Source organism: Battus philenor, unplaced genomic scaffold (genome assembly GCF_028537555.1).
Source record: "Battus philenor isolate CCGP_79_NKW_IND1 unplaced genomic scaffold, ilBatPhil1.0.hap1 SCAF_8, whole genome shotgun sequence".
Lineage (NCBI taxonomy): Eukaryota > Metazoa > Arthropoda > Insecta > Lepidoptera > Papilionidae > Battus > Battus philenor.
In genome coordinates, this window is record NW_027181748.1 from 9,040,046 (window position 1) to 9,155,895 (window position 115,850).

Below are 115,850 nucleotides of genomic sequence, written 5' to 3' on the forward strand. Positions count from 1 at the left end.
CACAATCCATGATTAACAAATTTAGGGTAACAATTTTCTCAACAGATCTATTTTCTTCACTCTATTCCTATGACGTAAATGGTAAATCTATTAATAAATTATATATGTTTTAAAAATTGTTAAAAGTCACATAGCCAAATATCCCTAATAATATAAGAAATTAATTTTGGTGTATATAAAATTTACTATATTATTTACTTATAAAACTTACACGATTAAAAGATTCACTATTGAACATTTATCCAAAATTTCTTAATAAAATTCATTTGTTTATTACATAATAACAGTACCTTAGTTATTGTTTTAGGTGATTATCACATATTTAATACATTACTTTCACAAAAAAAAATTATTTTCGAAAATTTTGGATAATATTGTTAATGCTAATAAATACAATTTCACCATGCACATGAACAAATTAAAACAAAAGTTTTAAGTACGTTGGAATAACAACTGACATGGGTAAAGTCTCACCCTACCATAAAGAAAAAAACTATTAAGACTAAAACATTCTGGGAATGTTGTAACGAATACCTCTAGAACCAAACAATTAACTTTATTTACTATTCATATATAGATATTTGTTTAAAGTATAAACTTAAGTACGAAATAATCAATAATCTAGGAACTATTGTTATCAATCGTGGAATTCTGACTGTTTCAGCAGCACACACTGAAAAATAAAGAAAAACAAGAATAATATGGACAATTTCCTTTTAAATGTAAATATATTATTAAAAATTATACATTACTTATAATAGAATAAAAAAACCATCACAGATGGTCACGTGGCTTACGCCTTAGAAAAACTATCGTATGTATTTAAATTAGTTGTCTTGTCAAATCCCTGTCTTGGTCAATTCTCAATGAATATTTAATCTATATATATTATGATTACTGAAGTGATCGGATTGAAGAATACATTGTTCAATTAACAATCACTTCATTTAATATTCAATTATACTATATTTAATAATAACTAAAAATGAATGTGTTGCTAACGGCTAAACCAATTCGGTAATGTGTTTTTTTAAGACACAAGGAGGAAGATTAAGAAGGGAAAAAGTGGGGAAATTTCGAGAAAAATAACACGAAAAATAATTTTCATTTCAGATGCAATACATAAAGCATATTAAAAAACCCCTACTGTCAAAGATTGTTCGTTAATTAAAACCAAAAAAAAAACTTAAATATGTCGTTATCACTCTGAAATTCGTCTTTTCCCTTGTTCTACTTTTTCAATAAGTGTATAAATAATTTTCATTATGTCAATCAATAACTATAAATGGGCACAGAAAATAGGTTATAACAAAACTTGTCTTAGATAATATACGTCAGCCTCTTGTTTTTTTACTAAATTCGCCAGGAACGAAGTAGGTTAGTTGCAAAAACTTCTATTATTCATTGAATGCTTTAAGTTATTGTTCTCAAACAAATAAGTTTATTCAAATTCGTAACTTATCGGTGATGTGATATAAAAAGTTTGTTGTACCAACCTGATGACAACCATGACAAGCAATTTACATCCAAAGGCAAGAAGCGTGCGTAGGTCACTTTCAGAAAACAATGTGTGTGTCCATCTAGAAAAAAAACTAGTGAACTAAACTACCAAGTATTGTCAAGCAGTACATGCATGCGTGCAGTTATGTATTGATATATAAAGTATGCTTTTTTATGAGTGAATTCGTAACATACGGTATGTATGTATTTTAATCATATAAAAGGCGTATATGATCAAAATGTGACAGAAGGCTAAGTCACATCTTCAATATATTTTTTTTGCCAAAATATTTATTTTTAAATATAATGATTGCCATTTATACGTGTAGTTTGTAAAATATATATATTAGTGTTATTTAAATATAGACATTACTTATAATAATAAAAAAACACTCGTAAATTAAATAATAGGATTCATATTAATATATCAATATAAATAGCTTTGGTAATTAAAATTCAAATACTTATAAAACCAAATACAAATATTTAATAATTAAAGCGACACAAGTTTAAGACAACATATTTGGTATTAGTTAAAAATATCATAAAACTAAAATAACAAAGGAAATTTTAAACCATAATGAAAATAAACGGTAATGTATAAAAACAATGAGATGTCACCATGCGAAATGTAAATCAAAAATTCCATTCACGCGTACAGAAATAATTGTGCTGATATTATAATAACGTCGATGATTATGAAAATAATTGCGTCCGGTGAAAACCATTCTAATAATTTTGAATCGAAGCAATTGTGTTATAAAGAAATTTTTGAATGATATGAGTAATCGTTAGTTACTTGTTTCTGTACTATTTTACCTGTACGTCTGCTTTCTTATGCTCAGCGGCTCGAAGACGGGCCGCTAAGGGCGGCGTGAAGAGCGCCGGATCCGGGCTGAGTTTTCCAGCTCGTTGCCATGGCTGTGGCCATTTTATTGCTAATGATATCAAGGACCCAATTATTATTACCCAAATAAACCCAATCTAGAATTGCAAAATTTTTTAATTAATATACATAATTGTCACTTTTATAATGTATTAACAAGTGGAAATCGAAGTGGATAGGCCACATAGCGCGCAGAAACGCTAGGACCTTAAGGAGTGAGGACTACGGATCAGCAAGCGCATGGTGAGACGTCCACTCACAAGTTAGACGATCTAATTAAGGTCGTCGAAAGTCGCTTCATTCAGGCCGCTTCTATCTATGGAAGTGGCCTATGTCCCGTTGTAGATGTCCTATAACTTTAATGATCATAAGCTAAATAAATAGACCATGATAATTTTTCTTAACTTGTTTTATTTTCAAAATCAGTTATTTCTGAAAATCAATGTAAACTACAATTAAAACATCGTCCAACGTTTGCCACTACCTTCATTTGAAGCAAGAATAAAAGATTCGTTAAAATAATAAGCGTTTTTTGAAACGATCTACAAATCGATGCGCGGTTTTACTCTATCATTTAATCGGAATTATTAACAGCTAGATCATGTGCAACTATTAGGTTAGCCTAAAATAAGCGGCCTGTTTTAAAATTAGAACTATAAGAAGATATTCCCTAAAACATAAATACTCTTAGTAAAAATTATCTCATAGGCTTAAGAAAAAAAATGCTAATACGTTCGGGTAACGTTATTGAATTGATAGAACAATCGCTACCATTTTTTTGAGCGACCGTCACTAAGATACATAAACTAGTAAGATATCATTAATTCTGGGTTGCAAAAGTAGCTCAGTGTAAAATTCTCACATATGTGTAAGGAACGATATATTGAAATTTGCAAGGTGAAAACAACATTCGTCCACAACCATTTCAGTTTGGCTGTTGATTTTGAATCTATTGTCTAATTCTTTATCTGAATGTTGTTTGAACTCCTAGATCTGGTTACGTTTCGTTTATATATGACTTTAAAATAATGTGATATATATTATGTTATAACCAATTATATTTATAATGATCATCATCATCATCATCATGGCAGCCGATAGAACCTCCCTGTAAGGCACAGGCCTACCCCAAAGATCGCTACGATGACTAGTTTTGCGTTACTTGTATTCTGCGACTTCCCGCGATGTATATATTTATAACTAAAATTAATTAGTTTTATTATTGTTTTACTACATATTTTGTAGAAATAACATTAAAACAAGTGAGTAAATAAGCACTTGTTGCTATAGCATATGTGTGTTCACATTAACTAAGTACCGAAGACTACTTATCTCCTACTATAAGGAAATCGGCAGCAATGGAATATACATAATAGTCAGCATTTAACGGAGAACATGTGTCATTTGATATTTGCGTGTACATGTATGATTAAAGAAAAGTAGGAGGAATATTATTTGTAAATGTGTTATCATTCCACAAAAAAATAATTGAAACTTCGTAACACTTGCAAATTAATGTCATCAAATATCTATTGTCATTTACAACCAATAAATTAATAACAGCCATATAACATTTCGTAATATTATCTGCATCTCTATACATAAAAGAAATAGTCATGGAATAATTATATTAGTTAGTCTATTTCGTTACCATAAGATTTAATCATGCCAGTTAAGCTGTAATGGAAAAATATTTGTTTTAAGAATATTTTTCGACATGTAAAATCCATTTATTAATGTATATAAAACATTAATCATATAAAGCACATATGATTAATGATTTTTTTTGGATGAGTGACTGATCTTATTAAGTTGGTCGGAAGACTGGATGCAGGCTTAATCCTACTGGTCTTATCAGGAATATATTGGAAAGGCCTGCATTTTTGCAACGCATATTCATTTTAAAGGTGTGTCGAAGAAACCAGGAATCGTAATAGGATTGCATATTAATTTATAATTACTTTCACTTTATTTATAATATTCTCTGTTGATCTTCTTGCTGTTAGCCCAAAAGCCAACTTTTACCAACTTTATCGGAGCTGGGTTCACGGAGCTAAAGGGTCCATGAACGTAAAAACTTTCACTTTGTTATCTATCTTATTCATTTTTAATAGTTAAGGCAATTAAATATATTTTTTTTCGTTGTTTATGAATTACTTACCGGACTAGTCCACATATACGAGATTCTATATAAATAGAAATATTGTCCGGGGTCCGGTATACTTGGTGTTAGCAAAGTGATATTATTTGCACATCCTTCTACCGAAAGTGGCAGCTTTATCGGTACAGGCCGAGGACCGCCGAAACTCATCCACAATGTCAGACACATTCCACTCAGCAACGCGAATGATGCTCCCTGTTACAGACCAAAATTATGTTACAGAGAAAATGTCTGCAATAAATGTCCTGTGAGAAACCACACACAAAACAAACACATAACCTTAAATGTTTAAATATCTTTTTTAATATTCTTTATTGCACACGCTTGAATACATATAAATAGTTTCATAATAATAAACAAAAAAGTACAGTGGACGGTCTTATCACACGAGGCAATTTCTTCCAGACAACCATAGTATAGAAACACTAGAAGTGTTAGTAATGTATAGTTAACATATAAGAAAAAAACATGCATATATACAAACATATACATAAATAAACGGACATATGTATATAGCGTGTATACTTAGAATAAATAAGGTATAATACATATTATAAATTTAATACAATAATAAATAAGAACATCAAACTATCATCGGACTTGTTGCAGAATAGAATTATTATTTTTTATTATTAAAATTAGAACTAGTAATTTATTATTAAGATTAGAAGAATAAAGAAACAGAGAAAGAGAGATTAATTAATAAAAGAATAAATAATCATGGGTCTTGTAAATAGTTCTTAACTATTTTCTTAAAAATAAGTAGTGACTTAGCACGTCTTATATTCAGCGGCAAATCATTCCACAGTCGAATACTTTATACACTTTATACTAATACTTGCGGTGGTGTTACATAAATTAATCTTTAAAAAATCACCTCTTAATGTGCATATATACTATCCATTACCTTAATACATAAAATACCATAAAATTATGTTATATGATTTACGATTAAAAATGTCATGTTATGTGCATTGAAGATATTTCCAAAAAAAAACACGAAATCTTCATATATGTTTACGTATATAGCAAGAGATTTTCACTTATGTATTGTCTCATCACGATATCTCTGGAATAATACGGCTGAGAGGCATGAAATTTGGTTGGAAAACTCCCTGCGCGTAGTAGAGATCAGCTAAGAACAAATCTTATGAAATTTCATCTGCTAAAATATTTTTGGAATTGTATAAACCTAGTAATGGACTATATTTAAGTTAAATAATTTTAAATTCACACGGCAAATTTATTTTACTTTTAACTCCATCATAATACGTAGTTGCAAAAGTAAATAATCATTAGTACAATTAACTTACAAATTCATTGGCGAACGTAGTAAACATGCCGAGAGTGAACACTCCCAATAATGGTCCTCCAACTGCCCCGAAAATAGTCAGTGCGGCTTGAAGCACCCCACCCAGATACTCCGCAAGGAAAGCCAATGCCAGGAATATAAACCCATAGGCACAAGCCGCTATCTTCGTCAGCCACGGAATATATGATGAATTAACTTTGAGCCACCTGGTTTTAATTAATCCATTTTAAAAAATCAATAATACTAAAAGTTTGCTTTACCATTTTGTATTCACTATTTTGGAATGAATTGAAAATTTGGAAACCCAGATTGTATTTAAACAAATGCAATGACACACTTGTACTATCATGTGTATAACGTAATAATCTAAAAGTTGAATAACCTAACTTTTTACGTATAGATTCTAGTTACAAATTAATAAATCAGCATAATGATAATGCAGACTACAGCTAAATAAAATTCAATAAATTACGCAACAAACACGGACATTATTAAAACATTATTAATTGACAAGTGCGTTATGATTTCGTTTTCGTGAAAACATACAACAACTAGGTAAGTTGAGGCATACATGTTTTTGTCCAATAGTATAATACCAACCACAAGTTGGACGATCTTAAAAACGTCGGAAGACATTAGATGAAGGCCGCTTCCAAGCGTACCTATTGGAAGTCTATGGAGAAAGCCTTTGTCCAACAATAGACGTCTTACAGTTAAAAAAATGATGAATACTTTACCTGCCTACGTAGTCGGAAAGAGTGACAGCAGCGAGTGCGTTGCAAGACGCCGATATCGTTGACAGCGACGCACTAAATATACCGGCTACAAAAAGGCCGGCTAATCCTGGTATTTCACGCATGGCAACTACCACGTAATACGGCATAAGTTGATCAATCTAGCACAAAAATATTATAATCAATATTTTAAATCTTTATAACATTTCGCTTCAGCTGTCTATTGATGGAACTACACTAACATCATACATATGATTAATTTATTTCGGGCTTCATTGCCAAGCTCACAGTCGCTTAACGAACCATGGAGAGCGCTATGCTCAGGGTATCTCTAAGATATCTAACGAAAAATGAACAGATCCATAGTCGAATGAACGAACATATTGCTTTGGATTGGTAAGGTGAAATGGCAGTGGTAGGGCCAACTAAGGTTATATTACTACATGATATACATTAGAGCACAGACTGACAAGCGTAGTATAGAACTTCCAACAGTCGTACTTACTAAGGCTATTGGACATCTATAGGGAGAGTTCTACGGTACTACCCTACGGCTCATTATTATTAAAATTTAATTAAAATAAAAAGTCTTTTATGTAAAGACCATAAATATATATTTTTAATTATTCGGTTAGAAATGTGAAGTAAATAGTAAAAAGAAAAAAAATTACATTGTTATAATGCTTAAGTACACGACGCATCTCATAAATCATTTAACAACACTTTTAAACTGAAAGGTACAGGTATAAAGTTTGTGCCAACTCTTGAAGAGATTAACTATGGAAATAATATTACATTATGGAATTAATATTATTACTAGATAAGGAGTGCGGCCGAAAACCAAGTTCATCCGTGTTGCTCACTACACCCATCAGTGAGAAATTCGATACGAGGAAGAGATTATTTTTTTTTTTTAGATTGACCTCTTGCTTTGTAGACAACGGCATTCATTAATATAAATCTTCATGTCTCATACTGCTTAACGAACCCTTTGTTTTTTCTATGTCTAAAGGTCTGGGAATCTACATTTTTATTGCCTGTTTATTACTGTAACATTAATTCCACATCCATTCAAGAGAATAGGCATGGCATCTTAACGAAAATATCAATTAATTCGACATTTACATTTTACTACATCATTCGAAAAATAAATACTACTTAAATTACGTATAGGAATGGTTGCTGTCAAGAGAAACAATACGTCGGTCCAAAGACCATTGTATCTATTACAGTTTTGTAATTTATTTATAAATACTAAGAAGAATACTATGAAGTTTCGTTTTATCGTTAACCACGTGAAATAATAGAATTTTGAATCGTCATCAGAGTACACACGGAATTGCGAGATCGGCAAACATTAAGAACAATGATACTTCCTGAATAAGTTGATAATGACGATCTTGAATGCATAAATTCTTGACTTCTAGTAATCTCCAAACAAAGGCTTGTCTACTTTCACTTATAGTCATTTTTAATATTAGCGTACTTTACCGCCTATTATATTAAGTTCATTTTTAATTCCTTTTTTTCTACTATTGTTAAATCTGATAGCATAAATTATGCCCAAAGTGGTTTTCACATACTATCCACTACCTAAAAAGATCTTACTCTCATTCTTAATCATGATAAATAAATTCTAAAAAAAATTACTTATTTGTATATTAATAACTTAAAGTTCTGGAGCAGACACCACCAACCGACAAGCGCTGCGAAGAAGTTTACCCACAAGGTAGGCAGATAACCTTGTTAAGGACGTTGGTAAACGCTGGAGTCCTGTCGCTTCCAACCGGTCTTATAAAAAAATCTAGGCGGGGCGAGCTATATCCTAATATTGACGTACTACGGCTGAAACGTTTAGATGAAGACTATAACAGTTTCAATAGGAAATTTGGAACGTAGTAAGTAAAAAGGTGCATTAAATTCGATGTATAAAGAAAAAATCAAATTATTTATATTAATCATTTCATACAGATAGTGTAAGTATACAGGGAAAGATACATGTGCTTATCAGCATTGGACCTTCTATGGCTGTACTGATGATGGTCATGTGATGTGTGATGAGATGATGCAAGAGGTTCTCCGAAGAAATAAATGTCAACTTACCGCAGTTATACTGTGATTAGAGAGTGGGTCGCAATCTTTGAACACTGCAAATATCGCCAGACCGCTAATGCATGTGACGATGCTGAGTACAGACAACACAGGCCAGCTCCACCACAGGCATTGTTGCGAGCGATCTAACGTTCTCACTGTCAAAAGTCTTTGCACCTGCGTATGTTACAAAATTACATTTTTATTCATAATATATACATATTTATAATAATAAGTTCTCATGTAACATTCTTTACAAATGACTTTTTTAAAACAAAATTGAATAAACTGCGACGAATTTTAATATTTACCAGGAATAACATATATTTTAGAACATACACATTTGGTATGTATTACTTAGTATTTAGCGGTTATAAAGCATACGTAAGTAACATAACAAATATTAACTCAATTTTCCTAACGTACAATGTTATAATTAAGATAAGTATTAATAAATGTAAATATTTCGTTTATTATATTACTTACCTGTGTATGGTTAACAGCGTATAGAGATAAATATGTGATAAGGCCTCCTAAGATCAAGGACCACCAAGTGTGTCTCTCTGTTGGATCAAAACTGAAACTGAATATTGCTATTGATAAGTATCATTGAATTTAAAAATCGTGTCACTAAAATTTACTTGAAACTTAACTATTTAAGTATAAAACATAAAAGCACTGATCATAATCTTTTATAACTATGTCTAATGAACAACGTTAAAGTTAAAACGCACTCTAAATTAAATTTGAACTTACACAAACATTTTTATACAACTCACGTCCTCCTCTATGCACTTTTAAGTTTTAAGTTTGTGTTACGTATTGTGAATTATTATCAATTCTTAATCTTAGCACTAGGAGTCACCGGGCACAGATAATATGGTAATAAAAAAAATACTTTCCGTCTACAGTCATGGTAATGCGGTACAATGTATATTTTTTTGTAATTCTTTTAAGTAAATAAATGAATAAATCTACTCACTTTGACAAATCAAGCCGACTTCGCTCTTTCGATATTACAAATATTTGGTCAAATCCACCCAGTTGCACGGAAGCGAAAATGACAATACTGAAAACTGCGCCAAACATCAACAGTGACTGCAGCAAATCAGTAAATAGTACCGCTTTCATACCGCCTAGCGTTGAATAAAAAGTACACGCCAGGCCCACAACCAGGATTGATATCAATCGGTCCATACCGGTAACGGATTCTAATACTATCGCCGGGGCATACAACACGATACCATTATATAATATCATTTGGAGCGTATACGTCAGAGACGCGAGCAGTCGTATTTGAGGACCGAACCGCAATTCTAAGTACTCATAAGTACTCGTTTTCTGTAATCCGAAGAACACTGGCAAATAAAGTCGGCTGGCGATCGGTGTTGCTATTCCGTATGAGATATTTATGACTACGAATTGCATCCCATAGTAGTAATTTTCGGCTGAAACTCCTAAAAGCGTTATGGCTGACATGAAGGATGCCATAAGTGAAACCGCCACGGGAAGTATTGACATATTTCGATCGGCTAACAAATACTCCTGCAAAAGTAACAAAATATTAAAATTTATTTACATTGGTACGAATCGTCAGCGTACAAACTCTAGGTTACCTCGTTAGTTCTCTGTTTGCCCCCGCTAAATCTAAAGTAAAGCCCGATTGCAACCGACGCGATCATTGTCGCCATCATTATGATATAGTCCCATAAACCGAATACTGATTGCTCCATCTTCACCTGCAATATATCATTAAAACGCTGGTCGTTTAATATTTAAGGTTTTCTCTAAAAATCAATATTTAAAGCTAGAACCAGTCAATATTACATTTAAAATCTAGGTAAAGATTATTGATAATGTAAATAATAATATTCTTCATATCTCGTTATTTATCCACCTTCTCCTAAATTCTAAAGGTCACGGCCTCCTACCAAAAAGTTCCAACCTCACGTCATCCGTCCCCGATAAGGGTCCACCTGTGTAGTCTCGTATACCGTGGTCAAGATATAATCGTTTATTTATGATGTTCGATTATTATTTAACAAAGTATATTATTTATTTATATATAAAATTTATTATTTTCAAGCCTAAGGCCATAAATAAGCCGTAAAGGTTGTCAGCACCGAACATATGCTTCGAGTTGCAGCTAATAATTATAATAGGAATAGCAGTATAAAGCCAAAAACAAGTTATCATCTAAACAAGTAATTTGAGTTGTTTGAATATGAACATAACTCTTTAAATGAAAATATAAAAAACAACAAAATAACTGTTTAAAAAAAAAGATTCCGCGAGTTCGAAGGGAACATAACCTTAGGTCAAAACCTTTTTTATGGTAGGATGAGGTCTGAATCTCTGCCTTAATAAAGGGTTCCGAGATCCTAAATCTCCTAGGCGGACGCCTCATGGAGTAACAAGGCCCAAGGGCCCCTGCACGATGGTTCTCGCCTTGGCCTGTCACTTGTCAATAATACACGTTTGGGAATCCGGAATCTTTGGAATTTTTGATCCGGATCAAGGGCGCCTAGGAAAGCCTTGATTCGGAATACTAAAATTGTACTTAATCATTTTTTAGTTAGACGTAAATCAATGTCTCATTATAAAATGTCTTATAATAAAAATCACGGATTATTCAACAAAAGTAGCATAGCGAAAGCAGTGATTGAATTTTTAATTATCGATTGTTTGATTGTAAGCTTATAAGAATTTATTGCCATTGATAATGTTTGATGTTATCTTTTATTAACACTTACACATATGTTATAAGTATTCTTTAATCGTATGTTATTGCGGTTTTCTAAAAGGTATTTAATGTAAATAAAACAATGCTGAGAGATTTGGCTCTCTTGTCTCTATTTTATCTATATCATAAGAAATAATATTTGCGTAATGCATTAAAATTTAGTAAGTAGTGGCAGTAGGTAGATCACATGGCATGCGAATGATAGCTGGGGACTTTGTATTCTGAAGCGGACACCATGGATCGGCAATCGCAGACTAGCACGACGACCCACGAGGTAGACAGACGACCTTGTTAGTATCGTAGTAGTATATAACCGGTCTTATTGAAAATCTATGGAGGAGCCTGCATATAGCAGTGGACTTCAAAAAAGTAACTTATATATAATATGGTATATTAAATATTGTTCATTTATGAAAAACCGCACACATATTTATATTAAATATGAAATAACTAAGGTCAAATTTGAAACTGCGCGTACCGAATCGTAATTAGCATAATTCTAAACAATTTTAATTTATCGTCAAATATTTTCATAGTGATAATATATGGAATATAGAATAATAATAGAATGGGTTATTCTAAAAGTTCAAAGGAAACGTTTTATAGAATGAGTACAAGTATTCTCATTTGGTTATGTTGAAACACTGAACGCAACTGATAGTAGCCCATTAACAGTATCGCCACAAGCAAGTGCCTTCAAGAAAGAGCCAATTGAGTCAATCATTTTAATTAGTAAGATTGACATCTAGCAGTGAATACCCTCTTGTTGCACACAGTTCATAGTGTAAAGAACTGATTCGTTCTTTTTATAGTATAAAAATATAGTTGAATTTTATTGATGGTCTACGCGAATTCTTAATTTAATAAGTCATTGAAAACCATGCAAGTTACCAACTTTAAACTGTTGTTAAATTTTTAACATGCCAAAAATAAGAGTCTGGCCAAGTTTTATATCTATGAGGGCTATAGTTTGAAAATGTACATTTTTTTAGGACGTCCCCTCAAACTACCTTGCGGAACTTTGTAAAACCTGACCTGTTCGTATCGTTTCTCAGCCCATAAACAACAACCGCAAGGCATAGGCCACTCCCAAAGATATCTATAGGAAAATACACTTTTTTTTAACATAATTTACTCGTTCGCCCGTTCCCAGGGGGGGACAAGATCTTTTTATTATGTTAAATAATTTTTTCACGTTCCTGGCAAGCCAGTTGGCGATCGCAATGTCAATGGCATTATGGTACTAAAAAGGCGCCTATCGTCTGGAAACTTGCTTGTGAAGCAAAGGCAATCGATTATCCAGTCACAGTCCTGTACCACTGCCCAAGAATATATACTGTTAAATAATACGACAAATCATCGTAATCATGCCTATATTTGCAGATTTCGACGTTTTGAGTTGTTTGCTGAACAAATTATCGTCTTAAATATTTGAGTCGGGCCTACGCATACCACGACGGAATGAAAAAATTAAATTTCTATTAAATAACATACAAATTAACTAGAATACGACATAAGTTCAAATGTTTTGCTTCTGTCGCTTCGAAAGGGTTTTATTGACATACCGCGATATTTTGAGAATAATGACACTCATCACTCAACTTATAACTAAAATGTGTAACAGGCAGCTGGTGCTGTTGGCGTTTACGTCAAGGCATGACAAGGAATGTCCTGGTAGCTCGCCGAAATGTCGGATAATGTTCTACGCTGCTAGTATGCGCTAATCCGTGGCAAAATACTCTGTATGCCATTATGTGCTCACCTAGAGCATTTACCGTTAACAATAATTGCTAAAAAATTACTTTGTCTATTAAGAAATTTTTCAATTTTACACAAAGTAGTAACAGAGTCAAAGTAGTAAAAGACCAAAATTATATTTTTGCACATAGCAGATATTAATAGTACAAATACGTTTTGATGAATAAGTCTGCTCGGTGAATGAAGATACGAAACACGTTCACATAATGAACCCTAAAATGACAATATACTACCGCTGTGGAAAGACACTGAAGACAAAATACAATACGTAACGCATGTATCGGTTTCACTGCTTATATATCAATTAATATGGTTTTAAGGCGTTTGAAACTTTTGTCGTATGTTTTTAAATATATATTTATGTTAGTCTACTGGAATTTAAAATTACGGAATGAATATCATCATCATTCATAGGAAGCTCACTGCTAGACATAGATCTCGTCGGATATCACCAAGATGAAGTCACCTGTCCAACGTGAGGGCGGATGTCATACACTGAGCTAGCAGATCTGTGATCACTCCAGAGCCTTAGGTCCCCGTTGGCCAACTATTTAGCGCTCTGTGTGCCTGTCCATCCGACTGTCTGATATCTGTTACTTTCGTTTGCCTACACATCTTCACATTCCTCGGGCATAAGCGAGCCATGGAGAAATATCGTGCATAGACCTCACTATGGCTAGTTGAGCGACTGCTTGCCTGCCTATTAGGGCCGAAGTGAGAGACCAGAGAGAGACAAATAACTAGTAAACATGTACGTTATTTTCAATATTAGATGCATCACAATATAAGATAATAATAATGATAACATACTAACAGCCTTCAAGGTAATGAATCAAAGTTATTCATGTAATTAAACGATTGAGTAATGTTAATCGTTTGTTAATCTATGTAAGATTATACAATAATTAATGCGGTTTTAGTTCCATCCATGTATTACAATTTTATTTTAATAACAAATTAAAGAATGCTGGAAATGTGCAAATTACCGATCGTATGCACAAGTAATACTGGCACATTTACTGATTTTGCGATTTCGAATGTTCAAAATTGTCTGGCTGATTGAATTTCCTCCTATTCCCTTCTTCCCTAGTCGTATGTCTCTGGAAAATTTATATTGTCCATTTTTCATATTATTTATATTTTAATAAGTGAACCGACGACATAGGAAGACGCTAGTTGCGGGCAGCGCCAGACCGAGCATCGTGGCGATATTTTGGAGACCTAAACCTTGAAGTTCCGTTCCGTATCCATCGGCCGACATGATAATATTGATGATGTGTATGTACTGTTTGCATTTTGTATTTTCCTATTATAATTTGTTGTGCAAAGTTGTTCTTAATAAATGTGTAATCTTTATATCATTGTTAATTGTGACCACTATAAACAGGCCCGATTTAAAATATTAAATAAAAAATTTAATAATTCATAGAAAATTATTCTTAACCACAAATTAATTTATTACGATCAAAATGAATTAGGTTTTTTGGTAGTCAATATATTCTCTAATAACACAATAGAAATGTCTGAAAACTCCTATCTGAAAACTACCATCCTGTCATCATCATTATTTCAGTCGTAGATTTTCAATAGGACCGCTGGGAAGCAACAAACAACCAACGTTTTCCGAAGAAATTAACAAGGTTGTCTTTGTTGTCCACCTTTGGTCCGTGGTTCCCATCCCAACGGCCAACTGTTCTGTTCTGTGCGCTACGTAAACTACCATCCTAATTCGCTTACAATTAACAATTCCAATAAAACCTTTAATATCCAATATCTATGGATTTTTCGATACAAAAAACTCTCGATAATAAGATAACTTTTTAACATTCCGGAAGTATCAATCATAACATCCGATCTCATAATAATATATATTATTACATCGTTTTGATGTAACTTAAGTGTCAAATACTGACAAATTTATCTATCGACCTCAATGATCGGTCAGACGAATTTATCTTTAGTTCGAAATCAATATATCCACCTGACGAAATTTCCACTCGTCTTGTGACATCTTATGCATTCGAGTAACAATTACGGAAGGACAATTAACGTATGATTACTTTATTCTATTCCTAAAACATAAACATCTCTTCATCTGTTTAATTCGGTTACTTATTAATTAGCAAAATTATTTTAATCCATATTCTGACCTATTCTAAAAACGATAATAAATCTATGAAGTACACTTGGTTAACATTACTTACGAAACAAAATAATTTTAAAAAATTCGCCTACTAAGCCAAAATATATCTTATTTTGTAAATAGTCGTAATAATATTTTACATGAATGCAAAGGCAATTTTGAAGTTACCTTGACTTAAACTGATAAAGTTTGTACATTTTTCATAACATATTTTTTAAATGAACTACCAATAAAATTATGAAATAAAAATAAATGTATTTATCGCGTAAAAATATCTAAACATCTTTAATAGTTTTTTTTTTTTGCTCATTTGCACCGATGTAAATTATTGAAGCTAAACTAAAACGAAAAAGATAATTAAAAATTATAATTTAACGTTATTCTTTTATTTCATTATATCATATTGCTATAAAAAAGCAATATATTCGCATTTCTAGAAAGCATGGTTATGTAAAAATACTTACTTATTTTTTTCCAACTTATATATAACCTCCAGTTATTTTACAATTTTACGTAAACTAAACATCAAAACACATGTCTTTACCGGATCATTACATATCTAGTTGTAGAATCTTTTTTTTATTTTCGCACAATTTAAATTATTTTATTAATAAACTACACTTTTTATATAATATGCATTGACGAATATCGCGTGAAAATGAAAATATGTACAAAATACTGACAAAATTAACGTCTACTTTCGATCAATGACCTGTCGGTGTCACGCGATTTAACTGTTTAAGCAAAAGTTATTACAAATCAAATCGACTCGCTCAACATCAGTTGTTGCAAATCGACGCGAATACTGTTCAAATGAAACTCGGCACTTGAACTGACACTGACAGGTTATGTAGCAGTAGCGTTCATAGTTGTTTGATGTTGCTGATGTAGTAATCATAACTTTTAATCGTAATTGTTTATGGACCCCAAAAGCAAATGATTTTTATGTATTTTTGAAATCTCTATGAAATACTCCTGTTTCATGTTTGTACCGTATTTTCTTAAAACAATTGACGTTTGAGAATGTGTGTTAACACAGATACACCTAAAGAAGAAAATTTTGACAGACTGAGTTTGGTTTATTTTTCAAGTCTTATTCAACAACTTTCTATATACAAATTTCAATAAATTTTCGTTAATCTTTTTATATAAATGTTTTATAGTTCCTTTTAACTATTAAATTGTAAGTAAATGTAAAAATCATTGTCTATACTCTATGCTTTATTCAAAGTGCCTTTACACAAATATTTCAAACTATAATTTTAATTGATAATGTAATTTTAACTTCTTATATTATTATTTTTTAAAATTCTTACTTATTTGATACATATTCTAAATTTAAATTTAGATTTATGAAATGTTTGGTGCACAATGTACAATAGTGACATCTAGTGACAATATTTAAAACTTTATTATTCCCAAAATTTAACGCAACATTATTTTTTAAAAAAAAAAGCTTTATTGTTTAATTTATTATATATTTACCATATGTTAAAAAATATATATTAGGTAGAAATAGCTTAAATTTGTGTTCATTGCCTTATATTAATATAAAATTTATCTCTATTTCCCTTAGTATCGCTATGAATATGATTTCATTTCTCTTTTTTTAAAATAGATCTCTTATATTTTAAGAAAGTTACTCATAGAAAAATATTAAAAACTAATATATTGAGATTTTTTTCATAAAATGACCATTGTATCTGTCTTTAACAATTCGCTTTGAATTTCGCAAGTTCGACAGTTTAGTTTTTGTTTTGAAATTGTAGACTTCATAATATATCGTCGACATAAACTATGGATGAAGAAAAACATCTCATTCACAACAAAAATAAACTTTGTATGGGATGTAGTTTCTTAATTTGTCTTTATGGTTCTGAGACGTGGACACTGAAGGCAGAAAGGAATCGCATCACCTCTTTTGAGATGTAATATTGCCATCCACTGGCGGAGACTTGGACGTCGGAAGAGATTATACCTATGACCAAGTTTAGGTTTCGGCTACATTTTGAAAGCCAATAAAATTTCGACTTATGAATTAGGCTAGTAGTAGTAGCTTATTGATTATAAACTGAGTAACTAAATGTTAATTTTTGAATGGTTATGAATGGGGATGCTGAAATGTTTTGGACCCGCGATGACACTAATTCTGCTCTATGTGCATTGCCTCAACAAGACGGCGCGATGAACTAATGCTTCTATACTCAAGCGACGCAAATTAAGTAAGCTCTCTATCATTTGACTGAAACCAATGCTTGAGTGTCTCGGACAAATTGCCAGAAGGACCAACGACAACTTGATGAAACTGATGATCGCCGACTAAGTAGAGGACAAAAGAGCACGTGGACGTAGCCCAATTCAGTGATCCTTTCAGATTCGCAATACACCGAATACGACATCATACATGTGGCCAATAATGAGGATCGATGGAGTGAAATCATTATGGCGGAACTATATAGGAGGAGATTATGAGCCCCAGAATTAAGTAAAACGACGCCTAATAAATTCAAATCTATAGAAACTGAAATTAAATATTTTTTATTGTATTGCACCAAACCCTGATGTATTCCATCTTTTACTGAAACTTTTAACCCCCGTCCCATTGTTATCATCATCATCGTTTCAACCGAAGGACGTCTGCCGCTAGACATAGATCACCCCGACATAGGAAGCAGGATGCATCCAGCGTTTCCCGACGACCTATTCAAGGTCAGCTGTCTATGTATGGCTGAACGTCCTTCGCTGCACTTGCCTGTCTGTAATACTTCAGAACCTAATGGCCCCAGCTACGATCTGTTATGCGCTACGTGACCTGCCCACTGTCTCTTCAAGTTGCCATCCCGCTGGACGAAACCAATTACTTTCGTTCGTCTCTATCTTCTTTACCGATTGAAAATTCTGAAACATTACATTCTTAAACGTTTTTTTATTACATATTAATATGAAAACAAGACTAATATAGAAACATTAAAAACATGTATTAAAATAAACAATAAACCTTATCGGTAACAGCTATAATTTAAATAATAATCAGTTTAAATGATGCCTTTAACACTTCATTCTGGAGCTATAATTATTTGCTTTTAATAACGGTATTACGTGGGTGACGTTCCTACTAAATATTAAAGTAAACTGCTTTATAAAGTTCGATTAGCGGAAATATAGATTGGTAGAAATGATTAGCGTTTTATAGTGAGGAAATAAATAGTTTTATATGAAATTGAATCTTCTTTTACTGTTATTATTATAAGTTTATGTTTGATTTTAAAAGTGTTAGCCACTCTCACCGTGCGTGACCTAACATGAAATAGTTAATAAAGAACATTAACTCTACTACAATGCATTTATTACAAATGTAAACGTGCATTAATATATGTTGGCTCAATGCAACTTGATTTATATATTTATATTTGAGGAGTTATTTAATGTCTGACTCTTATTTAAATAGGATTTAACTTTCATCACTTTAGATAAAAAAATTCCACCTGTGGACTGACTGACATCACGATGTTCGTGAAATCATATGGTTTAGAGATTTGTAAATTCATAGAAGTATTTCTTTCGCTAAGAAGATATCAGCTATGAACGAAATTTACGAAATTCCAACCGCGAGGAGGTATTTTTTTTTGAGTTCGTAATGCTGGCGAAAGACAGCTAGTTATTAATAAATCAATCGAGTCGGGATCTTTCACGATGACAAAAGAGTAACCATATTCTATCTTTGAGATTCACTGTTCAAATTGCTGAATCCCTAAACTGTAACAAGTATAAGAGTGAATTGGGGGACACCTCAATTTCGAGGTCAAAATTAGTTAATGAATCTCGCTTGGATTTCAGTACGACAACAAAACAATCGCCTATAATCCTTACCTTTAAGTTTACTGCAGTATTAGTCTTAATATTTAGTATGTAATAAAAATATAAGTAGCCAATATTAATAAAGATATGTGTCAAGTTTATCTAAACATTAGCTCACTTAATATTAGTCATAAGAATTATATGAAATTCGCTATCGCTTCCACTTGTGAATTACATTACAAATCAAAGGCATAAATTAATAATTAAAATATGTAGCTCCCAACGACGGAACAGAAGGTGCTCCACAAAATCAATTTTCCATTATAGGTTCAAATCACTCTGTATTTTTTATCGGATATTATGGACGCGTCTCGTCCGAAACGGTATTTTGCATTGCATTATATTTTATTGAGGTTTTTGGGATTAGGTTGGTGGCATCATCCCGATGAAAATGACATGAGAAACTTTCACGGGTGGTATTTGTATTATTCATTAATTACAGAACTAATTTGGGTGGGGATCTTTGTTGCATTTGAATCTATAGATCCCTTTATAGGCGAAAAAAATTTGGATCGATTTATGTTTAATCTCGCTTTTGTAGTAACGCACGATTTGACTATTATAAAGTTGTACATATTCTTTTTTAAAAACGCAGATATTCAAACTATCGTGCGTACTTTAGAAATAGACATGCAAGAGTACTATCAGAGCAATGAAAAGATTCGACGAACGATTAAAATAACAAAAATATTAACAGGGTCATTTCTTTTTTTCGGATGGATAATAATTGGCAATACCAGCGTATATGGTATAATACAGGACATTCGGTGGAAAAAAGAAATTTCAAGGATGAATAATTCCATTACAAAACCTTGTAGAGTCCTACCGCAGCCTGTTTATATTCCATGGAATTATCATACAGAAGAAATGTTCATTTTGACTTTTATTTTTGAATCTTTAGGCTTATTATGGACTGGACATATAGTTATGACAATTGATACATTCATTGGTTCAGTCATTCTTCATATGAGTTGTCAATTTTCCATATTACAAGAAGCATTTCTTACTGCATACGATCGTGTTATCTCAAAACTTTATAAAGAAATACAAGGTAATGAAATCAACACTAACATTGATCCTGAAGGTGATATTTGTTACGACGAAAGCGCTAAAAAACTAAGCGTAATAAAAAATTACCGGAGTGATAAGGAAATCGAAGAAGCCTTACTAATTGAATTGAAAAGTTGTTTTAAGCAACACCAAACACTAATAAGGTAAGGATAACTAATACTAAATATAATATCAGCATTACTAATATTTTTAAACCCATTGTTTACCTTTTATTTTTAAAAAAATGCAATTACTACTTATTAAAGATCTCAATGAATGTTCAATGATGTCGTACTACTAGACATTTTGCTGTTTCTAAATACATGAAAGATTTAAATTAGTTCTTGATTCTTACCTACTACTATGTTCTTTGTATATTTTATGGACTCTAAATAAAAATCGACGTAACGTTTATTTGACAATTAACTACTTCGATATTCGATAATTTCTTTGATTTTATATTAAGATTAAATATTTGTTTATCATGGGCCTTATTATTTTCATCGGCTCAATTAAACTTCTTTGTTTCTAGTTAATTGATACGATTTATAGCTTGTAACATGTATGTTTTGGCACGCACAGCAGATTCGGTTAGAGCAAACCCTGTTAAATTCCTAAAGTGGGCCGTAAAATAACTAGAAGAGTAACTGGCGCCAAAATCCATGCCAAAGTTCACAATTTGTGCACAATAGCCTAAAATGGTAATATTGTACTAAACATAAAATTGTTACTCCACAAAAGGTTTTCTTTTTAATTTGCATATAACATATAACTCTTAAAAATAAAATAACAGACTACATTGAAATGTCTGCGAATGATGGAGTCCCGCTGCGCGAAAAAAACATCATTCCTCAACTAATGTTAGCAATAAGGGGAACCGCATTTTATGTGGATATGACAGCCAGCAATATCTTAGGATTACCGCGCCAATATTGTCACTCGGTTGCTTTTTTCTCACACCGAAATCAACATAATCCACGTTTCATATTCACTGTCTGTTTGCTAAAATGAAAAGAAGCCATAGAAACTTCGATGAAAGCTATGTTGCTACGGTGCGGTGATGGTCATTTGTATTGAAATGTGCGATACGGGAGCGGTAATTAACAGAAAAAGAAAAAAATTTCGATTGGAATATTCTTTAATTTGTTTGATAACTTTATTTTTTAATAAAATAATTAGGTGAAGGAGGTATACAGAAACTCCATCTCTTTACCGATATCTTGATTGTACCCACGTACAATAATACACCTGAAAATGACTGCTGTATGTATCTTTAGTTGTTTTTTTGCAACATATTTTAGTGACGGAGCCAAACTCCGCAAACAGTTTAAGACTTAATGTATAAATTTATTATCTGTTATAATATGATTATTACTCTATAAAAATATTAAGCAAACAATTGTGATATTACGTCTTACATCTTACGGTATAAATTATAATTTCACATTCAAATATTTACTGCTAATTTCGGTGAAATCCATGACATTTATTTAATTTTTTTTTTTTTTGAAATCATATTGTAATGCCCATAAAGGTATTTTTTACATAGAAATAAAATTACTATACAGTATTTTTACAAATTTCTTCATAATAATACGATGCTTTCATAATATGATATTACGAATATAATATTACAATAATCGAATATTACGAAAATTTATCGTTTTTAATAAAGTATACAAAATTGAAGCGTCATAGTCCAAGTCAAAGTTTATAAACAATTTTAGGTTACAATTGTGATAGTTAAATTATTGGCGTTGCTCAACGTATAATAATAAAAATGATTTAAAATAGTACAACAATTTAATTACTAGACTTACCTTAAGGTTTTAAATAAAAATAAACTCTAATGTAGATTTAAATCATTTAATTCTTTTCATTTTCTTTTATTTATTGTGGCTTTAAAAATATATCTTACTGCAGATGCGTGGAAAAATTTTCGTTGACGTATTCCTACGGATTCGTGACTCAATTGTTGTCTAGCATGGCAGCCATTTGCGGTGTAATGGTTCAAGTTTCGGTACGTCTATTTAAATTGTTTTATTTTTATATAAAATTAAGTTTCAGTAAATACATTACTAATATTTTGAAAAAAATGGTAGAATTTCAATTATTCGAAACTTTATGTCAAAATTTTTCACAGATAACGTATCAAATATTTTCTTTCCTTAATAAACTATAATTTTTTGTGCTTTATATTACTTGGGCATAGTTAAAACCTCATTTAACTTTCATTTTAATTTTTTTAAATCTAGTGTTTTTACAAGATCTATTCATAATAAAATTAAAACGTATGCGAAACCAAGCTTTAATAGGCAAGTTGTAAGGCTGGTAAACTGACAGCTTGAATACTTGTACGGAAACTTTTCTTTTATAGGTAGATGCTTCAAGTTTCAAATCGATTCGTTTAGTAACATCTTTGGCTTTCTTCGCTGCGATGATCATACAACTTGCTATACAATGCTTCACTGGAAACGAACTTACTTATCAGGCAAGTAATAAATAAAAATGATGTATATTTATATTGAATTTGAATATGAGGTAATTAGAAGGTCAATGTCATTTATTACACATGTTCCATAAATTTTGATCCTTTTTTAGAAGACTGCTAGGTTGGTTCCAAGTTTCAATATCAGTAAAATATTGATACTTGCAACCAACCTAGCAGTCATAAATTATTTTTCTGTGTATATAGTACTTGGTTGCGTTATGTTTATGTATTTCATATTTCTATTTATAATTAACAGTACGTTGTTTTAAAACAAAATTTTGATTACTAATGATTATAATAATAATTATTTATTAATTAATTCAATTTACCCATTTTCGTTAGTTTATGTCTATTGTTGTGAAAACAAATTTTCACTACAGTACTTCATTCGACAGTCTGGCAACGAAAGAAAAGTACTTGAAGGGAGTTATATAGCTTGAGGCATTTCACTTGAAACGTGTTTCATCTCACGAGCTCATAACAGAGAAATAAAAAACGCGACAATAGTACCTTGAGCCATTCTTAACAAACAGTTTTCGTCGCGAGTAGTATGCAAGAAGTACTGCTTATGCATTGAAAGAAGTGTACGTGATATAAGAAAAGAAACAGCAAGGACACATAAATATCTATTTATAAAAGAAATAAAAAATACTTCAGACGATGGTACATTTCTTGATAGTAAAATGTGATATACTAAAAGATATATTTATATATATGTATATAAGAGGTTTCAATTTATGTACTGATTCAGCACGATATCTGTCGAACCATAAGGCTCAGAGACTTGAACTTTAAGCAGAAATATTTCTTTCGCTGAGTTGAGGTCAGCTATGAACAAATTTCACGAAATTGTTCCCACTAAAGGGTTTAAATGGGCCTTCATTAAAACGTACATATTTTCATACGAAATGTTTTGTATAGATTATTAAATATTGTATAAAGGTAGTATGGGTCACGCGAAGCGGGCTTGGGACAGTAGTTTAATATAATGATTACTATGTTTATTTTTTGTCTTATAGCATAAGTTTTTACACTGTTGATTTATCTCAGAAATTAGTAATTTATAATTTTTTATTGGCGTTTAGGCAGGTCTAGTGGCAGATGCAGTAATGCAGTGTAAGTGGGAACGTATGCCACCGCGATTACGACTTTTAGTTATGATAACACTTTTGCGGGCTCAAAAACCTCTGAATCTCACCGCCGCTGGCTTCACTAATATGGATAACAACTGCTTTGTGTCAGTAAGTCTGTTATTTTTGATTATGTAGCTAACACTTGACTATTGGTTGTCACATACAAAGGTTATTGTTATATGTATTCATAAAGCAAATTTTACTGTATATTGCTTGGAACGCTAAAAGTAATATTGTGTTAAAAATTCAAAACGCTGCGAGGGAAAAGAAATTTACTCTAGCAAATTTGTTTGAAATCATTAAAAGATTTGAAACTGTAAAATCTCCAAAACCGTGTTCGATGAGATATTAAATTACAAACTACTGATCAAGATAAATCTTATCGCCTTAGCGTCGAAAAGAACAGCGCCTTTGCCGTCCTTATAAATAATTTTTATTTTATGTTTATTAAATTAAAAAGTGAACACAAACAATTTCAATTAAAAATCTCAGATCCCAAGATCACTAATATACAGATTTCTAATAGAACCGATTGGAAGCATATATCTAGTGACTTGCTAATACCGTAAGAAGGTCGTCTGTACACTTCGTGAGTTCACGTCATACGTTGCACTTGCTGCCCCAACAGCCATCTGTTCTGCGCGCTATCTGTTATGCAGGCCACTTGCCCACTGCCACCTTATCTTATCAATCCGCTGAGCTACGTTTGTTTTTACTTATGTTGGTATACGGATCGTTCATTTATTCTGCATAAATAATCATAAATCACTTTTTTTCAGATTATAAAAGCGGCATACTCATACTATGCCGTTATAAGTAACCAGCAAGTGTGAAATTTGGTATGTAATAAATAACACAAGGAAATATCCACAAAGTTTATTAAATAGAAACAATTTAATTGATACAAATGATTAATGGTAAAGAAGACATATAACATATTAAAATTTATTTACTAAACTATCACAGTTGTCGTAGATGTAAAACTGATACAGCTAATAAGTAAGGAAACGTTATAAATTACCTAGTCTTAAATTGTTTTGAAATTTTGTTCCGTTATAATATAGTGTAAAGAAAATGTATTCACTTAGAATGCTCCAAATTAATTAAAGCTCTAGAAGTGTAGGCTTCGGTGTCACCGATCGTGATTTCTCCGGGGTTTTCGTATTAAGGACCGCCATTTCTTCACATCTATGGACGAAATAACACTGTTTATTTGTTTATTCATTTTAATCAGTCAACATTGAACAAATTTAAATATTATATTTGCCTGTTGTAGGCGTCCACAGTCCTTGGTATAACTATAATTATTAGCTTATATCTAAACGTTAATAGATGAATAAAATAAAGAATATTATAACAAAAGAGACATACGACAGACAAAAACAGAAAAAAGAAAAATAATAATAAAATAGCATACAAATATGGGATGTTCAATTAATTATAGACAAGATTTTATTCTTTCATCAATACAATCTATTTTTATAGGAACATAAAACTGCAATTTAAAAATCGAAATAAAACGGTAGGGCGAAATTTAGAAAGTTGTACAAAAAATTCCTGTACTTGAGTTCAATTAAAAATCATCATTTCATCAGTACTACTTCGTAGATTTCGAATAGGTCTTGTTGGAAGCGGCCTGCATCCAACGTCTTCCGACGATCTTAACAACCTTGATACCAACATGTCGGTTCACCTTGTGGGTCGATGTCTACGCCGAGATTGCTTGTCTTTGGTTTCCACCCTAGAACATTAAGGCCCCAACGGCCTTCTGTTCTGCACGTTATGTGGTTTGTCTACTGCCACTTTAATTTGCCAATCCTTTGAGCTATATCGATTACTTTCGTTCCTCTACGCATCTTCTTATTTCTGATTTGATTAGGTAGAGAAATCTACAGCATGGCCCTCTCCTATTTTTGTTCAAACCCACAAATGCTCAATCAGCAACAACCACATACAAAACCTTAAAAACTGATATAGGCTTCTCCTCAGTTTGATCTGTCACCTGTCAGCCCGTGAAACAGTTGGCCAAGCAAAATGCTCGACTGTTTCTAATCCCAATCTGGTGAAATATCTCTTATAATGGCCCGAGCCGAGGTTTCCAAGAAATCCCTCGTGCTTATCACCGAAACATAAGGACGACGGCGAAATTTATAAAAAAAATAAACAGGAGCTTGCTTCTGGAGTTCTCAATAATAAAAAAGACCACGTGTCGATTTGTTTTTAAAAAACCCTTTAAGGCGTCTAGCATTGATTTTAATATGATTTTACAGGTGTAATTCAAAATTTACAATCGATTTCTTTATTAACAACTAAAATATTTTACTGGTTAAAATGTGTAAAAATTCTTTCCATCCATCGTGTATGCGTTATTCTTTCATTTCTGGCTTCGCTGTCCGTGTTTTAAATAGTAGGACAATAAAAATTTTAAAGTCACAATTTGTTAAATTGACAATTACTAACCTGTCGTCAGCGGAATGCGCGGCGTTGTAGAATACGTCGGGCAGGGGTGTGTCGTGCTGACTCAGCAACGAACTGCCAGCTCTAGGAGAGTGAGGTCCATGACTGGCGAACGGCGAAAATGGCGCCGCCGCCCGTAATGCTGCTTGCACTAATAATAGTCCACCTAATAAAAAAACACAAAAACAAATGATATCTTGATGTTTCTTAATCAGCTTTAGGTTAAATCATTTCTAGATTCTCGTAATATAAAAAAACAAGGTTGGTCTCGTTTTTCTCTATCTAATATATGCAACAAAGAAATGTTCTTCATATCAAATTTAAAGATTCGAACATGAACCCGCGCCCAATAATAACAATTATCATTGTATGTTTTTATTACAAAGAACATTTACGCAGGTGACATTGGACATATTTATTTTCTCAAACATTAAACTAATTATCATTGATTATTTTTCAAATCAATAAGAACCCTTGACAATCTATGCATCATTGCATACTGTTAAACCATTGTGGAAAACTTACATTCCTTTCGGGACCTTTTTCAATGCGTTTTCAGACACAGCTATCACTTCTTCGGCACTTTGTTAAAAGCTACTAAAGTAATACTGAACTGTTCTAGTTATTATAACGATTGTTCTCCTTATACTTTTTGCTCTCTTAATATTTGTAGACAATTCTTCTTAAGAAAGAAAGAGAAATTTGGAAAGAGTTTATTGTTCTAATCTAAAATACTTTACTTTCACGATAAAATTCAATTTACGGAATATCTCCACATAATCAGACTTCGACATAACCGCTACACTTGGCCGGCGGGTTGACGATCGCAATGTAGTATTATACTGCTTAATAATAGTTAAGTGTGGTACGCAGAAGACACCGCTGTCTATCCTATGCAAATCGGATGTTGTGTAAATCGCCAGTATTATTTTAATATAAGTACATTTATATATATTATAGAGGAAAAAGAGCATTAACCGTAAATGTTTACGTAAGCTCTAATATCAATTATGTAAAGCAAGTGGGTAACGACACGCTTGCCATGTGCTTGTGAACTCTTTTGTTTTTGGCACACATGAAAGTGCAGTTAGTGCTTCTATTTTTGGAACAAAAGCCCTATTAAGTTTTTTTCATACAGCCTTCATTTTTAATTAATAAGTTAAATCGCCAATGAGCTACGTCAGTTTTCTTTTCTTTCTTTATGTTATACTTAGAATAAAGCCTACGTTTTTATTTGTTTATAATTAGTAATAATATTAAGTAACACAATTTGAAATAATAAATGAGTATAAAGTAAAATTATAAAAATTAACTAACATAAACATATAAGCGGATAAATTAAATTGTGTATTTTTTAAAACGATGACGAAATTAAAAAAAAATTGAAATGTTCTAATGTATGTGTTGGTATTACTTAAAGGTTTTAGAACAGGCCAATTAAAAATTTTATTAGAAAAAATATTTTAAAGTTTGGTAATTTGGTGCATATTTAACAATATAACCGACCCAGTTATTTACTCCTTTTTTCGCAATCAACGTGATGTTTATATATTCCTTATTTGGTAGTCTGACAAAAGTAAAGTAAGAAAAGGACCAATATTTAGCCACTTCCGCACACAGTGGTAGTCGTGCAACAAAGTGCACCGCCCACCAGCCCGCTGATAAATGCGTATGCGGCAAACAATGCGAATCACACAACCGCCACCGCCAAATTACTCAACACGTGTTTCACCCCTCTACGGGGCAACTTCAGGAGTTATGTTACACCGATTAGTGCCAAACACGGAGTGCTCTCATGTGCGGAAGTGGCTAAATGTTGGTCCTTTTCTTACCTAGGATGGACTTCCGCAAGGTAATGCCTGATAGCCCTGAAGCCCTGAAGTAACACCCATTAAATATTTAATTTAAAGACAATAAATCTTTATGAGTTGTCTATGTGACGTTATAAAGGAAGAATTTATGAAACAGTATGTAAAAGATGTATCGAAAGAACGTTTGTATTCTGTTTTATATCCTGCCTTAACTGAAACATTCCTGAACAAAAAGATTGCTCTGGCGGTATAAAGTATCTTCACACACAAACGTTTCAAAAGTGTTCATGAATTTTTTTCAGGCTTACTGATCTTTAGAACAGGTGTCCAGAATAAGTCGTCATACAGACGAGAATAAACGTAATGAATTTTTTCTCGTGAGACTAATAGAAATGTAAAGTTTACGTTAATAAAGAAACTTCCTTGGCGTTTTTGAGGGATGACAAAATGAAAAGCCATTGCCGAGTCTATCCACAGAGCCGTCATAAAAAATTACCATTAGATTAAATGGTTCTTTCCAACGTAAAAGTTCAATTATGGTTAAATAGTTTTAAGAGATAAAATCTAAAACTCCGTACTGTAATATTTAACATGCATTTTTTATGATAGACGGCCTATTTGTTCAATCGATCCTTTATACTCGATAAACTTTATTTTGAGACACGGAAGACAAAGATACGTGTCCTCGTGAGCCAGTTTCCGGAGTATTATTAACAAGAGCCAAAGCCGCAGAATCAACCTCGGAATAATCTTATGCGTTACAGATAATTTTTTACCTTGATTATCATTTATTACACTGTACATTATGAAGAAGTTTATTTAGAGAAACCACTAGACTCGGGAGAAGTCCTGTCTTAACAAAATCCACAATTGGCTTGCATTGTTGTTGGTAAGTCACACTACTATCTACCACCACTCGAATAATCCGATAATAACATCCAATCGAGCCGAGATTCTGAGGTTCTGTGGGGCACTCTCCATTGGGTATACTAAACACCTTTGCACTTATTTATTTACTCCCTATCAACAAATTATAAGAATAAAGAGGTAACGACGTGAAAAAGCCAAACAAATTAAGTAGAGACGGCGGTCCCATCGCACAAAGGGTGTAAATGCTGTAAAGTCATCTAGCACAAGGGCCTTCAACAAAAATACACTTACTCGACGAAAGCTTCCTCCTAACTTTTGCATCATAATCTTTTTGATTAATCTTTCGTTATTATCTTAATCTCTTATAACTTTTATCTAAATTTTCAATCATCGCCATCGTCATTTCAAACGTAGGACGCGCACTGCTAAGCAAAGACCTAGATAGGCGACAACTTTTCGCTTATATGAAAATGAAGGTCTTTTTAGTATTGATATTATGAAAACAATAAATTAGTTAAGTATTAATCCAACATTTAAATAATTTATGCTTAAAATTACAATTATTGAAATATATATTTGTATTGATTCCTTTAAGATTTTTCTATTACAATAAGAAACATATACATCTTAATTTGCGTATTACATCATAAAAGCTATTCTTAAATCGTTTTTAAAGTTAAAAAGGCAAAAAGACGTATCATTTAAGTAGCAATCGCCCCTTTTTTTAATCCAGATTTTTTTTTTACGTTCGTCCGCGGCAAATTTCAAAAGTTGGCAACGTCCCCAGCCTGTTGCGGCTGTCGCTACCGGGCGTAAGTGTGTCATGTTACTATGTCACTACTTTTGCGCGGCGTTTAAAACAGTAGTTTCTTATACAGGATGATTAGTTCTAGGTGTAAAAGCTTTAAATGGATGAATGTGAAATAACAAATAATGTAATGATAATATAATAAAAAAAACATTTTCAAAAATCGAATTACGATCTATTAATATATATTATTGTTTACTTTTTGTCGCTGCAGACTATGTACTGGCAGAAATTATTGGCCTGTCGCAGTCCAATAGAAAAAAATATAAATGTAACATGTTTTAGAGCGATCACTTTATTTATGTAATTGTGATTAAATAATGTAATTGAAAATAGGTGTAAAAGATTCTCAGCTATAAGCTGACAAATAAATTTTACCTTCACCCCTTTAAAGCTTATACACTTATAACGAATCACCTCAAACACAGTACTAAATCCAAAAAAATCCTAAATTAATTTCAATATTTGGTCATGACTATATAATGTATAGTTTATATAATCTTATGTCTGTAGTAGTTATGATAGATATTTCAACAAAATTCTACAAATTACGTAAAGAAAATAAAGTTTATTGAGTGGCGATCACGACTCGTAAGACAATACGTGGGTAGATTTCCCACTAGGTGGACTAAAGACATAGTTACGGTCGCAGGAAGTAGCTGCATGTGGGCAGCGCACGACCGGTCGTTGGGGCGATCCTTGGAAGAGGCCTGTCTTGTAGAAGACGTCTATCAGCTTACATGACGACGTAAAGAAACACTTTCATGAATTGAATAATGTGGTTCATATTCAAAATTAAAACGTGAGACTCGCATCTTGTCACATTCCATTAAGATGAAATAAGTAACCTCCCCGAACTGTGCGATTTGCAATGTAATGAAAGACTATCATGTTATAATGTGCCCGGACTGGAAGATTAACGAAAGAGTCTTTGAACAAATATGACATTTGCGTATAATTGTATCCTGACGGACCCATGTCCGGAAGAAGCAGTTGTTATAAAAATCTTTATTTGTGTTTCTTTAAATTCAAAAATCCTTTATTAAAGTTGGCAAATGCCACGCACTTTTGAATTGAGAATTATTATAAGATTATTACTAACGAAATTTAACAATGTCATTACAATATCATTTAAGTGAGTGGACAAACCAACACACACTTCCACACATTTCGATCTACTAAAAATACTTAATTGTGATAACAGGATTTATTAAACAATATACTCATAATTTTACATTTAAAACTAAGAAAAGAAATGTCTAAGACTTGTTTTGAAATTTTACTATCATGCGTTTAGAGATACATAAAATATATTTTATGTAAACAGTATACATAATTGTACATAAATTACGGAGTTAATGCATCAGCGAATAAAACTCCTAATTAATAATTAAATAAGAATTTAAATTTAAAAACTAGATTTACCTGCAATAGCAGCGAGGAGTGTAAGATTGGCGAACAAGATGGCGGTTGCCGCGCACGCATAAAATGGCGCCCGTGCTCTTCCGCATGACCATCGCATGAAATCCCAGCAGCGCAGTGACGTTGTATACTCTCCACGCCGACACAAGAGATCAACGAACAGGGCCACAACCCACATTGTTTCCAGCAGGAAGACGATCACGGCACCAACTCTGTACATATAAAGTTTTGTAAATACGGGCCCGTATCTATAAAAATAAGGTTAAAGTCACGAGAAGTCGCTGGATGCCGTTATTAAGCTGATATAATGATGCTTGAAAATATTACTTAAACAAATTATTCATAACAAATAAGTTGAAAAAAACACGTGTCAAGTGTTGAGAGCCCAACCACGATACAGGGCGATTTGCTGTAGGTATAAAAGCGTCAAAGCTTTTACTCCACCACCATAACGTGATTAATTAACTTTTTCTATTGGAATGCAACAGACCAATAATTTCTTGCAGAACAAAGTCTGTAAGGATAGATAGATAAACAATAATTAATTTTAATATGTATAATAAGTATCCGAATTTTGAAAAAGCTATTTCTTACTATATTACCGTCATCTATTATATCTGAAATATTTGAATAGGGTGTACTATTCATTAATAGACAGCAAATGAGCATTTAATTTTGCATTCAACTTTTTAAAGCTTTTACAATTATATCCAATCATTCTGTATATAGACACCTTAATTTGCCTGAACAACTAAAGAATGTGTTGTGAAAGACTCGTTGCATCACCGTGCTTCACATCGATACCTTAATTTCCCAGAACTTTAAAACATTATGCAGTGTAAGATTTGTTACGACACCAGATATCACATGGATTTATTGATAATTTATTGAATATATATGTGGTTTCGGGGTTATAATTATACTTTAAGTCATATTTTATTAGTTAAATAAATCATTAAAACTTACATAAAAATGGTTCTATTGAACTTTTGACTTGGCTACATTACTGTCCAAAAGGTATTTGCAGATTTTACTAATTCGAGGAAGTCGTAGCTTATAACATCTGTTAAGCTCGGAGGCTTTGTAACCTTTTTACAAAAGTTTTATTGGATTAGGAGTTCGCCAACCTCTTATATCGCTTGACGGACTCTCTATTGGGCCTAGGGTCGAGGGCCCATACAAAGGAGCTAGGGCTGTAACTCGTCGATAATACCCGTTTAGTAATCCTACTCAAGGGCACCAGAGAGAGCCAAACTTCGACTTGATCTGTTACTTTTCTCTGTCTAACATTACTACCACTTTGAATGTGTTAGCGCTGGAAGAATGATAGCTTCTATATAGAATGTTGAATTTCGAGCAGCTATCTGTACTTTGTAAAATGTCTAGCGATGGTCTAAAATTGTAATTCACGTCTATCTATTTATCTTAGATTATTTTCGAATACCTTCATCATAGACTGATTAGTCAAACATAATACCGATGCTGAGACATAAGTATTTATTATAATCCTTATGAGATAAATATAAAATAATAAGATTTCAGTAAAAAAAAAGGTTCCGGATTCCAGGTTAATGAACACTGTACGTAAGGACTCTGCACTAACGAGCACTTTTTCTAAGCATGACGCTACGCGAACATAAAAACAATGTTGTTTTTTGCCTTAAACAGAACAATATTGGTTGAAACTCGTCAAAGTTACTTTATGGCGCGTTTTAACATCCTGCCAACATCAAGTAATTATGTCAGATGTTATTTTTCTGAGAGCTTATTTTTCTAGCTTGTAGCTTTCTTTACATAGCATAATAAATCAAAGCTGGGGTGCTATTATAATAATATAAAATAAATTTCTTATCTCTTTACTATTGTAGAGTATTACATAGTTATTCGTCAAATCTTATAAAAGAATTTTTGAGTATTTAATGTAAAAAAAGTGAAGGTAATAAAAAATAGAAACCAATCAATCGTTTTTTTTATTACTCGCACCACAAAAGATATAGGAACACAGTTAAGCTATTTTTTATTCTACAACAATATTAAAATAAGGATAAAAAAGAGAAAGTATGAAGGACACAACTTGCTTAAATGTAAAGAAGTGTATACTTTGAACAGCTAATGTAATAAACAGGTAGATTAGTTAATATTGTGAAAATTTGAAAGAGGTGAATGTATAGCTTAGTTGTTCTCAAGTTATATACGGTAAACCCTATCCAGAGATTAGTGGTTTCAATAATAAATAACGTAATAATAATACAGTAAGAAAGAGCGTTTTTAAAATTCGGATTGCTGCATATTAAAATTAATTATTGTTTATTATCTGTCCCTGCAGATTTTGTTCTACCAGAAGTTATTATCCTATCTCATCCCATAAAAAAAATTGAATCAGAGTCATCACTATATATACTAGGTAATTGAAAATGTATTAACTGACAAATGAGCTTATGCCCTTTACTTCTATGTCTAATCACCTTGTATACTAATCTCTTTTAAAGCCTGTATTCATGAAAACGTAAATCGTTACAAGAAATAAATAATATATGTCGAAGTACTTACAAGAACGCTGGTGCTATTTCATATCCAAGTACCATTAGTTCTGCTCCGGCTCCGCTTAGAACTGTAATAAAGAAATATACATAAATATATTATAGATTATAATCTTTACATGTATTTTTAAAATAATTTGGATGTTGTATCACAAGGTGAAAAAAAAAATTTATGTGATTTAATGGATTCAGGCGTTACCTTGCGGATCGTCCATCGTAAGTAAGAAAAGGACCGATATTTAGCCACTTCCGCACATGCAGTGGTAGTCGTGCAACAAAGTGCACCGCCCGCCAGCCCGTTGATAAATGCGTATGCGGCAAACAATGCGAATTACACAACTGCCACCGTCAAATCACTCAACACGTGTTTCACCCCTCCACGGGGCATCTTCAGAAGTTATGTTACACCGATTAGTACCAAGCACAGAATCTGTGTCTGTGTCGGTGCACTCTGTTGCACGATTACGATGTGCGGAAGTGGCTAAATATTGGTCCTTTTCTTAAATTTATGTGACTATTATACTACATATATACACATATATACATATTTTTAAATACATTTTTAAGGTTACCCGTTACTTATTCTATCATCCGATTACGACTTGACGTTGATTTATGGAAAACTCTATATTCAAAGTATACGTACACAGTATAACTTCAAATTAAAGTAACTACAAAGAATAAATTGATGTACATTATTCAGTACGATCGTTATTTCTAAAACTAAAGTAAAATAAATGTTATTTATTTTTAAATTCTAGTTATATCAATGAATAGGAAAATAGATTATTATTAAATTGAATGGCTTGATTATATTTCTTTTCCCAAAACAAACAACACAATTTATAAACACAGATATGACTGTACCCTCAATGTCTGTTTTTGTTCTATTCACAAAACAAATGTACAATATCAAATACAAAAAATTTATAGATCAAAACAAGAACATATCATATCATATCATATCATCATAACAAGAAAATATCAAAACAAATAACAAAAAATTTTGATGTTTATAAATCGATTTCACAATTAAAGACATATACTTTATATGAATAGAACTTGTTCATATTAAGTTGGCAATATTATTTTAAAAAATTAAGTTTAATTTAACATTAAAAATAATAAACACAAATATTAACGATATTATTAAATAACACCAAGGTTATAATAATGATACTCACTGCCATGCATTTAAACCAGTATATTTCTACTTTTTACGTGCCCTGCCCCTCCTTAACTTATCCAAAATTCTTAAACTCCGTATATAACATTTTTTTTTTATATAAAAGCGTAAGGCGACTCGTGTCAAGTCCAGTCCAGTTTCAAATTGCTTCGGTAGATAAAAATCGATTTTAAAAAGACATTAATATCAATTTATTTTAAAAATAAAAAAGGTAAAGTCGAAAAAGACGTGACCATTCGTATATACTCTTCGAATCATAAAAAATAATTCACAGTTAACGATTTGAACTAATTGCAAATACGATGAGAAAAAATAATGTTTGACATTTATTTAAATACATCTCATTTTTGCATTCCTCTTTACAGTTGTATTATTTTTTATGTAATATTTTGTACCGAAACAATTAAACAAAGAATTCAATAGTAAGTTAAAGATGATAAATTTACAAATAAGTTATCTAATTACAAATCCTTATAATAAAGACGGTACTGTACATACAATACATTCATCAATAGGTACTTAGCAGATTAATACTGATGAGCTTATGCAGGCATTCATACACTACGCTGAACTTGCGTAAAATAAGTGTATAAAATTTCGTTTAAAAATGGCAATGTTATCATTTTCAAACATGTATTCATCATAAAAACGAACGAATTAGAAATTAATAAAATATTAATTGTTATATTTTGACATATATTACATAGTAAAACTATATGTTGTCGTAATTTTCATTATTTCAGCCGGTAGGTATCTACCGTTGGACCTATGTCCATAAGCCTTTTCCATAGATTTCTGATAGACTGGTCGAAAGCTGCGTACATCCAACGTCATTTACTTTAAAAAGGTCATCTGTTCACCTTGTACACGCTCTACGGTTCACTAGCTGATCGTGCGTTTCGCTGCAAGATCCAATGAGAAATGAAATCTACAGAAAAATCAAGATCACCGACGTAACTTGCTAGTATGAAGGCGCAGTGGGCCTCATGACCATTGGAGCTATTGACCGAGAACATAATTAAGGTCGGGATATCGCTGGTCACGGGCAGAACAAGACCGGTCTTTGTTGTAATCTTTGCGGAAGGCTTTACAGTGGGCGTCTATCGGCGGAAAAACAGGAAGAAGCAGAAGAAAGCATATCTTCATAAATGAATATGGTTCTCCTAATATGTCACTTTAGAGAAAAAAAATGGCAAAACACTTTTGTTTTCCATAAAGTTAATTATAACATTTTTCCCTATCAAATATGGATGTATTCAAACAAAAAATATCGTGTACCATAAAACATTAAAAAATATATAATGTCAATTGAAATTTATTTTTGTATTAATGACTATTTATATATTAAGGCTATAAATAAATAAAAAAATATAATAATATATTGATGATGCAAAATTAATTATTTTATTGAAAGTACGTTTCCTCGAAGTCTGCTGGGTTAATTAGTTAAAAATAATAAGCGTATTCTATTCCCCTCGTCTGTTAAATTCAAATTTCAAAACAGTATTGCAACGAGTAAATGCTTTACTTAATATAAGAATAATATTATGTAACTACCACACTGCGATTTAGAGGTCAAGGTTTGTCATCGCTGAATGTAAAATATTATACGTTAGTTCATATACAACAAAAGATTACGTACATAATAGAACACAATGGCGGACGACATCGTTCCTAGTACATTTGTAATAAAAACAATATATAATGAAATGTAATTTTTCTATTCTAAATATAATTTTTAAATATGCATTTTTATTTTATAAAACAAGATTTTGTTTAACTTTTTTAAATTTAAATTATCTTACTGCTGGCAACCGTGGTATAAACGTAAAAGTATTTTTATAGGCAACGACTCCAAGAATAAGGAAGTAAAAATTTACGGCGGTCATTATATAATCAAGATAAGTTAATTAGCTTAAGGTACGTAACGAATTGTTAAACAATACATCAACGTAGGTGCGTTACAATTGCAAGCAATTGATGTCATTCGTTAAGATCGATTACTCGAGATGATATATTACATGCGTAGGGAGATACAAGTATTTTAAAACGTTTTATCATATTTTGCATGTGTGGCAAAATTGTAATAGATTAGGTTTTCATCGTGAAAATTTAATATATCTTTATTAAAATTAATCACTTTCTTAAAAGCGTCATTTCTTCCTGTTAATCAACCTTTAATATGTTTCTAATATAAATGCAAAATAACTTTGAAAAGATTTTATGTCCCAAAATAATTTAATAGATCGTTTATTAATTACTAATGGAGGTATAGATGATTGCTTTATCCTTTTTTTGTACCATAATTTTAAAAATTCAGAAAGACCTTCTAGATAATGGCGAATTTCTACTAAACATGTTTAAAACTTATATTGCGTGTGCGTGGCAATCTCGTAAAACCACTGAATGCTACGACAATAATTAAACTTTAATAAGTAGCTGCCGGCCCATGACAGAATTTTCTGATTTTCTATTCAGTAAATGGTGTGTCTCATCAGCCAAGTAATTTTTAAGGTAGTACGCCTTCAAACGTGAATAACAAAATGCTTACGAACGTCTGTATAGCGACTGATCTTCTTCTTAGTTATATAAGACCTGATCATGGAAATTTTTGTGTGGACTTCTCACAAACCTCCTTCGCCCCTTCACCAACTCTACCTCTCCGTAGAGTTTCACGCGCATGGATTCAGGGGAAATTATGTAAACCCCTTACTCACTGTAGAATATAACTGTCAAATAGAAACTCGCAATAACGAAGCTACTTCAGATACAACTTTACTAATGGTGAAAGGAAATAATAGGGCACCATGCCTACTGATCCCGCGTGGAAGGTCATGTTATTCGTACTTTGGTTCCTAGATTATTTCGATTAATCCAGAACATTTTCTTTTACTATTTATACGCAGATGTCATATAGTTGAAGGATATATCAGAGACCATGATCGTAAACCGTGTATAATCACTTCATTACTATAGTTCATTTTTGGAAAAAAAAAATTAAAAAATATATCTATGGGTCATTTGGAAAATCAACTAAGGTATGATTGAAATTTTAAATTTTTTTAATTATTAAATTTGTGTAAAAAAGTATGTTCGGTTTCGAGAATGATGTTTTAAGATTATTGTGAATGTGGAAACATATTGGGATATGTTCTCAAAAGTTAATAATAAAGTATAAATTTTCAATTTTATACTATATATTTAAAACTTGCTAAAGGACTACAATTTCACAATAGGAGAGGTCTTTGTTGCTGAGAAGTCCTATTGGAAAAAAAAGGTGATTGAAAGGTGTAACATTATAAAAGCAACAAAACCTATATAGGTTTTGTTGCTTTTATAATATTACGATCTCTCCAGTAATTTTTCCACTAACCGATCTTGTTATGGTTACTTATTCCTTTTTTTCTTCCTCAGGCCCTTCAGGATCATTTGTCCCAAGTACAACCTTATAGTTTTCAGTCATGATTGGCCCATTAGTCGATTGATCTTCAGACTAAGCTTAGCACAAGCCGTCTCCGTTTCGTTAGATTAAACCTCTTTACAGTAATTAAGCTCTAGAATTGTCTTGTAAGAATTGTTATATTATATATTTCCTCTACGGTGTGTGCAGACTTACTGCAGTAAAACGTGGTCTTTCTTAAGGTCTCCTTGACAAGCTTAAAGTCTCTGAACGAACCTCGGAGAGGACTCTGCTCGGGATTTTTCGGCAAGATCGAATCAGAAGTGAGGTGTGTACGTATGACGAATGAAAGTATCCGACATAGCTTAACACGTAAGCAAGTTCAAGTGGTAGTAGCATGGAACAGATAGTCGCTGGTGCCTGAAGGTGAAATGGAAACAATGGACCAATAAGCGCAAATGAGGCTGCTTAGAGAATTAAGTCTGCTTTCAAATGGTCCTATTGGAAATCTAAGGGGGAGGCCTGTGACCTGCTATGGCTGAAATGATGATGATATATATTTCCTCAAATTAAAAAGCCGGCAAGCTCTTCGGTAGCTTAGGCTGGTGGTTCATAGACTTGACACAAGAGCCTCTGAATGAAGACCTTAGGACTGCGGCGAAAACAAATGCAATTCGACGTAATTTTTTGAATTGCATTGGAATTCGCAACTGATTGATTAGTTTATTAAACTGATTGACTTGTAATATTTTCGATAATAGGCTGTAATATTTTTTATGAGATACATCAAAATTTTCTAGAAAATACAATAGAGACACTCACATCGTCACAACTTTAAATGTAAACACTAATAATAATGGTAAACTCATAACAATGCCATGTTTTTCTACAGTCAACTTTAACCTCAGCAATTATGTGACTTACAAATTGTTATAACCATTTATGAATAGTGTTTAATATTGATCCACGTCATAAAACTTTAGAACAATGGTTAAAAGTTTAATACATTGAAATGATTTTATGTACCTTATAAGAATATGTAATGTTTTCTGCGTCTCAAATTTTAACGTCACTAATACAGGAAACTTAGTTCAAAATACATACATAGACTACATTTTGATAATTCCATTCCAAAACCATATGATTGCACGTTACTCTAATAGAAGCTAATTGAGTCAAAAATGCTTAGTTTTTAATTTGTTTTCATCCGCAAATCCTTTCATTAAGCAAGTACATTTTTTTAAGAAGTTTATTATATACAGTGTCTTTTAATGTTTATTAATATCATATATTTTTTCTAATAGTTGTAATAGGTAAAATAAATGCGCATCTTTACACAGTTTTGTTAAGCGATATTATGTGTTATAATTTGTAAATTAAGATATAAATATAGAAATATATTGCATATTTAACGATAAACCAACCGTATACCGAAACATCTAATAGCTAAAGTCTTAATCTTTCCTCTAAAAGATTGGTTTTTCATTACCGCGTGAAGCCGTCGCGAAACCTATGTATGACACAAAAAAATTACTATTTTTTTCCTAAATAAGTGTAAAAGTATTGAGAATGAGCTCCCCACTAATAGTATTCCCCAAATTAAACCTACAAGAGTTCCTGACGCGTTCTGATCTGAGCCTATAAAACCAAAACAGGTTTTTTTATTTAAAGAATTAAAGAAATAAACATTTAAAGTGTTGATTTGAAAATTAAACTATGTTCATAGTCATTGGCAGTCTTTATTTCATAAACAAACTTAAATGAGTACTACTCACCAACAGCAGTAACAAGGCCCCATAACCTTGCTAGTGGTTGCAATAAGACCCATAGCTTTAAAGCGAAAGATTTTTTGGGTGTAGACACTCTTCTCGAGGGATTTCTAATTGATATGTTTTGTGCGTCTAGTTCACTCGCATCACTCTGTATCGGTTTCGATGATTCAACACTCATGCTTGGAGATATTTGATTTATAGCATTATAAAAACATTCATTGCAAACTTTACTAAACTTTACATATTAAGAAAATTTATTAAATTGTTCCCAAATTCATTGTAATGTAATCTTAATAATCCAAAAATATATGTTTACACGCAACTTTTTAATTAAGGTACATAAGTTATACCGTTGTTTATAACAGTCCTATGTCACTAAACGCATCAAACGCAATGTTTATCTAAAGGTTGGCGAACTGCCCGAATACTGAAATATCGCACTGCCTTGAAACTTTTTATAACCATGCCAATGATTAAAATTATATTGAACTAATATAAAAACAACACATGTAAAACAAATACACTCATAGGAAAAACAAGATTTGATAATAAAAATCCAGAAAAATCATTCCCGATGTTTATGGCGCGCAAAACAGACACAGCGCGGAGACATGCATATAGATCTGAATGCTGCGAGCTACTGAATTTTTGTTGAATGCTCAGTTGATCTTCACAGACGAAACGAGATTCAACATTAAATAACGAAACATCAAAACGTTTACTTACAATGCATACCAATAATTGACTGCTTAAATTACTTTAATATTTTGTCACTGAAAATAAATTAAGTGTAATTTTCCGTTAGCCGGGCGCATGCAAAAATGACGCAATAATTAATTTGCTCGAAGATCTTACTATTTATTATCTAAATTCGTGAGGTCTTAATTTTTGTACAAATAAAAATAAAAAAATTGAGTTGTAGCAAGAATAATTATTATTCATTTTTCCCAAAAAGTTTCTTTCAGATATAGTTTAGAGATATATGAATCTATTTTAAATATGAATGAAATGAAAAAGAAACGTTCATATAAAAAAATTAAGAGAAAATAACCACAATTAACACACTACACTTTTGTATAATTTTCGAATGACTTGTGAAAGATTTTACGTCTCACAATAATTATATTTAGCGTTTATTTATTAAAATAATTTAATATTAACGGTGGCATGAATAATAAATGAGAGTGGCCTGACGAAACTAAGTATACAAGTATGTAAAGTTAGCACCTAAATTCTTATGTAATATATAGTTAGAATGAGCAGAACAGACGGTTCTTCGACACGTTGAACAGACGACCTTGATAAAGTTATCGGAAGACCATGAATGTAGGCCGCTTCCTACCGGTCCTCTGGTTTGGTGATGAAGACGATATAAAGATTATACAGAAAGACCGAAAAAAGCTGTTGTGCATGAGGAATCAAAATTCGGTTATAAGCAATTGTTACAAGTTAAAATCAAAACTCAACTTTATAGTTTTCTATTAAAAATACACATAGTAATAATCTTGGTACAGGCAGACCAAAGAGCCGACACCCCCTCCCCCCACGCCCCAGAGTTAAGTTAAAAGAAAACATCGTAGAAAACACGAGAAAAAGGGAAGAATATTAGATTATATTGGGTGAAAGCGCACGCGGAGATGGAGGGAAATGAGAGGTCGGACCAGTAAGCCAAGGACGCGGCCCTGAAGAGTATACACAGACCTGCATATGAGAGATGCTCAGTCATTTGTTAAGCGAGGCCGGATACACTTGGCGAGAAATGTTTTCCGGACGTCGTTTTGACTTACCGAGCGCTTCGTTGGCTGGGCTGCACATGGTTCTACTCCAGATATTCATGGGACACGGGGGATTCTCCGAGTAACTACATAGATTAAGCTCAAGGAAAGTCTCTCGTGCACCATTGACCTGGGAGTAGACCAGGCCGAGGTATAGTCACCGGCTGTTCCGTATTTGGCGCGGAACGAACGAATTGCCAGTTTCGATTTCAGAAAAGGTTAGAGAAAACATCGCCTCTGCGAGGTAAAACATTAAAGTTTAGAAATTACGGAAAAATAACATAAGTTAAATAGTCATAAGAAAGCAAACTAACCAAAAATTAATACCACAGTTTGAACTTGAAAGTAAATACTTTTAGAAGTATTAATTTATATCCGTTTTAGCCTAGTAAAGTTATTTTATATAGTTCAGAAACCTAGAAATGCCATAATTATTTATCATCATTTTTAGACATAATGAATATATTGGAACATGGCCAGAAGGTTAAAAGTCCAATTAGTCATAAAAAAGTGCTTGCACAATTTAAGTATTTTAATATAACATCAGAATCATTCTCAGAAACCAGCATACATTTTCTGAATGCGGGTAATGAGATATGAAGAGAACAATTTTTCAACTATTATTGTCTCTAAGCTTTTGACTTAACTCCTGATTTATCAGTTCATTCCTCAAGTCATTAGAATTTGAGAATGAATGGTAATATAAAATTTGAAGTTCACATTAAATATTTCAAGTAGGACATTGAAAAAAACAAAAGGTAAATTAAACTAAGTAAAAACAAAGATAGCACAATTTCAGTGTTCATAGAAACTTCAATACACTTACGTTTTTAAATTTAATTTACATACACATTAAGTAAAAGGATAAAATTTTATTTAAATCGTATCCAATTTCGACACGATTTCTGTTATTTCATTCTAATTCATACTTCGACCATTGTGAATACCTGAATGATGTAAAAATCGTATCGATGTAATCTTTTGTAATTAAACAATATTTAAAATTATACTAATAGTGTGTTAAAAATGGAAAGAACTTTTAAAAATGTAACCAAAACAAAACTCGTTGAAGCGCTTGTCTTATTATATATTTATTTTTAAAAAAGTGAGTTTGATTATTCACGATAATAAAGTTCGCTTAAGCTGGCAGCACTGCTAATCTTAATGCGCGTCCTATAGTATATCTATAGTTGTATATTAATCATTTTCCTTCCATTTTGTATAAATAATTTTGTTATTTGTGTAAGTTGGGAAAAAATAGATAACTATTGTTTTAAAGTGCAGTCTCACTGTAATTAAATACTAAATATTAACAATGCAAACAAATAGCGGTGCTAAAAATCCGCCGTGGGCGCGGCCTAATGTTAATACAAACATAACCGGGATAAATCCGCAAATAATGGATCCAAATACAATAATGACACAACAGAGTATGATGCCATTTCAACAAACACAATCAGTATTTAACCCCGGCATGATGCAGGCTCAAAGTGGAATGGCAATGCCTATGGCAGGACAGATGCAAATGAATCAAATGGCACAAGGTCAAATGTATCCAGGTAATGTTGTTGCATATCCAACCCCACGTGCTATGAACCCAGGGTTGTACCAGAACACTCAAACTAATCAAGCTCAACAGGGAACTGAACAGCGAGTCTTTACTGGCACAGTTACTAAGACTCATAATGATTTCGGTTTTGTCGATCACGATGTTTTCTACCAAACATCAGTCTGTGCGAAAGGTGTTATACCTAAAGTTAATGATCGAGTGTTAGTAGAAGCAACTTACAATACTAATATGCCATTCAAATGGAACGCAACCCGTGTACAAGTTTTGCCAAAAACTAGTCAAAATCAAAAATCTAATGTCCCTAAATCTAATTCATATAATGCTGTACCACCACCGTCTTCGAAAAAATCATTGCCTTCCCGTCGAGACGATCGTTCTTCGCGAAGAGATGATAGGGTAAGAAAACATTTCACAATTGCATAGCTAGAAATTTTTTTCTTGTATTGTTTTTAAACCCAAGGGAAAACATAATTCTCCTTCGGATTTTTTATTGTTTCAATTAATCTTCTTACTGGAACTACTTACTACTTAAAAATTGCATTAACTTCCAATATACCTAGTAATTTTACAGATTTTTTTAAATAAAATATACAAAGGATTTAGAAGGATGGTAAAGTTTTCTCTAAAACTAAATCTCTATTTGTTGTCATTTGATTAGTATGTTATATCTGCAAATGTTAACAAAGAGGCAGTCATTTGAAAGAATGAAACAATACAAAGACTTAGACAATACTTTTTTTTCCAAAAATAAGCACTATCTGGTCAAAAGTATTTCTATATATAAATATTTTGCTTTGACTAATCCATAAATCAGATCATATAATATTTTTGTATGCCTCCTAGTTTTGTATAGTTTATCTAGATATAAATGTATATGGGAAGGCAATACAAAAATTATAAAAAACATTCAGGGAGATGTCTCAATGTTGATTTCTATATTTGGTTGTTATATCTCAAACAACTTGCTGTCGGTTAAAAGTGGTGAAGTAGAGATTTGAAAGCTAATGAAGTTTCAATTTATATTGCTAAACTAGTCCCTTACTCAACACATTAGAGGAATGGGAAGATTAAGATCTTATATTACCAGTATTATATAAACAAGCTCAAACATATCTTAACATTGTAGGTACCTCAAGAAAGGCAATTTTCCCAAGCAAGTGCAACAATCACTGAATTCAGAAACCTTATATTAGACAAACAAAAAAAGAAATGTTTTTGGAGAACATCACAAAACAATTTTTTCCATGAATACTTTTAAAAAGTATTTTTATATCATGATAGAAAGATATATTTTTAAATATTTTTATTTATTTAATTCTTAAAAAAAAATTGCTCTATTGGAATAAGTATCCAAATTTTATGACCAATACTGTATCAAGTAAAAGAATCAATAATTCAGTGCGATTATTTCATCCCTAATCTGGATGTGCAAATCAATGCATTGTACTATATTTTGCATACAATATCAGAAACATTCAATTACTCTTAAATTGTTATAAAAATCTGAGTCCTGTATATTAAGTCATTTTTATATGAAAAAATATTGTTTATTTGAAAAGCAAACTTCAATTTATTTATAAATATTCATCAAAATTTGAAACAGATAATTTAAATTATACACACTTAAAGTTTTAAATTAAGTAATTGTGTTTTGAGAAAAAAACTTGTTTTTTAATTTTCAGAAAAGATCCCGTACAAGGAGTCGTTCACGATCACGAGATCGTCGTGACAGCCGAAATCGTAGAGATTCGCCACCACGAAAACGCCCTGTTATTCATCAGGCATCACCAGTAAAATATGTAGTACGTGTTCCCCGAATGCCTCTTGATATGTAAGTAACATTGATATCATAAAATTTATCTGAAAAAGAAAAATACTTTGTGTTCCAATAATTTTTTCATAACTTCAAGAAAAATGCACATAACAATAAAACAGTACAATTCATAAAAATTTTAATTATTTTATTAAAATTGTTTTTAAAAACAGGTCTCGTTATCTATCAAAACAAAGAATGCATTCACTGCATGTTTCACGAAAATGTGTTAGGTGGAAGAATAAGTTTTAGTATTTTACACAAATTAAGTAAAAGAAAATCCTCTTTGATTTAACAGATTATTATTGACCTAGGCAGAATTTCAATAAATAGTAAAAAATTAAAGATTGCATAGTAAAAATCAAAAACGCTCCAACATTCCTTCTTTGGCCACCCAGTATGATTGAATTGAATAAAGAAATTAATATTACATATATTCAATTAACACAATTGGTTTAGTTAAAAATTAAGTTATGATGAAGTTATGATTTCATATGGTGGAATTGGAACTGGATCATTCATACTAGGCAAAACCATCAACTGCCAACAGATGATGAGCTCAAGAAAGATAAAAAGGACAACTGTTATAACTGATCATCAGGGCTACAAATGCCAGAAAACACATATCTTAGCCAAGTGGATATTTGCAAGTAAAAATATTGATTAAGCTTTATAAAAAGTGTTAAAGCTTTTGCTGTATTTTGATAGGAATTCCCAAATTTTAAACTGCAATAAGATTATGTCACTCACACTCAAAATGATATCAAGTTACCACATAATAGAGTATTTGTGTATAATAATCAAAACTAAGGGAGCTCTCTTTAAAAATAACTTGAATTTGATTATTTTTCAGTTAGGAATTGTTATAATTAAGTAAGCTAAATACCATTAGGTCGTATGTATTTGAGGAATGGTAACTCAGCAGTAGAGGACTGAGACTTGCGATTATAGGTTGTGGATTTGATTCCTGGAATACAATTTTATATATACTACTCAAAACAAAATAGGGCTCACCATCATTTTGCCCCTTCATTTATGTGCATACATGATTAATAAATTTTTACAATTAATCAATGTTAAATTAGGGTTTTACACATTAAGTAAACACAAAATAACGTTTGAATTGTTTAATTTTATCGCAATACACTCAAATACACATTTTTAGAGAAAATGAGCAATAAGTAGACTGTCAATAAAAACTTTTAAAGTCACTGTTTGTTTTTAATAAACTTGCCAGGAGCTTTTCTTTAGTATCGAGTAGGACCTCCTTTGCTCCATATGCACTCTCTGAGCCTATCTGGAACACTCTCAATCACATGAGTGATGTTTTGGTCTGGTATTCGTTCCCAACAGAGTTTCAGCGCGTTTATGAGGTCCTGTTGGCTGTTAAAGTGGCTTTGGGTCTCTTTAAGACTTCTTTTCAATTGATCCCATAAATGCTCAATCGGTTTGAGATCGGGACTCATTGATGGCCAAGGTAAAACCGAGATATTGGCATCAGAAAGTGCCCTCTGAATGACCCTAGCTGTATGCGCATGAGCGTTGTCTTGCATAAACACAAAATTATCACTTACTCTTTGTGAATATGGGATGACATAAGATCGGATTACTTGCTCGACGTAACTGGCTGCAGTGACCGTCCCTTCGTTCAAGATCACCAGCTCTGTTTTGCCTAACAAGCTTATACCGCCCCATATCATCACACTCGGGCCCCCAAAACGATCAGTACTGTGCATGCATGGTTCAGTAAAACGTTCTCCTTCTCTTCTCCACACACGTACACGTCTGTCATCGCTAAAAAACTTAACTTAACACTCGTCTGAAAAGAGTACTGTCCTCCAATTGTCCATGGTCCAGTCCAAATGCTCACGCGCAAACCTCAAACGAGTTGCCTGGTGACTCCTTGTTAATTTTAAACGAATAGCACGCATCCTAGAATGTTGCCCGTCCTCGTGGAGTCGATTCCGAATGGTTTGACCACTAACGCGTGTGCCAGTAGATTGCCTTAGCCGGGATTGCAAGGTCCGGGCGGTTGTCGTGCGGTCCCGGCGCGCAGTCAATCGAATATACGGGTCTTCTTGAGCAGTTGTCGCTCGAATCCTTCCTGATCCAGGTCTTCTATCCTCACTACCTGTCTCCTGGAACCGCTCCCATACGTTTCGAATAGCTCGCCGTGACACACCAAGGCGAGATGCAACCGATCTTTGCGATTCTCCCTCTTGAAGCAAAAGAACTGCCCTTGTCGAAGTTTCCACATCCATATGACGACGAGAACCTGGCATTGTAATCGGGAATAATGCCAAAACGAAAAAAACACAGCTAAACAAAGTGTGATCAAAGTATTGCACTTAAAGCAAGACCTGACAACACAAACGATTGAAAATTTAAGAAATGGATAAATTTAAGCACTACTTTTTTGTCTACCCACTTGAAATCAACAAAAAAGTGAACTTTTAAAACATCATTATGAACTAATAAACATGTGTGCTAGAAGTGGTAGTGCTTCATTTTGTCAATGATTAGTATATGAGTTATTTATAAACACAATTAGAGACAAAGTTGCGGTGGGCCCTATTTTGTTTTGAGTAGTTTATAATTCACACTGTGCATTACTTATATAGGATTGCCAATGCTCACAAAAAAGTTTCTAGAAGATGGACAGTAGCATCCTCTGCATACCATATAATATAGTATCATTACAATCGCTAACCTGCTTGCCAAGCATGGCAATTATGGTAGTCCTCTCATTGATATCTTTGGGAGAGCCTATATTTTGCAGTGGGCATCTATGGGCTGAAACAACGACCACAATATATATATATATATATAGTAAACAATTTTGATATTTTTCAGACAAAAGGCTGACGTTCCTGGTCTGTCTCAGAGGTATAACAACTTATATATTCCGTCTGATTTCTTTAATGCACATGTCACATGGGGGGAAACTTTTCCACCTCAAGGACCATTTTCTCTTAATAATCCATGCACATATCACATAATGAGCAGAGAAGTTGAAAATCCTAATGAAAATGATAGTGTACTTGAACCACCAGATGCAGATTATAGATTTTCCGCAAAGGTATGTAATATCAAAAAATAATGTTGTAAGTGAATGTTATATATTGTTAATAAATAAAATTTATGATGTTTTAGGTCATGTTAATCAGTATGCCGACTTTGGAATCACTATATCAGAAATGTGGCCTGACTAAAGTTGATGAAAAAGATAAACGTTCCAGTAAATCACCATTACATCCCACACGTTTAATCAAGTTTCTTGTGGGACAGAAAGGAAAAGGAGGTGAAAATTTTGCTATAGGTGGACCTTGGAGCCCTTCATTGGATGGAGAAAATCCTCAGTCAGACCCTGGAGTTTTGGTGAAGACTGCCATTAGAACATGCAAGGCCCTCACAGGCATTGATTTAACTACTTGTACCCAATGGTGAGTGTCATCTGTTTAATGAAGTTCAGCCCCGAGTGCAGTTTTCCAGCTTTTGATACTCTGCTATGGATAAAAACTTCTTCTTTAGAATTTTCTAATTTCCTGTATTTTAAAATGATTACAAGAAGTTTTTAGCCACAGCCGATCTTTATATGAACCATGGTACAGCACACATTCATTATGTGAAAGTACGAAGTCCGTACATGGTGAATGGCGCGACTGACTGGATGCAGAGTGATAGCAAACAAATCAGCCGTTTGTTTTTCGTACGGGATGTGTCGTGTCCATGTCAGGAGTCAGCACATGCGTTGTGAGTATGGCATATTACAACTGAATTACCCGCGCAGGTACCGAATGGTGGAGTTTTACTACTGGCGGGAAGGCAGCGGCGGAAAATCGAGACTCGAGTGTGTGGTGTTGTTCCTGCCTGATGTGTGGTCGGCGCAGCCTTCGCGTATCGAGTGGACCTCAGTACAGGAGCGCTATAAAGCGGCGTGTGAAGCTGCGTTAAGGAAACTCGACGGCAGCGAGGCGCAGACAAACGCCACAGTCGACGCAGCGGAGCCGGTCGACGACGATCCAGCGGAGATATCCCAAATTGTTTGTTCCCAGTTTTGTTTCGTTTTGTTGGCAGCGTGCATCTTAATGGACGGAGACAGAGCGCCTGTTGCGAACATTCACTGGCGTCGGGCGGAATTCGCCTATGTGGATTATTTCACCCTTCATCCCATTTCATCAATTCGATTTATTGAAATAGCACATTAGGCAATTGTCTTTTTTAGTATGCTTCCTAAATTATTTGAGTAATTCTTCCATAAACTGTCTAGCTGTTCCTTAATTTCGTATGTTATTATAATTATAAGAAATTTTCAGGAAGATCCAAGTGCAGACGACGGTACAATAACAATAGACGAAAATGATGAAGAATTAGAAGTTAAACCAGAGCCAACACACTACTCAAAAATTAATTTGAAAACTATAAAAGTTGAACAGCTGCGACAAGAATTGAGAGCTCGGAACGTTAGTTATAAAGGTATGAAGTAGTTTATATTGTTATCATAGATTGCTTCAAAATATTAAGGAATCACTGCACTCAACAACCCACATGGTAATATTGTGATTTGACTTTTTCAAAGTATTACCATATAGGTATATATAATCTGAGATAAACTGGTTTATTACAAAAGGGTTTAATGACTATTAATTCCAAAAATTAGTCATTCTTTCATAAATAAAAATGATATTTTATTGATAAAATATAAAAACACAATATGCACCCATTTATGGGACAGATCTTGTGAAGTGTGTCGACCTAAACTACTACCCCACAGGGATAAAGTGCAATTGTTGCAATAGCTTTTGGATTTTTGGTCTTAGAATAAGTAAATACTATATAAGGCGCAGCATACATTGCAACTCTGTTTATTGGGTGAAGATTTTATTTAATACTATGTGTGATCATGCGTCTGTCTCGTGTCGAACCCGCGATTTATGATATCAGGCCAAAGTCCTTAAATAATCATACAACCACTTCTATACTAAGATGATCATAGAATGAAAGACTTGCAATTGAATTACTGTTTACATGTGAATGTACATATACACTACAGGACAATAGAAATGTCTCAGAATATGATATATTCAGTAAAAATTCTAAAATACATGTTTAATAAATATATGAGAGAATTAAATTTTCTTTAAGAAAATAGAGTGTAAATTTCATAATATAATTAATGGTAACAGATAAATTTATTTGCCTCAGGTCTTCGAGCACAATTGCTGTCTCGCTTATCAAATCTTATCAAAATAGAAGAAGAGAAAGAAGGCAAGGATGAAGATGTGATGGAGTTAGAGGATGATGAAGTAGAACATAACCCACAAAGTATCGGTATATCAGAGAAAAAAATTGAAGATACCACATTTGAAAACAAGGAAACAGTGGTGGAAATTGACATGAAGGAAAAACCATATGAGATTAACATACTTGAAGAAAAAGATCAAGAGAAAGAAGATAAGGATAAAGAACCCAAATCTGAAAAGGAATTAGAGGAGGAAAAGAAAAAGGTATATATATTTTTAGTTTATCATTTGGATATTATTAAAAAATGTTGGAAGTTATATTTTCACAATATCAAATGTATCCATCTGTCCTGCTGTTAATATTACATATTGAAAGAAATTTGCCATTTAAGCTAACTTTGCAAGCCACAATGGCACTTAAAGTTCATTAAGTTTTGTCACTAACATTACCATTAAAAAAATTAATTAATATGAACAGAATTAAATCATATTATATTTTGTTCTAGTTGGACAGGGAGAAACAAACTATTAAAACAAGGTATGAACTGCCAAGTTCGCCACACATTATTGTACACCCCTCCAGTACCGCGAAGAATGGAAAATTCAACTGCAGTGTTGCTACACTTTCACTTCTTCTAGATTATAGAATTACGGATAATAAAGAACACAGTTTTGAGGTGAGCTGTGAAGCTTACATTTTTATATTACTGCTGATTAATTTCCATATTGTTAATTTTGTTTTTTTTTTTCTTATTAAACAACGGCTTATATAATTATTATAACATATCAATTTATTGACATAGTTGTTGCATGAATACATCACTTTAGTTAATACTGCAAAAACATTGAATTCTTTATTTGGTTACCTGCATAAAATTCATCTTCTTTAATTTTATCTATTTTTATCTCTAACCAATCCCATTTATATTTAACCCAAGTTCTTCATATATATTTTTAATAAAAAGTATTCATGAATTATCTATTTTTATTTATTTATTACATTATTAGCTGAAATTTTCTCTTACAGATAGATATAAATAGTTGTTATTAGCCAATGTCGCTAAGAGAGCAAATATTTGTACATATATTAATTTTTAATAATAATTTTCCAGTTATTTGTCTTTGCTGAACTATTCAATGAGATGCTTATGCGGGATTTCGGTTTCTACATTTATAAAACACTGTACACTCTACCTGAAAAATCTGAAGATATTAAAGAGAAAGATAAAAGTGATGAAAAAAAAGATGAGAAAAAAGTAGATGATAAGAAAGAAGACAAAAATGTAGACAAGGAAAAAAAAGACGAAAAGAAGGACGACCGACGAGATTCACGCAGACGTGAACGGAAAGTGAGTGTCATTTCTTTAACGCAAATTGTTTATCATTTTAATTTTATAGTTTTCCAGTTTTATCATTATCATTTCTACGTACATTTCTAATAAGACTGGTTCGAAAGCAACCAGCATGTTGACCTTATCAAGGTGATCTATCCACCATGTGGTTGGCTCATAGATTTCTATTAGGTCTGGTTGGAAGCCTATATTCAATGGCTTCCAACAACCATAGCTAAGTCATCTCTCCATATTGTGGGCGGACGTCTTATGATGCGCCGATTCGTCTGTACTCCAGAACCTCAATGCCCCCTCAATGACCGTCTGTTCTGTACTTTGTATGGTCTTCCTATAGGCTATGTCGGTAATTTTTTCGTTACAGAATCAAAGTATTCATGTAATAACGCTGCAAAATATGTAGTCCAAATTTATTACTAATCGTAAATTTGACTACTTAAGAATTACATTTAGTATTTTAAGCCTTTATCCTTGAAAATGGGGTGTGTAATAGTTACTGTTAATATAATCGTAACTATACAAACAGAAAAAAAAAAACAATAATACAAACAGTATTATTGTTTTTTTTTTTTTCTAATAATATAATACATTGATACTTTCAATTGTGGTGTTAACTATTTTATCATATCATTTTTTATGATGATGTTAAAAAAAATTATTTTTTCAGGATTCTCACAGTGATGACGAGCGAAGTAGTTCGCCTAAACGGAAAAGTCGCGGTGTGGAGTTACCTCCCGACCCGTACTTATTGCTGTCCCTCGTGTACTTTGATACCTCTCGATGTGGAATTATCACTAAGAAGGACCTTCAAAACCTGTTTATGAGTCTTGGCTTGCAATTATCAAGATCACAGATTCGAGCCGTACTCGAGAAAGTATGCATTAAGGATAACTTTAGTTATAAGTGAGTATTCACTAAAAAGTTATTTCATGACATGCTTATTATATTACACACAACAGTTCAGTTGAGTACAGCAATGTGTATTTAATTAGGTAATAATAATTGCTTTTTGTTTAACGCAGGACACTCGTTCAAGCTATCAAAGATCTGGCTTCGGGTACTTCGGAAGCAATTCAAGACCTTCCTCTCGAGACAACCGTAGTCGCAAGTGAAGTGCCGCCGCATGTAAGTCTAATCACATCTAGAAAAAGTAGGCAGTAAATGTACCATTTGCTTCACTATTACAAAATATTAATTAAATAAAACTGAAAACAGCTATAACATTTTTATGTTACTCTGTTTTTGGTATCTTGTTATTTTTCTTTATGTTAGGCTATTCTTGGCATCTGTAAATTTTTTTACATCTTGTTGATTTTTCAATGTTACCCTATTTTTGGCATCTGCAAATCCTTTTACATCTTATGTTTCTTCATGTTATGCTATTCTTGGCATCTGTAAGTCCTTTTACACCTAGTTAATTTTTTCAGATTTTCATCTTAGTTCCCATAATAACCTATTTAAAATGTCATAATATATTGCGTTAATAAATAGGTTTTTCGAGCTTTTCCATACGACGGGATAAGTACATATGTTTTACTTTTAACTGTTCTCTCTAAAAGGGATATAAAATATTAAGGGCAAACTATATATGACAAACGAAACATGCCTTTTGTTAAATTTTATGTAAGAACATTTATTAATATTAATATAATTCTTAACACAGTTTTATTATATCTCTATTTTCTGTCAAAGCTAAATAACGTTCGGCAGAAATAACTTTTTTTATATATTCATTGAACCAATTACCAATGTTGTTTGATAAAAACACAATATACATAATGTGCCAAAAGGGTGTGCAAAATTAATTATAAACTATAGAAATCATTTTATATTTCATGTTACACAGACAATGTAATAAATTTTAGTTTTGAAAGGGAAACATGTTTTATAGGAGACATTTGAATAAGTTAAATGTATTTGTACTGAATATGCATAAAGTTAATTTATTTTAAGCAGTGAATGATCATATATAATTTTTATTTTATCAATACGCAGGTTTCAAGTTATTTTATACTTATAAATGACCATTTCAAATTTGATTTTAGAAATAAATTTTTGAGCATATTTCTGGCTCGATATTATCACTAATTCACTTTTTAAAGTATAATAACACCATTATTTTATTAGTTAAATAAATGAGTATGTTAGTAGTAGTGTAGTATGTAGTTATGTAATGTAATGAAAAAAAAAAACTAGTGACAATTTTTACTTAATGGTATATGAGAAAATAAATATTAATACATTGTTTCTTTATTATTTAGATTGCCGAATTGGAAGCTACAATTGCAGCAGGTAATAGGGACCTGCTTCCTCTATTTGGTAAAGCAGTCGACCAGTATGGAAAAGAGAAATCAGACACAACAGATGTCACAGATACAGGTAATATTAAATTATGAGTTAACCGAAAGACGCTCACTGTAAGGCATAGGCCTCGTCAAAGGTTGCCACAATAAGTAGCGTTTTTAGTATATCCCCACGTAAATATCTTTGGGGAAGACCTGTGTCTTGCAGTGGGGGGTGTCTATGGGCTGAAACGACTACCTCTTAAATATGGATTTTTGTATCATACCAAATTTAAAGTAAAAGAAATAAAATCTAGTATAATTGATTTTTTTTTTCAGGTGTAGTATTGTTTAAATCTCGAGTGGTAGATATAGGAGCGTTAGTAGAGCAGGCAGCCAAGGCAGCTGGAGAGCGAGCGAAGCTTGAATTGGCCCTAGAGAATGCCAAGGCCGCGCTAAAAGCCGCCCGAGCAGCGGCTGCGTCCACACAACAAGCGGAACGAGGCGCTCAAAGCCAACTGTCTGATCTTAACGCGCAATTAGCAGCGGCAAAGGCTCGAGTCACGTCATTAACAGTAAGCTATTAATTAATGTGTTAGTTATTAAATAAGCCAAAACCTTTTTTTCTATATGTCCAGCAGAAGATGACATACAACTGAAATGATATCACAAATTTAATATTAAAGCTATCAGTGAAACTAAGATTTCCTTGATATATCAATATTGAATTTAGAGAATGTAAACAAATAATTATAACTTTAAAATAGTAACTGCAGTTTAAACAATGTGACAATGGAATATATGCATATATGATTTAAATTTACAACAAACATTAACAATTTTTAAATTTCTGTCTAAACAGATTATTGTAATGAAAAACATGTATTAAGCTATATATATCATAGAACACACCATGATTAACAAATAGTTATTTAAAAACACTGATAGACAAAGTTTATATTGAGGACTGTGCAGCAAAAGTATTAAAATATGGATTTTACATTTCAAAAATGCCAAAATAATAAACAGGACTCGATTAATCAAATTTGCTACATTATATTTAAATTAGGAACCTGCAATAACTATTATAATAATTTATGAACCACTAAATATGTAAAATAAATTAATTACAATTATCTTAACAAATTAAATCTATGTGATATGTACAGACATTTAAATATGATTATGAAAACACTGCAACAAACTACAACTTGTACTACTAACTAACTAAACTTGTACGTACTACTTTAACTACTACTACTTGTAAAAAAACAAGCATTTTAAAAGGCAAATTGAAAATCACATGTTCATTATTTCAGGCAAGCTCCAAAATATTTCATTCAACATTAAAAAGTATCCAGGCTAAAGTGGAAGCTGTTGTCAACATAAAGTATGATGATGATGATGTTGTTGAAGTTGTGAACGGTCCATCCAAGTAAGATTATCTTGATTGAATTTCACAAATTATTTATATTATATGGCATTAGAGTACTTTTATTATTTTTTTACTTACTGGTATTTTTACAGGGATAATAGAGAAACAGATATAGAAAAGGAAGAACGAAAGTCATTGGATAAAGTTAATGATAAAGAAGGAAAGAATGAGTCAGATAATTTTGATGAAGCTGATAAGGAAAAAGAAACGGATATAATAACTACAGAAAATATGGATCTTGATGATAAAGAGTAACATTTTAATTGCAAGTAATCTACTGCATATACATTTATTGCAGTGGTAAATACAGACTGTTTAAAAGTACTGCTAGAATTATTCTCCAGCCATCAAGGTGACAACAGTGCATTGCATAGACTAACATATAGTAACTTCTCTGTGTAAACATTAATTCTTTTGATTTATAAAAGAGTAAAACTAAAAAAGAAATTATATTGCAACTTAAGGAAATAAATGTCATAGATAGAATAACTAATGTCTTTATTAAATTAAATATTGTACATAACTAGAATATTGATAAGTAGTAAATTAACAACTAGAAGTAATGTTTGTAAAATTTTAGGTATTACCATGATTAATTTTGTATTAACAAAAAGTATGTAAGTATTGCATTTACAAAATAGAGTAAAGTGGGAAGGACGACTTGTATGGTGGACATGTTTCGGTATTGTTTGTTTGGTTGTATATGATGTAACATGTCAAAGCCTGTGCTTTGCGTGAAACTGTGTGTTTGTGTTGATTAATTTCTTTAAATATTTGAAGATAAGTTGATTATAAAAAGATTGACCAGAGATTCTCAAAAAAATATTTATTATTATTTTCATTGGATTATCAAAACTTAATCGTGGTTTTGGAGTTACTGTGTATTTTCACAAAACTAATTGATTATGAAACTGAAGTTATTTCTATAAGTACAATTCAGTTTCAAAAAATTAATATTTGTTCACCATGATTAATTTTTTGGTAAGGATACATCATTTGTTACTGAACTTAAAAATAAAAATTCTTTGAATATATTTTGTTTTCTTAACATAATAAGGCAAATCTAACTTCCATCATGAATAGACACTTACAACGAAATATGTGTGGCTTGTTTTGTAGGATTCTTTTTGTTCTTGTGTTTTTCTATTCTTCAGAGAAAAGCTTTCTACCGTTTAACATAATTATTTATAATTTCAAATTCCAGCATTAAAGATTAATTAAAAATCAGAATTCAATTTATGCGTCAAATGAGATGAGAACTCATAGCAAGTTTTTCAGTGATTTCTTATAAAATATGTATTTAGGTTATTCCACTTGGCATACGATATTACGTATTTGAAACGAGATTACTCTCTAAATCATTTTACCCGTTTGGTAGTTATCCATCAAAATTATTATACATTTAAAAAAGCTCTAGAAATAATTTCATTAATTCAATCATCCTGTATATATATATAGATATATATGTTTTTTTAGTATAGATTATGATATACTTTTATTAACGTGTAAGTACCCTCTTAAGATAGCACTTTCAAGTGCGGTGACTCTTTTTAGGGTTCTTTTAAGAATTTACTGACATCAAGTGTTCTAATTGTTTCTGGTTTGAACTTTGTTGGATGCTGTGTGTGGTGACTGTGCTTCATTTAACAGTTTGCTTTTAATAGTGCATATTGTTCTGATACAAAATGAGTGATTTACCAGCAATTTTAAAGGCTAAGACAGTAACTATGACCGTGGAGGGGCATTCTTACCGTTCAGTCGGTCGCGCATTGGGTGCATCGAAATCAGTGGTTCATCGCGTTGCTTGACGCTACAGGACGACTGGATCTTACGTGCGGAGGCGTGGGTAAGGCAGAAATCGTTCAACCAGCGACGAAGATGACCATTTTATCGTCTTACAGATTTTAAGAAATCATCGACTAACTGCTGTTCAGACCCGAATTCGATGAATGCAAGAAGTCCGTTATCTAAATGTAAGACATTAATGTTAGCGAGGACACAATGGCCTCGCTTATCAGGGAAGACGATACACTTCCTAAATTCCTTATCAGCCTTAGTAAGAGAATTGCAGCACATATAATAAATAGGAATAAAAGTAGTAAATTGTAAATAAAATAGATATATATGTGAGGAATAAAAATATGCACATAAATTAAATGAGGTAAAACAAAATCAAAATCGTAATTGTAAAAACTAAGGAAGAAGGTGATAGATGAAAGATATTGGAAAAGAGGGAAAATGGAATGGAAAGGTAAGACAGGCCAAATGTAGAAAACAAGGAAAAAAATGAAAGATCTTTAGATGCATGGTAGTAGAGCGCAAAAATAAAATAAGATGTGAAAAAATTAATAAAAGAAAATAAAAGTCTCTAACCCATAAATCAGTTAGGGGTACGAGAGGCCCCTAATAGCAGGGGCCATTTAAAAAAACCTAAATGTTAGTGAACGTACAGTAAGAAAACTAACTGCAGCTGGGCTAAGATCTTATGTGTCAGCGAAAGCTCTAAAACTCGAGACATCGTGTAGCAAGATAAGCGTTCGCGCGAGCGTCGAAACTGGACAACTGAGTGGAGCCACGTTTTATTCACTGGTGAGAGCCGTTTCTGTGTTAATTCGTAGATGGACACGAAAGGATGTGGAGATATCGAGGAAAACGCTATAACCAAACCAACTACCGAAACTGTCATACGGTGGAGGGTCAGTACTGGTATGGGGTGCGTATGTTTGGAAATTTGCATAGAATTAGTGATCATTGAAAATGGATCACTTACTGCGGCAACGGTATGTACCAGACAACTTATAACCCCATGTTAAGCCTTTTGCTCCATTCATTGGTGAAGATTTCATTTTTATGCACAATAACTTGCAGCCTCATACTGCTCACATAGTGAATTGGATACCTTTATGAGGTTTGTATAAAAAAAAGGAAATGGCCTGGTCGCTTATCATGAATCCCATAGAACATGCCTGGGGCATTCCGGGAAGAAGAGTTCAACCGCGTAGGTAGTTCATGATTTAAAGCTCGCATTGATGGAAGATTGGGGCAATTTGCCTCGAGAACTAATCGACAATTATTTTGAATATAAGCAAATGTATATAATCGTATATACAAGCACTAATAACAGCTCGCGGAGGCAATACTCAATATTGATTTAATTTTTTTGTATTCATCTTAAAATTAAACCGATAATAACTGAAAAGGGAAAATTCACGAATAGCTGTTTTTCATAATTTTAACATAACCTTTCAAAAATAAATATTTAGCTGTTTATTTAATTATTATTTTTAGTTATTTGAGCAGAGGTAATTATTTTCACCTATTTGTGCCGGCGTTGCTCACGTGCAGAGATAGACTTGTACTGAAATGATAACGCAATAGCACCGCTTAGCGTATTTGGACTAGAAATCTTGAAGCGTTAGGTTAAAATGCCATTTTCTTTTTACTTCATATTTACTCAATTATCTTTTATGTATGTATCACTTTGTATAGTCAAGAACTCATCGGATCATGGTTTTAGGTGGATAACAGGTGTTAAGAGGATTGTGAGTTAAAAATCGAAATAAAACAAAAGAATAAGACTACCGTCATTTTTATTTGTTACTTGACAACAGACTGCCCCAGACTGTATGGCCAATTAGTTCTAGAATAAATTTTACTATTTGTTTATATTAAATTAGCAAAGCAAATAAAACTTATTCTTAGATTTTATTTCTTTTATACCCATGCAATTCACATTCTTCCATAAATATGTTTAAACTTATAGGATTAACAATATTGCTACTTATATTCTACAACTATGTATATCTCGTGAACTTTTAAAGACCAAAATCATTATACATATTACAACATTATACATTCTTTGAATATAAATTATTTAATACAGTGATTTTCCCATTAATTTGAAAATGTTACCAAGGTGATGAATAAATAATTTTACGAACTCTGCACTATGCATTGATTTAAACTTATTACTCTTAACTACTATTTACTAAACATAATGTTTCTTTATAGTTATCCTATTATAAAAAGCTAACAATCTGCTTATTGCAAATTACAAGGTTTTTAAAAAGTCCTTCTTTGTTTTTATAATTATTCGGCGGATTACATAAAAAGGTTTTTATTAATTTAATTGTCAGTTAACATCCAACTGTTGACATCGAATCCGATGTTAAAGTTGAAATGCGAAATATTTAAACGCAAGGTTCGACGTAGTTTCCGGGGAAGAGACCAGTGACGCCGTCCATAACACCCTCCCACCAGCCGTCATCGTTCTTCTTCAGAACGTAAATGACGGCGCTCTCTTGAAATGACAGCTCATCTTCTTTATCCGCGTAATAATCGTAAATGGCTACCACTGAAAAAAAAATCGCACATTTTTTTTTAATTCACACCAAGGGCCTTACAAAAATAAAGGTAAACATAAATACATCGAAATGTTTTCTATGCTCTTTAAGAGGTACTAGGTTTTAAGATAAAAAAAATTAAGCTTGGTAATGACAAAACAAAATCATCTTAATTCTGCAATTTAAATACGTGAAACTTGTTGTCGAATCATTATTTGATCATTCATGGTCGATCATGATCATTATTGTCGAGCTTGCCTAAAATTAAAAGTGAAAAGTACTATAACTATTTCTCCTTGACATGTAACAGCACCGCATGGTTGACACCACATAGTTTGGGCATTTTACTTATTTGTGTATACAATTGGTTAAAATGGATGTTAAAATATTTCTCTAAACAATGTAATTTAATTATTTATTCAAACTTTTGTGCCTACCTAAATTGTGAAAAAGGTGGTCTTGATTATTCTTTTTTAACCGGGATAGTACCGATATGAATGAAAAACTTTATAAATATTAAAGAAATACTGTATTTTTAGTAAATTCTTGGTTAAAATACGTAGCGATGATGAATTATGAGTGAATATTTTAAATTTAGAGTTTAAGTTTAATAAAATATTGTAGTAATTACTTTAACACTACACTTTCTATTCATATAAAATAGTTAACGTTTTTATGAAATTAAAGGACAAAAAGAGTTAAAATGATAAAATTGTATGTACCTTTTTCTATGTAGTTCTTTGGTACCCAGCCAGGCAAGTCTTCTTCATCAGGTACAATAGCAGGAACCGCGCTTGAGTATGGAGTATTCATTTTGTTCTATACAAAAACCAATAAAAATGTAATTATTTGTCTGTTGTACTAAGTAAATTCATCTTTTTTAGATAATTTATTAATGAAAGTTTATCAAGAAAAAAATATTTTTGAAAATCTGACCATAGAGAAAAGTAACACTTTGGAATGAATTGACAACATTTGTGAAAGTGATCACCGGACAGTTTATTGTGGTCTCTTTTCTAATTGTGGTGCATCTGTAGCTTTATGTTATCTTTAACGCTATTATATTGGTGTTTAATTAGGTACTAGGTTCTATCAAATTGGGCTCTTCTGGCATTCATTTGAATACTGTGTGACCGCTACAGTTGAAGCAAGTCGAGTTTTTTTTTAGACATTACTATGACTGCTGTCCAAATGGTATTTTCATATTCTGCAGGTTTGAAATATCAAGGCGCAGAGGGCGTCTGAAACATTTATCATTCTTACAGGTGGTAGACTTAATTTGACGTTAAGAAGAGATGTAAATAAAATTAATAAAAAAAATTCGTTAAGCAAATGATGGTTATTTGCCAAATTATATGATGAGATTTTTCTTTATTTGAATTCGAACGGTTTTATCACAATGGTTTAGGTTGTGAAAGATCCCGAACATATAATGATTTTAATTTTTTATGTATCATATTGACGCCCGTTGCAGGGCCTCCCCAAAGGTCATTAAAATGACCTGTCTCGTACTCTTTGCATCTATGGGCTCTTGGTAGCCATTGATTGTGTTTATAAAAGATTAATATTCACGATGTGTCAAATAAAATGGATATTATATGTGGACGTACGTGCGCATGCATGTCATGGGTGTGGGCGTGGGCGCGGTCATGGGCGAGCTCATCGTCAAGTGGCGGCGGCGGCAGCGGTGGCGATACAGAGCCGCCGCGCAGCGATGGCCCACCCGATGATGACGACGCACGCTGTACAAATGTGTAACAAATTTCGTTTTATGAGACTAATAAATTATATACAATTTGTATATATATATACATATATATCGCCAGTATTACAAAAATAAGATTTCTTACGAAAAACAATTGTTATAAATGGCGAAGCTCAAAGTAAACTACTTGGTCGGTCTGATGCATGAGAACTGCGGATCAAAGGTCTGAATTTGCATTCGCAGTGTGGGGCAAAACAGGTGAGGAAAAGAAATGTTGGTATTGCAATACGATGTCCTTGTCTACCTTACCTTCTTCAGGGATGTATGTGGTAATCATCATCCATAACTAAAATATATTTGTCGCCATAGCCAAAGATAGATCTGCCGTGTGATGGCTGAAAAGAGCCTGTATCTTAACAGGTTATTTTATACTAACGTATATGCTCTCTTACTTCCCTAGGCATCTGGGTGATGCATTCGGGGAGTCCGTTTCTGAGAAGGCCGAACATAAAAACCTTCCTTTAGGAGGAGAAGGAGAGACATCTCCCCTGTGACTACCCCCTGCAGCGGCCATCGCCAGCAGAACTGCAGATGTGTGAAACCGTTCCCCTCCCCATCCAATAGAGGAAACTCAGGGAGGCTTAGCCGAAGTAATTTAGAATTTCCTTGCCCACGCAAGAACAGGTAAGCTAAGGGCCTTTCCATCAGGTAAAGTAAAATTAAGATCACATTACATAGCTATAATAATGGATTAAAGTTAGTTTCCTTTCTAATTTTCCAGGACACGAAAATTTAAAGTATATTTTTATACACTATCATGGATGTAAGAAAAAATCAAGTACCGACAAGACTAGCGTGAAATTAAACATTGAATAACTAATTCTCACCTGTCCGGGGAGACTCATAGAGTGCTGACTGTGTTCACCATCAGATCCAATTAATGGGGAAGGAGGAGCTGCAACAAAATGATTAAGAAGTATTCAAAAAACTACACATTTTATAAACGTTTTGCGGAAACAAACCAGCTAATTTATATCTGAGTGTCTTGGAGTAAATCAGACTAACTTACTCCAAGCTGATCTAAAGAGGATTTAAAATTCTATTTACTTTAGGTATTAGCTTAAGTTGCATAGTTCCATGGTAAATCTGTTAGCATTCTGGATCTTGAATCCAGAGATCCGAGTTCAAACCTCGTTGAAACATTGTCTTAACTATAACTTAATTGACCCCAGTCTGATTGTGATTCTAATAATAAACCATCAAAATACTTACGTGGCATACTCGAATGTAAATCTTGTTGAGAATAATTAGAATTTGATTGATGCTGATTTGGATGAACCATGCCAACCTTAACAAAAAAAAAAACATTAAATACAACAATAAAACAAGTTTTATAGCTTACTGGAAGAATTTGTTTTGAGAATAACAGCATTTTGCCGTAAATAAAAAAATGGAGGTAATGGAATAATATTAATCAATGTAGATCAAAAATTGGGTTAAGTGGATACAATAGTAGAGCCAATTTGTCTTTCACATTAAAAATGTACCCAATCAAATTATTCATAAATTGTGATTGTATTAGAATATACTATTTATTATTAGAATTCAACTGGTCACCATCAAATTCATATTTTAATCTATACATTTTTATTTTATTTAATTAATAGGGTGTGCTATTATACATTTATTGACAGTCAATGTGCTATACATTCATCCCTTTAAGTTTTTAACACCTATAACCAATGCCCTAGTATTTATAAAATTTTGTACCTGTGGCTGTGCTACTGGAAGTGTGGAATATCCTGGTGGACGTCGCGGATAGTTAGGTGCATAGTGTGACGGCACTTGCGGCGGTGCTACTGCAGGAGGAGTGCGATATTCGCGGGAGGATTTACCTATTCATATACAAAAGTCTAACATAAAATAAACTTTTAACCATACACTATCACATATACATTCTTATCACAATATAAACTGTGCTCCAAACATTTTTCATTAACCTCTGGTTTTGGACCAGCATACCGCAATTTCTTTGACCAGTGTGTTGTCGGTACAATGCTCAATTACTCAACGCTTAATTGGTCTCATGAGGACCGTAGGTCACCCTGAAGGCAATAGATATCAGAGCTTTGCTACAATACCAAATCAGAAATGAGGAAATCGACGGAAGAACCAAAGTCACCGACAAAACATGGATAATTACTCGTCTTTAGTGGCAGTGGACTGTCAGAGCGAGACTGGTGATCGTTGCGATATTGGGCGGAGCCCTATACCTTGCAGTGGGATAGACACCCACTGCAAGGTTTACATAATGATGATCCAGAGGAACCATAGTGATCTTTTTTGCACATAGTAGATAATTGTATGACAATGATGATATGTAATTTTAACAGTCAGGTGTAAATTGGTATTTGCCTGACTAAAGGGGTTTTTAGGTCCAGCACCTTGGAATTTAGACCACAATCTATATATGTTATTATTGAGTAGCAAATGAAGTACCTACCCAACACTAACATATGGACATTACATACCAATTTGAGGATGTTCCTATATTTACCCACTAATGATTATGAACTGAAAACTCTGAAACATGAAGGGATATGACTAATATATGTTACTAGTGATGACTAATAGCACTTATTTCACTGCAGTAGTCTCACATTTCAAAGCTAACTGGCAAATTTACATTTTCTCATAAACATGTATGCTCAGGATTTCTATGAGATCAAAGCACAAATAAGGAGAACTATAAAAGAACAAAAGTGACCAAAATAGCAGAACAGATTAACAAGTTAAAGTGGCAATGGGTAAGCCACATAGTGTATAGCACAGATGGATACTGGGTGAACGAATGAAGACAATGGACCAGAAAGTTCCACATATATGGCTGAAATAATGACAAAGATAAGGTAAAAAGAAATATCTCAAATATTGCAAAATTTGTGTCACTGTAATTGAAAAAAGAATTCAAGCTACACCTTTTAAGATGATGAAAAAAATTACCAAGAGTTCCACGTCCAAGAGTACCAGTATTTGAAGCAGAGGCTGCTCGCACCGCTGCTGGAGGTGTAGGAGGTTTTGTTGTAGGAGCAGGCAAAGTTGCAGAACCCTGAGCCGATACTGAGCGACGCCCTCTTGGTGTACCACTTGACCCACCATTCCAACGTGCTCCATGACCAATGTCATCCAATGCTATAAAAATAATTAATTTATTTAGACTTTTAGATTGAGAATATTACTCACTGCTCATTTACAAATAAGAGTTAATAAATATATATTCTGTAGATTATCCATATTCTGTAGATTAATTTTGACAATGGCTTTTGAAAAAGAAACACAAACCTGGAACTATGATGCATTTAAAAATACTTTAAATTTTTAAATTAAAATTATAACATTTTTTAAAATAAGACATGCTGTTTTGATAGACTTGATACATATTGTTTTGTATTCAAATTCAAAATATCTTTCTTGTTTGCTCTTTCTTCGCATAGGCATTTAAATCAATTATTTTAACATTATTTGTGATATGCTACCACCAGTTGACAAGAGATGGTATGAAACTTGACAGTTGATAAACTAAATAAAAAAACTTCTAAGATATTTGAAATTTTTTAAGAAGAAATTAAGCTTTAGGAGTTTTATTTTTTAATTTTTGTATTTATCATGTGTCTGTTATTTATTTATTATATAAGATTTAAAATTATAGCACATAAATAATATCATTAAAAATGCAAGGCAACCCTTAGAATACCAATTTCTTTAAAGACATTTCTTAGGTAATCTCAAGCTTTAAAGTCACCAGTGTACCTTTTTACTTTTTTGGCACTGTCCTATCGTAAAATACAGAAATATGGAGTCAAGCTGTATTGGTCTTGGCTAATAATCTTGCTTTTTTATTGCAATTAAAATTGATGGTAGAGCTGACAGCTACACCTATATATACACCATATATATATATATATATATATATATATATATATATATATATAATATAAAACAAAAAGCACTTGGTATCAAAAGGAAAGTGAAGAGTAAGTTCTTGGATTTACTAGTACCTGTTCATTTCTAATTAAAGCATTAGGGCTGTCTTAAAAAATATTATTATGTATATGATATTATCATATGTATGTCATATTATTATGTCACATTTGTATCTAATAACAACTTCTAACTAATATTTTGATGTAAATTAATTTATTTTATATCATAAGCATTTACCTGTATAATCAATACTCTTTCTTACATATTTAATAGGCTTCTCTGGATTCGCAGGTGCAATAATTTTATATTGTCTGGGTGTCACTTTGTTTGCAGTTAACACACCGATCTCTCTTCTAGCAACTTTTTCTTTATGTATAGCTACTGTTTGAGCAATGTGATTCATCTGACCCTCCATCTCTGCCAGCTGCATAGTTTGCAATTCTAGCAGCTGCAGAAAGTTGTACGCAAGAGTATTTATTTGATAGGCGACACTAGCTAATGATTGGGTTGTATAGTTTTTTGTACTTTCTAAAGCTAGTCTTTTGTTTTCCGACTGGAAATAATTAGCTTCACAATATTCCGCTACACGCTCGAGGTTTGTATGGCTATCCGTTAAATGGGTTCGTCCTTCAGGGATTTCCGTTTGCAATAACGCAGCGAGTTCGGCCATTGTAACACTAAAAGAAAAATACTGGTTAAAACTATGTGAGATTCAGTAAATTGAAGTAGTTTCAATAAAATATAATTACATATTGACAATCCTTGAGAAGTAATAAAGCTTTAAACTTAATTGTGTATCAATTGCAATAGTCCTAAAGAGATATGAAGAAATAATTCATTTAAAGTTAAACAATTTCAGATATCTGTATTTTTTACACGATTTCAATCTGAACTGCCTCACTTAGCAATATTAAAAAACAATATTTCTAATATTCAGTAATCAAACACCACTGTAGACTTTCGTATTGACACAATCGTAGATTCGACACCACCCATCTACATCTATAGACAATACCGCAATAAATACAAGCACATCACAAAAGACAATGCCTTTTTGGAACTACAGACCTTTTTTTCTATTAAATTATAAAATAAAAAAATATCCTAATAAATTTTAAAATTTTATGTTTAACTATTAAACATTATTTTATTTAAAAAAAGTTGTGTATAATCTTGCACTATTGTAATTGTATTTTTTTCTCAACCTAATAATTGTGCTACCATTGGTGGAGAGATGAAGGATTAGAATCACTATTTTAAACAAAGCTATAATTAAGTTATATATTAAGGCGATTGAAGCTACGATAGTTACTACTACTGCTACGATAGTTTTTGTTTATTATATGCTGGCTAATAACTTAATTTTAAAAATTACTTAAGTTTTTGATAAAAATACATTTGTATCAAAGATTAAGAAACTAACGTATTGTACAGATTTAAAACTATTGTTAAATATAAAAGCATTTTTAGGTTCAAATATTTTTACTAACAAAACCTAACATCATTCTTATGCGAATGACTGTCTAATGCTATTTGTTTACAATAAGTTATTAGACGACAACACCGAGTAAAATACGGTTTTTTTCTTACGAAGATGTGATTGAAAACATGGTTGGCATAACAAAATGGACTTGCGACAAAAAATTTCCACGCAATGATATTTTACCACCTCAATCCAACTTGATATTCGATGAAGCATTTAATCAATTTCAATTAGCTTTTATGGACAAGGCGCCGTCTAAAGCAGCCGGCTGTAGAACGAATTTAAGCGCGATCGCTCAAATTTGATTGATGTAGAAAGAAGCGGTCGTACTTTGACTGCTATTACGGTGGTACGGTTATTAACGAGTTCAATGGAATAAAGTTTTCACCGTGAGAAAGTGCCCTCACTTTATTTAAAATACTTTTGAGGAAATGTCTGTTGCTAACAGAATATTGCTTCATGTGCATGAAACTTTGTATAGAAGATAGTGAAGCTTCAATCAAAAGTAGAAAATATTTATTAACCAAATACCCTTTTTAAACAGTTTCCTTTATTGCTTATTTATCTTATGTAGAAAAGTGTACTTAGCTCTTAAAAGATTTAATTTGATAGGTTAAAATAAAAGGGATCTCATCTGAATACATATTGATCAGCTCCAACTTCACATAGTCTACCCTACTTGTAGAGTAGGTAAGGAAGGGCTTAGAATTAAGTGTACATATTTGGAATGAAGTCAGTCAACCCTTTATAATAATACTTATTTTAGAGTATATCCATTAGTTTATTATTTATGCATAAAATATCTTTCTAATCCGTAACTTTCTTCAAGTTTTTTTACCATTTGAACATAATTTTGTACTGAATACACCCTTTTCTTTAAGTGCACTATTAAATTACCAAATAAGACCTTTTAAATTTCTTTTATAATAGAATGTTAGGTGGTTTACTTGACAATAGAAAATGCGAAAATGCATATATATTTAAGCTATTAAAATACTGCAAGCCATTATTTATCTAGATATAAGGTAGAATGTTTTGACAGGATTGGAATTTTTATAGTTATTGCCCTCGCAAAGCGGACATTGTGTGAAACGTGGTTATTGAATAAAGCACCTTATGAAATTCATCCAGCCTTTTAGTAAAAAAAAAATCGAATCCTAATTTTTTTTTTTCAATAAGTCAGGTCTACAATTATCAATAAGGAATCTAATAAATGTTTAAAAAAACATTAATAGCAATTAATCCCCTTACACTCATATAAAAATGATAGCCTTTTACAGCTATTCATAATTAAAGTTTGTCATTTGAATTCCATTAATAAGACTTATGTTCAAAATGTTTGGGAAACAAAAACTGCTAATATTAGTCTATTTTACAAATGTTATATATTTATGAAATGAATTTAAAAACATATTTTCTTAACAGTTAGTGAGCATGACTAACACATGGACTTATCTATTGGATGATTGGATATCTTTGCCATTTCCAGGACACAAAATTTGTAGAAATAAGGAGTTAAGCACATTTAATATACACACAGAAAGAAAAATGTTTGAAAAAAATACAACAATTTAGCTCTAACTTCATTTACTTTAAGAAATAAGTTTACAAATTATTTAAAACAACCCTATAAATCTCATTTCTTATGGAAAGTAGGTTAAGCATAATTTTAATTTTTGTTTTTACTTTAGTTGATTTTTATTCATGCAATAGTTGCATAATACCAAAATGATGTTTTATATATTATTAAATGTAATATTTATACAACACAAATATTTAATGAGTTCTAATACATATGTTACATTTTGTGTTTTTAACTTTTAATCAGAAAGTTTTAATAATAATATACTTAAAACAAGACTAACAAGAATTTCAATATGTCATGTTTGATAGGTAAATTGTGATTAATCTCACTGTATAAAAGTACCAAGTCCAAAAGTAGTTACCTAAACATTACTGTATTCTGTTGCCATGAAATTTGATAACAATCTTTAAAACAATATTAGTTAAGTGTCAAATGACCTAAATTTTAGGTGGAGAGTAGGACATCCCAATTTATTTCATTGTTGTAAACTTCTTGTTCCAGCCATAGCTCATAGTTATCTTTGAATTCTTCATCTAATTCCACATTTGTCTCAAGAACACTGTTGATATCTGTATCAAGAGGAGTCAAGTCAACTTCTTGTTCTCCTCCTGAACCATATCTTCTGTGGTTAAAACGATCCACACTAGCTCTAAGTGCACATTCTTCTTCTTGAAAATCCCAAGGCCTAGCATCAACATCATTGCCAAATGCCCAGTCATCATTCAATCTGTGTCGCACTTTAGAATAGATAGCACTGATAGTTTTCATGTTTGTTTTTCTCCACTGTCTTCCCAAGTACTTAGTTTGCATTTTTAACAGCTTCAGAACATAAAACTGCATTAAAGCATGCCTTACTTTAAGTGTGCGTTTTAATATTGGTGCACTTTTAAATACCACAAGCATCATAATTCTTGCATTTTTCCATTTAGTTAATTTATTTAAGATTCTCAATAAATTGATGCATGAAAAGACATTCCTCCAAGAATATGGTACTGAAGAATCTCCAATCTCTAAACATTCTTTAGTTAACTCTGGCTGTTCTCCTATGACACATGCAGGAAAATCAAAAATGGGAATTGTATTTTTGGCACCAACATATGACAATATATCTTGATTAAAAAACTTTAACACCAAGGGCATGCAGTTTGCATACACTAAATGTTGTGACATGAATTCAAACTGGTAAACATGGTTAATTTTGAAATGTTTTAATAGCAACAGTAATATTGCTGTTACAGCTTTAACAATTATCTCTTTATGCCTATTAACATCAATACCAAGCTTTAATGATTGTAGGACAGTCACAGGCATTTCTTCAGGTAATAGATCTGCCATTATGTTAATAGAGTATGTCTTAGCAGTAGATGTTGGTGCAGCAGCTAACAGGATTTTTAAAAGTGCTATCATATATTGTGGTAAGTTAGGAAGCATAGCTCTATATAGAATTTCAGCTTCTGTCTCTTCAACATTCTTCTCTCCTTTTGTTAATGGGCTTCTTGCAATCTCAATTTCTCGCTCAGCCTGTATTTCGGATAGACTAGTATACATATGTTTCTTCAGTATTTCAACTCCTTCATGAATTGGTTGTGGTAAACCAGCTACAGTCTGACGATCACCAGGAAGAGAATATCCAACAAATTTTATACGGACATTATCAAGAAACATGTCAATGTCCTTTTGACGAACTTTTGATTGCCAGGGAAGACTTCTGGGCAGTGGGGGTGGTGGTGGAGGACTGTCAAATTGTTTAAAATACATGTAGTAGGGGCAGTTTTGGTTTGTATTTTGATTTTGCATATCAGCAGGCATAGATTGGAACTCCATTGGATAGTCTTCAGAGCCATTGCCAGTTTCTTCCTTGTCAGCAAATATTTGTTCATCAGATTCATCAAGGGATGTTTGTTTCATAAAAGTCTGTCTACGAAGAGCTCTTTCATTTTCCTTTAGTTTTCTTTGTCCAGGATTTTGATTTTCCAACATGTCAGCAGCACTTGGAGGAGGGGAACTTGCACGCATTCCTTTTATTATTTCAAGAGTATCTTCAGTGATAGGGTCCAATCCATATTTATCTCGTAATTTAGATTTTCTTTCTTTTAATTCTTTTGAACCTCCCAAGTAAACAAGTAAAACTTTCCATAACAATAATAATACTTTTTTCATTGGAAAATATGGAGTTGTTCCTGCACAGAGATGTGTAACCATACTAAGTAATTTCACAGGTAATAATTCTTCTCCAAATGGTGTACCAAGTTCTTCTTTAAAATTTTTTACTAAGCAAGAATATTCAGAATCAGGATTCTCTTTTTCTGTCCTCATATGTTCTGTAATGAGATAAAGCACAGACAAAATAACTCGGAGATTGGTTGAATCTGGCAAGGACTCAGCAATTTTTCTAGATGCCATTGCTGAACTGCTTCTTACGATTTCGAGATTCAATAATTCAATGAATGCAGCAAAAGTTCCCATGTCATAAAGGGTCATAATGTTAATTCGCGCCCAATGAGCTTGTTCTGCGTCGGATTGCATTTCTGCCCAACATCCCTGCGCCAAATACAGAATACATCGTGCGGAACGCATACGTACATCACTTACTGCAACATCCAAATGTTCTAACAGTTTCATAACTACGGTACGCTGTTGTGCTAGTGACAATCTCTGCCAACTGGGTGGAAAATTAAACTCTTCCATTATGTCTTCAAATGCTTTTACATTGAGCTGAAATTCTGGGTGCTCAGTGTAACTATAAAGCTCAGCTATTTCATTTGCTTGACTATCACAATCATCATACACAAAATCTAATTCAGGGCTATCCATATCGTTTACACAGTCTCCTTCATCCATGGGGCGGCGTACGTCGGGCAGTTTTGTGCCACTGCGGCGACCGTTGCCGTTAGTCCCCATTGTTTTGGGTATTAATCACAATAAATAACTGATAAACATTTCAATGTTAATAATAGTATTTATCCATGTTTTTATTTTCCAAAGTGGAGAGACAAGAAAATTAAAGCCGTAGAGGTCTATGTCAAATTATCAACATAGACTATAAATATAATTTAGACGCAGATTATTGTAACAGTTACTCTTCATAAAAGGAAAAAAAATGTAATCCGTACATGTTATACTATGTATAATGCGTAAAATATAAAAAAATTGAAAAGAAATCGTTAATATAAATGATTCTTTTTCTTTTTTTTATTTTATTTGCAACGTATATTAATATAGCTTTTTGTTTTTGTATTAGTACAGTAAATTTAAACCAATTATTTTATTAGTTACCAAATTGGGTTCCGACAGGCTAATGTATAATTGATATTAAGTGACTGCACAATACTGTTAGTATTGTTAAGCTTCATATAACAATTATTTTTTGTTGTTTCATTCTAGTGTAGTGCCATCGGTCGTGGAACCGTTGGCTGTTGGAGCCGAAAGGCTATTGAGTGGCGATCACGAGCTAGTAGACGTGGCGTGGGTAGTCTACTAGGCGGGCTAACGACATAGTTAAGGTCATGGGAAGTTGCTGAATGCGAGCAGCGCAGGACCGGTCATCGTGGCGATTTTTGTAGGCGGCTTATGCTATGTAGTAGGTATCCATCGGCTGAAAAGGTGAAGAAGAAAAAGTGTAGTGGATGAGGTTTGTGGCTTTTGATTCTAGATTGCGACTTTGAATCTCGACTTTGTGTAAACAATTTAATGTGACCTGTTAACAAACGAAGATATTAAATATCATTTAGTAGCCGGCATATCTTAGGAATAAAAATCTCTTTGTGACGTCCATCAGGCCGCACTGAAGCCCAAACCGAGATCCACTAATGTCTGATCTGAGAGCTCAGCGGCCTCACAATCCATTGAAATACTAGTATATAACGGCCTGAGCTTAGGCTCCTTCGGGAACCTTCTAGCTCCGCTAACTTAAAATAGGTCTAGGCCATGCCACCTTAAACCCGCAGATTCTGCAAATGCCATTGGAGTAGTAGTGAGAGTCCGTTCAACTGACAAATAGTTTGGACTCAAGGTAGAATTTTTATTTTGTACTTTATTCATTCAATATATACTGTATCTACAATAAAGTCAAAGATGTATTTACAACGCCCTTACCAAATCTTTTTGTAAATATAATTATAAAGTTTTATGGAGGAACCTAAAAACTTGATGTCAAGAAAGGTTACAATTAATATAAATTCGGGAAATAAAACTTAAACTTATGAAGTGAAATAATTCAAAATCCTTTATTACAATGAATATGGATCATATAATAATAATACTTAGATAAACTAAAGTTGGTGAGAATGAAAGTATTATGACGATTTTAAAAATTATGTTAAAAAAACATTTGTTTTAAAATAGAACTCACAGTTTTTTTTACGTACATTACGTATATCTGTTATTTATTTTTACAAACTGGCAGTAGCCTAATAACTACGTCTATGTATTTAGAATGTAAAATTTCGGATCTCTTATTATATTCCCAAAATCAAGAGACAATTTTCACAGTGGGACAAATTTATTACATGAAAATTCAGCTTTAACGCCTCGTCGATCTGGTCATATCATTTTATTTCTCTATTCATAATATTTAGTGACCACTTATATATGAGAAGAGTGCCAGAAGAACTAAATTTGATAAAAACTGGAATCAGATTGGATTCCCCAATAATGGCAGCCAGCAGAAAGTTAAAGCTACAAGTACTACATACGCCCAGATAAATGAGAAGTGCTCATAAGAAACCAAGTTAATAGCGATAGAAAAATGTGTAAAACTTAACTTGTGGTGATAATGGTTTCTCTCTTGAAGAAATGCCTAAAGAAAATGAGAAGCGTAGGGAAAACTGTCATCGCCACGTTCTTTGGACGGAGAGGCTATTATTTGTTCCCTAAAATAAAAGAAATACATCTAAGATCTTTAGAGGCGGAAAGATTCAACAGCTGCGTGCGAAAGCGCCCTATAAAGATAAGTGGGCGCACTGTTCTACACATTAGTTTTACAGAATGCAATGAAGCGTAGTTTGTTAAGGATATTTTGAATAACAAAATATCATTAATAAATTATTACTTTGACTTTAATTTTTGACATTCTAAATTTTTTGTTACCCGTGTATTATTCTAAGGTATGCTACTATCGTTACGTATTGCTTTAAGAAATTGGATGCCTGGAAGAAATTGCATCGTGTGATAATACAGCCCTTTGTATTTTTTCTTTACTATCATGGAACTGTGTATATATTTTTTAGCGTACAATAAAGATCATTAAATTAAATAAAATAGCACTTTTTATTACAATTAATATATTAAAAATATATTGAAAGAATAATCTCAGACCACTAACTCTTTTGGTGATTACTTATACAAAAAAAGTCAGCGGCGGGTCGTTTAGAAGTACCCACCAACATGAGTCACGTCGACAAGTATATGTAATTTATATAATAATTATAATATATACATAATAGTTATGTATATTTATAACATTTGTTTTGGAAGAAGCATTCATAAAAATTCGCTATGAAAATAAAATTTTCCGGTTTTGTTTGTTCTCGCATCAGACGTCGGACGGATGACATCGAAGCATTTGTAATATTGTGCTAATGCAACGGATCCCCTCGCTATACTGGGGCACTTAACAGCAGCGGGGGTGAAATTTTAGTACGTTTGATAGGATCAAATTGTATAAAACGCAATTCATTTACAAACAGGGTGGGAAGCGTAACGAAAATATTTTTTAATGCTTTTAATTGTAAAAATATGTTTAATGAAGTATATTAAAACAAAGTATATTGCGTATTAATTCCACTCTTCAAGAACAGACCACACAAAACGTGGACAGGCTAGAAAAGCTCTTCCCAACATTAACAATGGCACCATCATAAATATGCACTGTTGGAGGCTAATGATTTTTAATAAACACCATTAAAATGTAGGTATTACATGTTATCCCGTGTTCTGATAAAATACGGTATAAAGGCGGTGAGGGTATAATATATATACGAGAAAAAAGTCTCTTATGCTTCTAGAATACTCAGAATTTCTAATATGCAATGGTAAGCACCTAGAAAACCTGAAATACCTCCCGTAAATGATAAGTAATATTTCTGTTGTAAGTTATTTAAGTTGTGAGGATTCTTATGGATGCTTTTCTGGACTAAATAGACATATTATTCAATCAGGAATGAAGAAATTCGAAAACAAAAATAGCCGATTGGAAGGCCACATAGCGCGCAGAACTGATGTGGGGTCTTATGTCTCTGGAGAGCAGAACGTGGATTGGCAAGGTTAGCGTAGAATACAAGGTAGACAGAGGACTTTTAAAGTCGTCATAAGACGTTAATATAGTCAGCTTCCAACTAGTCTTGTTGGAAATCTTAGGGAAAGCCTGTATCTTGCAGTGGACGTTCGAAGACTGTAATGATTATTATAATTCAACAACCACCCGTATGATTTGATGTTGAGTTGTTTGAAAATTCCTTCGGATACTCGCCCTTGTGTTTGTGGTTTCGGACTTGCACTGATTAAAATACTCACTATGTTTCTCCACCATTCTAGATGTCTATCATAATTTTATAATAATTACGCAGTTTCGTATAGTCTAAATCTTTTGTTTTCCCAGGAAAAGGCGCGCCGGTACGTAATGCATTCTCGATCTCTTCATAACTGTACTCTTCGTAAATGACCCTCTTAGAGAAAAGTTTAGCGAAGACAATATTATGACGGTTAATAGTTAATACATAAATATATGACAATCTGATCTATGTATATGGTATGCATATGGTGAACACTACAAATAAGCATTCGTTATAACTTTCTCTAAGCTTGATAAAATTAGTAACATTTTTGTGAGCAACTGTGTACGGTTTTATAATACACTCCTATGTATTGTTCCTAAATTATATTGTAATAAATTTAAAAAGTCCATTAAAGAAGAGCTCTTAAAAATATCTCTTATAATGTGAAGGATTTTTAAGAGATAATGCAGCTTTGGAATGAACTGCTCTACTGGTGTATTAAGGACGAGTTTTTAGTCCGAGCATGTTATGGATCTTCTCAAATCAGCGCGCGTTTAGAACACTCGTAGTTTAAAGATGAAAGAGGCCCATATCGGGGTGTTCAATTTGGTTCTAGGTTCTGTCAAATTTGGCTCTCCTGCCATTTTTCTCATTATATACACACTTAGTCTCTAAAAATAATTCTATGTGAATAATAATATCAATAAATAAAAAAATGAGTAACGAATACTATCGAGTGCATCATGCAGTCAGGCTTGTTTTAGACTCCTTGTAGCGTAACTGCTCTTTGGCTGCTAGTAGAGGATGATCATCTCCTCAGTCCCACCACCGCTGCAATTGCACTCTTGCACCACTATATTGCAGAATTGTCATTTCATGAACACCTTTATTCATTTTGATATCTGAACTAGTTGAACGGTTATAATCTATTTTCTTATGTTTTTTTTTCCCAGTACATTCATTTAATGTTTTCATCATCACAATAGAAAGCTTTTTATTATTTGGTGTATAATTTGTAGAAAGTTTAAACAAATAAAAAGAAGTTTAGTGATTCTTATTCGACCGCGTTGGTAATAAAGCTGGTATGTCTGGAGCGGTTCCGGACTATACGTTATTTTATTAGACTAGTGTATATCTGGTGGCAAGTTATTTCTTCCAATTAAAATAATCCAGTAGCTCCTATTTTATCATATTAATTTATGAAGGTCTTTTGCCAAAAAAGATGAACAATTATTACAATAACATTTACTCTAAATGTTATTAAAAATGAACAAGACGCTGATTAGTTACAAGAGTTTTGTTATACATTTTATATTGTGTATTTATTTTTCAAAGTTTACTGTTATGTTTAGAGCAGCGACGATAAAATAGGCGTCGTGAATTTTCTGCTCCATAACTCGTGTAATCTTTCTATAAGATGGAAACGTACATTCATTTGTCATTTTCTCCATTTTCCAGTGTTAGACGGCACTAAAATGGTGAATAAAACTTGGTGCATTTATTTGATTTTTATTATGAGTACTAGGACAATTTTGACGGTGAAAATGCTTGATGACGAATTAAATGTTAACGACATACTTCGTAATGATTTAATGCCCATGAACTTCATTCTAAATGGTGAAAGCGAAGAAAATAAGTTTGTTAACGAATCTCGAAGCATTTTACCTTCCGTAAACGGGTCTATGGATGCCGCTTTACTTATGCTTGACTACCACAGGTATTTACTTATATGTTTATGTACTTTTGCCAATAATTTGATTAAATATTTTTTAAAATTAATATTAAGTTTATCAAATATTATGTATTAGATACACAGATTTTGTAAAAGTATTTGATGATCAAGACGTATTGATACAGTATTTGTTATACTCGTTTACTAAATTTATACAGGAAAGGAGAACTTGTAACTAACCTTGTCACTTTCTAGTAAAAACATCTTTGCTTTGAATTATTAGGGGGGCCGAAAACTAATGTCGCTTTCTTAAGTTAAATTCACACGACTACCTTTTTAACAAGTTTTTATTTCAAATCAACAATATATTCACCTTCGTTATTAACAACCGTTTACCATCTAGTATAGTAATTATCAATACCGGAGCGGTAAAAATCAATCGGTTTTTCTAAAAAATATGTCGACAGAAACGACATTACATTCCTAATACATACATTATTATGGCGACCCATAGATCTACATATATTTTCATAATTTCATAGGCAAGATGAGAGCTGAACATTGATTGCGGGAGAGAGTAGAAAATGGTAGTAATTATAAAAATATCTTCTGTGGGGTTTGTTCACGACAATACCGTGGCGTTGAACCCCTTAAATTAATATTTTACTGTTATACCACTCTTATGGATTCTTTCATTGATGCAATAGCGGAATTCTAGTTTTAGATTGATTTTCTTAGCAATTTTTGTTCATATTAGTAAAATCTTTTCCAGAAAAATGATGAACGAATATCAATGTCGAAATTACGTTGCTGAACAAATTCTAGAAGAAATGGGTAAATCCGTATTACAGAATCGACTTGGCAAACCTTTTACTGGCAACAACAATGATGGCAATGCAATATCTCGGTTGCAGAATATAAAAACTAATACTATGTACGATATAGGATCTGCGAATTATCAAGAATGGCTGACAAAGTATGTTTTTTAATACCTTCGAACAACGTGACAGAGTAGGAAATCCTCATGATATCAAGTGATAGGCTTTGTCATAGAATTGTGTTTTAATATGTTTGTCACTCGGCTACCTATATAACCGGACTGCAATTTTTACAAACGTCTAATACGTACAATACATTTGTTGCACGCGTTCATAAAATTTCTCTGGCGAACTAACTTTCTAGAGAGGAGATAAAATGACTTCCATCCAGTCTTTTTTCCGAGAGGTTACTCATTACTAGTGTTGTTATTCAATACGAAATGTGGAAACATCAGCGCGTCTACAAAATTTTGCTGCTTTTATTTTAATTGATGTGCAAATCCAAATAATATTATCAATTATCAATAAATACTCAATGTGTTGAACTTGTATATTTAATAAACATGTTTTTAGACGACGGTTTATTTTTATACTCTTAATTTTATAATCTTTTTTATGGAAACCTTAGAGGAAGGCCTAGGTTCAGCAGTACGACCAGTACTGTGGCTGCAATGATGATGACGATGAGATAGAAATTATTTATTGCACCCTTAACAATAGTTAATTTTTCTACGGTCGTGATCGTTAGGTACGCATTTATTGCAATACGAAAGGAAGTTTTATTCAAATTGTTGAATATAATTTATATTACTTAATATTTTGGCTGATCATATTCTATATATAACCGATTTGCGCTCCTTATCACAGTAAGTATGCGATTCAACATGGTAAGTTTACTTAGTCACAAACTGTCACCGGCAGGTGCGTTCTACAAAGAAAAAACAATATAATGTTTAAGCAGCATTCATTATCATCATAGCCGCAAAAAGTTCACTGCTGGACATAGGTTTCTTCATAAAATTTTTACTGAACCAACTGGTTCGGGGTGCATTCATTGGCTTCCGACGATCTCATTAAGTAGCATCAACTGGCAGTAAAAATAGTAGGGTAATACAGTAGGATACTATTCAGGGAAAACTACTATAAGTACATTGCATATAATATAGAAACACTTCGGCAGAAATCGTTACCCCCGTGGTGCACTGCTTCTTTTAATTGAAATATTTAACTTTAATTGTTATTTTTAGAGTGGCGGCACTTAATGACTTATATCGACAATATAAATTAACAAATGACTCCCAAATCAACAACATCTCTTTGTCACACAAACCACAATCGCATTTGCAATCACGCGGAGGATATGAAGTTTTTGAAGGTCACGAATTGCCAGGTTATTCTGAAAAACCTACTTATGAAGTCTCCAAGCATAGTAAGAATATTTTTATTAATAGTTTTATTATTAAAATTGAAGTTAATAAAGCAAATATTTGAAAAGACTACAACGGGAATTTCGAACAAATACGACTTTGATACTTTTTTTCTTATCACGCTAACCCTCCGATAATATATGTCAAGGACAAACATGTAAACATTGAGCTATGAGAAAAATAATAAAACAATTAGTAAAAGAGATTGACTTCAAGTCTACTCCTCTCTATAAGACCAGAGAGACTCCAAACGCAGTGCTTCGCGATAAATTTTTATACGAAAAGTCCAAGAATCAGATTAGATTGATCTTGTAAGGGTATCCTTCAATTTAACTACTACTAAGCTTCCACTGATCTGAGAAGAGCTCACAACAAACTCAGACAGTTTTTGTGGTCACTTTTACAATATTTTTTCTCCAAGCTTTTATTATCACTTTTTAACAACAAATTTTTGTTTAGTGAAGTTTTTACATTTTATTTTATAAAAATTCAGAGATTGTACACAGTAGCCTATGATAATAGTTACTAATTTTATGAAACCTAGAGTAAGATGTAGCTTATGTTGATGAGATATGCTTATCTTAATTTCTAGAGCTATAATTTATAAACTCTTTAATTTTTTATAAGTTATGCGTTACACAAGTGAATTCAAATTCAAAACATCTTTATGCAAGTAGGCAATTACACGTAATTTTGAAGTGTCAGTTATATTTAAGATTATAAAAATATCAGTTAAGTCAGTCCGTAAGTAAGCTACTACCAGCTCAGAAAGATGACCTGCTGAGCAGAGCTGACCCGAAGCTTAACAGCTGCTCTTTTTAATTTTAATTTAACAATGCCTGATAATGATCGTTTAAATGTATATAACCCTTATAAATGAGTTTCCTTCACTTCTTTTCAACTAAAAATTCTTCTCTTGTATTAAGATTTATGTAATAATGCAGTTAAGTTATTCAAATATATGTCGTAGAACTTTATTATATATGCATACACTCAGACCAATGAAGGATTTGTTGCGATATCGAATAATGAAACTTCTAGTTCACGTACTTCAATTTCATGATAAATATATTATTTTTAATTTAGTCGTATATAGGATGATTGATAACAGGTCTAGAAGTTTTAAACTGGTGAAAGTATGATATACTCTATCCAAAATCTAATAGTTTTAGAAATAATAAATAACCTAATGATAACATTGTAAGAAAAAACATTTTTATTATTGTTTACTATTTATCCCTGTAGACATTGTACTGTCTTTGTTATTGGCTTATCACATTTTAAGACAAAAGATAAATTTTACAGAATAATCTTTATATAGGTTAATTGGAAAAAAGCGCAAAGAAGCGTTTTTAGCTATATAGCTCATTTGCCAGCAAAACGCTGGTAAATGAGCTAAATACTCAACTTTTGAAAGCCTGTATTCGTTACCCCTGCATAATAAGATCTTTGTAGCACCGTACTATGGGAAAGTCGTGACTAGGGAAGTGTTCGGCAGGTGAACGCTCTGTGTGTTTTGATACTGATTTAATAAGAAAAAAATCATTGTAGGTGGTGGTTACGAATATTCCATGCCTCCTCCGCCACCGCCGATCTACCATACGCCCAACTCACACGAGGCTCACGCGGAGTTTGCAGCGCAGCGAGAGAATCATTATGGTTTAGGAATCACTGATCTCTTCGATATCTCCTTAACGGGCATTGCTTTCCTCTCTTTTGGTATGTTCGTACTGCAGGTGCTGATGTGTATATCTATGGTAGGTTTGAACTTTATTTTTATATGAATTAAAACTAATTTTAAATAGTCTTACTTGTGACTTTGAATGTGGAAAATACTAGTAGCAGGAACATCAAAATAAAAATAAATCGTAATGCAATCAGTTCAATATTAATATTAAAATTATTATATAAAAGTAAGTAAAACTGATTATAACTTTTATTTTTACTTGCTATCTTGCTTATCTAAAAGTAAAAACAAAATGTTTATCTTTATTTTTATAATTATCAGCAACTGTCTTGTGAAAATGGAATAAGTTCTGGAATTTAGATATAGAAATATCACTAAGAAAATGTAAACAGCGTATACAGTTGTTCTCTTTACTGATTTAAGCAAATTATTTAAAAAATAAAAAGCGTAGAACTAATGAGTCCTAAGCGAGATTATAATAAATTTTAAAACAGATCCATTATATATCTTATAATCGTTTTGCAGAGCGACCAACAAACACAAATCATGCAAATGGTAGACAATGGTGATGCGGTGAATGTAGACGATGTTTTCCGATCCAAGCGTGAAACTACACAGGGGGTACGTGAGACGGAACGAACAACGCGTGATACGGGATCTGTATCTGTAGTTGGCGACATGAACACTCTGGCTCGCTACGCTCTCATGGCTGTTAGACCTCTTACTGCCCAGTGTTTGAACCGAGTTTTGTGTTTAGGCAACAAACGAGTAAGGGAAATGAAGGACGGAAATCGATATTGGTTGCCGCTTTGGCAGTAAGTGCTTTAAATTATTTATATATTTTCAATTGGAAACATGCTATGAATTAAAAATAAACTAAAAAAAATTGGTTTATCAATAAACTAAAATAATCGAAATCAATTTAATCGACTAACAACTTTCGAGAAACTTCGGTACATTTCCTCGTCTAGTACCCGTTGATGCCCTAAAATGAAAGTCTACCAATGTGTGTTACTAGTAATGACTTAAAGGTATTGATATGTCATATTTTACGTAGCCATTGGCAAGTTGACAGTCGCTCAACGATCCTTGGAGAGGAGCATGCTCAGGATTTCTTTTGAGATCGAAGTAAGACGTGTATGTAGATGAACGAATGTAATTAAAATAGCCAAACTAATTATCAAGTTAAAGCGAATGGATGGCCGCTGGGGACTTAAAGTTCTGGAATGAAGACCACAGACAGGCAAGCGCAGCTTAAGACGCACTTGGTGGACAGATGACTTTGTTAAGGCCGTCGGAAAACGCTTGATGCAGGTCGCTTCCAACAGATCTTATTGAAAATTTACACGGGGGTCCTATATCTAGCAGTTGGCGTGCTAAGCTTAAAGTGATGATGTTGATGACATTAATATGATGTGTTTCAGTATGCACATATTATTTGTTATATGAGATATAATGCGAAGGCCTATGCCTAGCTGGTTTGGTCGTACCCTGTGATAAAGGAATATATCATTGTTTATTTTTATTGTTACTTATAATAATTATACAGAGCAGGCGCTGCGTGGATGCGGGGTGGAGCCCTTGGCGCGTTGCGTGCCGCTGTGTTGGGGCTAGGCGGAGCTGATTGCGAACTGCTTTATCCAGCACGTACCTGTCTTTGATTTTAATATAAATACTATTTGAACGTTCTGTTCAGAATTGACACTATGTTTAACATGAAGTTGAAATAATTTATTAACATTTTTATTTTCTCATTAACGTTTATTTTTGGCAATATTTTTCAGGGCAAACCATACAACATTTATTTTATTTTTTAAACGAATTCCAATTGTGTTGTCGTACATGGTTTATACTATTGTTTTAAATTATTATTCCTTTTAATAATATTCGAATCAGGCTATTACACAAATTATAAAGTTAAAAAATACGTAATTTGTTTATCACCATGAAATGACATAAAAAATAAAATTTTCCATTAAATTGTTTTATTTAAAGTAAGTAATATGTATTTCTATTTACGAGATCTAAATCTATTCGATTATTATTCAATTTACATTTTATAATGTATAACTAAAATTGTTTAAATAATTTATACAAATGTTAGAATTACAAATAAAATTATTGATTAAATACATTAAACTTACATTAATCTATCATTTAGACAACTTTACAAGTCTGAACATGATATGTATTTTTCATCCAATATTAATTAGGTAAATATTAATGAGTTTTTTCAACGTACACTGTTTATACTTATTACATATTAAAATATATGAGTTTGAACATTAATGTGAAAAAGTGTAGAAGATTTTAAAAATAAATTAGTTAGCTAGTATTATAAGTGTATAGTTAAGGATAATTTTCAACTGACGGTTGTTCTCCATTTGTCTCGGCGGGTTTAACGTGCTCAATCTTTGTGGCGCCTAACCTAAACATCTCTAGGACGACGCGATGACAATGTTAAGCGGAGATTATCGAACGGTAACAACTCAGTGACAGTCCTGTCAAAAAATTTCGCAATGTATTACCATAATAAAAAAAACATTGTTTATGTGTTCTTGCACGTAATTCAGATTGGGATAATTTTTAATTTATTTATGTAAAGTATATGTAATAGTAAATCAAACAAATTTTGTTAAACTTGTTAATATTTTAAATGTTTTTTAATCTAACGGTGCATGAAAATGTTTCACGAATAAGATCAGATCCTATGTATATTTATGTAGAACAAAATGACATTAAGCAAATGAAACTACCTCAGCATTCACACCTTCGATATAGGACAAACCAATAGACAAAGTGACAAAAGTAGCGAGTTAAAAAATGATTATGTATATTTCGCACTGTAATTAAAATCGTTAGCACACTACAAATGTTACGAAAATCAAACCGAGCGTGATGATGTTTGGAAACTACACGATAATATAGGACGTGAACGATTATTTTTGTTCATATAGCAAACAGAAAATTGGTTATGCATTAATGGACAAATTTTACGCCACTTTTATCGCCTAAACTAAAGTAAAATATTGTTAATACTGTAAAAGAGAGATCAGTTTATAATAAAAATAAAGGTTCAATCAACTAATAAAATCAACAATGAATTAAAATGAATACATGTAGATGTTTGAAAGTAATTATGTTTTAATCTTTAAAATGCTTTTGAAATTGCGAAGTTGAAATAAATAGTAAGATGAGTATATTATCAGTTAATATATGTGTTTGGATTTTCATTTAAGATGTGGAAGGTAAGTTTACCGGTGTAAACACACAGCTAAGCGGAGTGTAAGCGTATGGATTTAAAAGCGAATAAGTCTGTGGAGCATGTCCGAACATTTGTCCAGGAAACAATCCTTGACGCTGAGCTATCTTCAACCGTGATGTTAATTGTTTCTTCCATTTGGTTCTTCTGTTTTGAAACCATGTTTTAATTTGTACTTCCGTAAGACCAAGTGCTTTAGATAATTCCATTCTCTTAGACACGCTTAGATATTTATCCAGTTTGAATTCAGCCTCTAATCGTTCAAGTTGTTTTGCGCTGTACGCTTGGCGAGGCTTTCGTTCGGGACCAGCTCGTCTTGGCCTTCTGCTGTTCTTGTCATCTAAAAACAAAATCGGTCATGTTAAGTTAATTGGAATGACTGTGTAACAATTTGCACTTGATTAAGATCAAGTAGTTACAATATGTGGTATCAAATATAAAATATAAATGTTGTGTTTAAAACTTTACGCTTGTAAAAAAACTGAAACAGTAAAGAAATATTAAACGTCGTCTTTAAATATTCAGCAAAAATTTGTAGAAGTTAATTAATAAAACCTAAGCATGTACTACGGAATTTGTTATATTAATATCCATTCAGTATTTCATTGACACCTCAAAGAATATGAGAAATAACTTATCGTCGTAGAGGCAGGAAGTTGTACCTAAGTGACAATATGCAACGATGAGAAAGCTTTTCTAAACGGTTATAAAACTAGGCCCATTTACAAAGTAGCTGCTCTCACTTAAGACAAACACACGGTGAATTTTTTCTCGAGTACTAATCGGAATTGTCGCAGGTTCTCGTTAAGTGGCTATAAACACAATCAGAGTGTTTGCGTTGCGCCTGCGCAGTTTGACATCTCATGTGTCAACAGAGTATTGTGGCGGGTGTATGGCATGTGATGGCCTCGCTAACAGACTGCTAACGATTTACGTAAGCCGTATTTGATTTACAAGAACATATTATGTTTAACATAATACAACAAAATCGATTAAAATAATTTTGTTTCTTGTTAATATATTTCATTTGCGTGATTTTATCTTACATTTTTTACAGGGTCTTTATAGAAAAGTTGTACCTTCTGAAACTATCTTAAACAACGAGACGAGGTAAACATGCAATAAATGTATAGTACGCTATAGTGGAAATAACCTATATAAAATTATTGACGAATTTTTAGTATGTACAATAAAAATTTGGATATTTCCCACTAAAATACTCGTGATGTCACCGATGATGTGCGAATAATAAGAGACCAATATGTTAATATTATGCACATTAATTAAAAGATATTCATTGATAGTGAAACTTCTGTGTAAAACTTAAGCCTGTAAAAATAAACTTTGTAATAAATGTCTAATTAAAATGTTGTCTACCAATACAACCCATCTTATAATTAAACTCCATATTTTTGTACCATCAATCCTCGTACGATGGAAATAGCTCTGTGGTCCTATACCAATAAATCTAGATTTATAATTTCTCCGTTTATAGTTTTTTTTAAGTTGTCTATGGCACATAAGTTTTAGTTGGAATGTCGTCAGGATATAATAAAAATCAATCAATAATTCTAGTTATAAAACAATTGAAGTCAGATCGTTTTAAAAAATATTATTTATCCATCGTATGTTATTCGCCAAAAAATATTAAATTGCATAGAATTTAGGTAAGCATTTTGCGTAAACAAACACAATCATTTACATTTAAAACAATACGAAATGTGTCCACTTATTTACAAATGTACAGAAATTTTATTATCCTCTTACAATTTATTAATTAGATTGATTTAGTTAGTCTTGGTTTTAGTGTCTATTATTTTTGTTCTCGAGAATGATTACTTTAACTACATCTTGAAACTTAACTTTATCCCTAAGCAAACTTGTCTCTCCTGAGTTTCGAAATATCGTAGAACGCGGAAGGTTGCGAGTTATCTATTAAAGATATCGGGTCCTTTTCTAGCTACACCGATCGCAGGAACCACGTTAAGGAAGTATACAAATAGGCGAGCTTTGTTAGTAATTATCGTCGCGGCTGCTGTTTGCCAACACCTCGGTGCGAAGTCCCGACCACCGTCGGACGACTGGCGACAATTCGACGAACGTAACTTCGAACGTATCGCGCGAACCGCAATGCCGTGTACGCTTTATTAGTTTTGTATATTAGTAACGCCAAACATATTTTTCACACTAGAGGATTTTTTTAGTTTCTTTACATTACAAAAGTTTGTAGTAATCTGTTTTAATCAACTTTATTGTTTTTGATCAATCTACTATAACAAATATAATATAAATAACAAAGCCATTTTTGGCGAATCACAATAAATTAGATTCAATGCCATTTATAAGCTAATGATAATGAATAAGTTTTTTAGGTACAAAAAAGTGTTCGTTATTACGTAAAAACTTTCATGAAACTTCAAGAAAAGCTACAATATTTAAAATAAGCAGTGAGTTTTATTTTTGAGCTTTAGGATTACACTTCAAACATTCCTCATATTATGATCGGTGAGTTAACGATGCAATGCGGTAACAAATTGAGTTGACGTAGAAAGTTTGGGTTAATGTTGGACCCCCGGTCTATTCCCGGACATGGCACCCTCACACTAATTTATAGCCACTGAAATATGTTCGTAGTGGATTCTACACGATCTACAAACAAAATGTATAAAAACGTTGGTAATATGTACGGTCACGCATTGATACTAACCAATATTGTTATAACTAAGTAAATTTATTTGTTTTTTTAAAGATAATAAAAGTTTGATTTAATTTCATTGATACAGTTACTATAAAAAAGATTCATGAGGAGCGTCACAAGAACATAAACGGTCAATGAGACAGCACAATAATGCCATGGAAATATGAGGCCGAAGAAGAAAGAAAGTTGCGGATTTCATGGACTCGGCGTTGCACTTCATTTTTCAGGAGCTGAAGATAAGGTCGAGCCTTTCTGCAATTGTTTACTGTCAAGTTTTAAAATAATTTTATCAATATTACGAACAAAACATATCACATTAGAAAACGGCTAGAATTAATCAAAGGAACGTTTGTGATCTTTCGTCATGATAACGCTTGACCATACACATCTTTAATTACTTTCAAAAAATAAAGACAGTTAAATAATACATCCGCCATAGTGCCTTGACCTTGCGCCTTCATATTTCCACCTGTTATGGTAGGCTCAGATTTTTAGTATCAGATTAACAAGATATGACTGTAAAATATACTTGCAGCGTTTTTTTGATGAAGAATTCCTTTCTACAACAACGGTATAATATACTCCTACAAGATGGTAATAAATCATCAACTTATATACTGTATTAAATAAAAATGTAAATAAATTTATTAAAAAAAGTCTCGAATTTACGTGTAAAATGCGAAAACACTTTTCCCCGAATCATCTTGATTTCATGTTCTAAGCTAAATTTAATTTAAAGTAATTTATGATGTAATGAGATAAATTATTATTGTGTATAATAATAACCATTAATTAGGAATCGTATACAAAAAGATTAGGCCCACTGTACAATAAATGAATCACGCAAATGTTATGAATGCAGAGAACAGTGTCAGAGAGACTGTTGCGTGGGCGTTTGAGAAGTGATGCGTGTGAACAATTACACTTGGGTGGTGTCACGCGATGTTGTTAAGGATGTTCGTATTAATAATATTACAATAAAAACAATAAATTAACAATATCGATATTCTTATTCATATCTTTTATTAGAAAAAAATCAAAATAGTTGACGTCGAATGTGAGGTTATATATATATATGACATTATATATGTGTTTTCGTTAAAAATTTCGATTAATAATATTACCACACAAGACAGAGTTTTTAAACCCGGAATATGACTACCTAACCAGCATCGCTTCATTTTTTAAATTCTTAAGACTTAACTAAGTCTATTTTGGATCATTCATCTTATTAATCTAATTTGAAATTAGGACACCAATTTACGAAGTAATACAATTCATTGGTTGTATTTTCCTATCCAAATTTTAGTGAATTGTTTTATGATTATATGAGGTTAAGGCGATATCTATTACGAGCTAATATAATACAGTTAAAAATCAGTTATAATCTCTTTTTTGGTTTTTCTATGAAAGAAATAGTTACCCTTCTGTTCTAAGTTTTATTATATTTAATATTTAAGCGCTTATCAAATCATATACTATGTGTTTATTCCATTAACATAAAAAGTAGATATTCGTACGCATAAAATATACAATTTCAAACGTAATTTTTAATTTTAATAAAATAATTATTTTATCGATGTTTGCATAACAACATTGCAATATCGTGATTAGTTCACCTCTCGATTGTTTTGTCAGCCTGTTGATTATGTTTTGAAATGCTTTATTTATCGTGCATTTTTCCTAATACTCTTCCTAAGTCGCAAACTTACTTTCTTTCTTAGCAGACGCCCACGATCATAAATCAAAATAAGTGGTTAGTAAATCGGCATACCCTTAGTCGATAAAGCATAGGGAATCCTATTTGGTCGATTTCGATTTACTCTATTGAGCAGATCTTTGTTCCAACAGGTTAGGTACAAAGCTACAAAACGCCATTTTTTTTAAGTATAACATCAAAAATGATACGTATTGAATACTTTTAATTGCATTAAAGCCAGTTCAAAATGATATTTGTGACAGTGCAATCATTCGTTAACACTGTTTTATAAATTTCTGTTTATACAGTGCATCATCGCAGCGACACGAGAAAACTCTGATTCATACTCGATTTTGTTTACTTTGGACAAAAGATTATGGTTTAATCACTTTAACAATTTAACCGAGCGAAACCTAAGTATTTGGAAGCAGTAATAAAATTATTCTTAAACTTTATTATAACTGTAACGCGTCTAATTTGAGAATTATAGAGATTATTAGTATTAACTGTAAAATAATCAATGGGTGTAGATTAATCACTATAGCTACTAACTTTACTCATATGAAGCTGTGAATATGTACTAAAGTTTATAGCTTTAAAGGGAGAATATAATGCGCAATCTTATATCAAAAGTCTTGAGCGCTTTTGACGGATTTCAAAATCTTGTAATCTTTATTGCTGGGATTGATGCAAACACAGCAATGAAACGTGGTCTTTCATTTCTGGTTTCATTATTTGTTTACTTTTATTAGGGTAAACAAAAACGGATCCAAGCAAAGTGAAGTATTAAAGGGCTTTTTTTACAAAACTAGAAAGTCTAGGATCTACACGTATGTCTACACAGAACAATCATAAAAATGAAACACAGCATATTACTTTCCACATTACACAAAGGATAATTAAAAATCTAATTTTAATTAGTTTTTTAAAAACATTGAAATTGGAGTAAACTAAACTAACTAAACTTACTAAAATTGGGGTAAGTATATCATTACTATCGCAAATAATATTATTGTATAGCCTACACATCTCTTTTAGCTTAAGCAAGTTTACAGTCGCACAGTGATCCATGAAGAATGCTATGCTCATGATTTCTCCACAAAATCGAATCAGAGTTGAGGAGATCCGTAGACGAAAAAAACTAACCGACGTAGTCTTGCGGATTGGCAAATTGAAATGGCAGTGTGCACATTGCTATGTGCACACTGTCATTTTTGCAGTAGAGATCGCTTTTAAGGCGTTGAGGTTTTAGAGTGGAGACGCCAGACCGGAAAGCGCAACGTAGCACGTCTATCCACAAGGTGGGCTTGATTGAGGCTACATCGTCTTTCCGATCCTAATGGAAATATATAGAGGAGACCTATGTCGAGCAGTTGACGTCCCACGGCTGGAATGATGTTTATGCTGATACTAATTGCAGATAAAAACATAATCTTTTTTTTTGGTTTGAAAAATGGTAGCCTGGTTATGAAGGATGGAATAGAGGTTTGATTTTCAGAAGGCGCACACTATGTCCGAATGTATTGCACGGATTAAAACTCTAGCTCTGTGATTTAATCTTACTTTCTTCAAAAACTTATTGAGCTATTATTAATTGCCATATTTACCATAAAACGTTGTCGAGGGTTGATGACTTGCTAACCAGTGTGCATATGCATGGCCTGCAAGAAGTTCTGCGCTGTTGAGTGCCGAAAGCTCCTGACACGTTGACGTCGATGACACTGATGACAAATAAAAATAATACATTTTTTAAATTCTTTTTTTCTATTTTTCTCTTAAATTCTATAAACTATAGCGATTCCGTTCTTATGTCTTGCATGCTTACTCGCTATTTGTAAGTTCCATGTCCACCTATAACACTTGACAAAAAACTCAGGATCAAGTGCTTGCCGCAGGGATATTATTGAAAATATGTGTTTCGCCCACTGCGACAATTTAATTATACTGCATTAATTTTTTAATTAACTATTAATACTTATTTTGTCATGTTTTGTTTTAATGTATTTTTTATCAGTTTGCATTTTTTGTTAGCCTGTATTTAAATGTATGTATATAATAATTATGTGTGTATTTAAATAAGAACAATTTGTTTTTGTAAGTATTAGGGAACAGAATTTAAAATTATATTAGGAAATAAATTGTATGATAAAATTTTAAATTCAAGAACTAAATCAAAAATCTAAAATAAAGACTAAGGAAATATTTTTGTAATTTTATAATATAATTATTTTTTAAATATATATTACCTATAATAGTGAGCGAAGACTGTTTGCTAGCTTATGTCGTTAATATGTTAAGAAAAAGTAGTTGTGATATTATACTTTTTTGAAGGAATTACTAACTTTTTAAAAATTATTTAAGGAGACAATACCATTATATTCATCTGCGTTTTCTTCAAGACCAACTTGATCACTTTGAATAACAGAATCTTCGCCGCTCGAGTCGTTTTTCTGGTTATTACCTAATATGTCGTCGATAAGAAAAGTTTTGCTTTTACCATCATTACAACCGTTTTTGTTTTTTTCACTATTTTTTGCACGTCCATTATTATCACAAATTGTTTTGGTTTTGATGATGGCTTTGTCCGAATACACACCAAAGTTTTGTTCGTAAAAGAAAACTCCGTCGGGACGAGTAAATGGATTTGTCAATGTATTAAATTGAAGTGGGTTAGAACATCTAACAGACTCACTGTTTTCACAAATAACATCAATAGTTTCGTTTTCACTGACGTATTCTGTTTCCGATTCACAATCAAACGATTCTTCTTTTTGTGCACCATAACTAAAGCCACCTCTACTAATTTTCGACTCTGAGTCATCACATGTACTCGATATACAATTAATTGAACTCATTTTAATAATTTACTTAAAAAATGTCGCATGACGGACTATAGAACTCTTGCAGATTATTCACACAGATTGTCATCGATGTCAAAAGCAGTAGGGGTACTAAATTTTCTCTCTTCTGCGATCTCGTGTTGATAATTACTTCCGAAAATAGGTGGTACCAAATGAACGGCTCCAGTGGCTGTAGGTATGACCTCACTGTGATTCTCTAACGCTACTGGCTGATAATCTGATGGAGGGGACTGCGCCATCTTAAGTAGGTGGGGCTTCAAACACCGGCTGTGAAAATTCACACCTTTCTTTTATTTGATAACACGCTATATGAGAGCTTTTTATCGCACAAAAGATCTCTAAAAGCTTATGATGAGCTCTCGGGTAGAATATCACATTATTATTTGATTGATGTCATCGATTCGCGAGATTTATTGTAGGGGTAATGCAGTGTAAGTGGTTTAGTAAGATGATAGAAGTCAAACATACTACTGACAGCGAATTCAGTAAAATACAATGTAAATGGATTAAATGTTAAAACTCTTTGCATGTAATTATTATATTCATTTACATATTTTGTTTTAAAATACAAAATGAGTAGTTTTAAGATATATCATTTCTTCACTGTATTGCTAGTAGAAAATAAAATGGTAAAAATTAATGCGCAGCGACCGAATTTAATATTATTTATTAGAATTGGATTACCCGATAAACAGCGATAGTAAGAGTGTAGGGGAGAATGCGAAGGAGAATTACAGGTATTACAAATAAATATGCTGCATTGCATTAGAACTGAAATTCTTGAGTTTAGTGTTTTTAAAATACATAGCTATCTAATGGATTCAAGCGTTACTTTGCGGAAGTCCATCCTAAGTAAGAAAAGGACTAATATATAGCTACTTCCGCTTTGTATTTGCTACATAGCCCAAGTCGCTATACATTACTCCTTTTTTACTTAAAATACATAGCGTTTGGTAGCGAATCATATTAACATTAAGTTAAAGTTAACTTAAATGTAAATCTTTGGCCTAATTTACACTAACATTTATTTAATATTAAACTTTGGAACAATAATTTGAACATGCAGCATAGTTTTCATAATTGAAATAGTCTTCCTATTCTTTTAGATAATTTCGTAAGTAATTTAAAACAACTTTGAAAATGTTTATTAAAAAATATATCTATAGAATTAAAAATGAATCGCAGAAGACGGCTCTACAAATTGAGCTGATATTAAATCAAATATTTATAAAAGCACACAAATTTTTTTAATGGGTGAATAAGTAATAATAGAAAAAGATTAAAGAATACTTTTCTTTTCTCATACAAAACGTAGAGTAAATTAAACCAACTGTCCTTTTCTGTACAATTTAGAATCACAAAAAAAATACAAACATGTAATAATTACACTAAATTAGTAAAATTTACTAAATTTATTGTGTGTAATACACAAAAAAAAAATTAATAATCAAGAATCGCTTTTAAATACGTTTTATTTTTTTTCTGTTAGAGTGCCGCAAGATAGTTAATTTTGAGAGTACAGAATCTGTCGGGGCAGCTAGTAAATGTATAAGGATAAAACATAAACAATTTATTTATTATATAAAGTGCTATTGTTGTGCTTTCTCTCTTTACCTTATTACCTTAAAAACCGCTTCCACTTCCTGAGTAACTCACGCTAGGTGTTTACGATCAGCACCAGGAACTTGAAACTTGACTAGGTTTCTTGGCAAATCATTTTCTCTCCAGGTTCCCCGCTTGCAGATCGAATTGTTTGTACCACTTAGGAAGAGTAAATCTCAGACAGTTTTAAAGGCCGGCTTATCCCTATTGATATATTTATTATTAGTATTCTATAATATACAAGTAAATCCATTTCCAAAGCCTTCTTTCACTTAATGACTCTCGTTTATTTTTATTTATTAACAAAGTCCATCCGATGTTTGTCTACATGAAATCACGTTTTGCGATTAGACCATCCTTTGTATTTAATCTTTTTGAACATGAAAGAGAATAATGTGTCTTGACTTGTTATTTTTTACCTACGTAGAGACTGCTTGAAACTGTTCCCAGTACAATGAAATGTCCGTTACATTACAAAACAAAGTATATTTTTTCATTTTGTAGATAGAGATTAGGTTTAGATTTTTAATTGTACTAAGATGGCTGGAGGTTCTTTATACTCGCTTTTTGCATATTCGTTGTGGTATGTTGATATTGTTGAAAAGGTATAGGTGTGCGAAAAAAATTATGTGTTTATGTTCCATTAGTTAAACATTGTGAGAGCACCGGTACAAGAATAACAGTAATAGTCGTATTACAGAATTTTGAATTTTCATTTCCAATTGAAGTACGCTTAGGACTTACAATACCGAGCTAAAATCTGAATACCGGTATTTGACATTGGAAATTTGAAATATCGCGATACCGGTATTAAAACCAGTATTATTAATAAAAAAATTACTAGTTATATTTTTACTTACCTCAGTTGTTATTTTATGTGTTTGTATAAACGAGACACATTCACTGGGCAGTAGACGTAAAACAAATAATCGCTTTATATTGCCGACACCGCCGCTTCTTGATGGTACCGTGCTCGGCTCATCGGCTCGGTATGTGTAATAAATATGCCTGATATACATTTTAATACAATCAAATTGTTTATATGTATCCAAAAAAAATTTTACAATGTACATAATGATTATCGACATTAGTTTATCGAGCAGTGGTTGGACATAACGAAGTTTGACATGCATTTTACTTATACATCAATTGCAAACTATCGCCATATTTGATCAGGGAAGGCTTCGGATGTGGTTTATAATCAATTGATAATTTAATGGTGACCAACGAGATTATAAACTGATGTATTCACTTTATTTTCTGCTCAATATATTAGTAAATTAATTATAGTGTCTCACAAACTTCAAGAAGAACTCTCAAGAATTTCCGAAGAGTCACATTTAATAAAATCAACTTAAAACTGGCCTGGGTTACTAAAACAACCTGGTCTGAGAAGAGCCCACAATAAACTTGGTCGGGGTTTTTTGAGATCGCTTTCGCAAACTTAGTTAACACAAGAGTTAAAGATATTATATACAAGAATTTTCAAGTTAAAGAAATTGTATATAGTAATTTATTTCAAACTATTATTAATATTTGAAATTCTTTTACAATGGTAGTGAGACTTTTTTTAGTAGATTGCGCTGTATGTACTTTTTATTTGATGTTGTGTCATTGTAAAGGAATGTATTGTAAAAGCTTACACAGTTGCCTCTAAAGGAGCTACTGATTTTTCGGAGGTAAAAAGTATAACAAACTTTTTTCTTTTCGAAAGTTATCTGCGAAAGGAATTCCACCTAGCACTCGTTTGCAGAGTAGTGGTTTCAAGAGTGTGCTATTTAAGCAATATCAGTTTTAGGGAAGACAGCATAAACAACTAGAAATGTGTTGACCTATTTAAAATCTATTCTTCGTCGTTTCAGCCCATAGACAACTAAGTATAGGTCTCCCCCAAGGATATCTATGAGGGTATACTATAATCGGCGCGCTTGGCAGCCGAGTTGGTGATGGCAGTGTGGTACTATGGTACGGAAAGGGCGGTGCTGCCCATCCTCTGGGAACCTGTTTGTGACCAGTGGCAATTCTTTATAATTATGGCACAAAATTTTTATAACTTAAGATTCCATCCCGGAAATAGAACCCGCAACATGCGACTGCAAATCTCCGTCCTCTTCAGCCGGACCACTAATGAGCAGTGACTAATTACAATATAAATATTTTAAGAGCATCTTTCTTAAAGTTGTTATTCATGACACAGTTGGCTTATCTATTTATTTGTTTACTCATTTTCCTAATACTTTTTAATTTTGTTAAAAATGCTGAAGGCATATAAGCATACTCTGCCAGTCAATCTACAATGCTACAGAGATAACACGCAGGCAGGCGTGTAAATGTGATATAAAATATTATAAATTACTATTATACTATATGTAAACGTGACACTATGAGATAGGATCAGTGATCTGGAGAGTCATAGACGAACGAAAGAACGAGTTATAGACTAGAGAGGCAAGTAGTGCAGTAGCACGAAAGTGACTGTCGTTAATCATTGGTAAGTAGAAATGTTAATTAACAGGCCACATACTGCGCAAAACAGATGTCCGCTGGGTCTTTAAGATTCTGGAGTGGAGATCATGGATTGGCAAGCAGAAGTCATCCATTTATAAGATGGATAAATGAAGGTTATATTGGAAGTCTCTGCGTCTTACGACTGAAATGACGTACATAATAAATACTATACATATTATATATAACACATTTAAGTAGGATATAATATATACAAAAATTACAAATAAGCAAATAGATTGAAGTTACGTCAATAGATCTCGAAGGCTTTTTTTAACATATAACGTTCTGTTGACTCTTTGATTCCGAGGGGAGATTATTTCAAAGTATTACGTATTATAACATTGGTCAATGTGTAATATGCAACAACCGAGCCGCAATAAGGTTCTCATAATTAACAATAGTGATTCATGTTATAGTTAGAATCTGTATAATCAAGCTAATTGTTTATTAAGATAATTATATTATTTTAATTACTCATTTAATAAATATTAATTTTAAAGTATTATGAATGTATTTCATAAATTTCAGTCAATTCAAAAACTGTTACGGTAGTAAAGTCACAATATTTTTTTAGTAATAACTTATAAAAAGAGTAACATTAAACGTGATAAATTTAAATTAAATTATTACAGTATTAATCTTTTGTATATCCATTTAGCAAAGTGATCAAAAGTTTGAAAAATCATGATTTCAATGTTCCGTGTGAAGCCCGACATTGTATAAAAAAAAGTGTGAGGAGTGTTTCAATTGTGCTATCAAATCGAGGCACATCACATATATTTTATGAAATAGTGACGTGTTATTCTATTAGGTCATCTAAATCAAAACTTCTTAACCTTTTTTTAAGATCACTTTAAATATTTAGCTGCGTCCGATGGACCTGCATTTCTACCATACACCCAAAATTCTACAAAAAGTCTGAAGATTACATCTAATATTGTATATACCAGGGCTGACCGCGGTACAAGTTACATGCGGCTCTTTGTACGATTATTTTTAGCTCCGATTGATTGTCGAATTATTTCAATAATTAAATTTAAATTACTTATATCAGATCCTGAGAAATCCAAACAAATTACCGGTGTAAATAATAATAATTATTATTCCACCATAAAATTAGCAAAATCCAAATACCGATCGTAATTAACTAACCGGCATCTTAGGTATTATTAGGTGTGCTGTGATATATGTACGTGTGCAATTATATCTAACTTCAATACACATATTTTGCAGTTTTGTTTAAACAATTCAATAACAAAATACAAAATACAAATAAAAAAAAAACATTCTATGCGTTTTTTAAATGCGTCTTCAATTGCGGCTCACGAAAAATTTCAAATTTCGAAAAATGGCTCGCACTATCAAAGAGCTTGGCCACCCCTGTCATATACTATTGACAGAAGAATAGACGTCACTTCAATTTAGTTCTGTACTCTCCTGTTAAAGTATGTGTCAATTAGTAATTAGATAATGGGTCTAGTATTTACTGTGTATATTATTATATTGTTCTGTAGTATTGTATTTTATATTCTTCTATCACATTTACATACCTGCCTACTTGTTATATCTGCACTAATAGGTAGACCAGTAAGAATGCTTACAAGGCATTAAGTCCAACATTGAACAAAGAGAAAAAGCATAAATAAATTAGTGAATAATTTTTAATGGATTCAGGCGTTACATTGCGGAAGTCCATCCTAAATAAGAAAGGACCAATATCTAGCCACCTCCGCACATGCAGTGGTTGTCGTGCATGAAAGTGCACCGCCCGCCAGCCCGCTCGTAAATGCGCTCGGTGTTTAGCACTAATCTGTGTAACAACTCCTGAAGATGCCCCGTGGAGGGATGAAACACGTGTTGAGTGAATTTACGGTGGCGGTTGTGTAGTTGGCATTGTCTGTCGCATGCGCATGAATAATTTGTTACAGTCTCTCGTGATAACAAAAATTTAGGCATTTATGGAATTAGTCTAGATCCTTGTGATGTTCCTATGCATCTCTTCTGTTTTGGCTTCATGATTGGCTGATTATTTGATCGAAGAAGATAAACGATGTATTTTCAAAATGTTTTTATCGACGGTAAAAACTCCGGTCTAATTTAAATTCGAAATATCTTTATTCAAGAAAGCATTTACAGGCATTTTTGAATCATCAATTTTCTTAAGTAATATAACATAATAAATAGTAAGGTACTACCGGCTCGGAATGGTAATCTAATGAGAAACGCCAGCCAGAACCTCAACAGCTGCTTTGTAAAAAAAAAATTAACAACCAATCAACGTATCAACTTCCATACATTTCAATAAACTAAAAACTCCTTAACGCTGTTATAATATTTATTTAACAATATAATTCTAATTTTATATTGTAAACCAAGAAAAGTAAGGTCTAAGATATGTTGTAGAACTTTGTTATATATGCATACACTTGGACTCTTGAAGGATAATTAACTTTTTTAAAGACGAATTTTAGGCGTTACGAGTTTATTTTTATTTCTTGTATTTTTACTTATGTTTTATGTGTATCGATATAATGTAAAGGTGTTTAATCTTCCTTCCTGAACACGAACAGTTGATTCTAATGTCACTTAATTGTGTGCTTTCCATTACTAACGACCCTGTTTCATATTAAAAAGTGACATCTATTTTTAGTTACCCCAAGCTGTTCATGCTCTCCCGCAATCTTTGTGCATTATATGTTGCGTATCTGGTTGTTTTAAATACCCTGACATCTTTAAGAAATTTATAGAATTATTTACACAAAGTGACTGAGAAGACATCTTTGGGCTCTTAACATGAGTTTGTACTCATGTTAAGAGTTACACATGAGATGTACCTATAATCAAACCCTTTGCAATATCTCGTACAAGAGACGTCGTTGTTCTTCACTCGTTTATATTCATTCTAATTTACATTCCTTAAATAAAACTTTGGTTGTCCTGACATCTATTGTATATCTATGGTAAACTAGCACTATCCTTCAGTCGTCTCTAAAGGCATCTATACAGTGATAATATTTAATTGTAGATCAAGTAATGCTACTTCAAGACGTAATAAATACATTGTTTCTAAAAAAGAGAAGTATATAACTACTCCTCAAATATACTGCTGTCGGTTGATATAGTTAGCAAGATTTTAATATCTGTTTTACGCCATCTAGTGAAAAAATAATTTAATTTAACTCCGTAATCTCGTAAGTCATAGAAAAAGGTGAAACAACCAGATGTCATCAGATAAAGTGCGTGTGTTTTTAACTCTATTGATATAACCATTTACTTTTTAAATTATAAAAAAGTAAGTTTATTCAGTCCGTGAGTAAGCTACCACCTGCTCGAAATTTTGATTTGAGAAAATTTGGCTCTAAACTCAACAGTAGCTTCTTTTATTACAATTTTTACATAGGCATGTACATAGCATAAGTAGTTTACATACAATTCATTAAAATGTTTTGACAAATTAATATGCTGCATATTTTCTTTCGGACACGGACATCATTAGGATCAAAATATAATACGTTATTATAATTTCTTTCTTCTTTTAATTTTTTAACATTTATGTCTTCATTTTAGTCCTAGGAATCTATTAAAGTCTTACTACTACTTCATTAATGTAATGATGGTCAATATTTATACTCTTTTAACAGAATAAAAAAGGTTCTACCAATATTCAATTATTTTTAGATTTGACAATAACCCTTCCAAGGATTCCATGTATGAATTGTAAAAATTATAGTTTTTCATATGTGAGCACGATAAAATATTGTAAGGGAAATTATGCATTAATTTGTTTTCCTCTTTCGTATTTAATGCAATTTTGAGTATATTTCTTAGTTAAGACAACATTTTGTATTATATATAATAGTTTTTATGGATAATACATTTCAAGAAAAAAATGTAGATCTTTTTCGACCAACGATTCACAAGCTACAATTTTTCAAAGAAAATATGTTTTCAGGGTTTACCTATACAACCAATGTTTTACGTTTATAACTACAAACCTTAAACTATGAGCGATCTGTTACTTTATTTTTATTCACAAAATTTAAAATTTATTAAATAGAGCTAAAGATGCATTTACACACGGGCATAATGGCAGTCTTTAGCTGTTATTTGCCCGGCGCGGATGTGCTCTTCTGTTCCTATGTTATTTGTTTTTGCTTACCCATTAGCTTTACTAGCTTATTAATCTGTAATTAAAATACGTGGTAATATTAAGAGTAAATTTTATTATTGAAGTAATCTTTAGAATTTTAATCTTAAAACTTGTTACTTGTGCAAAGTTAAAAGATGTGTAATCACAATTTTGACGCTCATTGTAATTACCTGGTACTTTCACTTATATTAATTTGTTATATATGAAAAATTTTCTCCAACTATTCCTCTGATTTAGCTTTTGCGAAAATGTTTAAATTATTTTCCTGTTAGGAAATGAAAAATCATTAATAAAATCGCTCTCTTTTATATATTAAGTCTCTGTCAATAGTCAATGGGATGCTTGAAAAATATTCCATTGGGGAATAAGCGCCAATGGCCTTGTCGTATCATGATCGGAACATAATATATCAATATTCATACAGCCGAAACTCTTTTGGAACCACCCGAATCTTTCGGCTATTTTGTGTTTACATATGAAAAAATCTAAAATATTTTCTTTTACGCATTATTAATAAGTGAACTCAAATACCAGTTTAAATGTCTAAATATAAATATTAAATTTTCTTTTTTTTTGTTTTATGTAAAAACGTTTAATAATTATTATTGTTATAATAATGATTTATGTAGTAATAATTAACCACAATAGTTAAAAAATCACGAATGATTAATGAAAAGGATATTTACTTGTTAAATAAAAAATCACTGTGACATAGCAAAATGTTTTTAATTTTACGACGTTGCTATCAAATCTTTGGCGTATCAGATAATACTCTCTGGTACAGAAAATTACTTTCTCCGTGGCTGTACACTAAGCATTGTTCTAAGCTGCTGAAAGTGATAAAAAGAGATTAATGCCTGAGCTGGATGATTACAAGCAAGAAACTGTTTTTAAAGTAATCTATTTTTCAAAAGTAAAATAATATTAGAATTTTTTTTAATTTCTGACCAGTGAATCACACACAGATAAAAATTATGTCTTTAATAAGCCAAATGTAAATGTTTTTTTAAGTATCAATCTGAACCCTCAACGTATATCCAACGATGGAAAAGCCTGTTTATGTAATGTTGAAGTAGGTATGTAGCAGGTATAAGGGCTCAGTAAGCTTGATCCGAAAGCTTGTGAGAGACAGCGAGAGTAAAGTAATGTGAACGAGGTGTTGTTTGTTTTTATTTGCTTACTATTTATTGTACTACACAGGGCATAAAAAGAAATCAGGTTAAATAATCAAAAAAGTAGTACAAAGACCCGTCTTATCGTAAATGGCGATTTTTTTTTCCAAATAACCATTGGACGGATTTGGTTAATAAGGAAAAATGTTGCGGGACGTCATTGAGTTATAGGTATTACGTACATACATATTACAGATTATATATAAAACATATATCTTTAAAAGAACTAGTACTAGCTAGACCAAATTACGATTGGCGGTTGGACTAAAAACTCATCTGCCGAAGGGGTGACTTACTTGTTTTATCTATCGACTTTTTTTACGTGTGGGCTTCGTAAGTAGAGTACGTTGGCGTCATATATATATATATATTCTACAATTATATTTATCTAGTGATAGTGCGATTATAGTATTATAGATATTTTATTTCAAAATAAAGATTTTTATTATAGTTTAAATTTGCCTATACATTTTTACATTTCGTAAAATATACAAAACAGCTTACGATATTCTATTAAGTAACTGATAACTAAGTTAATAAGTATGCACAGGATAATTGGTTATAGTTGTAAAGATATAAAATTATGGAATTTATAGCTTATTTGACTACAAAAAAATTTAAACCTATTATTACTTATTTTCAAATAATCTGTATAAAATGATCATTTTGAAATATGATATATAAGTTTATTTTTTCTATTGGAATGGGACTTGCGCGTATTTTCTGCCAGTACAAAGTCTGCTCGAAAAGATATTAAGTATTATTTATTTTTATAATTGAGTAATCTTGTGTTCATTATTTCTAAAAATATTTATTTTTGAATAGAGTGTATCATATATTATTTGACAACAATTGGGCTAACAAATTATCCCTTCAAAGCATTTACACCTATTACTAATTACAGGGTATATAATAAAAAATAGGGTCGACATGCGTAAAAAAATATGTCTGTTATGTTAAAGCGATCTTGAATTCGTTTTTAAAAGGTAAAGTAATAGATAGCGATAAAAATATTCTCACTAAATAAACTCTGTATTTTATATATGACTATAGACCTTTACGTATAATATTAGGTAGTATCATTAAAACTATGAAAAGACTATGAAAGTAGTAGTGGAAATTTAAAGGCAATGAAATGACCACAGAAGAGCACAGTGCCACGGTAGCACACGGATGAGAGAGGGTGAGGTCTCGAGTTCGATTCCCGGGATACAGTCTTCTATGATTGTGCCTTCACACTTTGGATTGCCACTACTTATTAAAAAGTTTCCAGAGGATGGGCAGCAGCGTCCTCTGTGTATCATAATACCACACTGCAAGCGCCAACCCATCTGCCATGCTTGGCGATTATGGTAAGTCCCCTCATAATTATCATCAGGGGTGGCCTATGGTTTGCAGTGGGCGTCTATAGGTTGAAACGATGATGAGCACAGAATATCTGTTAAAACGACCATAAAAACACTTTGTACAAAATAGAAATAAAGGGTTTATTTAACCGGTATAAACTCGACAAAGAACAAAAGGTAGCGACACACACACACGTAGATAGTACATATTAAGTAAATAAGGTTAAAGTACCTTTTCAGTTTATCAAACAAGATGTGCTTAATACGTTTATATTACGTAGCAATTACCTCTTTTGTGGAAGAGGACATGAAAATGCAAAATTGTTTAATTAGGTTAAATGATTTTGTAGGTGTAAGTGGATCGTGTGAGAGCGTAAATTTAATTGCAATAGAGAAAACAATGTTTACTGTTTGTACCCAAAGACGAATAAAGATCAAAAACGTGATGATAGTGAAACTTAACATTTTATTCTTTGTACCGAACTTATTTATTACTTATTTTATTTACGTCGTTGTAAATAAGATTTTTAGTAATCTATGAATGTGCAATGTAGCATGTAACTATATATGAAAATGCAGATAGCCAATTTTAAAAACATTTCAATTAAAAAAAGACATTAATTTGAAATTTAATTTAGTAGAAATTAGACGTAAACATCAATTATTAAGTACGACGTTGCAATAATATGAAGTTTAGATAAGACATTACTGATAAACTAATTTGATATTCCTGTATAATTGCATTACAGCACGAGAAAGTTTAAAAAGAATTAAATATGTGATGCGAATAATAGATTTTAAATGAATTTAAATAATAAATAGGCCGCCAGAATCATTCCCTAGAAGAAATTTACTGAGATGATTTAATTGTTATATTGTAACTATAGAAATATATATAAATAGAAAATAATATTTAATTCTCTATTCGTAGAACTCGTGGCTAAAACTGTAGTACTCAAGAGATTTTCGCTTGTCGTATGTTCATACCTTAAATGAGGTATCGGTTATAGGTATATAGGTTCGTCGCCACGACAGTTTAAGAATTTACTTCTTTGTGGTGTCGGTTACATGTCGATGCTGTTAGCGTCGTGGGGGCGATACAACTTCGTCGGGCACGGGGAGTGTAGAACATTATAATACTCGGTCAAGCCATAAATTTTGTTAAAAGCAATAATTTATTTTGTGTTATTTGAAGTAATTATTACTGAGATATATGAGGAATGGTAGCCCAGAGGTAGAAAGCTGATAGAGTTTTATTTGTATAGGATTCCCACTGCTCACAAACAGGTTTCCAGTGGATGGGCAGCAGTGTAATCTACTTGACATAATACCACACTGTATCCCAACTAAGGGAAGAAGGAGAGGCAATGCCTGCAATTGGCGTCTATGGTCTGAAACGACGATGTCAGTGAATAGAAGACTAATATAATGCCATAAAAATAGCCACGCTCCCTCTTCGTCGAAACATTCTTCCTATTCCATTCCCTTCTTTTAATTCTTTATGTTTCAGGAACTAAAATTAAAACGGCGTTCAGAGCATACCATCCAAAACTTATCATAAATCATGAAGCATTGAATTAATATCGAGAGTGAATGACGACTCTTATGTTGTACTATACGTCCGTACCCAATATACGTTTGGGTAAATCAACTTTATATTACAGTGTTGTCTTGCTGAAATATCTTGGTTATGGAATATCGTTTTCTTAAGAGGTTTAATCTGCGATTCTAGAATTGTCTTTTGGTACCGATGTTTTAACAACTTTTTCAAAAAAAAAATTGATTGCTAAGACCCTGCCACATCTTTGCTGAAGTCAGGTAATCTCCACGTTCTAATTTCCTAATTTTATTAATGGATATATGTCGGTTTAAATAACGATGCTATAATAAAACCTAAAAGTCAACAAGAGGTTTGCTTGTAAGTAATTTTATACTCGTACTTTCTTTTTCGATGTAAATCAATAAAACGATTAGAACAAGCTTGTTTTTTTGCAAATTGTATGATTTTGAATGAATTGGTTCGATCATTCATTCGATACTGTTGTGAACCACTAATTACGACTCTTTATTTAGACGAGCTGATCTATAAAGATATTTTAACTTTACCTATTGTCACCTATATATAAGCACACAACAAAACAAGTAAAGTTTGGCAGAATAAGGGATGGGCGGATGATACTGGGAAAATAGCGGGTCCAACATGAATGGGCATAGCAAAAGATAAAATAGAAAGGAAAACTATAAAGAAGGTCTTATCGGAAGATAAGGTGATAGGATTTAACGACGATATTATTATTGTTAAGACTATTTTCTAAAATAAAGGCTGTTTTACTTATTACCTACTAATTAATAAGAAAAAGTGTGTAGTATAAAGTTTATGGCATTTTGTACACATGTTCTATAAATATTTCAAGAAAAGCTCAAATGCAGTTCGGCACGTGGCACGGTATTGGCCTTAATTTCCTGCTAACGCAATTATGTGACACGTCTTGCCATATCGATGTGAAACCGCATGACGCGAGTAATTGAATGTAGACCAAACTATCGCATCCTTTGCTTTCAAGCGAATACCACATACTTGAAGATATTATTATGATATTAATTCATATTACGGATTTTAGGTAAATATATTTTTAATTATAACATAATATTTGTTGTACTTTTTTATTGTAAAAACAAGTGGCTTTCTTTGCTTTTGCTGTAAAAACATCATGATAATTTTATGTAGTAATTTATAATGTTTAACAATTTTTAATATCGATATAGACAAATCGAGTAAGGTAAAAAATGTTTCGTATTGAAGAACTAGAAAGTTGCCGTAAAATCTCTTCGTTTGTACTGTTTGGATCTCTAGTTTGATTCCATTACAAGGATGAATTTTTAAAATCACCATTTCTCCATTATATTCCTATCCGCAAATATGAGTGAATGTTACGATGTAATTTGATACGTTTTTAATATTCTTTTGAGGGATAAATGTTTTGTGGAAAAAACAAAAAAATTAAGATGTGAATTTAACGCAGAGAGTAACATAAATAAGTTCAAGCGTTTTCAGTTTAGGTGTTTTGATGTTAAAGGTGTAGGAGGCCAATACGGTTTGGTTGACCTGTTGTGAGAATAACCACTATTAAAAAGGTGGAAAGTGATCAGCATATTAATAGTAACGTTTTAACAGCGTATGTTGCTAAAAGAGTTAATCTATTTTATAAAATACGTAAAAATTGTATTTACACATTTGATATGCGAGCTTAGTGAACATACTTTAACAATCATACACTCATTTGACATTGTCATTTGCTCAATGTCGATATCAAATGAAAATCGATCTTCTGCGACGGAACTAAAGCTAGTTAGTTACCTTATTGAGAGTACTAATTTATTAAGATGAGATTTTATGGGATTCTTAGACATTATTTGTTATGAGATGACCGGAATTTATTAACGAAAATGGTGGTTTTTATTTTACAAGACTGAATTATTTTAGCAACGTAATAAATATTGAAAGAGTTATATATAGCAATCATATAACCTTGACTTTCAACACAAATTTACAAGTTTGATCTCTTCAGAATCCTTTATGTAATGCCAGATTACAGAGTCAATATTCACATAAATCAACAAAACAATACTCACAACTTCGTACTTTTCTAATCAGCAGATTATCATCGATCGTCGTTCAGAACGAATATCATCAATCGTCCTTTGAACTGCTTGACGTCCATTGCTGCACATAGATCTCGCCAAAGATTTTCAATAAGACCCGTTTTGGCGACGTTAACAGGATCGACTGTCCACCTTGTGGGTGGTCATACGCTGCGCTCGACAATAAAAATCCAGTTTTTTTCTAACTTAAATTTGTATTTATATACTTAACTTACATGCGTATCGAACTAGTTATTTACTTTTGGCTAGAAAAAATATAAAAATAATTATGTTAAAATTTAATACGCTTGTTTACCTAAAACTAAACAAATATTATCTATTAATAGTATACCTTTATTAGACATCATTTCAGCAAAAAATGTTAAAATATAATATCTTGTTTGCGAAATTGTTGTGCAGAAATAATAAATAAAGGTAGCTGTGCCGCCTAAAACATAATTTCCGCTCTACTGTTCATTTATCATATTTAATTATCAAATTTCGTTTTCACAAGTATCAATATAAATTAGTTGTTAAAAATATCGAAAGGCGTTCGTGTCAAATGTGGACAGCCAGACTCGAGAAAATATTTTTAAAATTACATCATAATTATTTAAGAAGCTGTACGTGATACATTGCGTATATCTGATGACTTAAAATATAATATGCGAATTTGGAATGTATTCTGTTCTATTTCAATAATTCAGTGAGCAGTGTTTTTTTAAATTAATTTTCAATTAATTTAATATTTAATGAATACAAGTATTTACTTGTGTATTACTGGTTTATTTACACCACATTCGCCACAGTTTCATCTGTAATAAAAACTAGTAAAGACAACGAAACATGCAAGATTAATTTTAACACGTTAAACGCCATGGGGGTCACCGGTGACCTCACCCTTCCTCTATCATAGCGCCATGGGGGTCACCGGTGACCTCAACGTATAGTCATATTCAAACTACTTTTTCTCGCCGCCGGCCATACTGACTGTTACTTTATTCGTACTCTGTGACCGGCACGGCGCTGTAGAACTATACTGCGCAGTGGGACAAACATACCTTGTAAGGAATTGAAAAATTGAAAAATTTTGCGATATATTGGCGGCAACAAAATTTTCAGCCTACTCACTGTCACTATCACTATCACTTGCGATAACCAAACGTCTTTTCTTTTTCGGTAATTGCATGGGTTCACTATCCGATTCTACGAGAGCGTCATTGTTTATAGAAGCGATCGAAAAAGAAATTCCTAACGCGTTGATTTGCTTCCATTCATCCTGCGTAAATTCGAAGTCCTCCATAGCAAAATCCATATCTAAAGGCTCGCACATTAACTATTCAATAAGAAAATGATGACAGCTAAGATAGTAGGAACGTAATTGATCTAGTAACACACGTTACTACTGGTGTAGCGGGTGGCCGGCGGGGTGGCCGGCGCGGCGCCGGGTACCGGAAAATATATTTTCTGTATTTGTGCGCCATGGGGTGCACCGGTGACCTCAGCTATGTATTTGGCTGTAACTGTGTAACCCATGTACAGAATTGAATAAAACTTATTTTCTATACGTATCGTAACATAATAAACAAATTACGACCAAAAGTATTTTTACGATTTTTATTTTTTTCTATCGGCGTTTAACGTGTTAAGATCAATTTATATAAAAAGAAAAAAATCAGAAAAAAAACCACTGATAATAAAAATGAAATATAACGACCTTATAATAATAATAATAATAAATAAATAATGGTGATAAATGTTTATAAAAAAAAATGTTATATTATATATTTTTATATAATCATCAATTTTAAAAACATTTTTTCGCGAGAACGCTACCCTTTGTTAATAATTAAAACTTGTCATAGAATGAGTTACTTATGCATCACTTAAAGCCATATTGACATGCATTACCTGACATTACAGATGCGCATTGCTTATAAATTTAAAGTGGTATTTGCATTGTTAATAAGGGAACTAAGAGAATGGGCATGAACATCTAATATGTGTATTATTATTGGTGAATTATGGCTACATACTTGGTCTATCTTTAAAGAGCTAATCGCCAAGTCATTCAGTCCCTCAAGGAGCCATGGACAGAGATATACACGAGATTTCTTTGAAGAAATCTGTAGACAAACGAAGGTAACTAACATAGCCCAGCGGACTCAAATTAAAGTGATCACGGACCGCAAGCGCCGCATAGGACGCCCGTCCAAAAGGAGGACCAGACGAGCTTGTTAAGGTCGTCAGAAGATGCTCGATGCAAGCGATTTCCTGTATATTAAAAATGTATAGGGGAGGCCTATAACCAATTACCATTGCTGAACGTCCAACTTCCTATGGCGGAAATAATTTAACTTATTTAATTTTCTTTATTGTACACGCTAGGATACATTTAATACATAATAAACGAAAGAGTACAATGGGTGGTCTTATCACACAAGGCAATCTCTTACGGTAGTTAACGTGTATAAAACATATATAGACATGAATACATATGTATATAAGATATATTCTTATAATAAGCAACATATAATATATATTACGGTATAATACATATTATAAATATAATACAATAATAAATAAAAAAAGCCAAACTGATTTGGATCGCACTTGCCTCAGAAAGAATAAAGAAACAGAGAAAGAAATATAAATAAATTAACAGATATATAATCATAGGTCTGTTAAATGGTTCTTAACCATTTTCTTGAAAATTGGTAGTAGTTAATACAATAAGACATATTCAGCGGTAAATCATCCCACAATCGAACGGCCTGTGTGGTATGTATGGTATAATGGTGATATTAAAAGAGAAAAGAAAATAGTGAACCAGAATAACGTTATAGATAACTTCGAAGTAGAAACAAAAATGAAAAACACGCAATTTCTGTGAGCGCAAAAATATCGCTCCCAATAAAATACATAAGAAGCGTTCTTAGTATCTAGCTGGAACTAAAACTTTTCGCATAATTCCTCTTTATTAAAGCATCAAAAACCATGTAGCGTAAAATCCGAGCCCTGGTTTTGTGTAACAAAGACTTCCTACGAAAGAAACAATAAGTAATGTAAAATACGATAGAATTTTTTTCTTGATATTTCCGAAACTTTATTTATTTAGGCTTTGAATCTTTTTTTGACAGTAGTATTTATTGCCCATGGAAAATTCTATCGGCGCCAACTATTGGCAGAGACAAGAAATCGCCCTTATTGAATCTAATGAGCGATATTGTCAACCCTAATTTTAAAATTTATTAGCAGAACTAAAGAGTAGTTCATTTAAGATATTTCCTTACCCATTTCAGGGTTCTTGAATAAAAAGAGAACATCCATATTCCCTTGATACTCGGGAAATTGTCTTTCATAAACACTGTCAATTTCCATCCTTGTCATAAGACCAGATATAATTAATCTAGTTAGTCTCTATTTTTCGTAGTTTAGAGACACAAAAATACTTTCTATGAGGTTGATGGGAAAAAAGGAAATAAATAAAATTAAAATAACACGTATAGGAAATTACGAAGAATTGCGTAAATAATGAAATGATATGAAGTATATATGTACACATGAAGTATACTAAATAACTAAGGACAGTTTTGCTGCTATGGTAGGTCTCTGATTCAATTCCCGGGGTACAGTCATATATAATTCACACTTTGTTCATTAATTAATTATAGGATTGCCACTGTTTACTGTGCTGTTTACTTAAGTTTCGGGAGAATGGGCAGCAGCGTCCTCTGTGTACCATTATAACACACTACGATCGCTTAACCGGCATGTCAAGCGAGGCGATTATTTTATATCCCCCCATAGTAATCTTTGCGGAAGGTATGGAGTTTACAGTGTACTTCTTTGAAATAAAACGACGATATTAAATAAGAAATAGCATATTGGATATTGATAAATATATATATAAACACAATAAATTATGACAAAATATTTAAAATTATTTTAAATATAAAGTTGACAAAGGTTTAAAGGTAAGTTATAAAAAACATTGGTTTCTTGAAAAACAAATATACGCCATTAATCGACTTATAAGAAATTGTCGTTAAAAATGTTATTGTCCGACAGGGTATATAAAATTTGTATTAATTTCAGTGAAGGTTTCATAACATTTTCTGGTCTTTTCACATAATGTAATAATGTAATAAAATTAAATTAAACAATAATTTTTAATCTATGCGTTATTTAATTTGTAACGTTAAGATTGTGTACACATAAAATAAATCAGTATTCTAAAATTCTAACGAACTATTTTAAAAGTGATTACGATTCACTTCGGTGATTCAAACTCTATTTATGATCTATTATTATGACTATAGTGAGAATGCCTTTTCTTTGCAAGATGAACCTACTCGTCAAATCCTAGTCTACAGGTTTTTTTAGAAATAATACACACTACAAGATCGTTGGCACTTCGTTTTGTCAGTAGAATTATTTGCAAACAATAATTAGGTGCATTACATTTACCTAAACAGAAATTGAAACAGTTTTGATATTGTATAGGTTACTGTAAAATATAAATTCAGAGAGGTGTTAAAATCGTAACACCATCAGTTCCATGTAACATCTTATACTTTGTTATCGCTTATTATCAAGCGATAAAGATGTCAATGCTTTGCATACAAACGAAAAAGAAAAGTGCTTTTTTTTGACAAGTGTCAGTTTCAACCCGTTTGACCTGCTTCTATCCATTTGAACCAGAGTCGTGTTAAATAATTTTTTCCTAATGATTATTAAGAGAAAAAAATGTTTCACCTTTTTTTTAAGTAAATGCAGTCGTTTATACAACTTCGATACTCTACTTATAAAAATAAAAACTTAAATACTTTTGCAGCTGAAAATAGCACAGTGAAGTACTCGGACTCGTTAACTTAAGTTTAAGCTTTGCACGACCCATCCAGGGGTTGTTTTTATTATAATTATACCGTAATCATGTCACTCGGTAAAAAAACATTTTTACAATACACGACAAAGTAGTGAACCACTATCGAAGTTTTATTTGTGACACTAAATAAAGATGAATCGTGGTAGTTCGTTAGCATGAATAAAGCCCTCGAGGTACATGTTAATTAATCTGATCTGAGCTTTCACCAGAATATATACATAAGTCCTCTTTTGTAGCATTTATTATATATATTTTTGCTATTGGTATGGTTGCCTCGATATTCCTGTACGACTCTTAATCAGCAACAATTCGAATAGCAGAACGGAAAAAATCGAGGCATTTGAGTTCTAAGTTATTTTGGCCACATCGTCCGCAAACTACCAGACAATTCGAAAACTACTGATTGTAGGGAAAATAGATGGTAAGAACATATAGAATATTATGGAAACAGCTTGTTATCGATCCCGTCAAGGCATTTCCAGGTGGATACAGTCTTTAGATATAAGAAGACGATTAAATAAAAGAGAATGAATGTTTAAGTAATAATATGTATATATATACACGTGTGCAAATATTTTTGGTGAGTATAAATAATTACTGCCAAGCGGCACAGAAAGGGTCTTCTCTTGAACCGCAGAAATATATTTTTATTGTTAATTACCATTACATATAATGTGAACGATATTTAAAAAAAATCTGTTAATCGAATATTAGAAGATTCCCCAAAACCGTATTGTACTGCAAGTGTGCGCAATCCTCTAAATTAGATACATTAGTGATTGACAAAGCTGTCATTACACACTTTTCTTTAGAAAATCTGTGAAGTATCATTTATATGAATTCATTTTTTAACACGGACACCTGTTTATATGAAGAAATAAGACAATTCATATAAAAGTAGAAATAAAAAAATTGAATGTCTAGAAAAGAGCTAACCTCTTATATAATAAATGAGCATTTAACTGAACGTCTACAAGCTTCCGAAGTTCATAATTGACTTACGCAAGCAAGAACTTATAAAACTTTTTTGAAATAAACGGCAAAGACAGACTTGCGAAAATTACTACGTTTGCGTAAAACTCCGGTTTCAAGGTATTGTTCGAATGAGAATAAAAACACATACTGCATAAAACGAACAAATACTTTTTAAAAATGGAAAGTCATTAGTCTTTACATAGATAATATTGAAGTTTCTGAGATTAGAATCTTTTCTACTACCTTTATACTTATAAATATATGAGAAAAACTCCAATTCACAGCACAGTAAATACTTTTATTCCACTTTTAATACTCTTGTAGGCCAACTAGCATAGTTATCACTAGACAACTTATCACTTCGATGGTTATCGAACGAGTGACTGAGCTCCCGACTCAATTATCAAAACGCTGTTTCAATCCTTTTACCGGAAGTTGTCACAAAAGAGTGACTAGGTCGAGTAGTGTTGCCATTTAAGAAAAATAAAACTACCTATTACAAAATTATTACAAATATGGCATCCATTTCCATCGATACATACACAAGATCTGTTACAAGCAATAAGCAGGTTGAATTTATTGTTTGTAACAGTCTTGTAATTAATTAAATATAAGACCAAAAGAGGTCAAATATATTTTTTTTAATATTACCAGTGTTATTCGAATAATAAATGATGTCTTTGATCTTGATTAAAGATTCTCAAAGTTAATAGTCGAACGATCGCTCGCAGCATGCCTTATGTTTTTGAATCTAATTTAAACAACGTGTGGGCTGAAAAGGGGCCAAAGTTCTGCTTGCTGAGTTCGAGACAATGGGTGACAAGCTAATTCAGCAAGCTCGCTATTACCAATTCTTGTTTTCGGATCCGTGTTTTGGTATACAACAGCAATAGTTCTCATACTATTATATATTTACTAACAAAGCCAGAGTTATGTCTAAATATGAGGTAAACCAAACCATAGATAATGTAGAATAATGCTCTCGTATGATTCTCTGGATTCGTCTGTTTAACTATTTTATAAATAATTTTTAATAAGTGTATACTTGACCTTTTTTATTCTCACTAGAAGGTCTAAATTTTATTTTTTAAATAAAGGATTTCGTGGTATTTTTCTCCGCGTATAGCCTTAACAAAGCCTGTAATCTCTCAAGCTTTAATTTTTTTCAGACGCTCATTAAGATAATGTCCTGTTTTTTGTTGATAAGCTCAGAATTACAGGTTTTTATTCAGAATTCTTTTGACTGAAGCTCTGTTTAACTTCAATTGAAAAGCTGAGATTTTTACCTGAATTGTTAATTAGAATTTCAACGTTCCCTTCTATGTCCTTTCCGAAACTTTACAATATCCTTTAAGATGATTATGAAATTTTGGTGACATTATTCATATTTATTTCGATAGGACGTCCAAGTATAATGACAGATGATTATTAAGGCAATTGTTTGTAGAGGAGGTCTTACGGCTGAAATGATGTGTCCAATTACATAAAATATACGATTCGTTATTAGCTACTAGTATAAAGAAAATAGAAAAACCGTTTGATTTTATGGTAAAAAATAAAAACGAGAAAATTTTTCGGTAGTATCCTAACGAAATTCGTGAATTTATTCTTGGAAAATGTGGATGTAGCCTGCATTCCTTTCACAATGCCGCTTGAACTATGCGAACTTAAACAACAATGCACTGCGCTCTGCATTATTATCACATTAAATACTTAGACGTGAATACTGCAAACATTGAATGTAAGCTATTTATAATATTTAGGACATATTATGTTTTCAATAATAATAAGATTAGTGACAAGCTGATTAATTGTGATTAATTGACTCTAAAATATGTATGTTTGTCATAATCAATTATTCCAAATTATCGTATATTTGTGTTTGTATTTCTTTTCTTTGTTTTGTTTTCAGAGAGTCCAACTCGACTTGACTTCAATTGTTGGAGTACTTTATGGTAATTTGTTTGAATAGTCAATATTTAGCAATAAATTGTAGAAAGAATTAGAAAATATTGTGAATTCGTTATATTGTAACATTCCATTTTAATATTATTTCATTTTTGGACTATTGCGTTGTTCTTATGACATTTAATTACAAATGAAGTTATCTTTTATTTTGTACATTTCTTGTATGATGTAAACATATATATTTAATTGATTGTTAATTATTTATTCATATTATTATTGAAAAGAATGTCAGAAGATCCTTAATCTGTATAAAAAAGAATCCTTCAACTTAAAGCAACAGAGTCTATAATACAAAAAAATTACAAATTTTTATTTCATAATTGGTGATTGTAATCGATTATTGATATGATGACTTAAAACAAAGCAATGAAATTTTACTGATAAATAATTCCTCAACTGAAATCTATGGTGACAGTTTTAAAAAATTGAATATTTATTGAACATGAATCTCAAGTGGCACAAGTGAAGGCCTTTTGATTAATGGAGGATGGCAGGCGAGCGGCGAAGCGGAAATTAATGTCAGCCGACTATAAAATCCATACCTTCGACGACGACGTGGTATGTTATGCAAGAACGGAAGAAGTTACAGGTTTTAGTGAAAAATATTTTACGACAGTGATAGTTTGTTTATATTGACACATCAGTGGTGTTATACAACACCTATTACTAAAAAACAAGGCGATACGAGATCAATAAAATGTAAGACTAGCTCTTTGTAAAGTTCTTGTAAAGCAATCATACATCTACATAGTAAATATAAGCTGCAAATAACGGTTAGCTCTGGTATTAATGCGAGTTAACATGAGCAATAAGACCTTACAAGAAGGTAATTTAGAAACAAAAAAATCTAATAAATCTGTCGTGTTTTGTTGCTTGTTGTTTTATGTTGTAATGTTTTTAATAAAAATGCTTCAACCGAGTTATAATAAAATTTAATGATTGCAATAATTATGTCAGTCTTGCTTTTACATAGCCAACGTTCTAAATTTAAATTAGGCTTCTAACATTTTCATTCTTAATATTTAAATGAAGCTACAACGATGAGGTTACTTATTTTTTTCAGGAGGTCGCTATAGTGTCTCGTTTTGATAAATTGTTGTATATGCAGAAAGCGTAGATGCGGCGTAAACAGTGTCATAAAATTTTAACGACAAATACGCAAGGGTATCTTAAATTTTTGGTGCGAGCTACTCTACTGTAACCAACTTCTGGTTTTGGAACCCATCAATGAACATAGTGACGTTACATATTTTATAATTGTCATTTTATATTCACACATATTTTTATGAGCTATAAATACATTGGATAATTAATACTTACCTACAAACAGTTGGCAGCAAATTATCATAGTTTACACTGACTACTCTGTTTGTGTGGATGGATACTTACCATGTTGTAACCTTGTTTCACCCCATAGACTGCAAGGTATAGACGTCCCCCAAAAATATCTATGAAGGACCATATCATTATCGCCACGCTTAGCAGTGAGTTGGTGGTTGCAGTGTGGTATTTTGATACACAGAGGAGGCTGCATCATATCTTCTGCGTCCTCCTATATAATTAATGCACAATATGTGAATTATATCTGAGGCTGTATCGCGGGAATCGAAACCGCGAACTACGTCACAGTCTGCTACCGCTGAGCTACAATTGTTCGAAACTTTTATTTTTTTACTACGCATCGTAACAAAATGAAAAAAATAAAAGTACGCTGTAATGTGATGTAAACAACATTATGCTCAGGAGTCATCCGTCATTAACGACCGCAATGAGCCACTGTTGATTTTTGTCATTTCATCTTCCACTAGTTTATATTGCCACTGTAATAAAGAAACTGTTTTTATTTTTATTTCCGCCTTCAACGAACAAATATATATTACCGATTAAAGAAATTAATGTAAGAAATAAATACGTAAGAAGGTTCGAGACTCATTGCGAAAGAAAAGGCGTAGTTATTATTACTATACCTTTTTCCCTATAGCAAGGATAGCCAAGCTCTTTGATAGTCTGATTCATTTTACAAGTTTTGTAATTTTTATATTAGTAATTTAAAATGTATACAAAAATATATACATTTTGACGGATATAAAATATTGAAAACATATTAACTTTTATAGCATAGGTAAAATTATGTGTATAGGTATTATATTCTGTAGTTTCTCAATAATTTTTTTAGGTACTGGTTAGTTAATATGGATTGGAGTTTAAATTTTACGTTAATACTAATTAAAAATATAACACAAAAATTAGAAGAAAACTCATGTACAAAAAGCCACAAATATTCCTTC

At 32.1% G+C, this 115,850-nt stretch overlaps 8 protein-coding genes across 11 annotated transcripts; 3 read left to right on the forward strand and 5 right to left on the reverse strand.

Moving 5' to 3' along the window:
* Positions 1 to 241: 241 nt before the first annotated feature.
* LOC137931596 (putative sodium-dependent multivitamin transporter) lies at positions 242 to 16,178 on the reverse strand. 2 transcript variants are annotated; one of them, XR_011109049.1, is made up of 11 exons: positions 15,793 to 16,178; positions 10,301 to 10,423; positions 9,667 to 10,229; positions 9,171 to 9,267; positions 8,697 to 8,861; positions 6,597 to 6,754; positions 5,861 to 6,065; positions 4,548 to 4,742; positions 2,320 to 2,484; positions 1,497 to 1,580; positions 242 to 673 (listed from the first exon to the last, which is right to left on the reverse strand). XR_011109049.1 is itself a non-coding variant. In XM_068775039.1 (10 exons), the coding sequence occupies exons 2-10, from the start codon at positions 10,415 to 10,417 to the stop codon at positions 638 to 640; spliced, it is 1,701 nt and encodes a 566-aa protein (XP_068631140.1). In that variant the 5' UTR covers positions 10,418 to 10,423; positions 15,793 to 16,178; the 3' UTR covers positions 242 to 637. The 2 variants fall into 2 exon arrangements, 1 of the variants encoding a protein (XP_068631140.1); XM_068775039.1 differs by lacking the exon at positions 1,497 to 1,580.
* A 3,302-nt stretch (positions 16,179 to 19,480) lies between these two features.
* On the forward strand, positions 19,481 to 24,693 carry LOC137931462 (odorant receptor 2a-like). The gene is made up of 5 exons (XM_068774841.1): positions 19,481 to 20,400; positions 22,160 to 22,256; positions 22,614 to 22,731; positions 23,817 to 23,968; positions 24,640 to 24,693. Exons 1-5 carry the CDS (start codon positions 19,487 to 19,489, stop codon positions 24,691 to 24,693), a joined length of 1,335 nt encoding a protein of 444 aa, XP_068630942.1. The 5' UTR covers positions 19,481 to 19,486.
* A 41-nt stretch (positions 24,694 to 24,734) lies between these two features.
* Positions 24,735 to 40,832, reverse strand: LOC137931461 (uncharacterized). The gene is made up of 5 exons (XM_068774840.1): positions 40,130 to 40,832; positions 33,779 to 33,839; positions 31,232 to 31,440; positions 26,321 to 26,483; positions 24,735 to 25,048 (listed from the first exon to the last, which is right to left on the reverse strand). The coding sequence occupies exons 1-5, from the start codon at positions 40,302 to 40,304 to the stop codon at positions 24,964 to 24,966; spliced, it is 693 nt and encodes a 230-aa protein (XP_068630941.1). The 5' UTR covers positions 40,305 to 40,832; the 3' UTR covers positions 24,735 to 24,963.
* Positions 40,833 to 43,089: 2,257 nt separating this feature from the next.
* LOC137931579 (cell division cycle and apoptosis regulator protein 1-like) lies at positions 43,090 to 56,578 on the forward strand. Its single transcript, XM_068775021.1, has 15 exons — positions 43,090 to 43,867; positions 45,154 to 45,302; positions 48,138 to 48,363; positions 48,438 to 48,727; positions 49,075 to 49,327; positions 49,601 to 49,760; positions 50,490 to 50,791; positions 51,034 to 51,204; positions 51,640 to 51,876; positions 52,544 to 52,779; positions 52,899 to 53,001; positions 54,138 to 54,255; positions 54,498 to 54,733; positions 55,478 to 55,593; positions 55,686 to 56,578. The coding sequence occupies exons 1-15, from the start codon at positions 43,217 to 43,219 to the stop codon at positions 55,846 to 55,848; spliced, it is 3,411 nt and encodes a 1,136-aa protein (XP_068631122.1). The 5' UTR covers positions 43,090 to 43,216; the 3' UTR covers positions 55,849 to 56,578.
* Positions 56,579 to 59,674: 3,096 nt separating this feature from the next.
* On the reverse strand, positions 59,675 to 66,616 carry Abi (tyrosine kinase Abl). The gene is made up of 9 exons (XM_068775060.1): positions 66,375 to 66,616; positions 65,863 to 66,316; positions 64,645 to 64,833; positions 63,412 to 63,536; positions 62,914 to 62,989; positions 62,529 to 62,596; positions 61,547 to 61,678; positions 60,659 to 60,755; positions 59,675 to 59,947 (listed from the first exon to the last, which is right to left on the reverse strand). Exons 2-9 carry the CDS (start codon positions 66,293 to 66,295, stop codon positions 59,784 to 59,786), a joined length of 1,284 nt encoding a protein of 427 aa, XP_068631161.1. The 5' UTR covers positions 66,296 to 66,316; positions 66,375 to 66,616; the 3' UTR covers positions 59,675 to 59,783.
* A 2,134-nt stretch (positions 66,617 to 68,750) lies between these two features.
* On the reverse strand, positions 68,751 to 71,711 carry Strip (striatin interacting protein). The gene has a single exon (XM_068774956.1). The coding sequence runs from the start codon at positions 71,592 to 71,594 to the stop codon at positions 69,138 to 69,140; it is 2,457 nt and encodes an 818-aa protein (XP_068631057.1). The 5' UTR covers positions 71,595 to 71,711; the 3' UTR covers positions 68,751 to 69,137.
* A 4,889-nt stretch (positions 71,712 to 76,600) lies between these two features.
* LOC137931759 (uncharacterized) lies at positions 76,601 to 82,721 on the forward strand. Its single transcript, XM_068775256.1, has 6 exons — positions 76,601 to 76,904; positions 77,632 to 77,835; positions 78,925 to 79,106; positions 80,656 to 80,861; positions 81,317 to 81,606; positions 82,341 to 82,721. Exons 1-6 carry the CDS (start codon positions 76,663 to 76,665, stop codon positions 82,450 to 82,452), a joined length of 1,236 nt encoding a protein of 411 aa, XP_068631357.1. The 5' UTR covers positions 76,601 to 76,662; the 3' UTR covers positions 82,453 to 82,721.
* A 355-nt stretch (positions 82,722 to 83,076) lies between these two features.
* Positions 83,077 to 91,377, reverse strand: LOC137931687 (homeobox protein koza-like). Of its 3 annotated transcripts, none has more exons than XM_068775172.1 (4): positions 90,822 to 91,377; positions 90,058 to 90,171; positions 84,126 to 84,393; positions 83,077 to 83,292 (listed from the first exon to the last, which is right to left on the reverse strand). In XM_068775172.1, the coding sequence occupies exons 1-4, from the start codon at positions 91,303 to 91,305 to the stop codon at positions 83,220 to 83,222; spliced, it is 939 nt and encodes a 312-aa protein (XP_068631273.1). In that variant the 5' UTR covers positions 91,306 to 91,377; the 3' UTR covers positions 83,077 to 83,219. The 3 variants fall into 3 exon arrangements, with proteins under 3 accessions (XP_068631273.1, XP_068631272.1, XP_068631271.1); XM_068775171.1 differs by having other exon boundaries at positions 83,203 to 83,292; positions 84,050 to 84,393; XM_068775170.1 differs by lacking the exon at positions 83,077 to 83,292 and having other exon boundaries at positions 83,943 to 84,393.
* Positions 91,378 to 115,850: the final 24,473 nt, after the last annotated feature.

Bases quoted from the DNA above. Each gene is read 5' to 3' on its own strand.
- LOC137931596 (XM_068775039.1), bottom strand. From the start codon at position 10,417: ATGGAGCAATCAGTATTCGGTTTATGGGACTATATCATAATGATGGCG. The intron at 10,230-10,300 runs GTAACCTAGAGT...TTACTTTTGCAG, and splicing joins GCAAACAGAGAACTAACGAG to GAGTATTTGTTAGCCGATCG. The intron at 674-2,319 runs GTAAAATAGTAC...TTTATTTTTCAG, and splicing joins ATAAGAAAGCAGACGTACAG to TGTGTGCTGCTGAAACAGTC.
- LOC137931462 (XM_068774841.1), top strand. From the start codon at position 19,487: ATGGACGCGTCTCGTCCGAAACGGTATTTTGCATTGCATTATATTTTA. The intron at 22,257-22,613 runs GTACGTCTATTT...TTTCTTTTATAG, and splicing joins GTGTAATGGTTCAAGTTTCG to GTAGATGCTTCAAGTTTCAA. The intron at 22,732-23,816 runs GTAATAAATAAA...GCGTTTAGGCAG, and splicing joins CGAACTTACTTATCAGGCAA to GTCTAGTGGCAGATGCAGTA.
- LOC137931461 (XM_068774840.1), bottom strand. From the start codon at position 40,304: ATGAGTGTTGAATCATCGAAACCGATACAGAGTGATGCGAGTGAACTA. The intron at 26,484-31,231 runs GTAAATCTAGTT...TTTTTTTATTAG, and splicing joins ACTCCTCGCTGCTATTGCAG to GTGGACTATTATTAGTGCAA. The intron at 25,049-26,320 runs GTTAGTAATTGT...TTTCGTCCATAG, and splicing joins GCGCATTCCGCTGACGACAG to ATGTGAAGAAATGGCGGTCC.
- LOC137931579 (XM_068775021.1), top strand. From the start codon at position 43,217: ATGCAAACAAATAGCGGTGCTAAAAATCCGCCGTGGGCGCGGCCTAAT. The intron at 51,877-52,543 runs GTGAGTGTCATT...TTATTTTTTCAG, and splicing joins CACGCAGACGTGAACGGAAA to GATTCTCACAGTGATGACGA. The intron at 52,780-52,898 runs GTGAGTATTCAC...TGTTTAACGCAG, and splicing joins AAGGATAACTTTAGTTATAA to GACACTCGTTCAAGCTATCA.
- Abi (XM_068775060.1), bottom strand. From the start codon at position 66,295: ATGGCCGAACTCGCTGCGTTATTGCAAACGGAAATCCCTGAAGGACGA. The intron at 62,990-63,411 runs GTACAAAATTTT...TTTTTTGTTAAG, and splicing joins TTCCAGTAGCACAGCCACAG to GTTGGCATGGTTCATCCAAA. The intron at 62,597-62,913 runs GTAAGTATTTTG...ATTTTGTTGCAG, and splicing joins TTTACATTCGAGTATGCCAC to CTCCTCCTTCCCCATTAATT.
- Strip (XM_068774956.1), bottom strand. From the start codon at position 71,594: ATGGGGACTAACGGCAACGGTCGCCGCAGTGGCACAAAACTGCCCGAC.
- LOC137931759 (XM_068775256.1), top strand. From the start codon at position 76,663: ATGGTGAATAAAACTTGGTGCATTTATTTGATTTTTATTATGAGTACT. The intron at 76,905-77,631 runs GTATTTACTTAT...AATCTTTTCCAG, and splicing joins CTTATGCTTGACTACCACAG to AAAAATGATGAACGAATATC. The intron at 80,862-81,316 runs GTAGGTTTGAAC...ATCGTTTTGCAG, and splicing joins TGCTGATGTGTATATCTATG to AGCGACCAACAAACACAAAT.
- LOC137931687 (XM_068775170.1), bottom strand. From the start codon at position 91,305: ATGAGTTCAATTAATTGTATATCGAGTACATGTGATGACTCAGAGTCG. The intron at 90,172-90,821 runs GTATTGTCTCCT...ATTTGTCATCAG, and splicing joins AAACGCAGATGAATATAATG to TGTCATCGACGTCAACGTGT. The intron at 84,394-90,057 runs GTAAATATGGCA...TTTTGTTTTTAG, and splicing joins ACCCTCGACAACGTTTTATG to ATGACAAGAACAGCAGAAGG.